Source organism: Lonchura striata, unplaced genomic scaffold (genome assembly GCF_046129695.1).
Source record: "Lonchura striata isolate bLonStr1 unplaced genomic scaffold, bLonStr1.mat Scaffold_188, whole genome shotgun sequence".
In the NCBI taxonomy this organism is placed as follows: domain Eukaryota; kingdom Metazoa; phylum Chordata; class Aves; order Passeriformes; family Estrildidae; genus Lonchura; species Lonchura striata.
The window spans coordinates 71011-211050 of record NW_027461121.1 but is presented as its reverse complement, the minus strand read 5'-3'; the positions used below and the strand labels follow the sequence as shown (position 1 = coordinate 211050).

The window sequence follows — 140040 nt, the reverse complement described above, 5'->3', positions numbered from 1 at the left end:
CTATTAATTGCATTAGTAAAGCTAAAGGTCAACTTCTTAAGACATATGCAAAGGAAAAAGAAAAAAACAACCCCGGTCTGCTTTAGAGAAAATAAAAGTGAACAATACAACAATGCTGTATGAGTGAGTAGTCTTGCAGTGTCTTCATAGGCCAGACAACAAAGGCTATCTTGATAGGAAAAGAGCAATAAAGATTAAGTCTGTATTATTTCACATTTGTTCACTCAGAGATCATCTCCTTTTAGTAGCACACCATATGGATCACTGTTGGAGAAAGACAGGGACTTTTTCCTAAGGATGTCTTTATGATGTTAAAGCATAACATATTCATTATTGACTCCTTATCACTGTGAAACATTGTATATCATTACCAAATAAATTACAGCTTGAAAACAACAACAGTTCAATAGCCAGCACTGTAACCAGCTCCTGTGGACGAGGTGCAAACACACACACACAGAGGGCTGGGTTTAACAGAACACAAACTGAATCCCACACACATATGACCTCAGGCATATATATATATATAAATACATACATATACATACACCCCCACCTGTGTGTATTTATGTGTTTTTATATGTCTATATCTACATGCATATATAAACACATAAATATGCAAACACGCATAACACATATATCTTTGTGTCCCTCAGCTAAAGATCAGCGGCAGAATATAAACTCAATGAACTAGAATACCTTTCACACCCTTAGGTGACAAAGAAAGCAAAATATTAAACTTCTGTTATTGTTGTTAGTTCCCTCTATGCCAAATAGTGGATTGTTTTGTATGTTTGTCCGTCAGATTTCCTCCCATGAGAGGTACAATCATTACCAATGGACAGAATAGGAGCTCAACATGGCAGAAACTATCAAAAAAGCAAAAACTATTTGCTGTGTTGCTTTCCTCAGCTTAGCGTGCAGCCCGATTAACAAATTATCTGTGTGTGAAATTATGGCTATAAAATCTGCATATTGATTGGTCACGTACACAAAATTTGGGAAGTTATGGTATTCAATTGTCCTAGTAAACAGCACTGCAAAGCTGGAGAGCTTCACAGCTGGATGTATAAATGACAAAGGTGGATAAACAAAGGGTGCATCTTTATTACTGTGAGAACCCCGGCCTTGCTCTGGGGTCTCATGTGGTGGTGAAATTCCTCCTCCAACCCGTGCTTCCAAAGAAAAACTCCGCAGGCTTTAGCTGTTCGGTCTCAAGGCAGTTTATCGCTAGTTATCTAACAGATTATGTTCTTGGACTGCGGCTGTTTGATCAGCGGCCTGGGTAGAGGCACACACAGCCCCTGACATCCTCTCGATCTGCTGTCTTCTTCGTCTCCCTCTCCGCCCAGGGCTGCTGCTATCTTTTATAAGATATATTACGTATAACATGTTTACAATTATTCCCCAATACCTACTACCTAGTTGCCAAGTGTTTTTCTACTCTAAACCGATCTGTCAGTGCCAACATCACCAAGAACATGGAGGTAAGGAAAAAGAAGGAGGAAGAACAGGATCAGCCCACTTTCCTCCATCTTAGAACTTCTGACCCCCACCTACAAAGTGAAAACCCCCCTGTACAATACTAAAAAATTTCCCCTCTACTTTGTAACTACTTTTACTATACTATCTAACCTTTTGTGATTGCTTGTTCCACCTCCAAAGTTGGCAATTCATTCCATGGCTCAAACTCAAAATCACAGCTGTTTTTCAGCTGTCTGCCAGGGTCTAGAATGCCTCTGACCAAGGCCTGGAACCTCTAAAAATGTCTGAGAGACATTTTGAGTTCCCACATATTAGAAAAATTTTAACACGCCAGTCAGAACTCAGCATGTCCAGTGGCTATTGAATCATGCAACTTTACCTGCGAACAGCTGAACAATGTAAATATAAGTATTTTCTACTGCATCAACTCAGCAAATCAGAACTGGCTTTATGGTCAAAAAAACCATAACAATTTAAGGTCAAATAATCAATTCACAAGTGAACAGGAAATCAAGTTTAAATAAGTGGTATTATAACAGTTTTTGCAGTTAGAAAAATCATTCTGCTGCTCCTAAAAAGCATCATCCAGATTTAGTTGACCAGACATTGGAGTTTCAGTGTTCCTGTGCATCACTGCTCCTCTTGGCTTCATAGGGCACAAAAAGCAGATAGGGAGGTTGTTTGTAAAGCACGATGGGGGAGAAAGTACTGGGTTAATTCTGAAGAAAAGAAACCAGATACAGGAGAAAAGAATGGTGTGGTTAGATCAACTGACAAACTATTTATCTTAGTTGTCAGGTTAGGTTCACAGTTTACTCAAAGACACGTTTTATCAGATTTGCTCATGAATTTGTTACAGATCTGTACTGGGAGCTGCTTTAATCACTGTTTAGAAGAAAGATACAGAACAAGTAGTATGTGAAATGTGCATATACCTTCTCAGAAGACACCTCTGCAGTTTTTCATACGCTTTTCCTGTTTTAGATCAGTGTGCTAAGGGGATGGTTAAACTCCGATGATGTAACTTCTTATGACCTTCCTCTTCCTAGTCCTCATTTACAGAATCAAATTTCCTCTAAGGATTTTATTTGCTTGAAATTTCGTTATAAAAATGGTTATTTTTTTTCTCTTATTACACCCTTTGGAAAACAATTGGAGAGTGCAATTTGATCAAAGCTCTGAAACAGATTTAAGAAAATAAAGCAAAATGCTGTAGTTGCTTAGAAATGTATACAATTTTGGCTCCAATACAGAATATCCTTTGTCGTTGAATGATTAATGAACATAGAGTGTTTTTTTACTGCAGGAAATTAAGGCGGTAAATAAAAAGCACTACCACTTCTATTTATCAGAGAAGATTCTGTAAGGACAAAGCAAAAAATCTAATAAGAGAACAAAGAATAATTTTATAAATTCTTTGATGTTGTAGCAATACCAAGCAGGTAGTTAAAAATGAGATGTTATATGCATAAGAATTATCTGACACGAAAAGGCAATTAAGTAAATTATGGTGTAAAAGCCAAAATCCCAAAAGCTTTTGGGAAGACAGAAAAGGGAAGGAATACAGGGGAAAAAGCTCTGCAGAACTCTGGTTCTGCACAGAGGCTTTCAGGAGTCAGACATAAGAAAGCATCTCCGGATAAGGCTAAGAAAAAGTAGTACTGACAAGATGCCTCTAATAAAGTACAAATAATAAAAAGAATGGAAACTTTTACAATACTGAAGGTAATTTGGAGGGGGGTTTTGATGAATTTCAGATGCTGTATCACAGGATATTCTACCTACTTCTGGCTATTGCTGGTCCTATGCCAAATTTCATTACAGATAAACATCAGCAGCGTCTAATTTCCAGATTTGCTACTCTGTATCCCATTTGCCAATAACTTTTCATTTTTTGTATTTCAGTATTTGTTCTAATGTAAACAACACTAATTACTCTGAACAGGCATAAACCCCATAAATACAAAATTGCAGAAAGATCACAAATATAAGATAGAGATGCTTAGCCGTACAGACTTAAAAATACCAGTTGGAACCAGCAACTAACCATTTTGCTTTATTTTTTGCCTCAGTATCTATAAGGTTGCATGTTCTTCTCTAGTTAGTCTTCACTACCTTAATTCTTTCTAAATAGAAATCACATTTTATTTATCAGAGACACAATAAAAGGACCTTTGTGAAGTTCTGAGAAAGGATTATTGAAATAATAGGTTTCTAAGCAATGCAGTTTCTAGTACATCTTCACTAATATTACTTTGAAATGCTGCATTACAACCTTAACCATCCAGCCTTAATCTTCCTTCATTTGAATGCAAGAAGCTGTAAAAACTTCAGAAAAAAATGACAGAGTCAAGTAATGAAAAAAACAATTAAAACTCTTCCTAAGTGTTGCATTTTCTCCAAGTGATACTGTTCACAGGTACAAATGGCAGCTTTGACTTACCAAAGAATTAGGATCCTTTGGGTATAAATTCCTTCCAGTACTTTCAGAACTTAAAGTGGTATTTCTAATGCCACTATATGTAGGCTAATTGTGGAAAGAAGATTTTTATTTCAGTTCTCAAAGCTAATAATTTGAATTCCTTGTGCCTTTCGTCTCTCTTTGTTAATGTGAGATGATGATGATGAAGAAGAAAAGGTTGCTAACCAATGTCATCACCTGCACTATTTTTATGGCCATCTTAGCCTATGTTAAGATGGACAGGGTGTCTGTCTGCTGATGGACTGAACAGTTAAAAATACAAGCTGTTAGAAGGACAAAAAACAACCACCTAAATAAGTAAACCACCATCTCACTAACTAAAACCTTGATTTTATGGAAAGGTGAATCTTTTAGGTGTCTTTGATTGCAATACTTGATGCAGAAATTAAATACTGGTTTGACTTTTGAAATATATTACCAGTTATTTTCTTTTCCTTTCTCTTTTAATGTATTCACTTCTGTATAAAAGACCTGTTTAAAATGTCTGATACAAGTATTTAGCCTAAGAGGAAGAAGAAGAGGAGAGAGGAGGAGAGAGTAAGAGGAAGAAAAAGAGAAGGGAGGAAGAAGAAGAAGAAAGAGGAGAGAGTGAGAAGAAAGAGGAGAGAGTGAGAAGAAAGAGGAGAGAGTGAGAAGAAAGAGGAGAGAGTGAGAAGAAAGAGGAGAGAGTGAGAAGAAAGAGGAGAGAGTGAGAAGAAAGAGGAGAGAGTGAGAAGAAAGAGGAGAGAGTGAGAAAAAAAAATGAAGAGGAGAGAGTAAGAAGAAAACAGAGCAAGAAAAATAAGAGTCGGAGATAAAAAGAAAAACCAAAAAAGTCAGATTAGAAAGAGAAAGGCAGAGAAAGAGGAAAGAAAGGTGGGGTAAAGAGAAAAAGAGTGAAAGACAAACAGAAAAGGAAGCACTTGAAATGAAAGAGAAAAGCAAATAGAGAGACAAGAAAAAGAAGAAATAGAGCTGAAAACCTACAGGAAAACAAATGGAGAGACTGAACACAAGGTAGGGTTCAAGAGAGAAAGAAATAGAGAGTTAGACAAAAAAGTTAAAGTTGGACAGAAAAGGAAAAAGGGTCAGAGACAAAGACAATGATAGCAAGTGTTAGAAAGACAAAGGCTGACAAAGAGAAAAAAAAGAAGAAAACATAGTGAAACCTAGATTGAAAGAGACAGACAAAGAGACATGGGGAAATACATGTAGAGGAATGGAAGAAAATAGGGTGAGAAGGAAATAGGGTTAGAGAAACATAGAGATGTGTTAGAAATGGAAACAAAGGAAAACACAGCCAGAGACAAAGAGTTACACATGGAAGGATAAAGTGAGGAATAGACTAAAGAGGAAAGTAAGAGGCAAAGGGAGAAAAAGGGTGAAAATGATAGGACTCAACCACACCAAAGAAAGACAGGAGATGAATGGTGGGCAGGGCAGAGGGTAAGAGGCATCATTATTAGGGCTGATTAATCTTTATTCCCTTAAACTTCAGCAATACACAGGGAAACAATGCATACAAATGCAAGTACAGAGACAAATACAACAAAGAATACATCATACCTAGGCACACAAGTACAAGTCCAATTTACATACAGCAAAATACATCAAAAGACAGGAACAACTGCAAAGACAGAACAATATAATGTACTACAAGCCAAATACATATTGACACAATATAACCGTGTCTCCATTTCAGAAAAGTCCACAACGCTTTTATTGTTATGACGCACCCGGAACAAAAACGGCGCAAAACGCTCCGCCGACGTGCACGCCCCCTTCGCGTTACGCACAAACTCACATTCACGGCAACTCGCTCCGGAGACTCCCAAAAAATCCTCCTGCCTGATGAAAACCCCCCCTGAAAGGCAAAGGCCATACACACAAGGTTGTATCTGCTCCACACACACACACAGCTGCAGACACAAGCACACACAAACTCTCACAGACAGACACAGACAGTCACACTCTCACACATTCTTCTGCTGACACGCTGGCTGCCACCCTTACGTGAAACGCTGCACTGAAGAATATGCTTAAACGCTTCTTCTGACCGCAGGACCTCCATGTCAAATGGTAGATTCCAGGAAATTCTGTAGGGACCCGGGGACCTACGAGACAAGGGGAGGCCGTCAGTGACTGACTATCTGAGAGCTAGGAGCTATACCAACTCTGGGCCCATCAGTGTTGTACCCCAAACCCCGTAGAGAACAGATGAACGGCAAAGCTTTATAACTGCTCTACCTGAGCGTGACTACTTGCCCGGGCAAGGCAGCTCCGATCATAATTGCCACAACAGAGGTGCATACAACATAAGCCAACGTAGGTACATACAGTATAAGCACAAACAACATAAGCCAACGTAGGTACATACAGTATAAGCACAAACAACATAAGCCAACGTAGGTACATACAGTATAAGCACAAACAACATAAGCCAACGTAGGTACATACAGTATAAGCACAAACAACATAAGCCAACGTAGGTACGTACAGTATAAGCACAAACAACATAAGCCAACGTAGGTACGTACAGTATAAGCACAAACAACATAAGCCAACGTAGGTACGTACAGTATAAGCACAAACAACATAAGCCAACGTAGGTACGTACAGTATAAGCACAAACAACATAAGCCAACGTAGGTACGTACAGTATAAGCACAAACAACATAAGCCAACGTAGGTACATACAGTATAAGCACAAACAACATAAGCCAACGTAGGTACATACAGTGTAAGCACAAACAATATAAGCTAACATAGGTAGGCGCAACATACGCACATACAATAGAAGCCGACACAGGTAGGTGCATCATAAGTGCATACAACGTAAGCTGACAGAGATACAAGATAAGTGAGGACTTGATATAATTCTCCAGAAGACTAATTTTTGAGCCCTATATCCTTTGAGAAGGCAGATGCTACGGAACTACTGTGGTCAGGTGATGAGGGGCTAATAAGCTCCGTACGGAAGTCCATGAGAAGGGCTACCAAAACTGAGAATGAAGACGGATGAGAACATGTCGTGTACATCGTCCGGACCCAAAAAGTAAATATGTAAAAATGCCAGAATAATTGATATCCGGGAAGGTACGTGAGCAAAATATGGCCAATACGGCACAAAATGATGTTGCTAAAGCATGGAGATGTAACAAAGGCCTATGACACAGACAACGTGACATGGACACAGACAACGTGACACGGACACAAGTGGAAACTGCCTGGCAATTTCACCTTATGGACCCAAGATTCCTAGCCCAAGATGAGCCATCGGCTGATGATGCCAAAGAAAAGAAAGCCCTAGGGCAGTAGCACTTGATGATGACATGCAACTCCTTTCAAGATGTTAGTGCCAAAGCACTTAAGAGGAAGCCTAAGAAGCTCAGTAGGCCTAGAGAAGGAAGAAATGACTACAGGGTGACTGTAGCTATAGCTCCAGACATGAAGGCGAGCTCCTATGGTGAAAAGATCCACGACAACGTCAAGAGTCAAAGAAGGCCGCCGATGCGAACGTCACGAGAACCAGAGAGGGATCGGAACTGCCCTGCCCGGCGAAGACTCTGGGGGGGCTGAGGAGAAACCCTCTCCCTTTGCTCCCGAGGGGCCCGTCCCACTATGGGCCTATTCTCCAAGCTAACATCAAATAGCCTCCTGTGATAGTAAAGGTTTTCCCCCCATCTCCCACCTACTGGCCCCAGCACTTGGCTTTTGCAAGACAACCGGATGGAATCCAATGTCAGTTGGATGTGGACGGCGAGACGTTCTCTGCATCAGCTTCGGTGCTGCCGTTTCCAAACTTCAGCTACGCTCCTCCTCAGGGTACCTAAGACAAAACAGAAAATGCAACTAGTGCCCACGAAAAGAGGAATCCCCGAAACTCCGACACACCGCTGCCCCGGCTCACCTGAAGTCTCAATTTGACTCCACAAGCTGCCTGGAGGATACCTGAAAAACAAAAAGGTACACACTTAGCATGCTGCTGCATAAGGGTCACCTGTGAGTCACTGTGCCAAAATGCCAACTCACCCGCTCGCCTCTGTTCCTTCACACAGCTAGGGCAGCGACAGCACCTGCAAAAAAACAAAGCAAAACAACCCACACTGAGATACTGTGAAAACAACATCCCCCTGACCTGAAAAGCACACCCACCCAGACCTTACGCTTGCACCCACCTGGCCTTGGACATCCAGACATCCGGACCAGAGACATCTTGCAAGATGACTGCCTAAAATAAAACAAAGTAACCAAGAGTGGATGCTTACAATTGCACCAAAACCTGAAACCTGAGCAAGAACAACTCCTTCTGTCCACTGCTCACCTGGCACACAGGGCCTTGACTGCTGCTATCTGCCTGGACCTCCTAAAAATAAAGGCAAAGAACACTGCTCTAACACGGTCACCCTTTAGGCTTCCCCTGCAAATGCAAACAATGACTGACCTGATCATGGCAGCACCCTCACCCAGGACTGGGGCTCTCTGCCACAGATTTGAACTGTCTGCATCTGAAAGGAAGTTAGGACTAGTGTGAAATGGCTGAGGGAATGAAGCCCCTTGGCAAAGGCTGGGGTTAATATACCCTGATTGGGCCCGCCGCTCATTCCCGTGGCACCCAGGAAAAGGGAAGGGGCAAACCCCACCGAGTAGAAAAGCCCTCAGAGCAGCTGCAGCTGTTCGGCTCCTCTGGCTTGAATTCAAGGGGAATAAAGGGCTGGATATAGAAGGAAACTCTTCAGGGAAATGACAGCTCTTTTTTCTACAACTACTTGGAGCGAAAGGGCAAAAAAACTGGTAAGAAATAAAACTTTGTTTTTAGGCAGCATATCTAGATAAGTTGGGTAATTTGCTGTTAACTTACATAATTATTCCTCAGTGACTACTAAGTAGTGCTCAACATGAGACTAAGGGTGGAGAAAAATACTAATTATATGAACAGTCTAAGTCTTCTTCTTGGGGTTATTAATTAGGACTAACTACATTATAAATAAGAAAAATAATAGGCTCCTGGGCAGCATAAAGGTTAAGTATGTGCTAGGCTTGCCTTTCTCTGAGGTACTTAGTCCTAGGGCACAGAAAGAAGTGCCCTGAAAGGTAGTTTTAAATGCTGAAAAATCATTTTAAAAGAGCCTCCTTCAAGTGAATCCCTTAAAATGAGGAAATGGGGAATTTACCTCCACTGAAATGGATACCGTGGCAAATAAATGGCTTCTGCCCTTTCATTTAATCCCTTGAATACTGGGAAAAGAGAGGCTTTCCTCACTTTAAATCTCTCCAGTGATGAAGACAGAGGGATTTTCCCCTCAATCCAAACCCTTAAGAAAGAGAGATAGCTGGGCTTCCCCCTCAATTTAAGCCTTAGGACAACAAAAATGGTTACTCTTAATTCAAACCCATAAACGACACTGTCAAGGTTTTCCCCCTCTATTTAAACTGGAAAAAAATGGAATATGGGGATTCCCTGTCAATTAGCACCCCTAACAGCATAGAAAAGGCAGGGACTCTTTCAAATGAGACCATTAAAATTGCAGGGGAAGTGCGTTTCCTCATTATTTGAACGCAAGAAATGACGGAAAAGGAAGCTTTTTCCCATACTTGAAACCCCTTTTCTCTCCATAACCCCTCTTTTTTCTGGGAGTGCTGTGGAAGGTCTGGGGGTTCTAGGGGAGGACTGACATAATAAAAGGGGAAAGTTGAAAGCTCTCCCGTGGAACCCCACATGCTGCCTGGCCTGCTCAGGTGCTGCCCCTTGGCAAGAGGGCTCTTCCCTTGGCATTTTCTCCAAGGGATGCTCCGTGCCTGGGTGGGTCCGGCTGCTCCCTGGTCCCTGCTGGATGTTCCGACCATAGCTCCTGGCAGGTGTGCCCAGGTAGCTGCACTGAAAGCAGCTGCTCACGCAGGGAGCTGCTACACCTAGGAGTGAGGGATGAGGTGAAGAAAGGTCCTGTGGGGTGTTCCCTCCCCTACACAGCCCCTTGCCAGACCCTTAAACAATGGGGTGCCAGATTTTCATTTCAAAGATAATTAACAGTCTTTCCCCTGGCCAAACAGGAATTGCGCTTCCAAAATTGCAAACAGCGAATGATTTCTCACAGACCACACCTGCCGACACCAGAAACTCCCGCAGCCCTTGGAGAGCAGCACGCCTTGAGTGAACAGACATCAACACACAGGGAGGGTGAGGTTGGTTTTACAGGGAAAAAGGGCAGAGGTCAGGTCACGAGGTCTGTGGCCCCAAGTGACTTTCAACATCTTTTCGTTCTGAATGGCACAGGATTAATCCTGGAGCAAAACTGCTGCCAGCAAGAGTTCTGCCTGCCCTGGAAGAGACAAGCACCTCCTCGAAACCAACATCAGGAAGTGTAGAGGGTGAGCCGTGTTTCACAGAGAATAGGGCCAGCAACAGAGTCCAAGAGCCAGGGGCCCCGAAAGAAGGGCCACCCCCTGAAAATCTGAATGAAGAAGGAGGTGTTGTGGACCCAAGCTGCCCTCATGTCGATGAGGAGTTGCCTTGAAGATCCCAAGTACAACTTGCAAATTGACATCAGGAACCAGGACTGGTGAGTTTTCTTTCCCATGGAAAAGGGCCAGAGTATGTGCCCAGGTGCCCCTGGCCCTCAGCTGGCCCCTGACTTCACAAAATCCAAATATCAAAGAACGTATCCCAGACCAAAGCTGTCCCCGCCTCAAACTTGTGCTGCCCTGAGAGTCCCAAGGGAGCCCTACAAACTGACATCAGGAACCTGGACTGGCGAGTTTTCTTTCCCAGGTAAAAGGACCGCTGTTTGTGCTCATGGCCCTGTGCCCACCACTGGGCCTCCTGAAATTCCGAATGGGATGCCAGATGCCTCCCACACCAAAGCTGCCCCTGGCTCTTGGCCTGGCTGCCCTTGCCGTGGTCCTGGGTGGCCCCGGGGTCTCAGTATGGAATATCCTGCGGCTCTGGGATGACATCAGCTCCCTTTGTCTCCTTTTCCATGGCAGATCGCTTCCAGGAGTCCCCGAGTCCTCCCAGCTGCCCCAGTTCCCTCCCAGTGTGCTACCCAATGTTCCCGCTTCCCTCCTGATTTTCCCAGTGTCCCTCCCAGTGTTCCCAGTGCAGGTACTGGACACAGTAGAAGTGGTTCTGTAACTGCTTTGAGCCTTTATTGCCACTATGGGAAGGCTCTGAGGGTTCTCGGGGAGGGCGGGAAGGGATGTGGGGGTCCCAGGGGTGCCACTCTGGGGGTTGGAGGTCCCAGATGGATTCCGGAAGGGGGGCATGGAGTGCTTGAGGGGGTCTCTCAATTGTCACACCGGGAGGGGCCCCAGCGGGTCTGGGGAGGCGGCCCAGGGTGTCCTGGGGGCCACTGGGGATTCTCAGGGATCCCTGGGGACTATTCAGGGGGTCCCAGAGAGTTCAAGGTGGATCCCTGGGGGATCGTTTTGGGGGGTCGCAGGGGTCAGGGGGATTTCCCAATGAAGATCTGGGGGGGAAGGGGGAGTCCTTCAGGGCCTGGCAGAAGGAGGACAACTAAGCATCACCAAACATGTTACGTCAATCTCCTGATACAATCTAGAGCCCAACTACACCCTGCATTACAAATTTCAAGTCCCCAGGACTTGTGCTATTACAGGCTATGCAGCAGGGCAGAGCAGTTGTGGAACAAATACGTGCAGACACCCGTGACACAGGACAGGGAGAGAGAGCTTTTGAGGAGAAGAAAGGACCGAGAGACCCAAAGAACACAGAGTGCACCAGAGACAAGTGACAGGACACACACCAGAACTGCTCTGCCCTGAGCACCTCAGCACTGTGATCAAAACAGACACTTTCCCTTTAGCTGGCCTAAGGAGACACTTCTTGCACATCCCCACCCCCAAAGCTGATCCTAAAGGCCCTCCCAGCACCCCGCTTTCACCCCATCTGTGGGCCTTAGCCCTCCACTTATCTCTCTGGCATCTGGGGATGAGAATCCATGTCGCGTGCCAATGGAGGCTGCCTCGCCTGCGGGGAATGTCCTATGGTCACCGGGCTGTGGTCCCGTGCTCAGCTACAATCGAGAACACCAAACATCACTGCATGATCTTAGCTGCACAATGGACAAAACCCAGCAATCCTGCTACTCACCATTCTCCAGAGAATGCTCGGGTCACACACTTTGGCCAGGCTCGGAGGCTGCCACCGTCATCGCAGGGTCTGCCTGGGTTAAGAAGAGACAAAGTGACTCGGCATTGCTGAAACACGAGTGGACCTTGGCTCCCCCTCCCTACCTCGGCAACTCACCGCAACTTCTCAGCCATTGCCAAAGGCAACCCTGATGCAATCTTGAAATACAAAATTTCAAGGCTTCATCACAGAGTCCTGCAATACTTCCCAAGAGCTCACAAGCACAGAAAATCCAGGCCATCAGCTGTTGGTGACAAGGGCTTGGCATACGCTGAGTGGATTCCCTAAAGCACACAAACAACAATGGATGCTTACAATTGCACCAAAACCTGAAACCTGAGCAAGAACAACTGCTTCGGTCCACTGCTCACCTGGCACACTTGGCCTTGACTGCTGCTAACTGCCTGGAGCTCCTAAAAATAAAGGCAAAGAACACAGCTGTAACACGGTCACCCTTTAAGCTGCCCCTGCAAATGCAAACAATGACTGACCTGATAATGGGAAAACCCTCACCCAGGACTGGGGCTCTCTGCCACTGATTGGAGTTGTCAGCACCTGAAAGGAAGTTAGGACTAGTGTCAAAAGGCTGCAGGACAACTTAACAGCACCAAACATATTATGTCAATCTCCCCATATAATCCAGAGCCCAACTACACCCTGCATTACAAATTTCAAGTCCCCAGGACTTGTGCTATTACAGGCTATGCAGCAGGGCAGAGCAGTTGTGGGACAAATACGTGCAGACACCCGTGACACAGGACAGGGAGAGAGAGCTTTTGAGGAGAAGAAAGGACCGAGAGACCCAAAGAACACAGAGTGCACCAGAGACAAGTGACAGGACACACACCAGAACTTCTCTGCCCTGCACACCTCAGCACTTTGATCAAAACAGACACTTTCCCTTTAGGTGGCCTTAGGAGACACTTCTTGGACATCCCCATCTCCAAAACTGACTCAAAAACCCCTCCTGGGGAGTCCCAACCCAGCACCTCTCTTCCATCCCCTCTGTGGGTGGTAGCCCTCCACTTATCTTGCACATATCTGGGGATGCAAATCCCCATCAGGTGCAGAACGAGGCCTCCTGCCTGTCTGGGAAGTTCCAGTTGTCACCAGGCTGTTATCTCTTGCTCTGCCAAGAGAAAGAAAACCAAATGTCAGTGCACTACCTTAACAGCACATGGGGCAGAACCTGACAATTCTGCTACTCACCGTCTCCCAAGAAGTATCGGGCCACACACCTCAGGCACGCTTGGATTCTGACACAGTCATCTCAAGGCACACCTAGGTTAAGGGCAGACAAGGTGACATGGCACTGCTGCAACTTAAGTGTACCCTCGCTCCTCTTCCCTGCCTCACCGCAACTCCGTGCCCATTCCTGTGGGTTACCAGGAGGGGACCTTGAAATGCAAAATTGGAAGGCTCTGTCACAGGGTCCTGTAATGCTTCTGGCAAGACCACACGTGCATGAAACCCGGTCCATCAGCCAGGTGGAGACAGAGGTATGAGTACTCTGAGTGGATTCCCTAAAGCACACAAACAACAGTGGATGCTTATAGTTCCACCAAAAACTAAAAGCTGAGCAAAAACAACTGCTTTGGTCCACTGCTCACCTAGCACAATGGGCCTTGACTGCTGCTATCTGCCTGGACCTTCTAAAAATAAAGGCAAAGAACACTGCTGTAACACGGTCACCATTTAGGCTGCTCCTGCAAGTGCAAACAATGACTGACCTGATCATGGCAACACCCTCACCCAGGACTGGGGCTCTCTGCCACTGATTGGAGTTGTCAGCACCTGAAAGGAAGTTAGGACTAGTGTCAAATGGCTGCAGGACAACTTAACAGCACCAAACATGTTATGTCAATCTCCTCATACAATCTAGAGCCCAACTACACCCTGCAAATTACAAATTCCAAGTCCCCAGGACTTGTGCTATTACAGGCTGTGCAGCAGGGCAGAGCAGCTGTGGGAAAAATATGTGCAGACACCCGTGACACAGGACAGGATGTGACAAACCAGGGGACAGGACAGGGAGAGAGAGCTCTTGATGAGAAGAATATCTGCAAGGACCGAGAGACCCAAACAACACAGAGGACACCAGAGACATGTGACAGGACACACATCAGAACTGCTCTGCCCTGCATGCCTCAGCACTAAGATCAAAACAGACACTTTTCACCTTTAGATGGTCTAAGGAGACACTTCTTGGACATCCCCAATTCCAAACTGACTGAAAAACCCCTCCTGGGGAGTCCCAACCTGGCACCTCGCTTATCACGCCTCTCTGTGGGTCATAACCCTCCACTTATCTTGCACATATCTGGGGATGCAAATCCCTGTTGGGTGCAGAAGAACGCCGTCTCCCTGTCTGGTAAGTTCCAGCTGTCACCTCTTGGTCTGCCAAGGGAAAGAAAACTAAACATCAGTGCACAATCTGAACAGCACATCGGCCAAAACCTGGTAAATCTGCTACTCACCATCCTCCTCAGAATGCCTGGGTTCTTGGCCCTCACGCTTTGGGCGTGCTTGGATTCTGACACCGTCATCGCAGGGGACACCTGGGTTAAGGGCAGACAAGGTGACATGGCATTGCTGAAACACCAGTGGAATCTCATTCCTCCCCGACTCACTGCAACACCTTGGCCATTCCTCAGGGCTACCAGGATGGGACCTTGAAATGTAGGATTGGAAGGCTCCATCACAGGGTCCTGTAATGCTTCCAGCGAGATCCAAAGTGCATGAAACCTGGTCCATCAGCCAGTTAGTAACGGAGGTATGCACACTCCGAGTTGATTCCCTAAAGCACACAATCAAGAATGAATGCTTAGAATTGCACCAAAAATTGAGACCTGAGCAAAACCAACTGTTTCTGTCCACTGCTCACCTGGCACACTTGGCCTTGACTGCTGCTACCTGTCTGGACCTCCTAAAAATAAAGGCAAAGAACACTGCTATAACACAGTCACCATTTAGGCTGCCCCTGCAAATGCAAACAATGACTGACCTGATCATGGGAAAATCCTCACACAAGACTGGGGCTCTCTGCCACTGATTGGAGTTGTCAGCAAGTTGAAAGGAAGTTAGGACTAGTGTCAAATGGCTGCAGGACAAATTAGCATCACAAAACATATTAAGGCAATCTCCTGATACAATCTAGAGCCCAACTACACCCTGCATTACAAATTTCAAGTCCCCAGGACTTGTGCTATTACAGGCTATGCAGAAGACAGAGCAGTTGTGGGACAAATACGTGCAGACACCCGTGACACAGGACAGGGAGAGAGAGCTTTTGAGGAGAAGAAAGGACCGAGAGACCCAAAGAACACAGAGTGCACCAGAGACAAGTGGCGGGACACACACCAGAACTGCTCTGCCCTGAGCACCTCAGCACTTTGATCAAAACAGACACTTTCCCTTTAGGTGGCCTTAGGAGACACTTCTTAGATATCCCCATCTCCAAAACTGACTCAAAAACCCCTCCTGGGGAGTCCCAACCCAGCACCTCTCTTCCATCCCCTCTGTGGGTGGTAGCCCTCCACTTATCTTGCACATATCTGGGGATACAAATCCCCATCAGGTGCAGAATGAGGCCTCCTGCCTGTCTGGGAAGTTCCAGTTGTCACCAGGCTGTTATCTCTTGCTCTGCCAAGAGAAAGAAAACCAAATGTCAGTGCACTACCTTAACAGCACATGGGCCAGAACCTGACAATTCTTCTACTCACCATCTCCCAAAGAAGTCTAGGGCCACACACCTCAGGCGTGCTTGGATTCTGACACCGTCATCTCAAGGCACACCTAGGTTAAGGGCAGACAAGGTGACATGGCACTGCTGCAACTTAAGTGTACCCTCGCTCCTCTTCCCTGCCTCACCGCAACTCCTTGCCCATTCCTGTGGGTTACCAGGAGGGGACCTTGAAATGCAAAATTGGAAGGCTCTGTCACAGGGTCCTGTAATGCTTCTGGCAAGACCACACGTGCATGAAACCCGGTCCATCAGCCAGGTGGAGACAGAGGTATGAGTACTCTGAGTGGATTCCCTAAAGCACACAAACAACAGTGGATGCTTATAGTTCCACCAAAAACTAAAAGCTGAGCAAAAACAACTGCTTTGGTCCACTGCTCACCTAGCACAATGGGCCTTGACTGCTGCTATCTGCCTGGACCTTCTAAAAATAAAGGCAAAGAACACTGCTGTAACACGGTCACCATTTAGGCTGCTCCTGCAAGTGCAAACAATGACTGACCTGATCATGGCAACACCCTCACCCAGGACTGGGGCTCTCTGCCACTGATTGGAGTTGTCAGCACCTGAAAGGAAGTTAGGACTAGTGTCAAATGGCTGCAGGACAACTTAACAGCACCAAACATGTTATGTCAATCTCCCCATATAATCCAGAGCCCAACTACACCCTGCAAATTACAAATTCCAAGTCCCCAGGACTTGTGCTATTACAGGCTGTGCAGCAGGGCAGAGCAGTTGTGGGACAGATACGTGCAGACACCCATGACACAGGACAGGGAGAGAGAGCTTTTGAGGAGAAGAAAGGACCGAGAGACCCAAAGAACACAGAGTGCACCAGAGACAAGTGACAGGACACACACCAGAACTGCTCTGCCCTGAGCACCTCAGCACTGTGATCAAAACAGACACTTTTTGCCTTTAGATGGCCTTAGGAGATGCTTCTTGCACATCCCCATCCCCAAAGCTCATTGAAAATGCCCTCCCAGCACCCCACTTTCACCCCCACTGTGGGCCTTAGCCCTCCACTTATCTCTCTGGCATCTGGGGATGAGAATCCACGTCGCGTGCCAATGGAGGCTGCCTCGCCTGCGGGGAATGTCCTATGGTCACCGGGCTGTGGTCCCGTGCTCAGCTACAATCGAGAACACCAAACATCACTGCACGATCTCAGCCGCACAGCAGCCACAACTCAGCAATTCTGCTGCTCACCATTATTCTCCTGAGAACGCCGGTCTCCTCGGGCCGCACGCTTCGCCCACACCCTCCTGGCAGGGTCTGCCTGGCTGAAGAGCAGGCGAGGTGAGGTGGCGTTCCCAAAACTCGAGTGGACCCTGGTCCCCCTCACTAGTAGTTCCCCCACTTACAGCAACTCCTCGGCCGCTCCTGAGGCTCCCTGGTGCCACCTCCAAGTGACAAAGATCAAGGCTTCGTCGTAGAGCCGCGTGCCGCTCCCCGAATTCCCAGGAGAGCGAAGGAGCGGCTCTGCGGCCACTTGCAGGGGGGACTCGCTGGTACACGAGTGGACTGCCTAACACACACAAACATGAATGGATACTGAGAGTTGCAGCAGAGACACTACAGCTGCAGGCACACAAATCCATAAATAAATAAACTAATGAAATGCAAAAATTCTACCAAAATATTAATTTTATTTACCCAGTATCCAAATTGCCAAATAGATTAACAGAGACACCCTGTCCTATCCCCTCAATTACACCTCTAAAATCTATGCCAAACAAATCCTGAAAACTAAGAAAACCCTGCCTGTATTGAAATAAAAACAAAAAAAAGTCTTGTAAACGTTATAAATTCGTTAACCTAACACATCAGAACCATAAAAATATTAAACCTTTATGAACACCAGTATGCACTACCCTCGTTTCAACGTATAAAAGTAAAGCTATCCCTACTACTACCTAACACAAATATCACAAAATATAGCAGTAAGAAAAGAAAAAAAAAATAATCCTCACTATAACTAGAATATAAATTTTTTATTTTAAGCCAAAAAAATTCATACATTCTAAATAGGAACTTCCTCAAAATCAAGTATTTCAATAAACCCAAAAAACTCTAACATATTTCAAATAACTACAAAAAGGCTAAAAAACATAAAACAATCAAGCAACCCACCACAACTATCTAAAACTATCTACAATAAACCTTCTTTAAAAAAACCCAACAAATACTCCTTACCACCTCAACAATACATCACCAGCGACACCAAACAACTCAAAATACTCTAACTCCCATCCAAAAAATGCTCTATCAACTGAAACACTAAAACTCATCTAAAACACCCGCTTACCCTTCAATAACCTCCTCTAACTTACACACAAATCTAAAACCAATAAGAATTAACTATAAACTATCATACCTTAAAGAACTCCACCATTAAACACTACCGTACGAGACTTACTATAAATCAAAAACCCCAAAAAAACACACCACTGTTAACATCACCAAAACATTTTTCTCTATTCCTCTAACAACCAAATACAAACCTTGATTTACCTTCACTTGAAAAACATACAATACATCTACAACCAACTGCCCCAAAAATAAGAACACAGTCCTACCATCCAGCATAAATTCATCCAAATGAAACTTAAAAAAATAAAGCTCCAAAACATCTGTAATAATCCAGCAACATTAGATGAAAAGTATAACAAAAATACTTTTAAAATCATCCAAATTCTTCTAAAAGACTATTACACCACAAAAAAAAAAAAAAAAAAAAAGCAAAATCAAAAAGCATCAAAGTCCCACCAATTTCATCAAAAACAGCCAGAATGGCTCCACGAGCCAACAAAAAAAAACCCCAACCTACAAGAAAATGCCAAACCACCTCAGAAACAAACAATAAAACACAGCCCCTCTTACCATGGTATTATTTTAGTACTATGATTAAAATACACATTCTATACAAAAATGTCCTCTACCCTGCCATCAATGCCACATAAAGCAAATAAATTAACTGTTATCATACAGGACATCCATATAAAAAAATCTCAATCGCCCTAAAACCTTAAAAATAATTAAAAATTAACCCCAAAATGAAAACTTTAACAAAAGAAACCCAAAAACAAACAACAGAGACTAAAAATACACCACCATAGAACTAACTACCAGCAAAAACAACCCCACACTACACTCTTTTCACTAACAGTTGTCAGTGAGACACATCACAAAAATGAAACAAAAATAAAAATCAGCCCTAGAGAAACCCACAAAACAAATCACAAAACCCACTAGAAAAAGAAGTCCAACCAACTTACTAAACTTCAAACCATACAACAGACCCTGAAAGCTGCTAAAAATTAAAACCGTACCTCTACACTAACTCAAAGAGTAACCAGTATTCTGCTAAGTTAGCTTTAAAAATCAAAGTAATAAAGGAGATTAACAAAAACCTAAACCACTAGACAATAAAAAGAGAAGCACCCACATAAATAACTACCTAAAAAAATCCACCGTATAAATACACAAGTTCCTAAAAAAAAAACACTAATAAAAAGCAACCAACAAATACATCAAACTGAAACAAAAACCCAAATAAATACAGTAACAACAACAACAAATTATTCCTAACTCAATAAACCCATAATGCCTCAAACCATCAAAATACAAATACCACAGCAGAGCTTCACAGGGGGAGCGGCCGCCCATTCTCTTCCCTCTCGCAGCCCAGCACGGCACCGCTCGGGGTGCCGCGGCGAGGGGAGTGCCTGCCGCGTCACAACAAGAAATAAACACGTCACCAAAAGAGAAATGTAACCACAAACAATAAGTCCCAAATTACCGGTAACAATAAAACGTCCAGAACAATTAAACAAACCAAATGAATAAAACCTCTATCGGAAAATTTAAAAAATGCAATTACCAAGATTAAAAAAAAACCTCACTAATTCACTACAGCACACTACCTCAAGCCCACCAAAACTAACACTACATACTCATGCTAATAAAAGCCACCACAACCTAATTAAAAACCAACCCTGTACTTCATGCTACGACCCATAAAAATCAGTGTAAAACCTTAAAAAAACATATCCTTTAAGAACATAACTACAATCATATTTTCACAATATGAAAATAATCAAAACAAAACAAACATCCAACATATCGCACAAAAAAAAAAAAAAAATCCAACAACAAACTCAATCCAATAAAACCCTTGTCACAGCACCTGAACCAAGAACCGTAACAACCAACAAGTACACCGTGACCGTTCTCATACACCAACTACGAACAAAAGAAAACGACCCAAAAAATTCCTCAGGAGCGCCTCAAAAGCAGCGCAGCGAGGGAGGCTGGAAGATGCGAAGCCGCGCTCCCGGCCCCGGGCGCAGCGCGGCTCCGGCAGGAAAGCGGCTCCTCCGGCAGGCAGAGGCGGCGCCGCGCCGGCAGACCCCCGCCCGCTGCCCCCGGCCCGGCGGGGCCGGCACCGGGCCCGGGGGGCCCCGGCGGCGCCCGAGCCCCGCGCCCGGAGCGGACGGAGCGGCGGCACCGGCCGGCACCGGCCCCGCCCGCGCCGCCTCCCCCGCCCGCCGGCCCGGCCAAAGCTCCGCTCGGCTCCGCACGGCTCGCACCGGCGCGGCTCCGGCGGGCCCGCGGCAGCCCAGCCGCGCCCAGCTCCCCTTCCGCCCCGGCCAGCCCCGGCACTGCCGGCAGGGCTCCGCGCCGGACCCTTCGCTGCCGGGCCGGGGGCAGAAGAAGCGCCCCGAATGCAGCGGCACAGCCCGACCCCCGCCCTGCCAGCGCTGCCACGGCTGCAGCTCCCTTCCTCTGAAGCCCCGACTCTGACGCCACGCTCCGGCGCTCACCTCACCCCAACAAGGGAAAAGAAACGTAGGCTTCCCTTCAATCGCGTCCTCTAGAAGAGAAGAAAAGAAGCGCCTTGCCTCAAACCATGGCAAAAGGGGGCTTTTTACCTCAGTCCAAACCCCTTAAAAGGGGGGACAACAGGACTGCCCCCTCCAATTCAACCTCAGGATGACGAAATTTCAAAGGGAAAGGGGAAAAATCCCCGCTACAAAGGCGCACCGGCTCACCTCCTTGGCTGCTGCTTCTCGACACAAAGATTTGTCCCTCGGCCCCTCCTTTGAGCAATGCTCCACGTATCCAGGTGGGGATCCAGGTGGGGATCCAGGTGATCCCCCGGACCCTGTCCGAAGCACTCACCATCCTTCCAGGAGACAGCCCCGGGAGCCCCCCAAAAACTCCTCTCCTCCAGCAGCTCCGTGCAAAAGAGATGTGAGGAAAACCCCCTAAATCAGCCACCGAAGGAGCTGCCCCCTCCTCATCATCCCCACATCTCACACCTGCCGCTATTGCCACTCTCCAACAGCGTCTCTCCATCTCCAGCACGCATCCCAGTTCTCACAGACACAGATCCAACAGAAATCTACTACGGGTGTCCGATTTCCTTAATCCATCTGGTTACACAATTAAAAAATATATATATACCAAACATCCTGATCCAGTCTCAGTCACAAGCCCAGCCCCAGCATCCATGTCAGAGGCATAAAAGGGATGTGGCAGCAAGAACCCCACAGTCCCTGTGCCAGCCCTTCGGATCCTATGGAGTGTGCAGCCCCCTTTCCCAGCCCTGCAGTGATTACAGCAGCCGCCCTACAAATCCCCTTTCCCAGCCCCAGTGATTTCAGCTCTTCACCCACAAGCTTTATTTCACTGCCATCTCTTCCGTTTCACTTCCTCCTCAACACCTTCCCAGCAGTGCTACGTAACACTGCTTCTGGCTCTCAGGGCAGGATCTTTGCTTTTGCTTTAGCTCTGTATGGTTTCAGTTCAGCTCTTGAGCCCATATTCCTGCCCCATCCTAACCATCCCTCCCCCAGTAACTGCTCTACACTCTCTATCAGAGCCCTTGAAGCAATTTCAGCTCCAGCCATGCAATTCCCGTCCCAGCTCCATATTCCCTATCCCAGCTGCACAGGGGTTTTACCCCGAACCCTACCACATTTCTGTGTCCTCCGGCTCTGCTGCCTCAGCTCCAGCTCCTCAGCTTCCTACTGCCTGCATCTAAAAGCTGCTCCTGCTTCTCACTGCTGCTTGGAGCTGTTGATAAGGGCAGAAATCAGTTGCTGTCATAATGTCAATGCCTCTTGCAGCTATCCCACCCACCCTAATGGGATCCCAACTTTAGGGACCCCTGAGCCCTGAAGCCAAACATCTACCTTCCCCCACAGCCTGGGTTTCAGCCGAGCACCTCCCCAAAGGCCCCCTCACCTTCCCCAGGCAGCCCCAGGGGCTGGGAATAGCCACCGGGCCCCTGCTCCCACATCCCAATAGGTGCCCTTGTGCTGCTGCGTGGGCCCTGGAACCCTCCGAGCCCCCACATCCTCAGCCTCTGCTTGGTACCACGGGGCAGGAGCTGGGAACCCCCAGGCATCTCCTGCAGGCCCTGCACTGCAGCTCCATGCCCCTCTCCCAGGGCATTTATCCAACTCCAGCCCCAGCATTTCCACTGCTCCACATTGTTTTGGGCTTGACTCGTGCCAAAGTCCTTATTCCACACCCTGAGCCTTTATGTCTCCGGTGACCGCACAACCCGTGATTCAGCCCCAGCCGCACAACCCTTACTAAATCAAAATCGGAAAAAGAAAACAAACAGAAACAAATTAAACTTAATAAAACGAACAAAACAATGAAGTAATGCAATATAGATAAAATTATTAAGTAAAATCAAAATCAAATAGTAAGAAAGCAAACAACCGGCTTTATTCCCAGTATTCTCAATGTTACTTTAAATCCAGAAAGCGCGAAAGGGCTACTCCCCAGTGACAGCAGCCGGTCCCCCCTGCGCCACGCCAGGCCCCGCACCAGCCTCTGGCCGCCCGAGCCGGGCAGGGCGCGGCGCAAACAACTGGACACCGCCGGCCCCCGGACGCCGCCGCAGGCAGACGCGGGAGTCGCGTGCGTGCTCACCAGCGCTCCTCGGATCGGCAGCCGCGGGGGACCCGTCCCGGCGCAGCGGCGCTCCTCCTCGGAACGCGCTTCCGCAGCTCCCGTCGCCTCCAGCCCCGCCGCCGAACTGACGCCCCCGCCTCCCCCACGCACGCTACTTATGCCTCAGAGCCGGGCCAGCCAGCCAATCACAACCCGAGGCAGCGCCGGCCCCACCAATCCGAGCCCGCCCATTCCCGCCGCGCTCGGCTCGCGACCACCCCGCGCTCCCCTCACGCGCCGCTCCCGCCGCCGCCATTGCAGGGGCCGGGTCCGCCCGCTCCCCGCCGTCAGCCCGTTTCCCTGGGAGAAATCCCGGCCGGCGCCTGACGGGGAGCTCCCGCCCGCCCTTCCCGGCCCCAGCGCCTGCCGAGGTTGCGGCAGCAGGGATAGCGCTCCGCCGGCTCCCAAAGCGGCGCCGGGAGCGGCGCCTCAAGCGCACGGGGGAGCGGGGCCAGGCTGAGGAGTCGGGCCGCGACTGAGCGGGCCGAAATCGCAGGAACCGCGCCCGGATTGGAAGGGCGGCCGGGATTGGACAGGGCGGAGAAAGGCGGGCCGGGATTGGCGGGGCTCGGGAGCTGCGCGGCCGGGCCCGTGGCAGCATGGGGCGGAGCCCGCGCTGCTCGAAGGGCCCGCGGGCGCCCCGGGTCCCGCTCGGAGACCCCCTGTCCCCTTCTCGGCCCGTGCTCGTGCCCGGCTCCCGGCGAAAAGGGCCCCGCAGAGCCCGAACTGCAACCGCCCGTCGGCACTCGGGGCAGGGGAGAGGCGCAGCCCGGCATTGGTTCCGGGCGGCAAAGGCGGACTCCGCGCTAGCAGCTCGGATCGGGGAGCGGCGGCGACGCGGCGGGGAGGCGACTCGGTGGCGGGGAGTGGGGAGGGCGCGCAAAAACAGTGAAGTGCCCGCGTCCCCCTGCCCGCCCTCCGCCTGTTGCGAGCCCGCTGCTCACCCTCTTTCTCCCGACACAGTCGTCGGATGCTATAGAGGGGACAATAATATTGACGTTCACATTCATAGATCAGCTTTTTGCAGCACAAGTATTTCGATATGGTACAACTTACTTTTAACTGCTTTGTATAGTATAATTTTTATAATAAAACCCCTACCTACTACCAAATAGAAAATAAAAATCCCCTTTATTCTAAACTATATTTAATTATTTCTATATTTCTATTTTTGATTTTTACAAGTACTTATCTATCACAACATATTGAGGTACTATATTTCGATATATAATATTTATGACACGTAATGTGTTATAATAAGACACATACAGTAAAATACGCATTACGTACTGTATTGATTCCTATTGTTTTGTAGTATTCATATATCCACACATATTAATTATACATTTCTAGATGGATATTTATATTATATAAACATATAAAATACTCTACAGCAAACAATATAATACCTAATAGTAATGGATAGCATTATTTATGTTACATGTTTAATTTATATGTTTGCCGTTTATATTTAAAATTGAAGTTTTATATTCCCATTTTCATGTTTATGCATTTGTTTTGTTTCATTAGAGTTCTAGTTAAAACACTGCAGTTATAATCTAATTCCTAAAAATAAAATGCCAAAACAAACAGCATCAAATTCCCACCAGTACCGTCCAACAAATTCAGAAAGGCTCCACCAGCCAGCCAACTACCAGCAAAAAAACCCGCACTACACTCCTTTTACTAGCAGCTCTTATCACGTCACAAAAACGAAACAAATATTTTTAAAAAGACAGATAGAAACCCACACAGCAAATCACAAAAACCACTAAAAAGAAAAGAGCGGGTGGGTGGCGAATGAGGGGAGGGAGTCACGCTGGGTGCCGTCCCGCAGAGGGACCCAAAGCTGCCCCAAAATTCCCAGGGAGGGGTGTGTGTAGAATACCAAAACCTGGCAAGTGTTTCGTTTTTATAGCTATTGGTAAAGAACAGGAATCTATGGCTAAACTCATTTGGAAAGAAGCCCTCTCTCTATCCACTCATTTGTACCCACGAATGTAGGAAACTCTGACTGGGGACGGGCAGTAGTTTTGAAAATCATGCCCTAGCGTTTTTCTCTAGGAACGAACCAAGCGAGTGCCCTGAAACCAGCGGAGCAAGGGGCTGAAGGGAACAGAAAGGGCTCCCGGCACCTTTTGCCTCCGTTCTCAGCTATTCCCCAAAACGTGTCGCAGTCCTGGAAGAGGCGTTTGCCATGCAGCCTGCCAAAATAAAGACCTGTCAAATCCTAGCTCTGCCTTTTGTTTAACGTGTTCTTACTTCCTATTTATGTCATCACAGAAAGCAAGGAAGGAAGAAATGTGACTGGTTCCCACTATTGCTCCGTGCAGGCATTTTTAAAGGCTGCTGTACTTCTATCCTCTTTTTCCCCTCCAAGCTTGACTTTTCCCCTCCTTTTTCGAGGTCTGCTGCTTTGGGTGTCCCAAGGAGGGCTGAGTTCCTCGGCAGGGGTCTTAGGAATTGGTGCTGATTCTGCTTTTTGCGAAGGTGTATCAAAGTGTGCCAGCAAAAGGACTGTTTTCTCCAGGGGAAAGCTTTCTCTCAATGACCATCAATGCATGTACGTGCTTTAATCGTGTACCCAGATGGATTAAGAAAAGACAACACCCGTAGCAGATTTCCAATGGATCAGTGTCTGTGAGAAGTGGGCTGTGTGCTGGAGATGGAGAGACGCTGTTGGAGGGTGGCAACAGCGGCAGGTGTGAGCTGATGTGAGGATGATGAGGGCTCAGAGCAGCCCCAGGTGTGAGCTGTGAGGATGAGGAGGAGGGGCGGCTCCTGCCGGGGGGAGGTTATTTTAGGGCGAGGGTTTGTCCTTGCTGGCTTTTGCACGGAGCTGCTGGAGGAGAGGAGTTTTTGGGGGGCTCCCGGGGCTGTCTCCTGGAAGGACGGTGGGCGCTTCGGACAGGGTCCGGGGAATCCCCTGGATACATACTTGGGCACGTGAAGCATTGCTCAAAGGAGGAGCCGAGGGACAAACATTTGTGCCGAGAAGCAGCAGCCAAGGAGGTGAGCCGGTGCGCCTTTATAACGGGGACTTTTGCCCTTTCCCTTTGAAATTTCGTCATCCTGAGGTTGAATTGGAGGGGGCAGTCCTGTTGTCCCCCCTTTTAAGGGGTTTGGACTGAGGTAAAAAGCCCCCTTTTGCCATGGTTTGAGGCAAGGCGCTTCTTTTCTTCTCTTCTAGAGGACGCGATTGAAGGGAAGCCTACGTTTCTGTGCCCTCGTTGGGGTGAGGTGAGCGCCGGAGCGTGGCGTCAGAGTCGGGGCTTCAGAGGAAGGGAGCTGCAGCCGTGGCAGCGCTGGCAGGGCGGGGATCGGGCTGTGCCGCTGCATTCGGGGCGCTTCTTCTGCCCCCGGCCCGGCAGCGAAGGGTCCGGCGCGGAGCCCTGCCGGCAGTGCCGGGGCTGGCCGGGGCGGAAGGGGAGCTGGGCGCGGCTGGGCTGCCGCGGGCCCGCCGGAGCCGCGCCGGTGCGAGCCGTGCGGAGCCGAGCGGAGCTTTGGCCGGGCCGGCGGGCGGGGGAGGCGGCGCGGGCGGGGCCGGTGCCGGCCGGTGCCGCCGCTCCGTCCGCTCCGGGCGCGGGGCTCGGGCGCCGCCGGGGCCCCCCGGGCCCGGTGCCGGCCCCGCCGGGCCGGGGGCAGCGGGCGGGGGTCTGCCGGCGCGGCGCCGCCTCTGCCTGCCGGAGGAGCCGCTTTCCTGCCGGAGCCGCGCTGCGCCCGGGGCCGGGAGCGCGGCTTCGCATCTTCCAGCCTCCCTCGCTGCGCTGCTTTTGAGGCGCTCCTGAGGAGCTCCTGGGATCGGTGGCTTTTGATCGGCGTCGCTGTAGGAGAAGGGCCCCGGGCGCTTCTTGGTTGTTACCGTTCTTGCTTCGGCTGCTCATGGCAAGGTTTTTGTTTTTGGGTTGAGTGTTGTTGTTGGATTTATTTTTGATCGGTTCTTAGGTTTTTTAAGGATGCGTTTCTAAAGGTTTACACTGGTTTTTATGGGTCGGAGCATGGAGTAGAGGGTCGTTTTTCAATTCGGTTGTGGAGGCTTTTATTAGCGCGAGGGCGTAGTATTTGTTTTGCTGGGCTTGAGGGAGTGCCCTGGAGTTAATCGGTGAGGTTTTTTTTAATATTGATGAATGCATTCTTGTTTATTACACTATAGGGGTTTCATTCGTTTGGCTTATTTGATTGCCGTGTATGTTTCATTGTTGCAGAGAACTTGGGAGATATTGTTTGTGGTTACATATCTCTTTTGGCGACGTGTTTCTTTCTAGGTGGTATTTGTGTTTTGATGGTTTGAGGCAATTTTTGTTTCTTGAGTTAGGAATACTTATTTTGTTGTTGTTAATTTAATTTTTTTTGTTGTTGTTGTTTGATGTGTTTGGTTGTTGTTTTTATTGGTTTTATTTTTGGGAGCATGGGCATTTCCATGGTGGATCTCTTTAGGTGTTTATTTTATTTGGGGGGTGAATTTTTTGTTTCTTCGTGGTTCCCATATTTTTATATCTGTAATTATTTGGTGGGTTTTTTTAGTTAATTTTATAGAGCATTGGGTTCTCTTTATGAGTTAAAGTAGTGGTAGAGTTTTGGTTATTATTTTTTTTAGAATCGTTGGGAGTCTCTTGTATGGTTTGGAGTATGGTAAGTTAGTTGGCTTTTTTTTTTTTCCTTTAGAGTGGTTTTTGTGATTTGCTGTGTGGGTGTCTATAGGGTTTTTAAAATGTTTGTTTCGTTTTTGTGACGTGATAAGAGCTGCTAGTGAAAGGAGTGTAGTGCGGGTTTTTTTTTGCTGGTAGTTGTTTGGCTGGTGGAGCCTTTCTGAATTTTTTGGACGGTACTGGTGGGAATTTGATGCTGTTTGTTTTGGCATTTTATTTTTAGGAATTCGATTATAACTGCAGTGTTTTAACTATAACTCTGATGAAATAGAACACATGCATAAACATGATAATGGGAATATGAAACTTCAATTTTAAATGTAAATGGAAAACATATACATTAAACATGTAACATAAATAATGCTGTCCATTACAATTAGGTATAACCTTGTTTGATATGGAGTATTTTATATGTTTATATGCATATAAATATCGATTATAAACATAAATGTCCATACAGAAATGTATAATTAATACATGTGGATATATGAATATTACAAAACAATAGGAATCAATACAGTACCTAATGCGTATTTTACTGTATGTGTCTTATTATAACGCATTTCATGTCATAAATACTGTATATCGAAATATAGTACCTCAATATGTTGTGATAGAATAGATGAGTACTTGTAAAAATCAAAAATAGAAGTATAGAAATATTTAAATATAATTTAGAATAAAGGGGATTTTTATTTTCTATTTGGTATTAGGTAGGGGTTTTATTATTAAAATTATGACTAGAAATAAAATAAAATTAAAAGTCTTTGTATAGAAATATATCCTAAATACGTTAAGATCTATATGAAAATTTAAAGGTAAGTAAATATAAGTATTAGCAGTGTGTACAAAATAGAATTTAAAAAATAATTTATCTATCTCGCTACCTTATTATATATATATATAAAATATATTTATAAATACATCTATATAAAGTAGAAGTTCAAATGTGACTATAATGATGAAAAAAATATAAAAATATTCGAAAATCGTTTAAAAAAAGGGCTTTTTTTGTTTTTATTTGGTTGGAGGCAGGGCTTTAATGGAAAAGATATGAATATACATTTTAGTTTGATATCATTCTAAATATGGAAATATATAATCAATGTCTACAGGTGTATATATAAAAACATAAAAGTGAAATAAAAATTAGAATAGGAATAAATGTTAAGAAATTTAAAAAATACGATTATACGTCAATATCCATTACCAATCCGACTGTGAGTATAAATCTGAAAAATATAAAAACAAGCTTTGTTGAAATGCAGTTTAAGAGGAAAGCTTTTTTCTTTCGGTTCCTGTCGGGTCGCAGGCAGGCTTTTTGTTCCGTTCTTTCCCGCGCGGACGCTTTGGGGCGTTCGCTGCCGAGGCCGTGCCGGCGGGGACGGCGCGGTGCTGCCGCCGTGTGGGCAGAGAGCGGTACTGCAGCCCGCCGCCCGCGGCCGCCATCTTGGGAGTGGCGTGGCGCGGCCTCGCTTGACCTTCTCGAGAGGGCGCGAAAACGAGGACGTTGAAATTCGAGGACCCGTGTCTGTTTTTTACACTGCCTGAATTGCCCGCACCGCCGGCGTCCCCCGACGGGATTTTCCGCGGCGGTTCTGGTGCCGTGCACACGGGCTGTGGGGTCAGCAGCACCGCGAGCGTGCGGGTTTTTGGCGGGAGCCGACAGGCATGGGCGAAAAACGCCTCTCTCCGTCAAGGTCCCCACGGGCCGCCATCGTGTCGCGGACCCTCTGGACAAGTGCTGCCGCCTTGTGGGCACAGGGCGGTACTGCAGCCCCCCAGCCGGAGCCCGGCCGAAGCGGCGGGAGGGGCGAGGGGCGGGAGCGAGCGGCGAGCGGGGCGGTGTCTGTGAGTGAGGGGAGGGCTGGAGGCGGCTCCGCGGGCCGAGGGCGGCCGGGGCCGGTGCCGGCGGGCGGCGGAGGCGCGGTCGCAGCGCTCCCGGGCCGCGGCCGAGCGGCATCGGAGCAGGGCTGCGCCGCCTTTCCCGGCCCCGCGCCCCTCTCCAGACGCCGGGAGCGGCCGCGTGCCGGAAAATGCCGCCGGGGCGGCGGAGCGGGGCCCTGGCTCTGCCCGCCCCTCCTGCCGCCCTCCCTGGAATGGTTCGAGGCGTTATGGGTTTATTGAGGTAGAAACATTTATCTTGTTGTTACTAATTTAAGGGGGTTTTTTTTGTTGGTGTTTTTTTGTTGTTGTTTGGTTGGTTGGTTTTATCTTCGGTTTTGTTTTGTTTTGGGTTTTTTTGGGGGGGGAATCTAGAAAGATACCTTGTGTTCCTGGAATGTTGCATTCTACCTCTGTTGTTTTCCCAGTTAGTCTGGATCCTCTGCTTACGTTTTTCCCTTCACTTATTAGATTTCGTGGATATGCTGGCTGTTCTGATGGAGGGCAGTGATGGTTTAGATCAAGAAGTTGGGTTCTCTTTAAATGAAGATGTGATTATCCAAACAGTTCCCTGCAGTGCTGTTGCCCCTGCTGCATTAGCAGCCAGGAATATGCTGTTGCTTCAGTCTGAAAATGGAACAGGTACTGGGTTTTTTCTTATGTTTTGTGTCATTTCCAGCAATGGAGTGAAAGTAGGAGAAGGAGAAGATTTTAATTGCATTCATCCATACAGATGTCTTTTGTGGACCCATTTGGGCTAGTTGACTAAATCTGGCATAAAAGATAGCACAGAGATTTTAACTGTTGAAAAACTCTGAGCAGGAAGTGTTCCCACAGTGCAAGAATCCTTTGAGTCAGGGTGTTTTAATACTGTAATTCATAAGTTGTCTAGAGGAGGAATAGAAGAAAGTTAAACTAAGCTACCTTTTCAGGAAGAAGAACTAAACCTCATTAGAAGTCTGTATGGACACTCATTCTGCAAATTAAAGGAGCAGGAAGGAAGGCAATTGATGGTGCTTCAATTCTCCATCAGAGGCCTAAGACAAATGTCTTTTAACAGATTTCTTAATTCAGTTAGTGTATTTTCATTTCCCTGAATGACTCCAGGTAGACAAAGGCACAAGGGAATAGTGGGTTTTGAATAGCCCAGGATACTGCAGGTGGAGCTCCTCAGGAGGTGGCACGTGCTTTTTGGCTGTTGCCACAAACCATGGAGCTTTGAGCCATCCCAGGTGCCAGCAGCACCCTGAGCAGTGCTTACCAGCACCTGGCACTGGTAAACATTCCTGGCACAAAGGATTTTCTCTCTGTGGCCGAGCTGTGTCCGTGCAGGTAGCAGGGACAGCCATGCCATGGTCAGGGTTGCTGCTGCAGCACGTCCCATTGTGTCCTGGTAGGATTCGCTGAGCGCTAGTCACAAGAAGAGTGTCTAAAGTGATTTCTAAGAGAAAAGCTGCACGGGGTCAAACACGATCTTTCCTGTGGTTTTTGTAGCCAGATCACCGTCGGTTCCCAGCACTGAACCAGGGCAGGGTGTGCCGTAGCTTGGCTCGTCCCTGAACGGGTGCCACCGTGCCTCTCCCTTCTTTACTGCCCAAAGCTTTGTGTCCAGGCACAAGGGGAGTAGAGAAGCTTCCTGCCAGGAGATTGAGAGGCAGCCCGTGTGCTCATTCTTCTGTTCCATGAGCCTTTCCTGGCAGAGACGGGGCTGCATGGCGCTCCCTGCATTTGCAGCACTGGTACTTGCTGATAGCACAGCTTCTTCTCCCATCCTCTTGCTGGCTGCGAGGTCCTGTTACCTTCCCTCATGTTACCTTCTGGCTCTTTTCATCCCTAACTGAATTTAGTTTTCCCTTGGGAGTGATCCCTGGGCTTCTGGTGCTTGCCCGTTTCTCTCTGCATGCTATATAATTTTATTGTTCTGGGAAGACTTAAGTTTCCACTTAAGCTAACAGGGTGATCAAAAAAATGTATATAAAATGTCTTAGCTTTGGCCTTCTCTGCCGCAGGTGCACTGAGAAGGGAAAGAATTGTGAAAGGTATGGAGCTGCCTTCTCTGGCGTACCACCAAGCCCCCATCCCCAGGCTTCTGCTCTCCTGCTCTCTGGTTTCCAGTGCAGAATCAGCTGCCCACGGGTGCAGCATGGTGACAGTGCACTGGTGGCACAACTGCTCTGTGGTGTATTTCTTCCAGAAATAAAAAGGGCTAATTTCTTGTAATTTGCCAAAGAGAGGGGAATGATGGAATGAGTCTCTTGGAGGCATCTTTTCTCCCGTGGTCAGTAGACACTGTTACTTGCCTTCTGTCAGTAATTTCACAGTCTTACCCTTCATTTTGTTGCAGATGCAGAAGAAACAGCTATGTAACAAGGTGCTATGTGACGCGTGCTGTGAAATTCATTAACTTGCCGCTACCTGATTATTGCAAGCAATGGAAAGGTAAAGAGATAATGGTGTTAGTAGAGCAGGGCTCGGATCACATTATTTGATTTAAACCATTATCTGTTGTGAATCTTCTGTTACCAGTGAGCTACACGGCAGTGGCAGCAAAACTTGTGTAGCACACGGGTACGGTGATGTGCCAGATTGTGCCAGCTGTGTGGGCAGCTCTGCCCAGTGCCCCCAGTTGTGGCTTTGGCATGATCCCCAAGTGGCTGGCCATGGCTGTGCTTTGGCTGAGAATGGCCATCCACCAAGAAGAGGGTGGAAGCTGTGGCAGGTACCCAGAGAGGGAACGTGCTCTTGAGAGTGGCTCCAGAGGCCTCTGGTTTGAAGTCATTAGGCAGAGCCTTGTGCTTTGATGCTTTTCTGATCCACAGTCAAAGCAAAAAGCAAGGGTACTTCCTCTGACAAGAGGAAGAGCCATCATTTAGCCTGGCTGAAATCTGTCAGAAAAGTGCTTTGCAAAATGCGGTTGTACTTGGAGTGGCTATTGCATAAAACAGATGAAATTTTGCTTGAGGAAGAACTCAGAACTGTCAGCTGCTTGTGCTACTGGACACCAGATATCCCTAAGCCTCCTTCATTGCTAGACAAGAGTCTTCTTGCATGAGCACTGCATAAACACAGTGAAGGCATGGTCTCTGCACTACAGATTGTGCAGCCTGATACATGAGAGTAGATGTATCTGGATGGACAAACGGGGAATGGCAAGAAACAAGGAGAGAAATATCACAAAAGTGATTTTATGACTGTTAAAATAATAATATATCAATGACCTGAGTGGTCAGAAGTCCCCTAGAGGCTTCCTTGTTGTCTTGTCGGTTGATTGTTGGGCTCCAAGAAAAAAATACTTCCCTCATTCCTTCTGTATCACTCCTCAGCCTTGTTTAGGTGAAGAGAAGAAAGCCTTGGAACAAGCAGTGAGACATTTCTCTTGTTTCTCCTCTGAACACATGAGAGCAGACGTCCAGGCAGTATGAAGTTAATGCAGGTCTGCTAAAGCCCTTGTGCAGTAAAGATGGAATTGGGCAATAGTTGATGATTGGCTGTACAGCATGTGCATCTGTCTCTTCAAAGGCAGATGGAGGACTGCAGATCTCCATCCAGAATGTGACCCACAGTGTAACCGGGAGCATATGCTGTGCCATTGGTGATGCATGTGGCAAGGACTAGTAGCCCATTTGTCTGCAGCTTGTCCCCATATGATTTCTTGCATGCCCCGTGGCAGGGCTGGTCTGTGTTACTCAGGTTCCAGAAGGCTGCGATGCAGTGAGAGTGGCATAACAAGTAGTTCTGACCTGTAAGGGCACTGGTTCCCAAATGCCTCCCAAGCAAGGCTGCTGCTCTCTCTTTGGCTATGCCAAGCAGCACATCTTGCTGCATATGTGGTCACCAGGGTGTGCAGATTGCACTGCACCAAAAGTCTCCGCCACCAGTGTTGGCTGAATAATGTATTTTCACAACAGATATTATTCTGCATCTGCCTTGTGACTTTTAATTTCCGTTTTCTCTGGCAGCTTTTGGGCAATGTTTGTTATCCAGTATGTGCCAGATTATCACCATTGCCTGAGTGTTTCTTTTTGTCAGATTGAGTTTTCCTTTTCTCCAAGGAATTTGCGGCTTTTAAGCAGAAAATAGTTACATTTCTTAGCTGTTTGCCTGTGTGGTTAAAACAGGGCAATGCATGAGGCCAGGACCTCGCTTTGCTTTCAGAACTGATCCTGTCAATGCTTCCTGGCAGTGTTTCCTTTCTCACAGCACCAGGTCAGGACTGTTTCAGCATTTTGCTGGTAGTCAAGGGTGAGTCCAGCCATCCAGGTTGCCCCTGCTGTCCCCATATGGAGGATGCTCCAGCAGACTGAGGTCAGAGTGTGTTATGTGGCCGTGAGCTGAGCCATACACAGTCACTTCTTGTCTCTGGGCAGAGGACTTTGCTCCTCTGTTCCATTAAGTTACCAAGAGTGATCGTAGCTGAAGTTAATTTGTTAAATAATCCAGAAGTTTGCCTTTTCCTCCTTTCTTTCCTGAGTTCAGAAGTTGGTAACCTAAGCACCCAGCCGTGCTGTGCATCCCTTAGTGCTGTGTCTGTTACTGGCAGGGCTTGGGGCTTGGGTCCGGAAGATCTGGTTTGTTTGTTCCCCTGGGTCTGGAGGAATACAGATTTTATTTATTTTGGTTTTTTTTTTTTTTTTTCCTTTAAAAGCTATCCAGCAGTTTGTCGGTTGAAGCAGAAGACAATCCTTTGCACCGATACGTACTCATGTGCACATGCTGATCAGCTGAGGTGTTAATGCTCAAGGTGAGTGCTCCAGCATTTAATCAATGACCAGTCATTGATTTAGCACATCCACAAGTTTCAGGAAGTAGTTCCTCCATTGCATCCAGCTTTTAGAGTACCTTTAGACACTAGAGATACTTTTTAATGTGTGCCTAAAATTCTCTATCCTAATTCAGTCAGACTGCCCAATGATACGGGCCGAACTGTCAGCAGCCTAAATAGCATTTCATGGCTGTCATTGTGGTTGGGGAATTGCTTCATGTCTGGGTTTCTTGCCAGAGCCTGAGGAAAGGAAGTAGCCAAGACCAGGTGAGAAGCGGTGTAAGGTAGGCGATTAATTTCTGGATTCCTTTGCCACTCACAGAGCAGCTGCTAATGGGCTGGGCTTGGGGAGTCTGGTTTACAGGCACTTGGAAGTGCTGATACCATCTGGTGAAATGTTAGGTGTCTTTTTAAGAGAAAAAAATGAAAGTGTTTCTGTTACAACGCTGAATAAAGAGCCTGGGCGCAGCAGTGACTGCCTAGTAGCAGAGGGACAGAGGCTGCCTGCAGGCAGGTTTGTATCCTCCATAGAGCTGGAGCAATGGCAGGATTACTTTGCCTGCACGTTCACTGCTTTGAGGGAGAAACAGGGTGGGAGAAATTAATGTAATAGGGAACAGAAGCACAGACTTGAGACTGTGCTTATTTCGTTGCCGTGGTGAAATAAAGCAGGGACATTTGATGATTTTTTTAAAATGTATTTATTTAAAGAAAAAAATGTGGCAAATCTTATCAGAAGAGTTTAGGTTTCTGGCAGCTTTACAAGTCTGGTACCCTGTGCCTACGTACAGTATTAATAATGGCTTTGCAGTATTTTTGGTTAAAATTTACGTTCATTAAAAATTCTTCAAAGCACTCCGTAATTGGTGGGCAGCATATGAAAGGTTTATGAACATTGAACATGTTTTACAGTTACCTTTGAGAAGGACCCTTTACATCCGTGAATGCCTGCCTGAGGTGGCCTCTGCTTTAGGACTTTAAAGCTTAAAGAAATCCTATATACAGAAGAAATTCGTCCCTGTTACGGTGGCGAGGCCCTAGCAGAGGTTGCCCAGAGAAGCTGAGGCAGCCCCACCCGTGGAATTGTCCAAGGCCAGGTTGGATGGGGTTTGGAACAACCTGCTCTAGTGGAAGGTGTCCCTGCAGGGGATGGGATGAGAAAAGCTTTGGGGTCCCTTCCAACCCAAACCATTCTCTGATTCTACGATTGTACATGTTGAAAAAGGAGGCTGTGGCCTTATGTGCTTAGGTACAAACCTCCCACCGATTCTTCTGAACATACCTGTTTAGTCATTTATTCTTTCCTTTGTGCTTTCACAAGAAGCCCTTGTGCCCTTCAAAATCTCCGTAGGAGTTTGTGGTCAGTTTCCAGAATAAACAGGGATGGAAACCCGAGCAGTTTGGTGCATCCCTACTTGCTGCTGGAATGATTGTGCATTTGACTGACAGGGTTTTGTTCCTAAACACAAGAAAAGTTTTATTCCAGTGCCACACTCAAGCGTAGCAGTGGGGCCGTGTGCGTGGCTGACCCAGCAGATGGGGCAGTGTCTTCATAAAGTAAATATATAGTAGCAGTCCTTAAGGATGTGGCCCTTCTGGGAGTGCTTGCATGTTTACGTATCAAAACCGTTTACAGAGAGGGACCTTTTAATGCAGTCAAACTGCTACGGAAAAATTTTGGTTTCAAGACCATTTAATTAAGGTTAATGAAGTCTGGGACTTGGGCACTGTATCTCGTGCAGTAACGCACGTCTCTGTTCTTGATAGATGTCTTCCATTTGCAACAGTAGTTACATACTGGGGACTCAAATCCCCATTGTCCCCATGCCTTCAGAGTAGGGCAGGCTCTTGTCTTAATTTTACATTATAATCCTTTCCAAATGGAGACATAATGACATAATTCATTGTTGCATTTTGAAACAGTGTGGTCAGCGTGAGGATTTGATCGAGCAGTTCCACTCTTCCAAAAGTACTAAGGTGCTTGCAGATATTTGATATTGAGCTATTTTGGCTCTCAATTGCAATATGAATAGGTCAGGCAAGGCCTTTGAAAGGAACTTAATAGATACATCTCACAGTCACAGAGAAGCAGGAAACTCTTCTGCTAAAATGAGCCTGGGTTTGTGAAAGGTCGCAGTTAACCTTTTAAAGTAAGTTTTTGCAGGTCTGCAGAGCAAATACTGCATTTTTAATGGGTATGGGTAGAATCTCTGTTTTACTGATAATGCTCCAAGTTTTATTTTTTCTCCAAATTGTAACAGAGCTTCTTGTAAGCTAAGCAGCCAGCCTTAAGGCTTTTGCTTTATTGCTTCACAGTGAATTACTGAAATAGCAAGGCATTGAGCAGTAAGTACAAGAAGCAGCATAAGCTGCCAAAATAGCAGCAAAATACTTTATTACTGTTGTTATTATTATTATTATTACTATTGGTGACTTTTAAGTGCTGTCATCATTTTTTCAGAGACTGTTGTGACACAAATAGCCACCCAAGTTGGCTTAACTTAAAAGTTCATTTTGTTTGCCTCTATAAGCACCAATCACTTAGAAATTTGGGGAAGGGTCTAAAAAGGACTTCATATAGATACCGGTGTAGGTGGGTGTACAGATGTCTGTACATATTTAGCTATCTATTTATCTATCTTTACATACAGATACATGAAACATTTATAATAACTATACTTTCCTCCATTCCTAAGCTGCTCCCAGAAGTGCTTTTCTGCTGAATTTGGTGTTGCACATGTGACACGGGGGATGGGTTAGAAACCTCTGGTGGGGAGACAGGAGTTCAAATGCAGTCTTGGGCCTGGCATCTAAACCAAAACAAGCTTCTTCCAGGCTCCTAAAGCTTGCTCTGAGCCAACAGACACTTCTCTAGGCTACGTGGGCTGGGGTTCTCAGTAAATAAGTGACAGTGTCATTGCATCATATGGAAAGTTTAGATTGGGAAAGCTGAAATTGTCCTCGCTAAACGTTGGCATGTCCTTGTATTTGATAACATAGAGGCCCAGAGGATGTTTGTCATTGAGTGTCACAGCAGGAAGGAATGCAGGAAAAACCCCTCTTTGGTGGGGTCAGGACAGGATCTGCACCCTGTTATGCTCCTGCCCTGACAGAAGCTCAGCAAGCTCCTGTTGCTCCGTCAGGCCCCTGCAGGAAAGCTTTGAACAATGGTCAATGCAGGAGAGATGTCACAGGTGATGGAGCGTGTTTGTGCCAAGGCACAGTGCAGAAGTGAGCCCTGGCTCCAGTGAATGCCACATATTTTTATGAGTTTTCAGTGTGTTTTCAAAAGTATCCCTTGGAATGCAGAACTGAGGATTAAAACTAATAGCTGGCTGTGTCAATACTGAGTGGTTTTACTCTGTAATGGTAGAATTCAGTGGCCTCTTCACTTCAAAGGTGTCAACTGAAAGGTGTTGTGATGAAAAAGAGGTGGAGATGAACAGTGCTTTGAGAGAGCAGAAATGAAGGTTGCGGGCAATACTGAAGAAGAAGCAGATGCAGGTGGTGAGGGAGTTGGATTTTTGCGAGAAGAGAGTGTTTCTCAGGAGCAGAGAGCCAGCGGGCTCTCCGGGGACAGCAGTGCTGGGGATGAGGTGAGTCTGTGCCCTGCACAGCTCCCTGGCCCCGTGATGGAGAGTTGTCCCAGTGGCTGTAGCTTGGGGGCCGAGTCTCCATCCTCTCAGCTTACCATGGGAGCCTATCCCAGCCCAGCAGAGCTCCTGGAAATCTCCCTGTATTCCTGCTTAGACTCTGGTCTTTGGTTTGGTCTGGGCAGTGCCCGGTGCTTTGCTCAGGGACCGTCCAGCCTTGCCCTGTACTTGCACTGCTGACCCCAGCATTTGCCACACTCTTCCCTGGGCTTTGATTGTGTTTCTGGACTCAAAGCTGTGCTTCTGACACTCGGTTTCCTTTGGCCTCGCTATGTGTTAGCTCAGTCTTTTGCTACCAGCCTGCTTCCCTGCTCAAGATTTCAATTGCTGGAGAGATGTGCAGACTCCCTGTAGAGCGTAGATTGGAGAAGCTCAGAAGCCATCTGAGGGCCTCCCCCAGAAATAAGCCAAGGGTTTGGTGCCTGTTTAGCTTCTCCGTGTTTGGCAAGTTCAGCTGTGCAGCCTGCCCTACAAGCAGGCATTTAAGCTAGATCATACTCAGAAGTCTCTCTTAGGCAGAGATAAATAATTGCTTCTACACTCAAGTCTCCCACCTCAGCCTGGGAACACAAGATGTGGGGCAGAATCAGTGAGGAGGGACCCAACACCAACTGCCTGAAACGCACGATATACCCTCAGAGAATGCAGCTGCAGTGGCTGAGGGGATCTTTGAGGTCCAGGAAATGAAATGTCTTAGGAACAGGCTATCAGACTGTCCCTCTGGAATTGCAGCTAAATTTAGGTTGCAGATTATCAGAGCATCCATTTGCTCTCTCCCTGGCCATGGCAATGCCTGCACAATTCCACAGCACATTCAAGAGGATGTTAGCAACTTGCTCAGTCTGAGGATCATCTGTTTCCTACCGATGGGTCTTTGCCCACCCTCTCCTTGCTGGAGGGCATGAGGAGCCCTCAGTCTCAAGGAGCTCTTGCCTTATTTGGCCCTGTGGAAACCACAGGAGAGAGTGGAGCTCTTGCTGAAATTGGATCCAGTATATTACAGGAGTGATGACTTCCAAAAGTGTCCTAAGGTGGTACAAGTCAGCATGCTGGCACCCTCAGTCTCTACCCTCATTATTTCTGACAAACACTGTTCTGTTTCCTCAATTATTCTTGTATTTGGAGAAAAAGAGTGTTCACAGCCTTGTTCTAAGGACACGGTGCAGGGATAAAGATAAGTTTCAAACCATTACGTAAGAATATATAACATAACCCCAAACGTAACAAACACAGTGGATCATATAGTGCCTCTACACGCCTTCTTCCCTCAAGGAACTTTAAATGTTCTAAGAGTCATAAGCATATTTAATTACTGGGGAATGTTTAAGCACAGTTTCTTGCAAAGGAGGAAAGAAGAGGACTGCTAGGATCCTTCCCGCTGGAGGTTTTGCGTGGTTAGTGCCTTCTGCTCTGATGGAAGGCCTTGGTATAGAGGATTCCTCTGGCGGAATCCTCTGGTATGCTGGCAATTAATTAACTTTTCCTACCTTGCACACATGGAGATAGTGAACAAAAATCCTCCTCTATTTGTGTCAGAAGGTTATTGAGAGACTGGGTTCGAGAGAGTGACTGCCTAAGAGAAATTCTCCTAGCAGCCACCTCAGAAAGCCTCAAGAAGGAAGCAGCCTTGGCTTCAGTGTTCCCACTTGTCCAGCACAGGCACCTGGCGTGGGTTGGCTTCACCTTCTCACAGGCACGGTGAGGGGCACTGCCTGTCCTGGGGCGCTGGGGCACTGCAGCCCAGCACATCCAATTGACTTTTACATTTCCAGCTCTTAGGAGTGAGTTCTTCAAAGTCACAGCTCTAGCAGCAGCAGGAGAAAAATCTAGAGGCTTTCATGAGCAGCACTTAGGCTCTGCAGAAAACAGAGTCCAAGGCCACTTCACTAGGACTACTCTGGAGAAGGACAGAAAAGAGAAATTCAGCCTAGCCTCACCCCCACGACTTTGATTACCAGCTGAGGTAGGGTTAAATGAGTATTTAAAGAGGTTGGGTTCACTGACACCTGCTGGGATGCATTACCTCTTGTTAGGATGAACTAAGAGTTCTGCTGAGCTGAAGTAAAAGGCTTATATTTGTCCTCTTTGGGATGAAGGGGCTCTCAGTTGGCTTCAGTTCTTGTAAGTTGCCCTGATGATGCTGTAATGGAACAGGCTGACCTGTGGTTTAGAGCTTGCTGAATTAAATTAGTCACAGGTGACAAATGCAGTGTCCACAGAAGTCCCTCTCTGCCTGCTGAGCTGCAGCTCTACTTTGGAGGGTAATGAGTAAGTAAGGAATAAACACATTTTGACTTTCAGGGTTCGAGCTGCACTTCCAGCTTTTTTAATTAAATAAAACATTATAAACTCAGCAGGCTTGCTCTGAAGACCCTGAAAATCACAAAATCATTAAGGTTGAAAGGGACCCACCAGTGGAGTCATCTTGTACAATGTCCCTGCTCAAGCAGGAGGAAAATGTCTGAAATCAGAGCTCAGTTCCCTATTGCAACAGTGGTAGGGTGGAATTTTGTCTCTTTTTCGAGTTTATGTTAAAAGGTGTAGGCAGCTGTGATGGAAAATTGTAAAACTGGACGTCTTGCTGACCAAGCCCAGTGTTCCTTGACTTTAAATGCTGCACAGATATGAGACTACCTAAGTTTGTGATCCTCCTGCTAGTAATCCGAGTGCAAGTGTGTCAGGGATATGGAAGTCCTAGAGACCAAGCACTGAGTCATTACAAAGGAGAAATACATGTCAAAGAGAATCATGCAGGTTCTTGCCAAAATGTATTTATTAAGAGATGGACCCTGAATTTTTCAAATCCTGCTGTAGGGCAGTGTCACTTGGGCTTTGCCCTAAGGTGGAATTCTGTGTATGCCAGGTATTCCTCTTTATTCCTCCCACTGTTAGGATAAACTGTGGCATTTTGTGTCCTAATCCAAGAATCAAAAGCTGTTCTTTCCCTGGCTGGGACGGGTTCCTCAGTCCTATGAGGGTAATACAGAGCAACAGACAGCACTCAAAGCTCCTGTCATATGGCACTGCAGGGTGCACATTGTGCAAGCAAAAGGAAGAACTGGAGACTATAGGAGATCAACCTAATGAACAGCTCCTGAGCTCTGCGGAGAAGTGATACAGCTCCCTGGAGCACTGCTGGAAGTAGCAGAATAATTGGCTGCAAATAATGCTGTCCAAATGGAGGGCTTTTCTGTCACAGAAATGGAGAAAATTACTTTCATTATTCAGTTAGCTCCTGGCACGCTGGTTTCAGTGGTGCTTTTGACGCAATCTGAGCCTCCAAGGTGTGGTACCAGAAGAGGTGTTGCCAGCTTCTCCTAAGGCCACCATACAGACATGCGAGTATGTGAAAGTAACTGATAGCTCTAGCTCTAGTTCTGGTTAGAGATGTAGGGAATGCCCCTTTACTATGATAATATGCTGTAAGAGCATCTTCAAAAGGAAGGTGTCAGAAATTCTTTAGTGTTATTTTTGTGCTGTGGTCTGCAGAGGTGTAGCTGTCATTCCAGAACTATTTTTGTTTTGATGGTTTGAGGCATTGTGGGTTTGAGTCAGGAATAATTTTTTGTTAAGTTTATTTGTGATATTTAAAAACCCAGCTCCACGTGGGCCTGGATGCTGATCCCTTTTGCTGGTCAGTGAGAGCATCTGGCAGCTCATATTTCCAAGTGCTTTATTTAACAGGAAGCTGGTTTGTTCCTTCTTGTGAGTAGGATCGTTGGCTTTGCATGGGCAAAGCCACTCCGGAATTTCAGGCTAAGAAAAGAGTTAGGGAACTCTTTTCAAACATAGTCCTGGAGAGGTAGCAAGCAGCTTGGCTTGGTGATCCTGTGGGGAAATAGAAGAATATCTGTTCTGATTTCTGTCTTCTCTTTCTTCCACAGCTGATTCTGTATCCCTGACTTCCCTTCACGTCAGGGACACGTGGCTTGGAGCACAGGAGCTGGATTTGTCACTTAGCTGCGGCGGGTTGGTGCAGGTAATGAATTACAGGTGACTTGGAAACTGGGGAACAAAGGGAAGGATCTGTTATGTCTCTTAGCAAAAAAATTGGCTCCATCAGGGCATTAATTCAGGGGACTGACACTTCACCTTTAACGTTCTGTCCTGCTCCATCCTCATTGCCGTGAGCCATGAGAGCCTCCTGAGCTGTTCTCCTATAGACCTACCTTGTCTGGTCAAAAAACAAATCAGTATTTTATTACTGGGTGCAAACTTGGGGAAGATTTTATTCATCATCTCTCAGTGGGACATTAAAGCTCCAATTTCCCTTTTCTGGAACACTTTGAGAGACAATATTACTTCTGTAATTTTTATTACAGGCATTTTTATCTTTTTGAAGAACCAAAAAGACTGCATGCGTGTGCCCTTCATATCCATCCTCTGCCTAATACAGGACAGGAGAAGAAGGCTGCAGAGCTTCCTACACTGGGGTGTAAGTAGCCAGTATGAATAGAAGACTGGGCTAGGGAATTAGGACGGTTTGCTTGGGTTTAAAAAGCTTGAATGGCACTTCAGGACATTTATGTCAGACATGGTTTGTTTTTATTACCCTTTTTTTAATTAAAAAAAAAAAAAACAAACACGCACACAAAAAAAACCACAAACCAAACCAAAACAAAACCCTAATCCATCCCTGCTGCTGCGATGTGGGACCAAAACCCGCGTTCCCTGCGCTCGGAACAGGTGAGGGGTGGAACTAAAGCCCAAAGGATTTTCTGCTCAGTGACTGTAGCTGAGTTTTATTGGGAGCTCTCTGGGAAATCTGGCACATCGTTCGGGGATGTGGCCGTGAGGGGAGCGGAGCCCAGCTGCAAACAGGCAGTGCCGGAGCGAGAACCTCTGCAATGCAAACCGGGCTTTCTTCCGTGGAATCCCGGCTGTGTGCTGCCCCAGGGCCTTTGTACAAATAGCGTCACCGGAGCTGCACGTTCCTTGTGATGTGGATGGGATTTAGGGGGGGTTCAATAAAAAGGAGATGCAAAATGAGGGAATTGCTTTTACGTGTAACTATTCTTGTCCTAGAGGAGCCATCAGCTCTGTCCCGAGAGCTGAGTTACGAGTGTGTGTGTTGAAAGAGCCGCAAGCCTTTAGGGGCTGCAGTTTGTGTGCCCTGTGCTGAGGTGCCCTGAGGAAATGTGTGAGCCGGAGGGAGCCGGGGCCGGGCGGAGGGAGCCGAGCTGTGGGAATGGGCGAATGGAGGGGGGTGCGGGCGGGACTAGGCGAGCGTGGGCGAAAGCGGCCGAAAGGGGCCGAGGAGGCGAGCGGAGCCGAGCTTTGCCGAGTTCAGCCGAGGCGAGCCGAGCTTTGCCGAAGAGGCGAATGGAGGCGAATGCGGCCGGAAATAGCCGAGCGTGGCCGACAGTAGCCGAAGCTGGCCGAGGAGCCGAGTGCAGCCGAACGGAGCCGAGCTCTGCCGAGCGCAGCAGCCCGGGCAGGGGGGGCGCCGGGGCGGAGCCGGGGCGCTGGGAGGATCCCCTCCTGTCCCTCTCTCTACCGCTCCATCCTCCTGCCCGTATTCCCCTGAGTATACCCTCTCTTTCCCCCGTTTCCGTGTCCCCCCCAAACCCGGCTCCTTCCTGTCCTGTCCTGTCCCTGCCCCGCTGCTCCGTTCCATTCCCCCTCTCTCCCTCCTCTGTGCCCCGTCCCTCTTGCTGCCCTGCCGGCCTTTCCCTTCCCCGCCCGCTTTCCTCCGCAGCCCGACCTCCCTCCCCGCTCTTTCGCATGTCCCGCTCTCCCTCCTCTCTTCCCGTCGCCCCTTCGCTTCTTTCCCCCGCAGCCGCGGGGCTCGGGGCGCCGGAGAATAAAGCCCCGAGGGCCGGAGCCCGGCGCCCCCCGGGCCTTGCGGGAGTCCCCGCACGGGGCCGGAGCTCTCGGCGGATCCCCCGCGCCGCTCGGACCCCGCCCCGGCGCTGCCGGACCTGCGGCTCCGCCGGCATCACGCTGCGAGCGGTCCCCGCTCCGTGCCGTGCCGGCCGTGCCGCGTCCCCGCCGCCTCTGCCGCTCCCTCTTTCTGCCCCTGGCCCGCGACAGCGAGGCGGGGCGGGAGCTTCGAGCCTTCTGGGGGCTGCCCCCCCTTTCTTGTTGCGGCGGAGTCCCTTTCTGGGGGATGGAGGTGTGGGAAGGGCTGGAAGGGAGTGCTGGGCTGCTGTCCGGGGCAGTTGGACTCGTCCTGTGCCTTCTTCGGGGGTCAGGGTTAGGGGCTGAAGACTCGGGGCTCTGATGGCATTTGGGGCACCCCAAGGTCCCCAGGAGAGGGACGCACACTGCGGTGGAGGAGCGGGTGGGTGGCGAATGAGGGGAGGGGGTCACGCTGGGTGCCGTCCCGCAGAGGGACCCAAAGCTGCCCCAAAATTCCCAGGGAGGGGTGTGTGTAGAATACCAAAACCTGGCAAGTGTTTCGTTTTTATAGCTATTGGTAAAGAACAGGAATCTATGGCTAAACTCATTTGGAAAGAAGCCCTCTCTCTATCCACTCATTTGTACCCACGAATGTAGGAAACTCTGACTGGGGACGGGCAGTAGTTTTGAAAATCATGCCCTAGCGTTTTTCTCTAGGAACGAACCAAGCGAGTGCCCTGAAACCAGCGGAGCAAGGGGCTGAAGGGAACAGAAAGGGCTCCCGGCACCTTTTGCCTCCGTTCTCAGCTATTCCCCAAAACGTGTCGCAGTCCTGGAAGAGGCGTTTGCCATGCAGCCTGCCAAAATAAAGACCTGTCAAATCCTAGCTCTGCCTTTTGTTTAACGTGTTCTTACTTCCTATTTATGTCATCACAGAAAGCAAGGAAGGAAGAAATGTGACTGGTTCCCACTATTGCTCCGTGCAGGCATTTTTAAAGGCTGCTGTACTTCTATCCTCTTTTTCCCCTCCAAGCTTGACTTTTCCCCTCCTTTTTCGAGGTCTGCTGCTTTGGGTGTCCCAAGGAGGGCTGAGTTCCTCGGCAGGGGTCTTAGGAATTGGTGCTGATTCTGCTTTTTGCGAAGGTGTATCAAAGTGTGCCAGCAAAAGGACTGTTTTCTCCAGGGGAAAGCTTTCTCTCAATGACCATCAATGCATGTACGTGCTTTAATCGTGTACCCAGATGGATTAAGAAAAGACAACACCCGTAGCAGATTTCCAATGGATCAGTGTCTGTGAGAAGTGGGCTGTGTGCTGGAGATGGAGAGACGCTGTTGGAGGGTGGCAACAGCGGCAGGTGTGAGCTGATGTGAGGATGATGAGGGCTCAGAGCAGCCCCAGGTGTGAGCTGTGAGGATGAGGAGGAGGGGCGGCTCCTGCCGGGGGGAGGTTATTTTAGGGCGAGGGTTTGTCCTTGCTGGCTTTTGCACGGAGCTGCTGGAGGAGAGGAGTTTTTGGGGGGCTCCCGGGGCTGTCTCCTGGAAGGACGGTGGGCGCTTCGGACAGGGTCCGGGGAATCCCCTGGATACATACTTGGGCACGTGAAGCATTGCTCAAAGGAGGAGCCGAGGGACAAACCTTTGTGCCGAGAAGCAGCAGCCGAGCAGGTGAGCCGGTGCGCCTTTATAACGGGGACTTTTCCCCTTTCCCTTTGAAATTTCGTCATCCTGAGGTTGAATTGGAGGGGGCAGTCCTGTTGTCCCCCCTTTTAAGGGGTTTGGACTGAGGTAAAAAGCCCCCTTTTGCCATCGTTTGAGGAAAGCCGCTTCTTCTCTTCTAGAGGACGCGATTGAAGGGAAGCCTACGTTTCTGTGCCCTCGTTGGGGTGAGGTGAGCGCCGGAGCGTGGCGTCAGAGTCGGGGCTTCAGAGGAAGGGAGCTGCAGCCGTGGCAGCGCTGGCAGGGCGGGGGTCGGGCTGTGCCGCTGCATTCGGGGCGCTTCTTCTGCCCCCGGCCCGGCAGCGAAGGGTCCGGCGCGGAGCCCTGCCGGCAGTGCCGGGGCTGGCCGGGGCGGAAGGGGAGCTGGGCGCGGCTGGGCTGCCGCGGGCCCGCCGGAGCCGCGCCGGTGCGAGCCGTGCGGAGCCGAGCGGAGCTTTGGCCGGGCCGGCGGGCGGGGGAGGCGGCGCGGGCGGGGCCGGTGCCGGCCGGTGCCGCCGCTCCGTCCGCTCCGGGCGCGGGGCTCGGGCGCCGCCGGGGCCCCCCGGGCCCGGTGCCGGCCCCGCCGGGCCGGGGGCAGCGGGCGGGGGTCTGCCGGCGCGGCGCCGCCTCTGCCTGCCGGAGGAGCCGCTTTCCTGCCGGAGCCGCGCTGCGCCCGGGGCCGGGAGCGCGGCTCCGCATCTTCCAGCCTCCCTCGCTGCGCTGCTTTTGAGGCGCTCCTGAGGAGCTCCTGGGATCGGTGGCTTTTGATCGGCGTCGCTGTAGGAGAAGGGCCCCGGGCGCTTCTTGGTTGTTACCGTTCTTGCTTCGGCTGCTCATGGCAAGGTTTTTGTTTTTGGGTTGAGTGTTGTTGTTGGATTTATTTTTGATCGGTTCTTAGGTTTTTTAAGGATGCGTTTCTAAAGGTTTACACTGGTTTTTATGGGTCGGAGCATGGAGTAGAGGGTCGTTTTTCAATTCGGTTTGTGAGGCTTTTATTAGCGCGAGGGCGTAGTATTTGTTTTGCTGGGCTTGAGGGAGTGCCCTGGAGTTAATCGGTGAGGTTTTTTTTAATATTGATGAATGCATTCTTGTTTATTACACTATAGGGGTTTCATTCGTTTGGCTTATTTGATTGCCGTGTATGTTTCATTGTTGCAGAGAACTTGGGAGATATTGTTTGTGGTTACATATCTCTTTTGGCGACGTGTTTCTTTCTAGGTGGTATTTGTGTTTTGATGGTTTGAGGCAATTTTTGTTTCTTGAGTTAGGAATACTTATTTTGTTGTTGTTAATTTAATTTTTTTTTGTTGTTGTTGTTTGATGTGTTTGGTTGTTGTTTTTATTGGTTTTATTTTTGGGAGCATGGGCATTTCCACGGTGGATCTCTTTAGGTGTTTATTTTATTTGGGGGGTGAATTTTTTGTTTCTTCGTGGTTCCCATATTTTTATATCTGTAATTATTTGGTGGGTTTTTTTAGTTAATTTTATAGAGCATTGGGTTCTCTTTATGAGTTAAAGTAGTGGTAGAGTTTTGGTTATTATTTTTTTTAGAATCGTTGGGAGTCTCTTGTATGGTTTGGAGTATGGTAAGTTAGTTGGCTTTTTTTTTTTTCCTTTAGAGTGGTTTTTGTGATTTGCTGTGTGGGTGTCTATAGGGTTTTTAAAATGTTTGTTTCGTTTTTGTGACGTGATAAGAGCTGCTAGTGAAAGGAGTGTAGTGCAGGTTTTTTTTTGCTGGTAGTTGTTTGGCTGGTGGAGCCTTTCTGAATTTTTTGGACGGTATTGGTGAGAATTTGATGCTGTTTGTTTTGGCATTTTATTTTTAGGAATTCGATTATAACTGCAGTGTTTTAACTATAACTCTGATGAAATAGAACACATGCATAAACATGATAATGGGAATATGAAACTTCAATTTTAAATGTAAATGGAAAACATATACATTAAACATGTAACATAAATAATGCTGTCCATTACAATTAGGTATAACCTTGTTTGATATGGAGTATTTTATATGTTTATATGCATATAAATATCGATTATAAACATAAATGTCCATACAGAAATGTATAATTAATACATGTGGATATATGAATATTACAAAACAATAGGAATCAATACAGTACCTAATGCGTATTTTACTGTATGTGTCTTATTATAACGCATTTCATGTCATAAATACTGTATATCGAAATATAGTATCTCAATATGTTGTGATAGAATAGATGAGTACTTGTAAAAATCAAAAATAGAAGTATAGAAATATTTAAATATAATTTAGAATAAAGGGGATTTTTATTTTCGATTTGGTAGTAGGTAGGGGTTTTATTATTAAAATTATGACTAGAAATAAAATAAAATTAGAAGTCTTTGTATAGAAATATATCCTAAATACGTTAAGATCTATATGAAAATTCAAAGGTAAGTAAATATAAGTATTAGCAGTGTGTACGAAATAGAATTTAAAAAAATAATTTATCTATCTCGCTACCTTATTATATATATATAAAATATATTTATAAATACATCTATATAAAGTAGAAGTTCAAATGTGACTATAATGATGAAAAAAATATAAAAATATTCGAAAATCGTTTAAAGAAAGGGCTTTTTTTGTTTTTATTTGGTTGGAGGCAGGGCTTTAATGGAAAAGATATGAATATATATTTTAGTTTGATATCATTCTAAATATGGAAATATATAATCAATGTCTACAGGTGTATATATATAAATATAAAATAGAAATAAAAATGAGTATTAGGAAGAGAGAGACTATAGATAGCATCATACTTAAATCTACATTTAAAATATACATTTGAATATAAATGCGAAAACTAGAGATACATTTAAATGGAGTTTAAATAAAGGGTTTTGTTTAAAAGATTTTTACTTGGATAGAGGCAGGGTTTTTTTTTAAGCAATATAAACCTTTTAGAAATCTAAATCTAACTATAGAAATATATAAGCAATCTAATAAGATATGTATAAAAAAATAAAATGTAATAAAATCTAATAGGAATAAATGTAAGAAATGATAAAAATACAATTTTCCATCAATATCCATTACCAATCCGACTGTGAGTATAAATTTGAAAAATATAAAAACAAGCCTTGTTGAAATGCAGTTTAGGAGGAAAGCTTTTTTCTTTCGGTTCCTGTCGGGTCGCAGGCAGGCTTTTTGTTCCGTTCTTTCCCGCGCGGACGCTTTGGGGCGTTCGCTGCCGAGGCCGTGCCGGCGGGGACGGCGCGGTGCTGCCGCCGTGTGGGCAGAGAGCGGTACTGCAGCCCGCCGCCCGCGGCCGCCATCTTGGGAGTGGCGTGGCGCGGCCTCGCTTGACCTTCTCGAGAGGGCGCGAAAACGAGGACGTTGAAATTCGAGGACCCGTGTCTGTTTTTTACACTGCCTGAATTGCGCGCAACGCCGGCGCCCCCCGACGGGATTTTCCGCGGCGGTTCTGGTGCCGTGCACACGGGCTGTGGGGTCAGCAGCACCGCGAGCGTGCGGGTTTTTGGCGGGAGCCGACAGGCATGGGCGAAAAACGCCTCTCTCCGTCAAGGTCCCCACGGGCCGCCATCGTGTCGCGGACCCTCTGGACAAGTGCTGCCGCCTTGTGGGCACAGGGCGGTACTGCAGCCCCCCAGCCGGAGCCCGGCCGAAGGGGCGGGAGGGGCGAGGGGCGGGAGCGAGCGGCGAGCGGGGCGGTGTCTGTGAGTGAGGGGAGGGCTGGAGGCGGCTCCGCGGGCCGAGGGCGGCCGGGGCCGGTGCCGGCCGGCGCCGCCGCTCCGTCCGCTCCGGGCGCGGGGCTCGGGCGCCGCCGGGGCCCCCCGGGCCCGGTGCCGGCCCCGCCGGGCCGGGGGCAGCGGGCGAGGGTCTGCCGGCGCGGCGCCGCCTCTGCCTGCCGGAGGAGCCGCTTTCCTGCCGGAGCCGCGCTGCGCCCGGGGCCGGGAGCGCGGCTCCGCATCTTCCAGCCTCCCTCGCTGCGCTGCTTTTGAGGCGCTCCTGAGGAGCTACTGGGATCGGTGGCTTTTGATCGGCGTCGCTGTAGGAGAAGGGCCCCGGGCGCTTCTTGGTTGTTACGGTTCTTCCTTCGGGTGCTCGTGGCACGGTTTTTGTTTTTGGGTGGAGTGTTGTTGGATTTCTTTTTGATCGGTTCATATGTTTTTAAAGGATGTGTTTTTAAAGGCTTCCAATGTTTTTTCTGGGTCGTAGCATGTAGTAGAGGGTAGGTTTTTAATACGGTTGTGGAGGCTTTTATTCGAGCGAGTGCGTAGTATTTGTTTTGGTGGGCTTGAGGGGAGTGTCCTGGAGTTAATCGGTGAGGTTTTTTTAATATTGATGATTGCATTCTTGTTTATTATATTATAGGGATTTCGTTCATTTGGCTTATTTGGTTGCCGTGTATGTTTTATTGTTGGAGAGAATTTGGGAAATATTGTTTGTGGTTACATTGCTCTTTTGGCGACGTGTTTTTTTTTTCTAGGTGGTATTTGTGTTTTGATGGTTTGAGGCAATTTTTGTTTCTTGAGTTAGGAATACCTATTTTGTTGTTGTTAATTTAATTTTTTTTTTTTTTTGTAGTTTGATGTATTTGGTTGTTGGTTTTTTTTAATTAGTTTTATTTTTGGGAACATGGGCATTTCCGTGGTGGATCTCTTTAGGTATTTATTTTATTTGGTGGTGATTTTTTTGTTTCTTCGTGGTTCCGATTTTTTAATATCTGTAATGATTTGGTGGGGTTTTTTAGTTAATTTTATAGAGCATTGGGTTCTCTTTATGAGTTAGCGTAGTGGTAGAGTTTTGGTTATTATTTTTTTTAGAAACGTTGGGGGTCTCTTGTATGGTTTTGGAGTATGGTAAGTTAGTTGGCGTTTTCTTTTCTTTTTAGTGGTTTTTGTGATTTGCTGTGTGGGTTTCTATCTGTCTTTTTTAAAATGTTTGTTTCGTTTTTGTGACGTGATAAGAACTGCTAGTAAAAGGAGTGTAGTGCGGGTTTTTTTGCTGGTAGTTGGCTGGCTGGTGGAGCCTTTCTGAATTTGTTGGACGGTACTGGTGGGAATTTGATGCTGTTTGTTTTGGCATTTTATTTTTAGGAATTCGATTATAACTGCAGTGTTTTAACTAGAACTCTAATGAAACAAAACAAATGCATAAACATGAAAATGGGAATATAAAACTTCAATTTTAAATATAAACGGCAAACCTATAAATTAAACATGTAACATAAATAATGCTATCCATTACTATTAGGTATTATATTGTTTGCTGTAGAGTATTTTATATGTTTATATAATATAAATATCCATCTAGAAATGTATAATTAATATGTGTGGATATATGAATACTACAAAACAATAGGATTCAATACAGTACGTAATGCGTATTTTACTGTATGTGTCTTATTATAACACATTACGTGTCATAAATATTATATCGAAATATAGTACCTCAATATGTTGTGATAGATAAGTACTTGTAAAAATCAAAAATAGAAATATAGAAATAATTAAATATAGTTTAGAATAAAGGGGATTTTTATTTTCTATTTGGTAGTAGGTAGGGGTTTTATTATAAAAATTATACTATACAAAGCAGTTAAAAGTAAGTTGTACCATATCGAAATACTTGTGCTGCAAAAAGCTGATCTATGAATGTGAACGTCAATATTATTGTCCCCTCTATAGCATCCGACGACTGTGTCGGGAGAAAGAGGGTGAGCAGCGGGCTCGCAACAGGCGGAGGGCGGGCAGGGGGACGCGGGCACTTCACTGTTTTTGCGCGCCCTCCCCACTCCCCGCCACCGAGTCGCCTCCCCGCCGCGTCGCCGCCGCTCCCCGATCCGAGCTGCTAGCGCGGAGTCCGCCTTTGCCGCCCGGAACCAATGCCGGGCTGCGCCTCTCCCCTGCCCCGAGTGCCGACGGGCGGTTGCAGTTCGGGCTCTGCGGGGCCCTTTTCGCCGGGAGCCGGGCACGAGCACGGGCCGAGAAGGGGACAGGGGGTCTCCGAGCGGGACCCGGGGCGCCCGCGGGCCCTTCGAGCAGCGCGGGCTCCGCCCCATGCTGCCACGGGCCCGGCCGCGCAGCTCCCGAGCCCCGCCAATCCCGGCCCGCCTTTCTCCGCCCTGTCCAATCCCGGCCGCCCTTCCAATCCGGGCGCGGTTCCTGCGATTTCGGCCCGCTCAGTCGCGGCCCGACTCCTCAGCCTGGCCCCGCTCCCCCGTGCGCTTGAGGCGCCGCTCCCGGCGCCGCTTTGGGAGCCGGCGGAGCGCTATCCCTGCTGCCGCAACCTCGGCAGGCGCTGGGGCCGGGAAGGGCGGGCGGGAGCTCCCCGTCAGGCGCCGGCCGGGATTTCTCCCAGGGAAACGGGCTGACGGCGGGGAGCGGGCGGACCCGGCCCCTGCAATGGCGGCGGCGGGAGCGGCGCGTGAGGGGAGCGCGGGGTGGTCGCGAGCCGAGCGCGGCGGGAATGGGCGGGCTCGGATTGGTGGGGCCGGCGCTGCCTCGGGTTGTGATTGGCTGGCTGGCCCGGCTCTGAGGCATAAGTAGCGTGCGTGGGGGAGGCGGGGGCGTCAGTTCGGCGGCGGGGCTGGAGGCGACGGGAGCTGCGGAAGCGCGTTCCGAGGAGGAGCGCCGCTGCGCCGGGACGGGTCCCCCGCGGCTGCCGATCCGAGGAGCGCTGGTGAGCACGCACGCGACTCCCGCGTCTGCCTGCGGCGGCGTCCGGGGGCCGGCGGTGTCCAGTTGTTTGCGCCGCGCCCTGCCCGGCTCGGGCGGCCAGAGGCTGGTGCGGGGCCTGGCGTGGCGCAGGGGGGACCGGCTGCTGTCACTGGGGAGTAGCCCTTTCGCGCTTTCTGGATTTAAAGTAACATTGAGAATACTGGGAATAAAGCCGGTTGTTTGCTTTCTTACTATTTGATTTTGATTTTACTTAATAATTTTATCTATATTGCATTACTTCATTGTTTTGTTCGTTTTATTAAGTTTAATTTGTTTCTGTTTGTTTTCTTTTTCCGATTTTGATTTAGTAAGGGTTGTGCGGCTGGGGCTGAATCACGGGTTGTGAGGTCACCGGAGACATAAAGGCTCAGGGTGTGGAATAAGGACTTTGGCACGAGTCAAGCCCAAAACAATGTGGAGCAGTGGAAATGCTGGGGCTGGAGTTGGATAAATGCCCTGGGAGAGGGGCATGGAGCTGCAGTGCAGGGCCTGCAGGAGATGCCTGGGGGTTCCCAGCCCCTGCCCCGTGGAACCAAGCAGAGGCTGAGGATGTGGGGGCTCGGAGGGTTCCAGGGCCCACGCAGCAGCACAAGGGCACCTATTGGGATGTGGGAGCAGGGGCCCGGTGGCTATTCCCAGCCCCTGGGGCTGCCTGGGGGAGGTGAGGGGGCCTTTGGGGAGGTGCTCGGCTGAAACCCAGGCTGTGGGGGAAGGTAGATGTTTGGCTTCAGGGCTCAAGGGTCCCTAAAGTTGGGATCCCATTAGGGTGGGTGGGATAGCTGCAAGAGGCATTGACATTATGACACTAACTGATTTCTGCCCTTATCAACAGCTCCAAGCAGCAGTGAGAAGCAGGAGCAGCTTTTAGATGCAGGCAGTAGGAAGCTGAGGAGCTGGAGCTGAGGCAGCAGAGCCGGAGGACACAGAAATGTGGTAGGGTTCGGGGTAAAACCCCTGTGCAGCTGGGATAGGGAATATGGAGCTGGGATGGGAATTGCATGGCTGGAGCTGAAATTGCTTCAAGGGCTCTGATAGAGAGTGTAGAGCAGTTACTGGGGGAGGGATGGTTAGGATGGGGCAGGAATATGGGCTCAAGAGCTGAACTGAAACCATACAGAGCTAAAGCAAAAGCAAAGATCCTGCCCTGAGAGCCAGAAGCAGTGTTACGTAGCACTGCTGGGAAGGTGTTGAGGAGGAAGTGAAACGGAAGAGATGGCAGTGAAATAAAGCTTGTGGGTGAAGAGCTGAAATCACTGGGGCTGGGAAAGGGGATTTGTAGGGCGGCTGCTGTAATCACTGCAGGGCTGGGAAAGGGGGCTGCACACTCCATAGGATCCGAAGGGCTGGCACAGCGACTGTGGGGTTCTTGCTGCCACATCCCTTTTATGCCTCTGACATGGATGCTGGGGCTGGGCTTGTGACTGAAACTAGAACAGGATGTGTAGTGCGCACGTGGCGGGTTTAACATTGCGCCTGAAAATCCCGGCAATGCAGTGATATGTTCTCGGTCTGCGACGGCACCTGTGGGGCTGGGGGCAAAGTCACTGTGGGGCTGGCAAATGGACTGTGGGGCTGGGATTGTGTCTGAAAATTGTAAAAGAACTCTATTGCTGAGAGCGGGGTTCTGGGCTTTGAATTGAAATAATACAGGCTAGGCACAGTGGCTGGGCATTTTTGGGTAGGAGCTGAAATCACTGCAGGACTGGGATATTGATTCTGGGGTGGGCTTAGACACCCTGGGGCACGAGCTGAAGTGTTGCAGAGCTGCAGCCAAGGCCAAGATCCTGCACGCTGAAGATGGAGAAAGGCACAGCTGGAGCTAACGAAGAGAGCTGGCAGTTAAATAAAGCTTGTGGGTGAAGAGCTGAAATCACTGGGGCTGGGAAAGGGGATTTGTAGGGCGGCTGCTGTAATCACTGCAGGGCTGGGAAAGGGGGCTGCACACTCCATAGGATCCAAAGGGCTGGCACAGGGACTGTGGGGTTCTTGCTGCCACATCCCTTTATGCCTGTGACATGGATGCTGGGGCTGGGCTTGTGACTGAAACTAGAACAGGATGTGTAGTGCGCACGTGGGGGCTCTAACATTGCGCCTGAAAATCCCGGCAATGCAGTGATATGTTCTCGGTCTGCGACGGCACCTGTGGGGCTGGGGGCAAAGTCACTGTGGGGCTGGGATTGTGTCTGAAAATTGTAAAAGAACTCTATTGCTGAGAGCGGGGTTCTGGGCTTTGAATTGAAATAATACAGGCTAGGCACAGTGGCTGGGCATTTTTGGGTAGGAGCTGAAATCACTGCAGGACTGGGATATTGATTCTGGGGTGGGCTTAGACACCCTGGGGCACGAGCTGAAGTGTTGCAGAGCTGGAGCCAAGGCCAAGATCCTGCACGCTGAAGATGGAGAAAGGCACAGCTGGAGCTAACGAAGAGAGCTGGCAGTTAAATAAAGCTTGTGGGTGAAGAGCTGAAATCACTGGGGCTGGGAAAGGGGATTTGTAGGGCGGCTGCTGTAATCACTGCAGGGCTGGGAAAGGGGGCTGCACACTCCATAGGATCCAAAGGGCTGGCACAGGGACTGTGGGGTTCTTGCTGCCACATCCCTTTTATGCCTCTGACATGGATGCTGGGGCTGGGCTCGTGACTGAAACTAGAACAGGATGTGTAGTGCGCACGTGGGGGCTCTAACATTGCGCCTGAAAATCCCGGCAATGCAGTGATATGTTCTCGGTCTGCGACGGCACCTGTGGGGCTGGGGGCAAAGTCACTGTGGGGCTGGCAAATGGACTGTGGGGCTGGGATTGTGTCTGAAAATTGTAAAAGAACTCTATTGCTGAGAGCGGGGTTCTGGGCTTTGAATTGAAATAATACAGGCTAGGCACAGTGGCTGGGCATTTTTGGGTAGGAGCTGAAATCACTGCAGGACTGGGATATTGATTCTGGGGTGGGCTTAGACACCCTGGGGCACGAGCTGAAGTGTTGCAGAGCTGCAGCCAAGGCCAAGATCCTGCACGCTGAAGATGGAGAAAGGCACAGCTGGAGCTAACGAAGAGAGCTGGCAGTTAAATAAAGCTTGTGGGTGAAGAGCTGAAATCACTGGGGCTGGGAAAGGGGATTTGTAGGGCGGCTGCTGTAATCACTGCAGGGCTGGGAAAGGGGGCTGCACACTCCATAGGATCCAAAGGGCTGGCACAGGGACTGTGGGGTTCTTGCTGCCACATCCCTTTATGCCTGTGACATGGATGCTGGGGCTGGGCTTGTGACTGAAACTAGAACAGGATGTGTAGTGCGCACGTGGGGGCTCTAACATTGCGCCTGAAAATCCCGGCAATGCAGTGATATGTTCTCGGTCTGCGACGGCACCTGTGGGCCTGGGGGCAAAGTCACTGTGAGGCTGGGATTGTGTCTGAAAATGGAAAAAGAATTCTATTGCTGAGAGCGGGGTTCTGGGCTTTGAATTGAAATAATACAGCGTAGGCACAGTGGGTGGGCATTGGTGGGTGGCAGCTGAAATCACTTCGGAACTGGGATATTGATTCTGGGGTGGGCTTAGACACTCTGGGGCACGAGCTGAAGTGTTGCAGAGCTGCAGCCAAGGCCAAGATCCTGCACGCTGAAGATGGAGAAAGGCACAGCTGGAGCTAACGAAGAGAGCTGGCAGTTAAATAAAGCTTGTGGGTGAAGAGCTGAAATCACTGGGGCTGGGAAAGGGGATTTGTAGGGCGGCTGCTGTAATCACTGCAGGGCTGGGAAAGGGGGCTGCACACTCCATAGGATCCAAAGGGCTGGCACAGGGACTGTGGGGTTCTTGCTGCCACATCCCTTTATGCCTGTGACATGGATGCTGGGGCTGGGCTTGTGACTGAAACTAGAACAGGATGTGTAGTGTGCACGTGGGGGCTCTAAGATTGCGCCTGAAAATCCCGGCAATGCAGTGATATGTTCTCGGTCTGCGACGGCACCTGTGGGGCTGGGGGCAAAGTCACTGTGGGGCTGGGATTGTGTCTGAAAATTGTAAAAGAACTCTATTGCTGAGAGCGGGGTTCTGGGCTTTGAATTGAAATAATACAGGCTAGGCACAGTGGCTGGGCATTTTTGGGTAGGAGCTGAAATCACTGCAGGACTGGGATATTGATTCTGGGGTGGGCTTAGACACCCTGGGGCACGAGCTGAAGTGTTGCAGAGCTGCAGCCAAGGCCAAGATCCTGCACGCTGAAGATGGAGAAAGGCACAGCTGGAGCTAACGAAGAGAGCTGGCAGTTAAATAAAGCTTGTGGGTGAAGAGCTGAAATCACTGGGGCTGGGAAAGGGGATTTGTAGGGCGGCTGCTGTAATCACTGCAGGGCTGGGAAAGGGGGCTGCACACTCCATAGGATCCAAAGGGCTGGCACAGGGACTGTGGGGTTCTTGCTGCCACATCCCTTTATGCCTGTGACATGGATGCTGGGGCTGGGCTTGTGACTGAAACTAGAACAGGATGTGTAGTGCGCACGTGGGGGCTCTAACATTGCGCCTGAAAATCCCGGCAATGCAGTGATATGTTCTCGGTCTGCGACGGCACCTGTGGGCCTGGGGGCAAAGTCACTGTGAGGCTGGGATTGTGTCTGAAAATGGAAAAAGAATTCTATTGCTGAGAGCGGGGTTCTGGGCTTTGAATTGAAATAATACAGCGTAGGCACAGTGGGTGGGCATTGGTGGGTGGCAGCTGAAATCACTTCGGAACTGGGATATTGATTCTGGGGTGGGCTTAGACACTCTGGGGCACGAGCTGAAGTGTTGCAGAGCTGCAGCCAAGGCCAAGATCCTGCACGCTGAAGATGGAGAAAGGCACAGCTGGAGCTAACGAAGAGAGCTGGCAGTTAAATAAAGCTTGTGGGTGAAGAGCTGAAATCACTGGGGCTGGGAAAGGGGATTTGTAGGGCGGCTGCTGTAATCACTGCAGGGCTGGGAAAGGGGGCTGCACACTCCATAGGATCCGAAGGGCTGGCACAGGGACTGTGGGGTTCTTGCTGCCACATCCCTTTTATGCCTCTGACATGGATGCTGGGGCTGGGCTCGTGACTGAAACTAGAACAGGATGTGTAGTGCGCACGTGGGGGCTCTAACATTGCGCCTGAAAATCCCGGCAATGCAGTGATATGTTCTCGGTCTGCGACGGCACCTGTGGGGCTGGGGGCAAAGTCACTGTGGGGCTGGGATTGTGTCTGAAAATGGAAAAAGAATTCTATTGTTGAGAGCGGGGTTCTGGGCTTTGAATTGAAATAATATAGGCTAGGCACAGTGGCTGGGCATTGGTGGGTGGCAGCTGAAATCACTTCGGAACTGGGATATTGATTCTGGGGTGGGCTTAGACACCCTGAGGCACGAGCTGAAGTGTTGCAGAGCTGCAGCCAAGGCCAAGATCCTGCACGCTGAAGATGGAGAAAGGCACAGCTGGAGCTAACGAAGAGAGCTGGCAGTTAAATAAAGCTTGTGGGTGAAGAGCTGAAATCACTGGGGCTGGGAAAGGGGATTTGTAGGGCGGCTGCTGTAATCACTGCAGGGCTGGGAAAGGGGGCTGCACACTCCATAGGATCCGAAGGGCTGGCACAGGGACTGTGGGGTTCTTGCCGCCACATCCCTTTTATGCCTCTGACATGGATGCTGGGGCTGGGCTTGTTACTGAAACTGGATCAGGATGTTTGGTGTATATGTTTTTTAATTGTGTAATCAGATGGATTAAGAAAAGCAGACACCCGTAGCAGAATTCTGTTGGATCTGTGTCTGTGAGAATTGGGATGCGTGCTGGAGATGGAGAGACGCTGTTCGAGAGTGGCAACAGCGGCAGGTGTGAGCTGTGAGGATGATGAGGGCTCTGAGAAGCCCCAGGTGTGAGCTGTGAGGATGATGAGGAGGGGGCAGCTCCTTCGGTGGCTGATTTAGGGGGTTTTCCTCACATCTCTTTTGCACGGAGCTGCTGGAGGAGAGGAGTTTTTGGGGGTTCCCGTGGCTGTCTCCTGGAAGGACGGTGAGCGCTTCAGACAGGGTCCGGGGGATCACCTGGATCCCCACCTGGATACGTGGAGCATTGCTCAAAGGAGGGGCCGAGGGACAAATCTTTGTGTCGAGAAGCAGCAGCCAAGGAGGTGAGCCGGTGCGCCTTTGTAGCGGGGACTTTTCCCCTTTCCCTTTGAGATTTTGTCATCCTGAGGTTGAATTGGAGGGGGCAGTCCTCTGGTCCCGCCTTTTAAGGTGTTTGGATTGAGGTAAGAAGCCCCCTTTTGCCATCATTTGAGGCAAGCTGCTTCTTTTCTTCTCTTCTAGGGGACGCGATTGAAGGGAAGCCTACATTTCTTTTCCCTTGTTGGGGTGAGGTGAGCGCTGGAGCGTGGCGTCAGAGTCGGGGCTGCAGAGGAAGGGAGCTGCAGCCGTGGCAGCGCTGGCAGGGCGGGGGTCGGGCTGTGCCGCTGCATTCGGGGCGCTTCTTCTGCCCCCGGCCCGGCAGCGAAGGGTCCGGCGCGGAGCCCTGCCGGCAGTGCCGGGGCTGGCCGGGGCGGAAGGGGAGCTGGGCGCGGCTGGGCTGCCGCGGGCCCGCCGGAGCCGCGCCGGTGCGAGCCGTGCGGAGCCGAGCGGAGCTTTGGCCGGGCCGGCGGGCGGGGGAGGCGGCGCGGGCGGCGCGCCGGTGCCGGCCGGTGCCGCCGCTCCGGGCGCGGGGCTCGGGCGCCGCCGGGGCCCCCCGGGCCCGGTGCCGGCCCCGCCGGGCCGGGGGCAGCGGGCGGGGGTCTGCCGGCGCGGCGCCGCCTCTGCCTGCCGGAGGAGCCGCTTTCCTGCCGGAGCCGCGCTGCGCCCGGGGCCGGGAGCGCGGCTCCGCATCTTCCAGCCTCCCTCGCTGCGGTGGTTTTGAGGAATTTATGGGATCCTTTTCTTTTGTTCGTAGTTGCTGTAGGAGAAGGGCCATGGTGTTACTTTTTGGTTGTTACGGTTCTTGCTTCAGGTGCGCATGACAAGGGGGTTTTTTTTGATTGAGTGTTGTTGGATTTCTTTTTGATCCGTTCTTATGTTTCTAAAGAATGTGTTCTTAAAGGTTTACAATGGTTTTTATGGGTCGTAGCATGAAGTAGACGTTAGGTTTTTAATTCGTTTGTGAAGGCTTTTATTAGCATGAGCATATGTAGTGTTTGTTTTGGTGGGTTTGAGGTAGTGTCCTGTAGTTAATCAGTGAGGTTTTTTTTAATATTGATTATTGCATTCTTGTTTATTATGTTATAGGGGTTTTATGCATTTGGCATATTTGATTGCCGCGTATGTTTTATTGTTGCAGAGAGTTCGGGAGTTATTAAAATTGTTACATTTCTCTTTTGGCGACGTGTTTATTTCTAGGTGGTATTTGTGTTTTGATGGTTTGAGGCATAATGGGTTTATTGAGTTAGGAATAATTATTTTGTTGTTGTTAATATATATATATATTTTTTTTTTAGTTTGATGTATTTGGTTGTTGTTTATTTATTAGTTTTATTTTTGGGAACATGGGTATATCTATGGTGGGTCTTTATGCGCAGTTATTTTATCTGGGTGGTGAATTTTTTTTCCTTCGTGGTTTCGATTTTTTAATATCTGTAATTATTTGGTGGGTTTTTTTAGTTCATTTTATAGAGCATTGGGTTCTCTTTATGAGTTAGTGTAGTGGTAGAGTTTTGGTTATTTTTTTTAGAAACGTTCGGGGTCTGTTGTATGATTTGCAGTATAGTAAGCTAGTTGGGTTTTTTTTTTTTTCATTTTAGTGGTTTTTGTGATTTGCTGTGTGGATTTCTATAGGTTGTTTTAAATGTTTGTTTCATTTTTGTGATGTGATAAGAACTGTTAGTGAAAGGAGTGTAGTGTGGGTTTTTCTGCTGGTAGTTGGTTGGCTGGTGGAGCCTTTCTGAATTTTTTGGATGGTATTGGTGGGAATTTGATGCTGTTTGTTTTGGCATTTTATTTTTAGGAATTGGATTATAACTGCAAAGTTTTAACTATAACTCTAATGAAACAAAAGAAATGCATAAATATGAAAATGGAATATAAACCTTCAATTTTAAATATAAACGGAATACATATAAATAAAACATGTAACATAAATAATGTTATCCATTACTATTAGGTATTATATTGTTTGATATAGAGTATTTTATATGTATATATAAATACATATAAATAGAGATTATAAATACAAGCAAAATAACCATATAGAGTTGTATAATTAATTCGTGTGGATATATAAATATAAAAATTACAAAATAATAGAAATCAATGCAGTACATAATGCATATTTTACAGTATATGTGTTATTATAACACATTATATGTCATAAATATTATATATCAAAATATAGTACCTCAATATATTGTGATAGAAGATATAAGTACTATTAAAAATAAAATATAGAAATATTTAAATATCGTTTAAAATAAAGGGGATTTTTATTTTCTATTTGGTAGTAGGTAGGGGTTTTATTACAAAAATTATAAATATAAATAAAATAAAATTAGAAATCTATGTGTAGAAATATATCCTAAATACATTAAGATCTATATAAAAATTCAGTGGTAAGTAAATATAAGTATTAGCAGTATGTACGAAATAGAGTTTAAATAATAATTTATCTATCTTGCTACCTTATAATATATATAATATATATTTATAAATACATCAGTGTAAAGTAGAAATACAAATGTGACTATAATGATGAAAAATTATATGAATAATCAAGTATTGCTTATAGACAGAGCTTTTTTTTTTAAATTTGGTTAGAGACAGGGCTTTAATAGAAAAAATATGAATATACATTTTATTTTGATATCGTTCTAAATATGGAAATATATATTCGATGTATACAGATATATATAAAAATATAAAAAAATAAAAATAAGTATTAGGAAGAGATAGGCTATAAATAACATCATACATCAATCTACATTTAAAATGTAAATTTGAATATAAATGCAAAAAATAGAGATAAATGTAAACGGAGCTTAAATAATGGGATTTTTTTAAAGATTTTGACTTGGATGGAGGCAGGGGTTTATTTTAAGCAATATAAACCTTCTAGAAATCTAAATCTAACTATAGAAATATATAAGCAATACATTAAGATATGTACTAAAATAGAATAAAATATAATAGAAATAAATGTAAGAAATTATAAAAATTCAGTTATACATCAATATACATTATAAATCCGAATGTGAATATAAATATGAAAAATATAAAAATAAAATACATTGAAATGCAGTTTAAAAGAAAAGGTTTTTTCTTTTGGTTCTTGTTGGGTTAGAGGCAAGGGGTTTTTTTTTGTTGGCGTTCTTTTCCGCGCGGGATATTTTGGGGCATTTGCTACCGAGGATGTTCCGGAGGGGACGGCGCCCGTTCTTTTTGCCGCCTGCCCCGCCCGCGGCCCCGAGGCGAGCGGCGGCCCCCGGCGGTGGCGGGCGGCAGTGCTGCCGCCTTGTGGACAGAGGTGGGTACTACAGACACAGCCCGCGGGCGCCATCTTGGGAGTGGCTTGGCGCGGACTCGGCTTGACCTTCTCAAGAGGGTGCAAAAACGAGGACAAGAAAGTCGAGGACCCGTGTCTGTTTTCCACACTGCCTGAATTGCCCGCACCGCCGGCGCCCCCCTAGGGGATTTTCCGCGGCAGTTCTGGTGCCGTGCACACGGGCTGTGGGGTCAGCAGCACCGCGAGCCTGCGGGATTTTGGCACGAGCCGACAGGCATCGGCAAAACGCCTGTCTCCGTCAAGGTCCTCACGGGCCGCCATCTTGCGAGTGCTTGTCGCGCACTCTCTTGACAAGTGCTGCCGCCTTGTGGACAGAGGGTGGTACTGCAGCCCCCCAGCCAGCGCCCGGCAAAACCACCGAGACGGGGCGGGAGCGAGCGGCGAGTGGGGCGGTGTCTGTGAGTGAGGGGAGGGCTGAAGGCGGCTCAGCGGCGGCGAGGATGGCGGCGAGGGCAGCCCGGTGGGGCCGGTGCCGGCGGGCGGCGGAGGCGCGGTCGCAGCGCTCCCGGGCCGCGGCCGAGCGGCATCGGAGCAGGGCTGCGCCGCCTTTCCCGGCCCCGCGCCCCTCTCCAGACGCCGGGAGCGGCCGCGTGCCGGAAAATGCCGCCGGGGCGGCGGAGCGGGGCCCTGGCTCTGCCCGCCCCTCCTGCCGCCCTCCTTGGAATGGTTCGAGGCGTTATGGGTTTATTGAGGTAGGAATAATTATTTTGTTGTTGTTAATTTAATGTGGGTTTTTTTTTATTTGTTTGTTTTTGTCGTTTGATGTATTTGGTTTGTAGAGCAGGAACTGCAGACAGAATCCTGCAGAAGTAATATGGAATTTGTCCTCCCAAAACCCACCCGGCTTCAAACCACTTTCAGCACGTGGTCTTCCTTAGCAGCACATGGTTCCCCCATGCTTGAGAGGCGCTGCACTCTACTTTTCTCTCCACCTTTGCTGACAGATCCTGCTGAAGGCTGAGGACAAAGCCCTACCGCTACACGGACAAAGCAGCAGACCTGGTTCGGGAAGCCAGCGTGCTCCAGGTTGCTACAGGACTCTGATCAAACATCAGCATCCCCGTCTCTCACATTGATGGTATGTGGTAACCCCTTAAGAACAGAACTCCACGACTTGGGGCTACCTTTTCTAACCCTAAGCAACAAACTGGGGATGGATAACTCTAGAGATCCTGTTATGTAAGGATCTCCAGGATTCAGCCCTCCATGTGTCCTTGGAATCAGCAGAGTTTCCACTTTACTCCCAGACGTAATTTTTGATGTGGTTGTGCCACTTTAACGGTATTTGAAATCTCTCTTCGTGTTCTTGCAGCAGCATTATTGAACTACAATGGAAATGTAGTCCTGCCTGAAGCTGTTCACAGAATCGTGGAATCCCAGAAGGGTTTGGATGGGAAGGCACCTTTTTTTAAAGCTCATCCCGTTCCACCCCCTGCCATGGGCAGGGACACCTTCCACCATGCCAGGGTGCTCTAAGCCCTGTCCAGCCTGGCCTTGGACACTTCCATGGATCCGGGGGCAGCCACAGCTTCTCTGGGCAACCTGTGCTGGACAGCAGCTTTGAAAGGCAGAATGAAGTACAGCTGTGATTTTTGTGCTGCCCCCAACATTGTATTGCCTGGCAAATGTGCCTTTGAATTTTTTTTTTTTTTTTTTTTTTAAGGTTTTCTTGTTTGTTTTGTTTGCTTTCGTTTTTTTTTTTTTTTTTTTTTTTTTTTTGTTGTTTTGTTTTTGGGTTTTTTTGGGAACTAAAAAGATACCTTGTGTTCCTGGAATGTTGCATTCTACCTCTGTTGTTTTCCCAGTTAGTCTGGATCCTCTGCTTACATTTTTTCCTTCACTTATTAGATGTCGTGGATATGCTGGCTGTTCTGATGGAGGGCAGTGATGGCTTAGATGAGGAAATTGTGTTCTCTTTAAATGAAGGCGTGATTATCCAGACATTTCCCTTCAGTGCTGTTGTCCCTGCTGCATTAGCAGCCAGGAATATGCTGTTGCTTCAGTCTGAAAACGGAACAGGTACAGTTTTTTTTTTTTATGTTTTATGTGTCGTTTCTAGCAGTGGAGTGAAAGTGGCATCATTTCTACTCTCTTGTAATAATTTTTTACCGTTTATAATTTTTTACCTTGAGGCATGTTATTACCTTCCCTGCAAGCAGAAGGAGGTGCAGATTGATGGTGTTTTGTGCTCAAGAGGGGCATTGAAGCTCTGTAGGTGCTTCTGCCCTAATTCCCTGACCCTGAAGAGAAGGGACACTGTCCCTGCATGGACAGTCTTGGTCTGGAAGTAGTTGGCCTCAGTAACACAGCGTTTTAAGGGCAGAGCATGGCGATCAGGAGAGGAAGGTGTTTCCCGTGCCTGTGGGCAGCTCTTCCCGAGATCAGGGAGAGGGGACTGCCTTGTTAAGTAGGAAATGGATGCGTTTCCCAAGGAAAACTTCAGAAATTAAGCTCCAGGGGCAAATACTGCGAGGTTCTACTACCTCCTTGAGGACAGCGTTAAAACCACAGGGGCATCAGCAGGGCTTGGAACAGGACTGGCCAACCGCAGAGCACCTCACGAAGCCCTGTCTGTGTATGTGGCAGTCGAGTAGCACCTGGGGGGTGCTGAAAGTCCCAGTTCTGACAGAAAATTCTGTTTAACTTGTACACGTTGGCTGGGTGTATCCCCCCAGTACAGCTCGGTTCTTCTCTGAGGCGGTGCCTGGCAGGGTGTCTCCCTGTAAAGAGACGGGCGTGTTTTTGGCACAAGACAGCGAAGGTGGATTGTTTGCTTCAGCAGGAGCTGATGATGTCTGGAGGGTTTTTCAGGTACCTCTGCAGTCAGGAGCACGTGTCTAGGTCACTGCGAACACTTTTTGATCTCGTTCAGTTCTTTTCTGCGTGAGGCTCTGTGGGCTGCTGGCAAGGCCCAAAGTAAGGAAGGTTGCCCCAGTGTCCGTGCTCATGTCAATAGTTTAATTTATTTGGCTTTTCTAGGAGCAGATGTCGTGGAGGACTTTGTTGCTGTTTTCACTGGCCTCCTGCACTCTCCGAGAGAGCCCCTTTCTCCCTGCTTGACGTTCCAGCTCTGTGACAAAGCTGCTAAGTATCCTCAGCTCTACCAGTTTAACCGATACTATAGACTCTGGATGCCCAAGTAGTCCCAGGAACCTGTGGTATGGAATACCTGAAGTCACTGAATTCTTGAGCCAGTATTCCTATAAAATCCTCACAGTTGACAGAGGTTACATTTCCATCAGGAACAGCGTTTTTATTGAGGAGGTAATTCTGCATCCTTGTTGATCGTGCTGGGGACACACGTTTGCTCCAGGGCTTTTCTCTGATGACACAAGAGGTCTCTGTGGTGTTTGGGAGGCGATACCAGGCCTCAGGGCTCATACAGAGACTCCTCAGCAGGCACAGCAGAGCCTGGTGTGCGCTGTGGCCTCTGTTTACAGTGCCCGGAGTTCCCCCGGGTGGGTGGAGGATCACAGGCCCCTGGGCTGGGTTTGGTGAGTTTTTCTCAGTTCAGCAGTGTGAACACTCCAGATACCCCTGGGGACACTACTGGACAGCTCTGTTCTAGCAGGACTGCACGCCTGTGCTCCCAGAGCTTCAGTTCAGAGCTCATCTCAAACCAAAGGTGGCTGAAGAGACTTTTGTTTCATACTCATCACTGTTTTTCTCTTACGCTTTTTGTTTCGCTTTAAACAGTTTGAAAACCACAAGGAGGTCAGGCAAGAGCCTTCTGTGGCACCGGATTCTGTATTTGCTACTTTGCTGAAGGGAGCCTGGGAGAGAGGAAGCAGTACCTTCCTGGAAGATGGTGTTCAGACAAAGTGGAGAGACTTGGCTTCCCGGCTCCCCCCACCTGAGCAGCTTTTGTTGGGAGTAAAGCACGTGCTGCTGTACCTTAAACCTACAGTGGAGAACTTCAGCAGATAATACTGTAGTGATGCTTGGTTTACTTTATGGCACAAGTTACAAATGACTCAGCTGCTAAAACTTAGGTTCCAGTGCTGTAGCTCTTTTTCCTCGACTCGCCTCCGAGGGTACGCAGCACCATACAAAACTGCACCTAATTTGTAAACAAATGTCAGTTGTTCTGATTATTGAAGCTGGGCTTTATTCAGTTGTGTGTGCTGTGGCCAGGTCCTTTGTACAAATAGTATACGGAGGGTGGGGAAACCAGAACTGCACATTCCTTGTGATATGTATGGGATTTTGGGGGGGGTTAAATGAAAAGGAGATGCAAAATGAGGGAATTGCTTTTAGATGTAACTATTCTTGTCCTAAAGGAGCCATCAGCTCTGTCCCGAGAGTTGAGTTACAAGTGTGTGTTGAAAGAGCCGCAAGCCTTTAGGGGCTGCAATTTGTGTGCCCTGGAATGAGGTGCCCTGAGGAAATGTGTGAGCCGGAGGGAGCCGAGCTGTGGGAGTGGGCGAATGGAGGCGGGTGCGGGCGGGAATAGCCGAGCGTGGCCGAAAGTGGCCGGGAGGGCCCGTGGAGGCGAGTGGAGCCGAGCTGCGCCGAAGAGGCGAGTGGGGCCGAATGCGGTCGGAAATAGCCGAGCTTAGCCGAAAGTAACCGAAGCTGGCCGAGGAGCCGAGCGTAGCCGAGCGGCTCCGAGTACAGCCGAGGCGAGCCGAGCTTTGCCGAAGAGGCTAATCGAGCCGAATGCGGCTGGTAATAGCCGAGCGTGGCCCAAAGTAGCCGAAGCTGGCCGAGGAGCCGAGTCCAGCCGAACCGAGCCGAGCTCGGCCGAGCGCAGCAGCCCGGGCAGGGCGGGGCGCCGGGGCGGAGCCGGGGCGCTGGGAGGATCCCCTCCTGTCCCTCTCTCTACCGCTCCATCCTCCTCCCCGTATTCCCCTCAGTTACCTCTCTTTCCCCCGTTTCCGTGTCCCCCCCCAAACTCGGCTCCTTCCTGTCCTGTCCCTGCCCTGCTCCTCCGTTCCATTCCCCCTCTCTCCCTCCTCTGTGCCCCGTCCCTCTTGCTGCCCTGCCGGCCTTTCCCTTCCCCGCCCGCTTTCCTCCGCAGCCCGTCCTCCCTCCCCGACCTTTCGCATGCCCCGCTCTCCCTCCTCTCTTCCCGTCGCCCCTTCGCTTCTTTCCCCCGCAGCCGCGGGGCTCGGGGCGCCGGAGAATAAAGCCCCGAGGGCCGGAGCCCGGCGCCCCCCGGGCCTTGCGGGAGTCCCCGCACGGGGCCGGAGGCTCTCGGCGGATCCCCCGCGCCGCTCGGACCCCGCCCCGGCGCTGCCGGACCTGCGGCTCCGCCGGCATCGCGCTGCGAGCGGCCCCCGCTCCGTGCCGTGCCGGCCGTGCCGCGTCCCCGCCGCCTCTGCCGCTCCCTCTTTCTGCCCCTGGCCCGCGACAGCGAGGCGGGGCAGGAGCTTCGAGCCTTCTGGGGGCTGCCCCCCCTTCCTTGTTGCGGCGGAGTCCCTTTCTGGGGGGATGGACGCGTGGGAAGGGCTGGAAGGGAGTGCTGGGCTGCTGTCCGGGGCAGTTGGACTCGTCCTGTGCCTTCTTCGGGAGTCAGGGTTAGGGGCTGAAGACTCGGGGCTCTGATGTCATTTGGGGCACCCCAAGGTCGCTAGGAGAGGGACGCACACTGCGGTGGGGGAGCGGGTGGGTGGCAGATGAGAGGGGGGGTCACGCTGGGTGCCGTCCCGCAGAGGGACCCAAAGCTACCCCAAAATTCCCAGGGAGGGGTGTGTGTAGAATACTAAAACCTGGCAAGTGTTTCGTTTTCACAGGTATTGGTAAAGAATAGGAAGCTATGGCTAAACTAATTTGAAAAGAAGCCCTCTCTCGATCCACTCATTTGTACCCAGGAATGTAGGAAACTCTGACTGTGGATGGGCAGTAGTTTTGAAAATCATGCCGTAGCCTTTTTCTCTAGGAACGAACCAAGCGAGTGCCCTGAAACCAGCGGAGCAGCTGCAGGGGCTAAATGGAACAGAAAGGGCTCCCCGGCACCTTTTGCCTCCGTTCTCTGCCATTCCTCAAAACGTGTCGCAGCCCCGGAAGAGGCGTTTGTCATTCCAGCCTGCCAAAATAAAGACCTGTAAAATCCTAGCTCTGCCTTTTGTTTAACGTGTTCTTACTTTCTATTTATGTCATCACAGAAAGCAAGGAAAGAAGAAATGTGACTGGTTCCCACTATTGCTCCATGCAGGCATTTTTAAAGGCTTCTGTACTTCTATCCTCTTTTTCCACTCCAAGCTTCATTTTTCCCCTCCTTTTTCGAGGTCTGCTGCTTTGGGTGTCCCAAGGAGGGCTGGGTTCCTCAGCAGGGGTCTTAGGAGTTGGTGCTGATTCTGCTTTTCCACAGATATATCAAAGTGTGCTACCAAAGTGACTATTTTCTCCAGGGGAAAGCTTTCTCTCAATGACCATCAATGCATGTATGTGTTTTAATCGTGTAACCAGATGGATTAAGAAAAGCTGACACCCGTAGCAGATTTCTGTTGGATCTGTGTCTGTGAGAAGTGCGCTGTGTGCTGGAGAGGGAGAGACGCTGTTGGAGAGTGGCAACAGCGGCAGGTGTGAGCTGTTAGGATGATGGGGGCTCAGAGCAGCCCCAGGTGTGAGCTGTGAGGATGATGAGGAGGGGGCGGCTCCTCCGGGGGCTGATTTAGGGGGTTTTCCTCACATCGCTTTTGCACGGAGCTGCTGGAGAAGAGGAGTTTATGGGGGGCTCCCGGGGCTGTCTCCTGGAAGGACGGTGAGTGCTTCGGACGGGGTCTGGGGGATCACCTGGATATGCACTTGGAGACGTGGAGCATTGCTCAAAGGAGGAGCCGAGGGACAAACCCTTGTGCCGAGAAGCAGTAGCCAAACAGGTGAGCCGGTGCGCCTTTGTAGTGGGGGCTTTTGTCCTTTCCCTTTGAAATTTCGTCATCCTGAGGTTGAAATGGAGGGGTCAGTCCTGTGGTCCCGCCTTTTAAGAGGTTTGGATTGAGGTAAAATTCTCCCTTTTACCATTATTTGAGGCAGGCCCCTTGTTTTCTGCTCTTCTAGGGGACGCAATTGAAGGGGGGGAGCGCACGTTTCTGTGCCCTCGTTGGGGTGAGGTGAGCGCCGGAGCGTGGCGTCACTGTCGGGCCTTCAGAGGAAGGGAGCTGCAGCCGTGGCAGCGCTGGCAGGGCGGGGATCGCGCTGTGCCGCTGCATTCGGGGCGCTTCTTCTGCCCCCGGCCCGGCAGCGAAGGGTCCGGCGCGGAGCCCTGGCGGCAGTGCCGGGGCTGGCCGGGGCGGAAGGGGAGCTGGGCGCGGCTGGGCTGCCGCGGGCCCGCCGGAGCCGCGCCGGTGCGAGCCGTGCGGAGCCGAGCGGAGCTTTGGCCGGGCCGGCGGGCGGGGGAGGCGGCGCGGGCGGCGCGCCGGTGCCGGCCGGTGCCGCCGCTCCGGGCGCGGGGCTCGGGCGCCGCCGGGGCCCCCCGGGCCCGGTGCCGGCCCCGCCGGGCCGGGGGCAGCGGGCGGGGGTCTGCCGGCGCGGCGCCGCCTCTGCCTGCCGGAGGAGCCGCTTTCCTGCCGGAGCCGCGCTGCGCCCGGGGCCGGGAGCGCGGCTCCGCATCTTCCAGCCTCCCTCGCTGCGGTGGTTTTGAGGAATTTATGGGATCCTTTTCTTTTGTTCGTAGTTGCTGTAGGAGAAGGGCCATGGTGTTACTTTTTGGTTGTTACGGTTCTTGCTTCAGGTGCGCATGACAAGGGGGTTTTTTTTGATTGAGTGTTGTTGGATTTCTTTTTGATCCGTTCTTATGTTTCTAAAGAATGTGTTCTTAAAGGTTTACAATGGTTTTTATGGGTCGTAGCATGAAGTAGACGTTAGGTTTTTAATTCGTTTGTGAAGGCTTTTATTAGCATGAGCATATGTAGTGTTTGTTTTGGTGGGTTTGAGGTAGTGTCCTGTAGTTAATCAGTGAGGTTTTTTTTAATATTGATTATTGCATTCTTGTTTATTATGTTATAGGGGTTTTATGCATTTGGCATATTTGATTGCCGCGTATGTTTTATTGTTGCAGAGAGTTCGGGAGTTATTAAAATTGTTACATTTCTCTTTTGGCGACGTGTTTATTTCTAGGTGGTATTTGTGTTTTGATGGTTTGAGGCATAATGGGTTTATTGAGTTAGGAATAATTATTTTGTTGTTGTTAATATATATATATTTTTTTTTTTAGTTTGATGTATTTGGCTGTTGTTTTTTTATTAGTTTTATTTTTGGGAACATGGGTATATCTATGGTGGGTCTTTATGCGCAGTTATTTTATCTGGGTGGTGAATTTTTTTTCCTTCGTGGTTTCGATTTTTTAATATCTGTAATTATTTGGTGGGTTTTTTTAGTTCATTTTATAGAGCATTGGGTTCTCTTTATGAGTTAGTGTAGTGGTAGAGTTTTGGTTATTTTTTTTAGAAACGTTCGGGGTCTGTTGTATGATTTGCAGTATAGTAAGTTAGTTGGGTTTTTTTTTTTTCATTTTAGTGGTTTTTGTGATTTGCTGTGTGGATTTCTATAGGTTGTTTTAAATGTTTGTTTCATTTTTGTGATGTGATAAGAACTGTTAGTGAAAGGAGTGTAGTGTGGGTTTTTCTGCTGGTAGTTGGTTGGCTGGTGGAGCCTTTCTGAATTTTTTGGATGGTATTGGTGGGAATTTGATGCTGTTTGTTTTGGCATTTTATTTTTAGGAATTGGATTATAACTGCAAAGTTTTAACTATAACTCTAATGAAACAAAAGAAATGCATAAATATGAAAATGGAATATAAACCTTCAATTTTAAATATAAACGGAATACATATAAATAAAACATGTAACATAAATAATGTTATCCATTACTATTAGGTATTATATTGTTTGATATAGAGTATTTTATATGTATATATAAATACATATAAATAGAGATTATAAATACAAGCAAAATAACCATATAGAGTTGTATAATTAATTCGTGTGGATATATAAATATAAAAATTACAAAATAATAGAAATCAATGCAGTACATAATGCATATTTTACAGTATATGTGTTATTATAACACATTATATGTCATAAATATTATATATCAAAATATAGTACCTCAATATATTGTGATAGAAGATATAAGTACTATTAAAAATAAAATATAGAAATATTTAAATATCGTTTAAAATAAAGGGGATTTTTATTTTCTATTTGGTAGTAGGTAGGGGTTTTATTACAAAAATTATAAATATAAATAAAATAAAATTAGAAATCTATGTGTAGAAATATATCCTAAATACATTAAGATCTATATAAAAATTCAGTGGTAAGTAAATATAAGTATTAGCAGTATGTACGAAATAGAGTTTAAATAATAATTTATCTATCTTGCTACCTTATAATATATATAATATATATTTATAAATACATCAGTGTAAAGTAGAAATACAAATGTGACTATAATGATGAAAAATTATATGAATAATCAAGTATTGCTTATAGACAGAGCTTTTTTTTTTAAATTTGGTTAGAGACAGGGCTTTAATAGAAAAAATATGAATATACATTTTATTTTGATATCGTTCTAAATATGGAAATATATATTCGATGTATACAGATATATATAAAAATATAAAAAAATAAAAATAAGTATTAGGAAGAGATAGGCTATAAATAACATCATACATCAATCTACATTTAAAATGTAAATTTGAATATAAATGCAAAAAATAGAGATAAATGTAAACGGAGCTTAAATAATGGGATTTTTTTAAAGATTTTGACTTGGATGGAGGCAGGGGTTTATTTTAAGCAATATAAACCTTCTAGAAATCTAAATCTAACTATAGAAATATATAAGCAATACATTAAGATATGTACTAAAATAGAATAAAATATAATAGAAATAAATGTAAGAAATTATAAAAATTCAGTTATACATCAATATACATTATAAATCCGAATGTGAATATAAATATGAAAAATATAAAAATAAAATACATTGAAATGCAGTTTAAAAGAAAAGGTTTTTTCTTTTGGTTCTTGTTGGGTTAGAGGCAAGGGGTTTTTTTTTGTTGGCGTTCTTTTCCGCGCGGGATATTTTGGGGCATTTGCTACCGAGGATGTTCCGGAGGGGACGGCGCCCGTTCTTTTTGCCGCCTGCCCCGCCCGCGGCCCCGAGGCGAGCGGCGGCCCCCGGCGGTGGCGGGCGGCAGTGCTGCCGCCTTGTGGACAGAGGTGGGTACTACAGACACAGCCCGCGGGCGCCATCTTGGGAGTGGCTTGGCGCGGACTCGGCTTGACCTTCTCAAGAGGGTGCAAAAACGAGGACAAGAAAGTCGAGGACCCGTGTCTGTTTTCCACACTGCCTGAATTGCCCGCACCGCCGGCGCCCCCCTAGGGGATTTTCCGCGGCAGTTCTGGTGCCGTGCACACGGGCTGTGGGGTCAGCAGCACCGCGAGCCTGCGGGATTTTGGCACGAGCCGACAGGCATCGGCAAAACGCCTGTCTCCGTCAAGGTCCTCACGGGCCGCCATCTTGCGAGTGCTTGTCGCGCACTCTCTTGACAAGTGCTGCCGCCTTGTGGACAGAGGGTGGTACTGCAGCCCCCCAGCCAGCGCCCGGCAAAACCACCGAGACGGGGCGGGAGCGAGCGGCGAGTGGGGCGGTGTCTGTGAGTGAGGGGAGGGCTGAAGGCGGCTCAGCGGCGGCGAGGATGGCGGCGAGGGCAGCCCGGTGGGGCCGGTGCCGGCGGGCGGCGGAGGCGCGGTCGCAGCGCTCCCGGGCCGCGGCCGAGCGGCATCGGAGCAGGGCTGCGCCGCCTTTCCCGGCCCCGCGCCCCTCTCCAGACGCCGGGAGCGGCCGCGTGCCGGAAAATGCCGCCGGGGCGGCGGAGCGGGGCCCTGGCTCTGCCCGCCCCTCCTGCCGCCCTCCCTGGAATGGTTCGAGGCGTTATGGGTTTATTGAGGTAGGAATAATTATTTTGTTGTTGTTAATTTAATGTGGGTTTTTTTTTATTTGTTTGTTTTTGTCGTTTGATGTATTTGGTTTGTAGAGCAGGAACTGCAGACAGAATCCTGCAGAAGTAATATGGAATTTGTCCTCCCAAAACCCACCCGGCTTCAAACCACTTTCAGCACGTGGTCTTCCTTAGCAGCACATGGTTCCCCCATGCTTGAGAGGCGCTGCACTCTACTTTTCTCTCCACCTTTGCTGACAGATCCTGCTGAAGGCTGAGGACAAAGCCCTACCGCTACACGGACAAAGCAGCAGACCTGGTTCGGGAAGCCAGCGTGCTCCAGGTTGCTACAGGACTCTGATCAAACATCAGCATCCCCGTCTCTCACATTGATGGTATGTGGTAACCCCTTAAGAACAGAACTCCACGACTTGGGGCTACCTTTTCTAACCCTAAGCAACAAACTGGGGATGGATAACTCTAGAGATCCTGTTATGTAAGGATCTCCAGGATTCAGCCCTCCATGTGTCCTTGGAATCAGCAGAGTTTCCACTTTACTCCCAGACGTAATTTTTGATGTGGTTGTGCCACTTTAACGGTATTTGAAATCTCTCTTCGTGTTCTTGCAGCAGCATTATTGAACTACAATGGAAATGTAGTCCTGCCTGAAGCTGTTCACAGAATCGTGGAATCCCAGAAGGGTTTGGATGGGAAGGCACCTTTTTTTAAAGCTCATCCCGTTCCACCCCCTGCCATGGGCAGGGACACCTTCCACCATGCCAGGGTGCTCTAAGCCCTGTCCAGCCTGGCCTTGGACACTTCCATGGATCCGGGGGCAGCCACAGCTTCTCTGGGCAACCTGTGCTGGACAGCAGCTTTGAAAGGCAGAATGAAGTACAGCTGTGATTTTTGTGCTGCCCCCAACATTGTATTGCCTGGCAAATGTGCCTTTGAATTTTTTTTTTTTTTTTTTTTTAAGGTTTTCTTGTTTGTTTTGTTTGCTTTCTTTTTTTTTTTTTTTTTTTTTTTTTTTTTGTTGTTTTGTTTTTGGGTTTTTTTGGGAACTAAAAAGATACCTTGTGTTCCTGGAATGTTGCATTCTACCTCTGTTGTTTTCCCAGTTAGTCTGGATCCTCTGCTTACATTTTTTCCTTCACTTATTAGATGTCGTGGATATGCTGGCTGTTCTGATGGAGGGCAGTGATGGCTTAGATGAGGAAATTGTGTTCTCTTTAAATGAAGGCGTGATTATCCAGACATTTCCCTTCAGTGCTGTTGTCCCTGCTGCATTAGCAGCCAGGAATATGCTGTTGCTTCAGTCTGAAAACGGAACAGGTACAGTTTTTTTTTTTTATGTTTTATGTGTCGTTTCTAGCAGTGGAGTGAAAGTGGCATCATTTCTACTCTCTTGTAATAATTTTTTACCGTTTATAATTTTTTACCTTGAGGCATGTTATTACCTTCCCTGCAAGCAGAAGGAGGTGCAGATTGATGGTGTTTTGTGCTCAAGAGGGGCATTGAAGCTCTGTAGGTGCTTCTGCCCTAATTCCCTGACCCTGAAGAGAAGGGACACTGTCCCTGCATGGACAGTCTTGGTCTGGAAGTAGTTGGCCTCAGTAACACAGCGTTTTAAGGGCAGAGCATGGCGATCAGGAGAGGAAGGTGTTTCCCGTGCCTGTGGGCAGCTCTTCCCGAGATCAGGGAGAGGGGACTGCCTTGTTAAGTAGGAAATGGATGCGTTTCCCAAGGAAAACTTCAGAAATTAAGCTCCAGGGGCAAATACTGCGAGGTTCTACTACCTCCTTGAGGACAGCGTTAAAACCACAGGGGCATCAGCAGGGCTTGGAACAGGACTGGCCAACCGCAGAGCACCTCACGAAGCCCTGTCTGTGTATGTGGCAGTCGAGTAGCACCTGGGGGGTGCTGAAAGTCCCAGTTCTGACAGAAAATTCTGTTTAACTTGTACACGTTGGCTGGGTGTATCCCCCCAGTACAGCTCGGTTCTTCTCTGAGGCGGTGCCTGGCAGGGTGTCTCCCTGTAAAGAGACGGGCGTGTTTTTGGCACAAGACAGCGAAGGTGGATTGTTTGCTTCAGCAGGAGCTGATGATGTCTGGAGGGTTTTTCAGGTACCTCTGCAGTCAGGAGCACGTGTCTAGGTCACTGCGAACACTTTTTGATCTCGTTCAGTTCTTTTCTGCGTGAGGCTCTGTGGGCTGCTGGCAAGGCCCAAAGTAAGGAAGGTTGCCCCAGTGTCCGTGCTCATGTCAATAGTTTAATTTATTTGGCTTTTCTAGGAGCAGATGTCGTGGAGGACTTTGTTGCTGTTTTCACTGGCCTCCTGCACTCTCCGAGAGAGCCCCTTTCTCCCTGCTTGACGTTCCAGCTCTGTGACAAAGCTGCTAAGTATCCTCAGCTCTACCAGTTTAACCGATACTATAGACTCTGGATGCCCAAGTAGTCCCAGGAACCTGTGGTATGGAATACCTGAAGTCACTGAATTCTTGAGCCAGTATTCCTATAAAATCCTCACAGTTGACAGAGGTTACATTTCCATCAGGAACAGCGTTTTTATTGAGGAGGTAATTCTGCATCCTTGTTGATCGTGCTGGGGACACACGTTTGCTCCAGGGCTTTTCTCTGATGACACAAGAGGTCTCTGTGGTGTTTGGGAGGCGATACCAGGCCTCAGGGCTCATACAGAGACTCCTCAGCAGGCACAGCAGAGCCTGGTGTGCGCTGTGGCCTCTGTTTACAGTGCCCGGAGTTCCCCCGGGTGGGTGGAGGATCACAGGCCCCTGGGCTGGGTTTGGTGAGTTTTTCTCAGTTCAGCAGTGTGAACACTCCAGATACCCCTGGGGACACTACTGGACAGCTCTGTTCTAGCAGGACTGCACGCCTGTGCTCCCAGAGCTTCAGTTCAGAGCTCATCTCAAACCAAAGGTGGCTGAAGAGACTTTTGTTTCATACTCATCACTGTTTTTCTCTTACGCTTTTTGTTTCGCTTTAAACAGTTTGAAAACCACAAGGAGGTCAGGCAAGAGCCTTCTGTGGCACCGGATTCTGTATTTGCTACTTTGCTGAAGGGAGCCTGGGAGAGAGGAAGCAGTACCTTCCTGGAAGATGGTGTTCAGACAAAGTGGAGAGACTTGGCTTCCCGGCTCCCCCCACCTGAGCAGCTTTTGTTGGGAGTAAAGCACGTGCTGCTGTACCTTAAACCTACAGTGGAGAACTTCAGCAGATAATACTGTAGTGATGCTTGGTTTACTTTATGGCACAAGTTACAAATGACTCAGCTGCTAAAACTTAGGTTCCAGTGCTGTAGCTCTTTTTCCTCGACTCGCCTCCGAGGGTACGCAGCACCATACAAAACTGCACCTAATTTGTAAACAAATGTCAGTTGTTCTGATTATTGAAGCTGGGCTTTATTCAGTTGTGTGTGCTGTGGCCAGGTCCTTTGTACAAATAGTATACGGAGGGTGGGGAAACCAGAACTGCACATTCCTTGTGATATGTATGGGATTTTGGGGGGGGTTAAATGAAAAGGAGATGCAAAATGAGGGAATTGCTTTTAGATGTAACTATTCTTGTCCTAAAGGAGCCATCAGCTCTGTCCCGAGAGTTGAGTTACAAGTGTGTGTTGAAAGAGCCGCAAGCCTTTAGGGGCTGCAATTTGTGTGCCCTGGAATGAGGTGCCCTGAGGAAATGTGTGAGCCGGAGGGAGCCGAGCTGTGGGAGTGGGCGAATGGAGGCGGGTGCGGGCGGGAATAGCCGAGCGTGGCCGAAAGTGGCCGGGAGGGCCCGTGGAGGCGAGTGGAGCCGAGCTGCGCCGAAGAGGCGAGTGGGGCCGAATGCGGTCGGAAATAGCCGAGCTTAGCCGAAAGTAACCGAAGCTGGCCGAGGAGCCGAGCGTAGCCGAGCGGCTCCGAGTACAGCCGAGGCGAGCCGAGCTTTGCCGAAGAGGCTAATCGAGCCGAATGCGGCTGGTAATAGCCGAGCGTGGCCCAAAGTAGCCGAAGCTGGCCGAGGAGCCGAGTCCAGCCGAACCGAGCCGAGCTCGGCCGAGCGCAGCAGCCCGGGCAGGGCGGGGCGCCGGGGCGGAGCCGGGGCGCTGGGAGGATCCCCTCCTGTCCCTCTCTCTACCGCTCCATCCTCCTCCCCGTATTCCCCTCAGTTACCTCTCTTTCCCCCGTTTCCGTGTCCCCCCCCAAACTCGGCTCCTTCCTGTCCTGTCCCTGCCCTGCTCCTCCGTTCCATTCCCCCTCTCTCCCTCCTCTGTTCACCGTCCCTCTTCCTCCCCTGCCGGCCTTTCCCTTCCCCGCCCGCTTTCCTCCGCAGCCCGTCCTCCCTCCCCGACCTTTCGCATGCCCCGCTCTCCCTCCTCTCTTCCCGTCGCCCCTTCGCTTCTTTCCCCCGCAGCCGCGGGGCTCGGGGCGCCGGAGAATAAAGCCCCGAGGGCCGGAGCCCGGCGCCCCCCGGGCCTTGCGGGAGTCCCCGCACGGGGCCGGAGGCTCTCGGCGGATCCCCCGCGCCGCTCGGACCCCGCCCCGGCGCTGCCGGACCTGCGGCTCCGCCGGCATCGCGCTGCGAGCGGCCCCCGCTCTGTGCCGTGCCGGCCGTGCCGCGTCCCCGCCGCCTCTGCCGCTCCCTCTTTCTGCCCCTGGCCCGCGACAGCGAGGCGGGGCAGGAGCTTCGAGCCTTCTGGGGGCTGCCCCCCCTTCCTTGTTGCGGCGGAGTCCCTTTCTGGGGGGATGGACGCGTGGGAAGGGCTGGAAGGGAGTGCTGGGCTGCTGTCCGGGGCAGTTGGACTCGTCCTGTGCCTTCTTCGGGAGTCAGGGTTAGGGGCTGAAGACTCGGGGCTCTGATGGCATTTGGGGCACCCCAAGGTCGCTAGGAGAGGGACGCACACTGCGGTGGGGGAGCGGGTGGGTGGCAGATGAGAGGGGGGGTCACGCTGGGTGCCGTCCCGCAGAGGGACCCAAAGCTACCCCAAAATTCCCAGGGAGGGGTGTGTGTAGAATACTAAAACCTGGCAAGTGTTTCTTTTTCACAGGTATTGGTAAAGAATAGGAAGCTATGGCTAAACTAATTTGAAAAGAAGCCCTCTCTCGATCCACTCATTTGTACCCAGGAATGTAGGAAACTCTGACTGTGGATGGGCAGTAGTTTTGAAAATCATGCCGTAGCCTTTTTCTCTAGGAACGAACCAAGCGAGTGCCCTGAAACCAGCGGAGCAGCTGCAGGGGCTAAATGGAACAGAAAGGGCTCCCCGGCACCTTTTGCCTCCGTTCTCTGCCATTCCTCAAAACGTGTCGCAGCCCCGGAAGAGGCGTTTGTCATTCCAGCCTGCCAAAATAAAGACCTGTAAAATCCTAGCTCTGCCTTTTGTTTAACGTGTTCTTACTTTCTATTTATGTCATCACAGAAAGCAAGGAAAGAAGAAATGTGACTGGTTCCCACTATTGCTCCATGCAGGCATTTTTAAAGGCTTCTGTACTTCTATCCTCTTTTTCCACTCCAAGCTTCATTTTTCCCCTCCTTTTTCGAGGTCTGCTGCTTTGGGTGTCCCAAGGAGGGCTGGGTTCCTCAGCAGGGGTCTTAGGAGTTGGTGCTGATTCTGCTTTTCCACAGATATATCAAAGTGTGCTACCAAAGTGACTATTTTCTCCAGGGGAAAGCTTTCTCTCAATGACCATCAATGCATGTATGTGTTTTAATCGTGTAACCAGATGGATTAAGAAAAGCTGACACCCGTAGCAGATTTCTGTTGGATCTGTGTCTGTGAGAAGTGCGCTGTGTGCTGGAGAGGGAGAGACGCTGTTGGAGAGTGGCAACAGCGGCAGGTGTGAGCTGTTAGGATGATGGGGGCTCAGAGCAGCCCCAGGTGTGAGCTGTGAGGATGATGAGGAGGGGGCGGCTCCTCCGGGGGCTGATTTAGGGGGTTTTCCTCACATCGCTTTTGCACGGAGCTGCTGGAGAAGAGGAGTTTATGGGGGGCTCCCGGGGCTGTCTCCTGGAAGGACGGTGAGTGCTTCGGACGGGGTCTGGGGGATCACCTGGATATGCACTTGGAGACGTGGAGCATTGCTCAAAGGAGGAGCCGAGGGACAAACCCTTGTGCCGAGAAGCAGTAGCCAAACAGGTGAGCCGGTGCGCCTTTGTAGTGGGGGCTTTTGTCCTTTCCCTTTGAAATTTCGTCATCCTGAGGTTGAAATGGAGGGGTCAGTCCTGTGGTCCCGCCTTTTAAGAGGTTTGGATTGAGGTAAAATTCTCCCTTTTACCATTATTTGAGGCAGGCCCCTTGTTTTCTGCTCTTCTAGGGGACGCAATTGAAGGGGGGGAGCGCACGTTTCTGTGCCCTCGTTGGGGTGAGGTGAGCGCCGGAGCGTGGCGTCACTGTCGGGCCTTCAGAGGAAGGGAGCTGCAGCCGTGGCAGCGCTGGCAGGGCGGGGATCGCGCTGTGCCGCTGCATTCGGGGCGCTTCTTCTGCCCCCGGCCCGGCAGCGAAGGGTCCGGCGCGGAGCCCTGGCGGCAGTGCCGGGGCTGGCCGGGGCGGAAGGGGAGCTGGGCGCGGCTGGGCTGCCGCGGGCCCGCCGGAGCCGCGCCGGTGCGAGCCGTGCGGAGCCGAGCGGAGCTTTGGCCGGGCCGGCGGGCGGGGGAGGCGGCGCGGGCGGCGCGCCGGTGCCGGCCGGTGCCGCCGCTCCGGGCGCGGGGCTCGGGCGCCGCCGGGGCCCCCCGGGCCCGGTGCCGGCCCCGCCGGGCCGGGGGCAGCGGGCGGGGGTCTGCCGGCGCGGCGCCGCCTCTGCCTGCCGGAGGATCCGCTTTCCTGCCGGAGCCGCGCTGCGCCCGGGGCCGGGAGCGCGGCTCCGCATCTTCCAGCCTCCCTCGCTGCGGTGGTTTTGAGGAATTTATGGGATCCTTTTCTTTTGTTCGTAGTTGCTGTAGGAGAAGGGCCATGGTGTTACTTTTTGGTTGTTACGGTTCTTGCTTCAGGTGCGCATGACAAGGGGGTTTTTTTTGATTGAGTGTTGTTGGATTTCTTTTTGATCCGTTCTTATGTTTCTAAAGAATGTGTTCTTAAAGGTTTACAATGGTTTTTATGGGTCGTAGCATGAAGTAGACGTTAGGTTTTTAATTCGTTTGTGAAGGCTTTTATTAGCATGAGCATATGTAGTGTTTGTTTTGGTGGGTTTGAGGTAGTGTCCTGTAGTTAATCAGTGAGGTTTTTTTTAATATTGATTATTGCATTCTTGTTTATTATGTTATAGGGGTTTTATGCATTTGGCATATTTGATTGCCGCGTATGTTTTATTGTTGCAGAGAGTTCGGGAGTTATTAAAATTGTTACATTTCTCTTTTGGCGACGTGTTTATTTCTAGGTGGTATTTGTGTTTTGATGGTTTGAGGCATAATGGGTTTATTGAGTTAGGAATAATTATTTTGTTGTTGTTAATATATATATATATATTTTTTTTTAGTTTGATGTATTTGGCTGTTGTTTATTTATTAGTTTTATTTTTGGGAACATGGGTATATCTATGGTGGGTCTTTATGCGCAGTTATTTTATCTGGGTGGTGAATTTTTTTTCCTTCGTGGTTTCGATTTTTTAATATCTGTAATTATTTGGTGGGTTTTTTTAGTTCATTTTATAGAGCATTGGGTTCTCTTTATGAGTTAGTGTAGTGGTAGAGTTTTGGTTATTTTTTTTAGAAACGTTCGGGGTCTGTTGTATGATTTGCAGTATAGTAAGTTAGTTGGGTTTTTTTTTTTTTCATTTTAGTGGTTTTTGTGATTTGCTGTGTGGATTTCTATAGGTTGTTTTAAATGTTTGTTTCATTTTTGTGATGTGATAAGAACTGTTAGTGAAAGGAGTGTAGTGTGGGTTTTTCTGCTGGTAGTTGGTTGGCTGGTGGAGCCTTTCTGAATTTTTTGGATGGTATTGGTGGGAATTTGATGCTGTTTGTTTTGGCATTTTATTTTTAGGAATTGGATTATAACTGCAAAGTTTTAACTATAACTCTAATGAAACAAAAGAAATGCATAAATATGAAAATGGAATATAAACCTTCAATTTTAAATATAAACGGAATACATATAAATAAAACATGTAACATAAATAATGTTATCCATTACTATTAGGTATTATATTGTTTGATATAGAGTATTTTATATGTATATATAAATACATATAAATAGAGATTATAAATACAAGCAAAATAACCATATAGAGTTGTATAATTAATTCGTGTGGATATATAAATATAAAAATTACAAAATAATAGAAATCAATGCAGTACATAATGCATATTTTACAGTATATGTGTTATTATAACACATTATATGTCATAAATATTATATATCAAAATATAGTACCTCAATATATTGTGATAGAAGATATAAGTACTATTAAAAATAAAATATAGAAATATTTAAATATCGTTTAAAATAAAGGGGATTTTTATTTTCTATTTGGTAGTAGGTAGGGGTTTTATTACAAAAATTATAAATATAAATAAAATAAAATTAGAAATCTATGTGTAGAAATATATCCTAAATACATTAAGATCTATATAAAAATTCAGTGGTAAGTAAATATAAGTATTAGCAGTATGTACGAAATAGAGTTTAAATAATAATTTATCTATCTTGCTACCTTATAATATATATAATATATATTTATAAATACATCAGTGTAAAGTAGAAATACAAATGTGACTATAATGATGAAAAATTATATGAATAATCAAGTATTGCTTATAGACAGAGCTTTTTTTTTTAAATTTGGTTAGAGACAGGGCTTTAATAGAAAAAATATGAATATACATTTTATTTTGATATCGTTCTAAATATGGAAATATATATTCGATGTATACAGATATATATAAAAATATAAAAAAATAAAAATAAGTATTAGGAAGAGATAGGCTATAAATAACATCATACATCAATCTACATTTAAAATGTAAATTTGAATATAAATGCAAAAAATAGAGATAAATGTAAACGGAGCTTAAATAATGGGATTTTTTTAAAGATTTTGACTTGGATGGAGGCAGGGGTTTATTTTAAGCAATATAAACCTTCTAGAAATCTAAATCTAACTATAGAAATATATAAGCAATACATTAAGATATGTACTAAAATAGAATAAAATATAATAGAAATAAATGTAAGAAATTATAAAAATTCAGTTATACATCAATATACATTATAAATCCGAATGTGAATATAAATATGAAAAATATAAAAATAAAATACATTGAAATGCAGTTTAAAAGAAAAGGTTTTTTCTTTTGGTTCTTGTTGGGTTAGAGGCAAGGGGTTTTTTTTTGTTGGCGTTCTTTTCCGCGCGGGATATTTTGGGGCATTTGCTACCGAGGATGTTCCGGAGGGGACGGCGCCCGTTCTTTTTGCCGCCTGCCCCGCCCGCGGCCCCGAGGCGAGCGGCGGCCCCCGGCGGTGGCGGGCGGCAGTGCTGCCGCCTTGTGGACAGAGGTGGGTACTACAGACACAGCCCGCGGGCGCCATCTTGGGAGTGGCTTGGCGCGGACTCGGCTTGACCTTCTCAAGAGGGTGCAAAAACGAGGACAAGAAAGTCGAGGACCCGTGTCTGTTTTCCACACTGCCTGAATTGCCCGCACCGCCGGCGCCCCCCTAGGGGATTTTCCGCGGCAGTTCTGGTGCCGTGCACACGGGCTGTGGGGTCAGCAGCACCGCGAGCCTGCGGGATTTTGGCACGAGCCGACAGGCATCGGCAAAACGCCTGTCTCCGTCAAGGTCCTCACGGGCCGCCATCTTGCGAGTGCTTGTCGCGCACTCTCTTGACAAGTGCTGCCGCCTTGTGGACAGAGGGTGGTACTGCAGCCCCCCAGCCAGCGCCCGGCAAAACCACCGAGACGGGGCGGGAGCGAGCGGCGAGTGGGGCGGTGTCTGTGAGTGAGGGGAGGGCTGAAGGCGGCTCAGCGGCGGCGAGGATGGCGGCGAGGGCAGCCCAGTGGGGCCGGTGCCGGCGGGCGGCGGAGGCGCGGTCGCAGCGCTCCCGGGCCGCGGCCGAGCGGCATCGGAGCAGGGCTGCGCCGCCTTTCCCGGCCCCGCGCCCCTCTCCAGACGCCGGGAGCGGCCGCGTGCCGGAAAATGCCGCCGGGGCGGCGGAGCGGGGCCCTGGCTCTGCCCGCCCCTCCTGCCGCCCTCCCTGGAATGGTTCGAGGCGTTATGGGTTTATTGAGGTAGGAATAATTATTTTGTTGTTGTTAATTTAATGTGGGTTTTTTTTTATTTGTTTGTTTTTGTCGTTTGATGTATTTGGTTTGTAGAGCAGGAACTGCAGACAGAATCCTGCAGAAGTAATATGGAATTTGTCCTCCCAAAACCCACCCGGCTTCAAACCACTTTCAGCACGTGGTCTTCCTTAGCAGCACATGGTTCCCCCATGCTTGAGAGGCGCTGCACTCTACTTTTCTCTCCACCTTTGCTGACAGATCCTGCTGAAGGCTGAGGACAAAGCCCTACCGCTACACGGACAAAGCAGCAGACCTGGTTCGGGAAGCCAGCGTGCTCCAGGTTGCTACAGGACTCTGATCAAACATCAGCATCCCCGTCTCTCACATTGATGGTATGTGGTAACCCCTTAAGAACAGAACTCCACGACTTGGGGCTACCTTTTCTAACCCTAAGCAACAAACTGGGGATGGATAACTCTAGAGATCCTGTTATGTAAGGATCTCCAGGATTCAGCCCTCCATGTGTCCTTGGAATCAGCAGAGTTTCCACTTTACTCCCAGACGTAATTTTTGATGTGGTTGTGCCACTTTAACGGTATTTGAAATCTCTCTTCGTGTTCTTGCAGCAGCATTATTGAACTACAATGGAAATGTAGTCCTGCCTGAAGCTGTTCACAGAATCGTGGAATCCCAGAAGGGTTTGGATGGGAAGGCACCTTTTTTTAAAGCTCATCCCGTTCCACCCCCTGCCATGGGCAGGGACACCTTCCACCATGCCAGGGTGCTCTAAGCCCTGTCCAGCCTGGCCTTGGACACTTCCATGGATCCGGGGGCAGCCACAGCTTCTCTGGGCAACCTGTGCTGGACAGCAGCTTTGAAAGGCAGAATGAAGTACAGCTGTGATTTTTGTGCTGCCCCCAACATTGTATTGCCTGGCAAATGTGCCTTTGAATTTTTTTTTTTTTTTTTTTTTAAGGTTTTCTTGTTTGTTTTGTTTGCTTTCGTTTTTTTTTTTTTTTTTTTTTTTGTTGTTTTGTTTTTGGGTTTTTTTGGGAACTAAAAAGATACCTTGTGTTCCTGGAATGTTGCATTCTACCTCTGTTGTTTTCCCAGTTAGTCTGGATCCTCTGCTTACATTTTTTCCTTCACTTATTAGATGTCGTGGATATGCTGGCTGTTCTGATGGAGGGCAGTGATGGCTTAGATGAGGAAATTGTGTTCTCTTTAAATGAAGGCGTGATTATCCAGACATTTCCCTTCAGTGCTGTTGTCCCTGCTGCATTAGCAGCCAGGAATATGCTGTTGCTTCAGTCTGAAAACGGAACAGGTACAGTTTTTTTTTTTTATGTTTTATGTGTCGTTTCTAGCAGTGGAGTGAAAGTGGCATCATTTCTACTCTCTTGTAATAATTTTTTACCGTTTATAATTTTTTACCTTGAGGCATGTTATTACCTTCCCTGCAAGCAGAAGGAGGTGCAGATTGATGGTGTTTTGTGCTCAAGAGGGGCATTGAAGCTCTGTAGGTGCTTCTGCCCTAATTCCCTGACCCTGAAGAGAAGGGACACTGTCCCTGCATGGACAGTCTTGGTCTGGAAGTAGTTGGCCTCAGTAACACAGCGTTTTAAGGGCAGAGCATGGCGATCAGGAGAGGAAGGTGTTTCCCGTGCCTGTGGGCAGCTCTTCCCGAGATCAGGGAGAGGGGACTGCCTTGTTAAGTAGGAAATGGATGCGTTTCCCAAGGAAAACTTCAGAAATTAAGCTCCAGGGGCAAATACTGCGAGGTTCTACTACCTCCTTGAGGACAGCGTTAAAACCACAGGGGCATCAGCAGGGCTTGGAACAGGACTGGCCAACCGCAGAGCACCTCACGAAGCCCTGTCTGTGTATGTGGCAGTCGAGTAGCACCTGGGGGGTGCTGAAAGTCCCAGTTCTGACAGAAAATTCTGTTTAACTTGTACACGTTGGCTGGGTGTATCCCCCCAGTACAGCTCGGTTCTTCTCTGAGGCGGTGCCTGGCAGGGTGTCTCCCTGTAAAGAGACGGGCGTGTTTTTGGCACAAGACAGCGAAGGTGGATTGTTTGCTTCAGCAGGAGCTGATGATGTCTGGAGGGTTTTTCAGGTACCTCTGCAGTCAGGAGCACGTGTCTAGGTCACTGCGAACACTTTTTGATCTCGTTCAGTTCTTTTCTGCGTGAGGCTCTGTGGGCTGCTGGCAAGGCCCAAAGTAAGGAAGGTTGCCCCAGTGTCCGTGCTCATGTCAATAGTTTAATTTATTTGGCTTTTCTAGGAGCAGATGTCGTGGAGGACTTTGTTGCTGTTTTCACTGGCCTCCTGCACTCTCCGAGAGAGCCCCTTTCTCCCTGCTTGACGTTCCAGCTCTGTGACAAAGCTGCTAAGTATCCTCAGCTCTACCAGTTTAACCGATACTATAGACTCTGGATGCCCAAGTAGTCCCAGGAACCTGTGGTATGGAATACCTGAAGTCACTGAATTCTTGAGCCAGTATTCCTATAAAATCCTCACAGTTGACAGAGGTTACATTTCCATCAGGAACAGCGTTTTTATTGAGGAGGTAATTCTGCATCCTTGTTGATCGTGCTGGGGACACACGTTTGCTCCAGGGCTTTTCTCTGATGACACAAGAGGTCTCTGTGGTGTTTGGGAGGCGATACCAGGCCTCAGGGCTCATACAGAGACTCCTCAGCAGGCACAGCAGAGCCTGGTGTGCGCTGTGGCCTCTGTTTACAGTGCCCGGAGTTCCCCCGGGTGGGTGGAGGATCACAGGCCCCTGGGCTGGGTTTGGTGAGTTTTTCTCAGTTCAGCAGTGTGAACACTCCAGATACCCCTGGGGACACTACTGGACAGCTCTGTTCTAGCAGGACTGCACGCCTGTGCTCCCAGAGCTTCAGTTCAGAGCTCATCTCAAACCAAAGGTGGCTGAAGAGACTTTTGTTTCATACTCATCACTGTTTTTCTCTTACGCTTTTTGTTTCGCTTTAAACAGTTTGAAAACCACAAGGAGGTCAGGCAAGAGCCTTCTGTGGCACCGGATTCTGTATTTGCTACTTTGCTGAAGGGAGCCTGGGAGAGAGGAAGCAGTACCTTCCTGGAAGATGGTGTTCAGACAAAGTGGAGAGACTTGGCTTCCCGGCTCCCCCCACCTGAGCAGCTTTTGTTGGGAGTAAAGCACGTGCTGCTGTACCTTAAACCTACAGTGGAGAACTTCAGCAGATAATACTGTAGTGATGCTTGGTTTACTTTATGGCACAAGTTACAAATGACTCAGCTGCTAAAACTTAGGTTCCAGTGCTGTAGCTCTTTTTCCTCGACTCGCCTCCGAGGGTACGCAGCACCATACAAAACTGCACCTAATTTGTAAACAAATGTCAGTTGTTCTGATTATTGAAGCTGGGCTTTATTCAGTTGTGTGTGCTGTGGCCAGGTCCTTTGTACAAATAGTATACGGAGGGTGGGGAAACCAGAACTGCACATTCCTTGTGATATGTATGGGATTTTGGGGGGGGTTAAATGAAAAGGAGATGCAAAATGAGGGAATTGCTTTTAGATGTAACTATTCTTGTCCTAAAGGAGCCATCAGCTCTGTCCCGAGAGTTGAGTTACAAGTGTGTGTTGAAAGAGCCGCAAGCCTTTAGGGGCTGCAATTTGTGTGCCCTGGAATGAGGTGCCCTGAGGAAATGTGTGAGCCGGAGGGAGCCGAGCTGTGGGAGTGGGCGAATGGAGGCGGGTGCGGGCGGGAATAGCCGAGCGTGGCCGAAAGTGGCCGGGAGGGCCCGTGGAGGCGAGTGGAGCCGAGCTGCGCCGAAGAGGCGAGTGGGGCCGAATGCGGTCGGAAATAGCCGAGCTTAGCCGAAAGTAACCGAAGCTGGCCGAGGAGCCGAGCGTAGCCGAGCGGCTCCGAGTACAGCCGAGGCGAGCCGAGCTTTGCCGAAGAGGCTAATCGAGCCGAATGCGGCTGGTAATAGCCGAGCGTGGCCCAAAGTAGCCGAAGCTGGCCGAGGAGCCGAGTCCAGCCGAACCGAGCCGAGCTCGGCCGAGCGCAGCAGCCCGGGCAGGGCGGGGCGCCGGGGCGGAGCCGGGGCGCTGGGAGGATCCCCTCCTGTCCCTCTCTCTACCGCTCCATCCTCCTCCCCGTATTCCCCTCAGTTACCTCTCTTTCCCCCGTTTCCGTGTCCCCCCCCAAACTCGGCTCCTTCCTGTCCTGTCCCTGCCCTGCTCCTCCGTTCCATTCCCCCTCTCTCCCTCCTCTGTTCACCGTCCCTCTTCCTCCCCTGCCGGCCTTTCCCTTCCCCGCCCGCTTTCCTCCGCAGCCCGTCCTCCCTCCCCGACCTTTCGCATGCCCCGCTCTCCCTCCTCTCTTCCCGTCGCCCCTTCGCTTCTTTCCCCCGCAGCCGCGGGGCTCGGGGCGCCGGAGAATAAAGCCCCGAGGGCCGGAGCCCGGCGCCCCCCGGGCCTTGCGGGAGTCCCCGCACGGGGCCGGAGGCTCTCGGCGGATCCCCCGCGCCGCTCGGACCCCGCCCCGGCGCTGCCGGACCTGCGGCTCCGCCGGCATCGCGCTGCGAGCGGCCCCCGCTCTGTGCCGTGCCGGCCGTGCCGCGTCCCCGCCGCCTCTGCCGCTCCCTCTTTCTGCCCCTGGCCCGCGACAGCGAGGCGGGGCAGGAGCTTCGAGCCTTCTGGGGGCTGCCCCCCCTTCCTTGTTGCGGCGGAGTCCCTTTCTGGGGGGATGGACGCGTGGGAAGGGCTGGAAGGGAGTGCTGGGCTGCTGTCCGGGGCAGTTGGACTCGTCCTGTGCCTTCTTCGGGAGTCAGGGTTAGGGGCTGAAGACTCGGGGCTCTGATGGCATTTGGGGCACCCCAAGGTCGCTAGGAGAGGGACGCACACTGCGGTGGGGGAGCGGGTGGGTGGCAGATGAGAGGGGGGGTCACGCTGGGTGCCGTCCCGCAGAGGGACCCAAAGCTACCCCAAAATTCCCAGGGAGGGGTGTGTGTAGAATACTAAAACCTGGCAAGTGTTTCTTTTTCACAGGTATTGGTAAAGAATAGGAAGCTATGGCTAAACTAATTTGAAAAGAAGCCCTCTCTCGATCCACTCATTTGTACCCAGGAATGTAGGAAACTCTGACTGTGGATGGGCAGTAGTTTTGAAAATCATGCCGTAGCCTTTTTCTCTAGGAACGAACCAAGCGAGTGCCCTGAAACCAGCGGAGCAGCTGCAGGGGCTAAATGGAACAGAAAGGGCTCCCCGGCACCTTTTGCCTCCGTTCTCTGCCATTCCTCAAAACGTGTCGCAGCCCCGGAAGAGGCGTTTGTCATTCCAGCCTGCCAAAATAAAGACCTGTAAAATCCTAGCTCTGCCTTTTGTTTAACGTGTTCTTACTTTCTATTTATGTCATCACAGAAAGCAAGGAAAGAAGAAATGTGACTGGTTCCCACTATTGCTCCATGCAGGCATTTTTAAAGGCTTCTGTACTTCTATCCTCTTTTTCCACTCCAAGCTTCATTTTTCCCCTCCTTTTTCGAGGTCTGCTGCTTTGGGTGTCCCAAGGAGGGCTGGGTTCCTCAGCAGGGGTCTTAGGAGTTGGTGCTGATTCTGCTTTTCCACAGATATATCAAAGTGTGCTACCAAAGTGACTATTTTCTCCAGGGGAAAGCTTTCTCTCAATGACCATCAATGCATGTATGTGTTTTAATCGTGTAACCAGATGGATTAAGAAAAGCTGACACCCGTAGCAGATTTCTGTTGGATCTGTGTCTGTGAGAAGTGCGCTGTGTGCTGGAGAGGGAGAGACGCTGTTGGAGAGTGGCAACAGCGGCAGGTGTGAGCTGTTAGGATGATGGGGGCTCAGAGCAGCCCCAGGTGTGAGCTGTGAGGATGATGAGGAGGGGGCGGCTCCTCCGGGGGCTGATTTAGGGGGTTTTCCTCACATCGCTTTTGCACGGAGCTGCTGGAGAAGAGGAGTTTATGGGGGGCTCCCGGGGCTGTCTCCTGGAAGGACGGTGAGTGCTTCGGACGGGGTCTGGGGGATCACCTGGATATGCACTTGGAGACGTGGAGCATTGCTCAAAGGAGGAGCCGAGGGACAAACCCTTGTGCCGAGAAGCAGTAGCCAAACAGGTGAGCCGGTGCGCCTTTGTAGTGGGGGCTTTTGTCCTTTCCCTTTGAAATTTCGTCATCCTGAGGTTGAAATGGAGGGGTCAGTCCTGTGGTCCCGCCTTTTAAGAGGTTTGGATTGAGGTAAAATTCTCCCTTTTACCATTATTTGAGGCAGGCCCCTTGTTTTCTGCTCTTCTAGGGGACGCAATTGAAGGGGGGGAGCGCACGTTTCTGTGCCCTCGTTGGGGTGAGGTGAGCGCCGGAGCGTGGCGTCACTGTCGGGCCTTCAGAGGAAGGGAGCTGCAGCCGTGGCAGCGCTGGCAGGGCGGGGATCGCGCTGTGCCGCTGCATTCGGGGCGCTTCTTCTGCCCCCGGCCCGGCAGCGAAGGGTCCGGCGCGGAGCCCTGGCGGCAGTGCCGGGGCTGGCCGGGGCGGAAGGGGAGCTGGGCGCGGCTGGGCTGCCGCGGGCCCGCCGGAGCCGCGCCGGTGCGAGCCGTGCGGAGCCGAGCGGAGCTTTGGCCGGGCCGGCGGGCGGGGGAGGCGGCGCGGGCGGCGCGCCGGTGCCGGCCGGTGCCGCCGCTCCGGGCGCGGGGCTCGGGCGCCGCCGGGGCCCCCCGGGCCCGGTGCCGGCCCCGCCGGGCCGGGGGCAGCGGGCGGGGGTCTGCCGGCGCGGCGCCGCCTCTGCCTGCCGGAGGATCCGCTTTCCTGCCGGAGCCGCGCTGCGCCCGGGGCCGGGAGCGCGGCTCCGCATCTTCCAGCCTCCCTCGCTGCGGTGGTTTTGAGGAATTTATGGGATCCTTTTCTTTTGTTCGTAGTTGCTGTAGGAGAAGGGCCATGGTGTTACTTTTTGGTTGTTACGGTTCTTGCTTCAGGTGCGCATGACAAGGGGGTTTTTTTTGATTGAGTGTTGTTGGATTTCTTTTTGATCCGTTCTTATGTTTCTAAAGAATGTGTTCTTAAAGGTTTACAATGGTTTTTATGGGTCGTAGCATGAAGTAGACGTTAGGTTTTTAATTCGTTTGTGAAGGCTTTTATTAGCATGAGCATATGTAGTGTTTGTTTTGGTGGGTTTGAGGTAGTGTCCTGTAGTTAATCAGTGAGGTTTTTTTTAATATTGATTATTGCATTCTTGTTTATTATGTTATAGGGGTTTTATGCATTTGGCATATTTGATTGCCGCGTATGTTTTATTGTTGCAGAGAGTTCGGGAGTTATTAAAATTGTTACATTTCTCTTTTGGCGACGTGTTTATTTCTAGGTGGTATTTGTGTTTTGATGGTTTGAGGCATAATGGGTTTATTGAGTTAGGAATAATTATTTTGTTGTTGTTAATATATATATATATATATTTTTTTAGTTTGATGTATTTGGCTGTTGTTTATTTATTAGTTTTATTTTTGGGAACATGGGTATATCTATGGTGGGTCTTTATGCGCAGTTATTTTATCTGGGTGGTGAATTTTTTTTCCTTCGTGGTTTCGATTTTTTAATATCTGTAATTATTTGGTGGGTTTTTTTAGTTCATTTTATAGAGCATTGGGTTCTCTTTATGAGTTAGTGTAGTGGTAGAGTTTTGGTTATTTTTTTTAGAAACGTTCGGGGTCTGTTGTATGATTTGCAGTATAGTAAGTTAGTTGGGTTTTTTTTTTTTTCATTTTAGTGGTTTTTGTGATTTGCTGTGTGGATTTCTATAGGTTGTTTTAAATGTTTGTTTCATTTTTGTGATGTGATAAGAACTGTTAGTGAAAGGAGTGTAGTGTGGGTTTTTCTGCTGGTAGTTGGTTGGCTGGTGGAGCCTTTCTGAATTTTTTGGATGGTATTGGTGGGAATTTGATGCTGTTTGTTTTGGCATTTTATTTTTAGGAATTGGATTATAACTGCAAAGTTTTAACTATAACTCTAATGAAACAAAAGAAATGCATAAATATGAAAATGGAATATAAACCTTCAATTTTAAATATAAACGGAATACATATAAATAAAACATGTTGTGGGAACTCAAAATGTCTCTCAGACATTTTTAGAGGTTCCAGGCCTTGGTCAGAAGCATTCTAGACCCTGGCAGACAGCTGAAAAACAACTGTGATTTTGAGTTTGAGCCATGGAATGAATTACCAACTTTGGAGGTGGAACAAGCAATCACAAAAGGTTAGATAGTATAGTATAAGTAGTTACGAAGTAGAGGGAAATATTTTTTAGTATTGTACAGGGGGGTTTTAGCACATGTACAGGGGGGTTTTCACTTTGTACATGAGGGTCAGAAGTTCTAAGATGGAGGAAAGTGGGCTGAACCCATCCTTCTTCCTTCTTCTTCCTTACCTCCATGTTCTTGGTGATGTTGGCACTCACAGATTGGTCTAGAGTAGAAAAACACTTGGCAACGTAGGTAGTAGGTATTGGGGAATAATTGTAAACATGTTATACGTAATATATCTTATAAAAGATAGCAGCAACCCTGGGCGGAGAGAGAGACGAAGAAGACAGCAGATAGAGAGGATGTCAGGGTGTGTGTGTGCCTCTACCCAGGCCACTGATCAAATAGCTGCAGTCCAAGAACATAATCTGTTAGATAACTAGCAATAAACTGCCTTGAGACCGAACAGCTAAGCCTGCGGAGTTTTTCTTTGGAAGCACGGGTTGGAGGAGGAATTTCACCACCACATGTGGCCCCAAAACAAGGCTGGGGTTCCCACATCTGGCGTCCCTGGTCGGGCATCAACAAAAAGAAGAAAAAGAAACATCAAACAACCTCCAACCTTCATCGGCAGAAAAGGAAAGAAGAAAAAAAAAAAAAAAAAGAAGAGCAGTACACACTCTCCGCATTTTCAAGAAGAGAGGGAGCGGAAAGCTCAAGATAAGAACTTGACCTTCACCAAGGCATTTCGTCTGGAGGACAGCCAGGAGGAGAGAAACCAGAAGCGCGCCTGGGATTCCTCGCCTGTGACCTGCTGGACGATGGACAGTGCCATCTCCGGACTGACTTCATGCTGACTCAGCTTTTGGTGAGAATGGTTGAAATTAAGAACATGGGGAGGGAAGGAATTTTTCCCAAGGACACACCAAAGACTTTTTTTTAGCCCTATAGGGCGAAACTTCTACCCATCAGGTAGAGACAGCTCAAATGAAATGAAAGCTTTGTTATCATAGGTGCGGTGTAGTCACTCGCACACAGATTTATATTTTTCTTGGGATTGAATTTTTGGCAAAAGATCAATAAGTAACTTTATTACTGAGCCACAAAAGGACAAAAAGATAAGACTGCTGCAAAACTTTTGTTTTTAACAAGGACAATATTATAGCCAGCTCTACAGCACGGCACGTCCAGCCGGACAGCTGGGGTTTCTATGGGAGCACAAAGGGGAAAGATCGCCCAGCCAGCAGCTCGGGGCAGTTTTCCTCACCACAGATCCAGGGAAAGCAGGACTGCCTTCCATGGACAATCAGGGGATGGTCTGTCATCATGCCCTGTGTGTCCGGGTTTCCACTGTTCCTCAGTTTCCCTCGAACCTCAATCCCTGAGCTCCTCCAATGCAAGTCCCCCAGACAGAGAGATAAGCCAAGCACAGCCGCAGCCCCCAGCGGGGGAAGGGACCAGCACTGCTCGAGTCCGAACCCGCGGCGGGAGGGGCAGCGGCGGCGGCGGCGTCTCCGGTGGGGGAGGGTGCAGAGGGAGTGCAGAGCAGAGAGGGAAGAGGAGGGGAGAGGAGAAATCTCTCGTGGCTGCTCGGGCTGGGAGTTCAAAACAGCCCGCGGTGCAGGCGAGAGGGGGGACAGCGGGAACAGCGCAGACACGGGGCGGCGGGGGCGTGGGTGCAGCGGCCAGGCGTCCCGAGCGTCCCGTGACGCGTTCGGTGTCGAGAATCCGTGAAGCCGCAAGAGCGGCCACCCAAGAGGCGGGGGGCAGCTCCCGGATCGCGGCAGCCAGACCCGCTGAGGAAATAGCAGAGGGACAGCGAGAGGCGTCCCTTGCTGCAGCTCAGGCGGCGGGCACGCGCGTGAAGGTCGAGCAAAGCCTGACAGCCACGGGTGCAAGGAATTCTCGCATCTGGAACGCGTGGGACGGGCGCAGGCGGGGCGGGGCCGGTGCGCGCGGGCTGTGGGTGCTGGGACAGTCAGGAGAGGGGCAAAGCGAAATGGGAAACATCGGGGCCGGAATGGGAACAGAGAGGGTGATTGCGTCAGCCTGGGGGGGGACGGCAGTGGCTCTGAACCGGGCGCTGCGAGCCGGAGCGAGGCGAAAGCACGGCCGGGACCAGAGCAGGAGCGTCCTCACCCCCAGGGTAACGCAGGCAGGGACGGGGCGTGGCCAGGATGATTCAGGGCATGGTCCGTCGCGGTTCCCATGGCAACAGCCAGCACAAACCCACAGCAACCCCTGCCAGCTTCAGACGCGGCCAGAACAGAATAGTTATTGCATCAAAAATTAGTTACACATGAATCGGTTGTTAGAAGAAATGTTAGACTGAAAGTTTATCAGGAATTAGTACGGGGTTTGCGAATGTAAATCAATTGTCGGAAGTACATATTGGAGAGCGAAGTGCATGGAACCATGGCACGGGGTCTTTCGCATCTCGAGCGCGGCACAGGCACTGACAGCGTCAGCGGCGGCGGCGGCCGCCAGCCAGCCAAGTGCCCACAGGCTGCGCGGTGACCGCGCGGGGGGGGAATCCCGAGCGCGGGACGCGGCGCAGGGCGCGGCGGCGGCGGGGAGCGGCGGTCGCGCGCTGATGACGTCAGCAGAGCGCCGAACCACGCTGAGATGGGGACAGCCACCGGGGCCGGGCAGGACGACCCGGGCGGGACTGGAACGGTGCCGGGTTCAATTGGGCGTGAGAGGGGACATTCCCGAGCTCACGGCCGTGGCCGGGGCCGGCGCGGCGGGGCGCAGTCGGGGCTGGTGTTCCTTCTCTCGTTCCCATGGCGACACAGACAGAGACGGGTGAATCCAGGATGCACTCTGCGTTTGCAGAAGTTAAAGCGAACGCAGAAGTGTCAGAGAGGGACAGATTGCAGGAATGAGTCCAGCGCAGCCGACGCTGGGCGTGAGCGGGGACTGGGCAGAGCCAAGGCAGGGATTTCTTTGGTCACTGCCTCTCCACAGCAGAGCTGCGGTGTGACACATGCTGAGGCTTTTTCCACTGCAGTGCACATCCAAACATTAACAACAAATACACGGCACAGCCCAGAAACCACAGCAGTCAAAGTAAATAACTTTTTGCAATTACATCTATTACACCAAATGTCCCACAGCAATGATGAGATGAAATTCCAACATTCACCCAAAAAATAAGATACAGCTAAGTCGCCACTTGAAATCAAGGGTCTCCTTCTTCAAACTTCTCCAATGTTTTTAAATGCTAACCCCAGATTTTTTAGTTAGGTGACAGAATTGATCAGCACATGCACCCATCCGGTGTGGTGAAGTGATATTGTTTATAGAACATAATGTGAAAAAGAGATAGTATAATGATAATTGAGATAGAGAATTGAATAGCATGAAACTTTAGTAATTTATTATGTTAAGGTTTAAGTTAAGTTGTATTTTAGCATTTTATTAATAATAGAATTGAATTTTATATATAGTTTAATTTAAGTTTAAGTATTGTTTAATTAGAGTATATCACTTTAAGTTTATCTTAGTTTGGGCCCTGAAAAAGTTAAGTTTATAAGTGTTTAATTGATAATGAATTTATATATTGTTAATTTGATATATATATGGGTTTCATAAAGTTAATATAATTTAGGGATTTTTTACCAATATTTTATATGTTAAGTTTAAGTAGTGTTTAATTCAAAAAATTATTTTAAGTTTTTCAAAGGTTAAGTTTGTTCAATTAACAAAGTTTAGTTGTTTTTCTTTAAGAATAATAAGGTTTTGACTGAAAGAGTTTATGAGATGATAATGAATATTAAGTTAAAGGGAAAACAGTCTATCGGATTTTTGGTTTTATTTTAGTCTTTTCTGTTTTATTGTAAGTTTATCAATGTATAAGAGTCTTGAAGAAATTTATTCTGAGTTTTTCTGAGATCGATTTCATTGTTTAATGATCACTTGTTTATTTTGTTATTTCTTTGTGTAATGATACAAAGAGTGTTTGTTTCCAAATTCTTTCTTTTGTGTTTAACTATTTAAGTGTTTTATAAATGTTATTGTTAAGAAATTTTATCATGTTATCAGGTGAAGCTCTGTGCTTTGTTCTTTCATAGCGAATTTTCGTATGTTTTATTGTTGTTTTTGTAATCTCATCCAGGTTACATGTCATTCTGAAGTTTCATTTTGGACTTTAACTATGTTGTGCATTTTTCTAGGTGAACTCTCTGATTTGTTTTTATATTTCTTGTGAGCGGAATCATTGCATTTCTATTTTTTAACATTCTTGAATGTTTTTCAGAAAATCTCAGAGACAGATGCCTGAAGCATTCTGACAATGTTTTGTTAATGTTTATTTTATGGTTTCTTTCAATTGAAAAAACATCTGTTTCCTTCAAAGGAGTTTCAAGAAGAATGAATCCTCGTATCATTTGATCAATTTATCAGTTTGAACTTTGAGTGTTTATTTCATATGAAAATGTTATAATAAGTTGTTATGTTTTAGGTATCATATATGTAATGTTAGTATAAGCTTTGTTCAAGATAGTATGATAAAGAGCATCACTCCAATTTAAAGTTTGGGTTTTGGCCAGGCCCGGATTTTAACTTGGACGGATGAGTTTGCCAGCAAAATTCAGAGGTTTTTGCACAAAAATGAATGTTGTATAGATCATTTTGATCCATCAATTCGATCCTACAAATTTGACAGCTGACACAGCTTTGTGGTGAAACTTGTCAGCCCTGCCCGGGAAGGGAATGCCAATTTTCACTGGAAACAAGTGTTTCAGCTGTTTGCAGACTCTGAACCACTGGCACAGTGTTTCTGATAATTATGCTTTGTTCAATTTTATATATGTTATTTAGAATCTTTCTTTTGAACTCTTTTGAATTGTTATTGATTTTGATAAGTTTTCTGCATTTTATTATTACGATATTTTATCTTGTTCTATATTATGTTTTATATTTTAACCTTCTTGTTTCAAAAGAGAAGAAGAGAAAGAGAGAAAAAAGAAAAAAGGTGTAAAGAAAGAAAAGAAGAGAAGTGAAGAAGTGCCTGAAATAAGGCTGGAATAAGTAATGAAAATTTTGTATATTTTAATCTTTTGAGATTGTTCTTTTGTAGATTTGATTTCACTTATTGTCGAGGAAAATATGAGGAGAGTGCCAGACACTGGACGGATCAAATTGAAAAAATCAGTCAAGTTAATAACTTTGAGCAAGGATCGTGGTAATGTTTTCATGAAGTTTAAAATAGATCTTTGTTTTTATCTTACAGGCCCTCAAAAGGTGTTCTTATAGATTTAGAGATAATGGCTCAGATCATTGTTAAGGCAAACACTGGATTGCTGACAATGTCAGGCAGAGATTTCCTAATCATTCATTTACATTTAAAGAAAGAAAAAATATTTTGAGTGGACAATCCAAAGTCACAAGATTTCTCAATCACGTTGTTAGAATACCCAGAAATTTGCACAGTTCATTTTTTAGCTCACAATACGTTAAATGCAAAAATAAGTTTTAAAGAAAAATCAAAAATAAGTTAAGAATTAATAGAAAAGATGACAGTGTTTACTGATAGTTCAAGGAAAACTCACAAATCACATGGAAAATTCCAAAAATAGAGAAATGGGAATCAGATGTAAAAAATGGTAAAAGACTCACCACAAATTGTAAAATTAGTAGTAATAGTCAGGGTTTTTCAGTTATTTCAGAAGCCATTAATCTGATCACAGATTCAGTGTATATTGCAAATGTGACCAAACAATTAGAGGAATCACTTTTAAAACATATGGACAATGAAGTTTTATATTCGTATCTATTATGTATGAAAATAATCCTGATAGACAGAGAACATAAATATTTTGTTATGCACATCAGAATGCATTCTTCATTTCTGAGGTTTTTAGTAAAAGTAAATGTTCATGTAGACAGATTCACAGTGTCCATCTCACAAACACTGCCAGACATTTTTGAACAAGAAAAATTGAGCCATGCATTTTTTTCACAAAAGTATACAAACATTGATGGAATCCTTTCGCTTTCTAAAGGTCAGGCAAAGGAAATCATCAACGCTTGTCAGAGTGTCAGTTTGTACAGCGTCCTGTATTTACAGGAGTGACCAATTTGAGAGTTTTGAAAAAGTCTTCAGCTGTGGCAAACTGATGTCACAAGATATGCATTTTTTGAGAAACTTGAAAACATTTGTGTTTCAGTTGATATGTTTTCACATTTATGTTTCAGTTCACACATTTTCAGGAGCAATTTTTGGATCATGACATACAGGAGAAACCACAGAATATATCATACCTTGAAATCCATTTGGATAAACAGAAAAGGAGGAGACAGGAGCAACATCTCACATGCAGTTGAACAAAGTTTTGTATGTGAATTGTCAGACATTTTACAAACAGTGCACGAGCAGTGCTAAGGGAAAATTCTTCAGTTTTGGTCAAAAACCCAGAGTCAGGACAAATTGAAAGTTCATTTACATTAATAACTTGGGGCAAGGGTTTTGTTTGTGTTTCTATAGAACGAGGATCGAAGTGGGTGTCGGCAAGGCACGTGAAACCTCATCGGGTGCAGATGCCAGTGAACATGGACCAGAGAAGCAGAGAAGCAAGCACGCAGACAAAGATGGACAGCAACGCTGCAGATGTCTCGTCAGACGACAATTGGGAACTCAGAGACTTGGGGTTTTTCTGGGGAATCAAGTGTTGTTTGGATGTTGCTGCATTGCGGGGTTTCTCACAGAGGTTGGGGACATGGACATGGGGTTCAGACAGATAGTGTTCATGTACTTCATTCCTTTGCTTGTTGCCTTGGGCAATGGGACAGGCTTTCCCATGAGACAACCAAGGGAAAAGGTGTGGGAGACTTTGGCAAAGGCAGCGGGTCTGGACAGCATTTGCCTGACCCATTCAGAACTGGGGAAACAATTTTTGAACCTCCAAAGTTGGCAAATTTTTGGATCGACAAAAATGGAGTTTGGTACTGAATTCAATCCATTGAGAGTGGCAAAGATAGATAATCAGATAGTAGATATCATTCCAAATCAGTTCTTTCATAGAAATGCCTGGTGCAATCACACCAAAGTGATGAGCAAACTATCCCTTCAACACCCAGCCACTTTACCGCAGGGAGTGTTTTTTCATTTGCAGGGACAGAATTTGGCCTGCTATCCCTGCAAAAGTCAAAAGCAGTCCATGCAGCATTGAGGAGCTCTCATTGATAACACCTGATTTGAGAACCTTAAAGGAGCAGACACACAGGAAAAAGAAAAGGTCCTTTGAACAATATAGCCAAATTGTGATAATGATGTCTGTATTTGGGACAAGGCTCGGAGAATTGCAGTTGCAATTTTCTCACCCCAAAAACAGCGTTGGGGGTGACCTTGACACAATTGGACCACATAGCATGCTAGATTGAGTAAACATAATCGTGCCATTTCATCTGCACTGAGTGACATGTTAACAGATATCAGCAGTGCAAGACAAGCGGTGCTTCAGAACAAGGCGGCAGTTGGTTATTTGCTGCTGTCACATGGGCACGGATGTGAAAAATTTGAGGGGACATGCTGCATGAACTTGCTTGATCATTCAAAATCTATTCATGAAAATATGAAACAAATGCAAAGTAGTATCAGCAAATTGAGAAAAAGAAACTTACAAGATTCTGGTGAAATGATTTCATTGGCTTTTTTAATCTTTCACCATTGTGGAAAAACTTTTTAAAATAGTGTTATATATTCTTATAGGGTTTGTAGTTCTACTTGTTCTGCCATGCATTTTCATGTGCATTCAAAGAGCCTTGAACAACATGGCAAAGCAAGTGTTTCTGGTTCAAACAGGGAGGGGAGATGTGGGAACTCAAAATGTCTCTCAGACATTTTTAGAGGTTCCAGGCCTTGGTCAGAAGCATTCTAGACCCTGGCAGACAGCTGAAAAACAACTGTGATTTTGAGTTTGAGCCATGGAATGAATTACCAACTTTGGAGGTGGAACAAGCAATCACAAAAGGTTAGATAGTATAGTATAAGTAGTTACGAAGTAGAGGGAAATATTTTTTAGTATTGTACAGGGGGGTTTTAGCACATGTACAGGGGGGTTTTCACTTTGTACATGAGGGTCAGAAGTTCTAAGATGGAGGAAAGTGGGCTGAACCCATCCTTCTTCCTTCTTCTTCCTTACCTCCATGTTCTTGGTGATGTTGGCACTCACAGATTGGTCTAGAGTAGAAAAACACTTGGCAACGTAGGTAGTAGGTATTGGGGAATAATTGTAAACATGTTATACGTAATATATCTTATAAAAGATAGCAGCAACCCTGGGCGGAGAGAGAGACGAAGAAGACAGCAGATAGAGAGGATGTCAGGGTGTGTGTGTGCCTCTACCCAGGCCACTGATCAAATAGCTGCAGTCCAAGAACATAATCTGTTAGATAACTAGCAATAAACTGCCTTGAGACCGAACAGCTAAGCCTGCGGAGTTTTTCTTTGGAAGCACGGGTTGGAGGAGGAATTTCACCACCACATGTGGCCCCAAAACAAGGCTGGGGTTCCCACACATGTAACATAAATAATGTTATCCATTACTATTAGGTATTATATTGTTTGATATAGAGTATTTTATATGTATATATAAATACATATAAATAGAGATTATAAATACAAGCAAAATAACCATATAGAGTTGTATAATTAATTCGTGTGGATATATAAATATAAAAATTACAAAATAATAGAAATCAATGCAGTACATAATGCATATTTTACAGTATATGTGTTATTATAACACATTATATGTCATAAATATTATATATCAAAATATAGTACCTCAATATATTGTGATAGAAGATATAAGTACTATTAAAAATAAAATATAGAAATATTTAAATATCGTTTAAAATAAAGGGGATTTTTATTTTCTATTTGGTAGTAGGTAGGGGTTTTATTACAAAAATTATAAATATAAATAAAATAAAATTAGAAATCTATGTGTAGAAATATATCCTAAATACATTAAGATCTATATAAAAATTCAGTGGTAAGTAAATATAAGTATTAGCAGTATGTACGAAATAGAGTTTAAATAATAATTTATCTATCTTGCTACCTTATAATATATATAATATATATTTATAAATACATCAGTGTAAAGTAGAAATACAAATGTGACTATAATGATGAAAAATTATATGAATAATCAAGTATTGCTTATAGACAGAGCTTTTTTTTTTAAATTTGGTTAGAGACAGGGCTTTAATAGAAAAAATATGAATATACATTTTATTTTGATATCGTTCTAAATATGGAAATATATATTCGATGTATACAGATATATATAAAAATATAAAAAAATAAAAATAAGTATTAGGAAGAGATAGGCTATAAATAACATCATACATCAATCTACATTTAAAATGTAAATTTGAATATAAATGCAAAAAATAGAGATAAATGTAAACGGAGCTTAAATAATGGGATTTTTTTAAAGATTTTGACTTGGATGGAGGCAGGGGTTTATTTTAAGCAATATAAACCTTCTAGAAATCTAAATCTAACTATAGAAATATATAAGCAATACATTAAGATATGTACTAAAATAGAATAAAATATAATAGAAATAAATGTAAGAAATTATAAAAATTCAGTTATACATCAATATACATTATAAATCCGAATGTGAATATAAATATGAAAAATATAAAAATAAAATACATTGAAATGCAGTTTAAAAGAAAAGGTTTTTTCTTTTGGTTCTTGTTGGGTTAGAGGCAAGGGGTTTTTTTTTGTTGGCGTTCTTTTCCGCGCGGGATATTTTGGGGCATTTGCTACCGAGGATGTTCCGGAGGGGACGGCGCCCGTTCTTTTTGCCGCCTGCCCCGCCCGCGGCCCCGAGGCGAGCGGCGGCCCCCGGCGGTGGCGGGCGGCAGTGCTGCCGCCTTGTGGACAGAGGTGGGTACTACAGACACAGCCCGCGGGCGCCATCTTGGGAGTGGCTTGGCGCGGACTCGGCTTGACCTTCTCAAGAGGGTGCAAAAACGAGGACAAGAAAGTCGAGGACCCGTGTCTGTTTTCCACACTGCCTGAATTGCCCGCACCGCCGGCGCCCCCCTAGGGGATTTTCCGCGGCAGTTCTGGTGCCGTGCACACGGGCTGTGGGGTCAGCAGCACCGCGAGCCTGCGGGATTTTGGCACGAGCCGACAGGCATCGGCAAAACGCCTGTCTCCGTCAAGGTCCTCACGGGCCGCCATCTTGCGAGTGCTTGTCGCGCACTCTCTTGACAAGTGCTGCCGCCTTGTGGACAGAGGGTGGTACTGCAGCCCCCCAGCCAGCGCCCGGCAAAACCACCGAGACGGGGCGGGAGCGAGCGGCGAGTGGGGCGGTGTCTGTGAGTGAGGGGAGGGCTGAAGGCGGCTCAGCGGCGGCGAGGATGGCGGCGAGGGCAGCCCGGTGGGGCCGGTGCCGGCGGGCGGCGGAGGCGCGGTCGCAGCGCTCCCGGGCCGCGGCCGAGCGGCATCGGAGCAGGGCTGCGCCGCCTTTCCCGGCCCCGCGCCCCTCTCCAGACGCCGGGAGCGGCCGCGTGCCGGAAAATGCCGCCGGGGCGGCGGAGCGGGGCCCTGGCTCTGCCCGCCCCTCCTGCCGCCCTCCCTGGAATGGTTCGAGGCGTTATGGGTTTATTGAGGTAGGAATAATTATTTTGTTGTTGTTAATTTAATGTGGGTTTTTTTTTATTTGTTTGTTTTTGTCGTTTGATGTATTTGGTTTGTAGAGCAGGAACTGCAGACAGAATCCTGCAGAAGTAATATGGAATTTGTCCTCCCAAAACCCACCCGGCTTCAAACCACTTTCAGCACGTGGTCTTCCTTAGCAGCACATGGTTCCCCCATGCTTGAGAGGCGCTGCACTCTACTTTTCTCTCCACCTTTGCTGACAGATCCTGCTGAAGGCTGAGGACAAAGCCCTACCGCTACACGGACAAAGCAGCAGACCTGGTTCGGGAAGCCAGCGTGCTCCAGGTTGCTACAGGACTCTGATCAAACATCAGCATCCCCGTCTCTCACATTGATGGTATGTGGTAACCCCTTAAGAACAGAACTCCACGACTTGGGGCTACCTTTTCTAACCCTAAGCAACAAACTGGGGATGGATAACTCTAGAGATCCTGTTATGTAAGGATCTCCAGGATTCAGCCCTCCATGTGTCCTTGGAATCAGCAGAGTTTCCACTTTACTCCCAGACGTAATTTTTGATGTGGTTGTGCCACTTTAACAGTATTTGAAATCTCTCTTCGTGTTCTTGCAGCAGCATTATTGAACTACAATGGAAATGTAGTCCTGCCTGAAGCTGTTCACAGAATCGTGGAATCCCAGAAGGGTTTGGATGGGAAGGCACCTTTTTTTAAAGCTCATCCCGTTCCACCCCCTGCCATGGGCAGGGACACCTTCCACCATGCCAGGGTGCTCTAAGCCCTGTCCAGCCTGGCCTTGGACACTTCCATGGATCCGGGGGCAGCCACAGCTTCTCTGGGCAACCTGTGCTGGACAGCAGCTTTGAAAGGCAGAATGAAGTACAGCTGTGATTTTTGTGCTGCCCCCAACATTGTATTGCCTGGCAAATGTGCCTTTGAATTTTTTTTTTTTTTTTTTTTAAGGTTTTCTTGTTTGTTTTGTTTGCTTTCGTTTTTTTTTTTTTTTTTTTGTTGTTTTGTTTTTGGGTTTTTTTGGGAACTAAAAAGATACCTTGTGTTCCTGGAATGTTGCATTCTACCTCTGTTGTTTTCCCAGTTAGTCTGGATCCTCTGCTTACATTTTTTCCTTCACTTATTAGATGTCGTGGATATGCTGGCTGTTCTGATGGAGGGCAGTGATGGCTTAGATGAGGAAATTGTGTTCTCTTTAAATGAAGGCGTGATTATCCAGACATTTCCCTTCAGTGCTGTTGTCCCTGCTGCATTAGCAGCCAGGAATATGCTGTTGCTTCAGTCTGAAAACGGAACAGGTACAGTTTTTTTTTTTTATGTTTTATGTGTCGTTTCTAGCAGTGGAGTGAAAGTGGCATCATTTCTACTCTCTTGTAATAATTTTTTACCGTTTATAATTTTTTACCTTGAGGCATGTTATTACCTTCCCTGCAAGCAGAAGGAGGTGCAGATTGATGGTGTTTTGTGCTCAAGAGGGGCATTGAAGCTCTGTAGGTGCTTCTGCCCTAATTCCCTGACCCTGAAGAGAAGGGACACTGTCCCTGCATGGACAGTCTTGGTCTGGAAGTAGTTGGCCTCAGTAACACAGCGTTTTAAGGGCAGAGCATGGCGATCAGGAGAGGAAGGTGTTTCCCGTGCCTGTGGGCAGCTCTTCCCGAGATCAGGGAGAGGGGACTGCCTTGTTAAGTAGGAAATGGATGCGTTTCCCAAGGAAAACTTCAGAAATTAAGCTCCAGGGGCAAATACTGCGAGGTTCTACTACCTCCTTGAGGACAGCGTTAAAACCACAGGGGCATCAGCAGGGCTTGGAACAGGACTGGCCAACCGCAGAGCACCTCACGAAGCCCTGTCTGTGTATGTGGCAGTCGAGTAGCACCTGGGGGGTGCTGAAAGTCCCAGTTCTGACAGAAAATTCTGTTTAACTTGTACACGTTGGCTGGGTGTATCCCCCCAGTACAGCTCGGTTCTTCTCTGAGGCGGTGCCTGGCAGGGTGTCTCCCTGTAAAGAGACGGGCGTGTTTTTGGCACAAGACAGCGAAGGTGGATTGTTTGCTTCAGCAGGAGCTGATGATGTCTGGAGGGTTTTTCAGGTACCTCTGCAGTCAGGAGCACGTGTCTAGGTCACTGCGAACACTTTTTGATCTCGTTCAGTTCTTTTCTGCGTGAGGCTCTGTGGGCTGCTGGCAAGGCCCAAAGTAAGGAAGGTTGCCCCAGTGTCCGTGCTCATGTCAATAGTTTAATTTATTTGGCTTTTCTAGGAGCAGATGTCGTGGAGGACTTTGTTGCTGTTTTCACTGGCCTCCTGCACTCTCCGAGAGAGCCCCTTTCTCCCTGCTTGACGTTCCAGCTCTGTGACAAAGCTGCTAAGTATCCTCAGCTCTACCAGTTTAACCGATACTATAGACTCTGGATGCCCAAGTAGTCCCAGGAACCTGTGGTATGGAATACCTGAAGTCACTGAATTCTTGAGCCAGTATTCCTATAAAATCCTCACAGTTGACAGAGGTTACATTTCCATCAGGAACAGCGTTTTTATTGAGGAGGTAATTCTGCATCCTTGTTGATCGTGCTGGGGACACACGTTTGCTCCAGGGCTTTTCTCTGATGACACAAGAGGTCTCTGTGGTGTTTGGGAGGCGATACCAGGCCTCAGGGCTCATACAGAGACTCCTCAGCAGGCACAGCAGAGCCTGGTGTGCGCTGTGGCCTCTGTTTACAGTGCCCGGAGTTCCCCCGGGTGGGTGGAGGATCACAGGCCCCTGGGCTGGGTTTGGTGAGTTTTTCTCAGTTCAGCAGTGTGAACACTCCAGATACCCCTGGGGACACTACTGGACAGCTCTGTTCTAGCAGGACTGCACGCCTGTGCTCCCAGAGCTTCAGTTCAGAGCTCATCTCAAACCAAAGGTGGCTGAAGAGACTTTTGTTTCATACTCATCACTGTTTTTCTCTTACGCTTTTTGTTTCGCTTTAAACAGTTTGAAAACCACAAGGAGGTCAGGCAAGAGCCTTCTGTGGCACCGGATTCTGTATTTGCTACTTTGCTGAAGGGAGCCTGGGAGAGAGGAAGCAGTACCTTCCTGGAAGATGGTGTTCAGACAAAGTGGAGAGACTTGGCTTCCCGGCTCCCCCCACCTGAGCAGCTTTTGTTGGGAGTAAAGCACGTGCTGCTGTACCTTAAACCTACAGTGGAGAACTTCAGCAGATAATACTGTAGTGATGCTTGGTTTACTTTATGGCACAAGTTACAAATGACTCAGCTGCTAAAACTTAGGTTCCAGTGCTGTAGCTCTTTTTCCTCGACTCGCCTCCGAGGGTACGCAGCACCATACAAAACTGCACCTAATTTGTAAACAAATGTCAGTTGTTCTGATTATTGAAGCTGGGCTTTATTCAGTTGTGTGTGCTGTGGCCAGGTCCTTTGTACAAATAGTATACGGAGGGTGGGGAAACCAGAACTGCACATTCCTTGTGATATGTATGGGATTTTGGGGGGGGTTAAATGAAAAGGAGATGCAAAATGAGGGAATTGCTTTTAGATGTAACTATTCTTGTCCTAAAGGAGCCATCAGCTCTGTCCCGAGAGTTGAGTTACAAGTGTGTGTTGAAAGAGCCGCAAGCCTTTAGGGGCTGCAATTTGTGTGCCCTGGAATGAGGTGCCCTGAGGAAATGTGTGAGCCGGAGGGAGCCGAGCTGTGGGAGTGGGCGAATGGAGGCGGGTGCGGGCGGGAATAGCCGAGCGTGGCCGAAAGTGGCCGGGAGGGCCCGTGGAGGCGAGTGGAGCCGAGCTGCGCCGAAGAGGCGAGTGGGGCCGAATGCGGTCGGAAATAGCCGAGCTTAGCCGAAAGTAACCGAAGCTGGCCGAGGAGCCGAGCGTAGCCGAGCGGCTCCGAGTACAGCCGAGGCGAGCCGAGCTTTGCCGAAGAGGCTAATCGAGCCGAATGCGGCTGGTAATAGCCGAGCGTGGCCCAAAGTAGCCGAAGCTGGCCGAGGAGCCGAGTCCAGCCGAACCGAGCCGAGCTCGGCCGAGCGCAGCAGCCCGGGCAGGGCGGGGCGCCGGGGCGGAGCCGGGGCGCTGGGAGGATCCCCTCCTGTCCCTCTCTCTACCGCTCCATCCTCCTCCCCGTATTCCCCTCAGTTACCTCTCTTTCCCCCGTTTCCGTGTCCCCCCCCCAAACTCGGCTCCTTCCTGTCCTGTCCCTGCCCTGCTCCTCCGTTCCATTCCCCCTCTCTCCCTCCTCTGTTCACCGTCCCTCTTCCTCCCCTGCCGGCCTTTCCCTTCCCCGCCCGCTTTCCTCCGCAGCCCGTCCTCCCTCCCCGACCTTTCGCATGCCCCGCTCTCCCTCCTCTCTTCCCGTCGCCCCTTCGCTTCTTTCCCCCGCAGCCGCGGGGCTCGGGGCGCCGGAGAATAAAGCCCCGAGGGCCGGAGCCCGGCGCCCCCCGGGCCTTGCGGGAGTCCCCGCACGGGGCCGGAGGCTCTCGGCGGATCCCCCGCGCCGCTCGGACCCCGCCCCGGCGCTGCCGGAATTGCGGCTCCGCCGGCATCGCGCTGCGAGCGGCCCCCGCTCCGTGCCGTGCCGGCCGTGCCGCGTCCCCGCCGCCTCTGCCGCTCCCTCTTTCTGCCCCTGGCCCGCGACAGCGAGGCGGGGCAGGAGCTTCGAGCCTTCTGGGGGCTGCCCCCCCTTCCTTGTTGCGGCGGAGTCCCTTTCTGGGGGGATGGACGCGTGGGAAGGGCTGGAAGGGAGTGCTGGGCTGCTGTCCGGGGCAGTTGGACTCGTCCTGTGCCTTCTTCGGGAGTCAGGGTTAGGGGCTGAAGACTCGGGGCTCTGATGTCATTTGGGGCACCCCAAGGTCGCTAGGAGAGGGACGCACACTGCGGTGGGGGAGCGGGTGGGTGGCAGATGAGAGGGGGGGTCACGCTGGGTGCCGTCCCGCAGAGGGACCCAAAGCTACCCCAAAATTCCCAGGGAGGGGTGTGTGTAGAATACTAAAACCTGGCAAGTGTTTCTTTTTCACAGGTATTGGTAAAGAATAGGAAGCTATGGCTAAACTAATTTGAAAAGAAGCCCTCTCTCGATCCACTCATTTGTACCCAGGAATGTAGGAAACTCTGACTGTGGATGGGCAGTAGTTTTGAAAATCATGCCCTAGCCTTTTTCTCTAGGAACGAACCAAGCGAGTGCCCTGAAACCAGCGGAGCAGCTGCAGGGGCTAAATGGAACAGAAAGGGCTCCCCGGCACCTTTTGCCTCCGTTCTCTGCCATTCCTCAAAACGTGTCGCAGCCCCGGAAGAGGCGTTTGTCATTCCAGCCTGCCAAAATAAAGACCTGTAAAATCCTAGCTCTGCCTTTTGTTTAACGTGTTCTTACTTTCTATTTATGTCATCACAGAAAGCAAGGAAAGAAGAAATGTGACTGGTTCCCACTATTGCTCCATGCAGGCATTTTTAAAGGCTTCTGTACTTCTATCCTCTTTTTCCACTCCAAGCTTCATTTTTCCCCTCCTTTTTCGAGGTCTGCTGCTTTGGGTGTCCCAAGGAGGGCTGGGTTCCTCAGCAGGGGTCTTAGGAGTTGGTGCTGATTCTGCTTTTCCACAGATATATCAAAGTGTGCTACCAAAGTGACTATTTTCTCCAGGGGAAAGCTTTCTCTCAATGACCATCAATGCATGTATGTGTTTTAATCGTGTAACCAGATGGATTAAGAAAAGCTGACACCCGTAGCAGATTTCTGTTGGATCTGTGTCTGTGAGAAGTGCGCTGTGTGCTGGAGAGGGAGAGACGCTGTTGGAGAGTGGCAACAGCGGCAGGTGTGAGCTGTTAGGATGATGGGGGCTCAGAGCAGCCCCAGGTGTGAGCTGTGAGGATGATGAGGAGGGGGCGGCTCCTCCGGGGGCTGATTTAGGGGGTTTTCCTCACATCGCTTTTGCACGGAGCTGCTGGAGGAGAGGAGTTTATAGGGGGCTCCCGGGGCTATCTCCTGGAAGGACGGTGGGTGCTTCGGACAGGGTCCGGGGGATCACCTGGATACGTGGAGCATTGCTCAAAGGAGGAGCCGAGGGACAAACCTTTGTGCCGAGAAGCAGCAGCCGAGCAGGTGAGCTGGTGCGCTTTTTTAGCCGGGACTTTTCTCCTTTCCCTTGAAATTTCGTCATCCTGAGGTTGAATTGGAGGGGGCAGTCCTGTGGTCCCGCCTTTTAAGGGGTTTGGATTGAGGTAAGAAGCCCCCTTTTGCCATCATTTGAGGCAAGCCGCTTCTTTTCTTCTCTTCTAGGGGACGCAGTTGAAGGGAAGCCTACATTTCTGTGCCCTTGTTGGGGTGAGGTGAGCGCCGGAGCATGGCGTCACTGTCGGGCCTTCAGAGGAAGGGAGCTGCAGCCGTGGCAGCGCTGGCAGGGCGGGGATCGCGCTGTGCCGCTGCATTCGGGGCGCTTCTTCTGCCCCCGGCCCGGCAGCGAAGGGTGCGGCGCGGAGCCCTGCCGGCAGTGCCGGGGCTGGCCGGGGCGGAAGGGGAGCTGGGCGCGGCTGGGCTGCCGCGGGCCCGCCGGAGCCGCGCCGGTGCGAGCCGTGCGGAGCCGAGCGGAGCTTTGGCCGGGCCGGCGGGCGGGGGAGGCGGCGCGGGCGGGGCCGGCGCCGGCCGGTGCCGCCGCTCCGTCCGCTCCGGGCGCGGGGCTCGGGCGCCGCCGGGGCCCCCCGGGCCCGGTGCCGGCCCCGCCGGGCCGGGGGCAGCGGGCGGGGGTCTGCCGGCGCGGCGCCGCCTCTGCCTGCCGGAGGAGCCGCTTTCCTGCCGGAGCCGCGCTGCGCCCGGGGCCGGGAGCGCGGCTTCGCATCTTCCAGCCTCCCTCGCTGCGCTGCTTTTGAGGCGCTCCTGAGGAGCTCCTGGGATCGGTGGCTTTTGATCGGCGTCGCTGTAGGAGAAGGGCCCCGGGCACTTCTTGGTTGTTACGGTTCTTGCTTCGGGTGCTCGTGACAAGGTTTTTTTTTGGGTTGAGTGTTGTTGTTTGATTTCTTTTTGATCGGTTCTTATGTTTTTTAAGGATGCGTTTCTAAAGGTTTACACTGGTTTTTATGGGTCGTAGCATGGAGTAGAGGGTCGTTTTTCAATTCGGTTGTGGAGGCTTTTATTAGCGCGAGTGCGTAGTGGTTTTTTTGGTGGGCTTGAGGGAGTGCCCTGGAGTTAATCGGTGAGGTTTTCTTTAATATTGATGAATGCATTCTTATTTATTATATTATAGGGGTTTCATTCATTTGGCTTATTTGATTGCCGTGTATGTTTCATTGTTGCAGAGAACTTGGGAGATATTGTTTGTAGTTACATTTCTCTTTTGGCGACGTGTTTATTTCTAGGTGGTTTTTTTGTTTTGAGGCAATTTTTGTTTCTTGAGTTAGGAACTTATTTTGTTGTTGTTAATATGTATTTTTTTGTCGTTTGATGTGTTTGGTTGTTGTTTTTTATTGGTTTTATTTTTGTGAACATGGGCATTTCCATGGTGGATCTCTTTAGGTGTTTATTTTATCTGGGGGGTGAATTTTTTGTTTCTTCGTGGTTCCCTTATTTTTATATCTGTAATTATTTGGTGGGTTTTTTTTAGTTAATTTTATAGAGCATTGGGTTCTCTTTATGAGTTAGTGTAGTGGTAGAATTTTGGTTACTATTTTTTTTAGGATCGTTGGGAGTCTCTTGTATGGTTTGAAGTATGGTAAGTTAGTTGGCTTTTTTTTTTTTTTTTTTCCTTTATAGTGGTTTTTGTGATTTGCTGTGTGGGTTTCTATAGGGTTTTTTTAAATGTTTGTTTCGTTTTTGTGACGTGATAAGAGCTGCGAATGAAAGGAGTGTAGTGCGGGTTTTTTTGCTGGTAGTTGGTTGGCTGGTGGAGCCTTTCTGAATTTTTTGGACGGTATTGGTGGGAATTTGATGCTGTTTGTTTTGGCATTTTATTTTTAGGAATTAGATTATAACTGCAAAGTTTTAACTATAATTCTAATGAAATAGAACACATGCATAAACATGATAATGGGAATATAAAACTTCAATTTTAAATGTAAATGGAAAACATATAAATGAAACATGTAACATAAATAATGCTGTCCATTACTATTAGGTATAACCTTGTTTGATATGGAGTATTTTATATGTTTATATGCATATAAATATCGATTATAAACATAAATGTCCATATAGAAATGTATAATTAATACATGTGGATATATGAATATTACAAAACAATAGGAATCAATACAGTACCTAATGCATATTTTACTGTATGTGTCTTATTACAACGCATTTCATGTCATAAATACTATATATTGAAATATAGTACCTCACTATGTTGTGATAGAATAGATAAGTACTTGTAAAAATCAAAAATAGAAGTATAGAAATATTTAAATATAATTTAGAATAACGGGGATTTTTATTTTCTATTTGGTATTAGGTAGGGGTTTTATTATTAAAATTATGAATAGAAATAAAATTAGAAGTCTTTGTATAGAAATATATCCTAAATACGTTAAGATCTATATGAAAATTCAAAGGTAAGTAAATATAAATATTAGCAGTGTGTACGAAATAGAATTTAAAAAATAATTTATCTATCTCGCTAACTTATTATATATATATATAAAATATATTTATAAATACATCTATATAAAGTAGAAGTTCAAGTGTGACTATAATGATAAAAAAAAATATTCGAAAATCGTTTAAAGAAAGGGCTTTTTTTGTTTTTATTTGGTTGGAGGCAGGGTTTTAATGGAAAAGAGATGAATATACATTTTAGTTTGATATCATTCTAAATATGGAAATATATAATCAATGTATACAGGTGTATATATAAAAATATAAAATAGAAATTAAAATTAGTATTAGGAAGAGATAGACTATAAATAGCATCATACATCAATCTACATTTAAAATATAAATTTGAATATAAATGCGAAAAATAGAGATACATTTAAATGGAGTTTAAATAAAGGGGGTTTTTTAAAAGATTTTTACTTGGATAGAGGCAGGGTTTTATTTTAAGCAATATAAACCTTTTAGAAATCTAAATCTAACTATAGAAATATGTAAGCAATCTAATAAGATATGTATAAAAAAATAGAATAGGAATAAATGTAAGAAATTATAAAAATACAGTTTTCCATCAGTATCCATTACAAATCCGACTGTGAGTATAAATCTGAAAAATATAAAAACAAACCCTGTTGCAATGCAGTTTAAGAGGAAAGCTTTTTTCTTTCGGTTCCTGTCGGGTCGGAGGCAGGCTTTTTGTTCCGTTCTTTCCCGCGCGGACGCTTTGGGGCGTTCGCTGCCGAGGCCGTGCCGGCGGGGACGGCGCGGTGCTGCCGCCGTGTGGGCAGAGAGCGGTACTGCAGCCCGCGGCCGCCATCTTGGGAGTGGCGTGGCGCGGCCTCGCTTGACCTTCTCGAGAGGGCGCGAAAACGAGGACGTTGAAATTCGAGGACCCGTGTCTGTTTTTTACACTGCCTGAATTACCCGCACGGCCGGCGCCCCCCGACGGGATTTTCCGCGGCGGTTCGGGTGCCGTGCACACGGGCTGTGGGGTCAGCAGCACCGCGAGCGTGCGGGTTTTTGGCGGGAGCCGACAGGCATGGGCAAAAACGCCTTTCTCCGTCAAGGTCCCCACGGGCCGCATCGTGTCGCGGACCCTCTGGACAAGTGCTGCCGCCTTGTGGGCACAGGGCGGTACTGCAGCCCCCCAGCCGGAGCCCGGCCGAAGCGGCGGGAGGGGCGGGAGCGAGGGGCGAGCGGCGAGCGGGGCGGTGTCTGTGAGTGAGGGGTGGGCTGGAGGCGGCCCCGCGGGCCGAGGGCGGCCGGGGCCGGTGCCGGCGGGCGGCGGAGGCGCGGTCGCAGCGCTCCCGGGCCGCGGCCGAGCGGCATCGGAGCAGGGCTGCGCCGCCTTTCCCGGCCCCGCGCCCCTCTCCAGACGCCGGGAGCGGCCGCGTGCCGGAAAATGCCGCCGGGGCGGCGGAGCGGGGCCCTGGCTCTGCCCGCCCCTCCTGCCGCCCTCCCTGGAATGGTTCGAGGCATTATAGGTTTATTGAGGTAGAAATAATTATCTTGTTGTTACTAATTTAAGGGGTTTTTTTTGTTTGTTTGTTTGGTTTTATCTTCGGTTTTGTTTTGTTTTGGGTTTTTTTTGGGGGGGAACTAGAAAGATACCTTGTGTTCCTGGAATGTTGCATTCTACCTCTGTTGTTTTCCCAGTTAGTCTGGATCCTCTGATTACATTTTTTCCTTCACTTATTAGATGTCGTGGATATGCTGGCTGTTCTGATGGAGGGCAGTGATGGCTTAGATGAAGGAATTGGCTTCTCTTTAAATGAAGACATGATTATCCAAACAGTTCCCTTCAGTGCTGTTGTCCCTGCTGCGTTAGGAGCCAGGAATATGCTGTTGCTTCAGTCTGAAAACAGAACAGGTACAGGGTTTTTTTTTATGTTTTATGTGTAATTTCTAGCAGTGGAGTGAAAGTGGAATAATTTCTACCCTCTTGCAATAATTTTTTACCATTTATCATTTTTTACCTTGAGGCAATTTATTACCTTCCCTGCAAGCAGCAGGAGGTGCAGATTCATGGTGCTTTGTGCTCAAGAGGGGCATTGAAGCTCTGTAGGTGCTTCTGCCCTTTTTCCCTGACCCTAAAGAGAAGGGACACTGTCCCTGCATGGACAGTCTTGGCCTGGAAGTAGTTGGCCTCAGTAACACAGTGTTTTAAGGGCAGAGGAGAGGAGAGGTGTTTCCCGTGCCTGTGGGCAGCTCTTCCCGAGAGCAGGAGAGGGGACTGCATTGTTAAGTAGGAAGTGGATGCGTTTCCCAAAGAAAACCTCAGAAATTAAGCTCCAGGGGCAAATATGGCGAGGTTCTACCACCTCCTTGAGGACATCCTTAAAACCACAGGGGCATCAGCAGGGCTTGGAGCAGGACTGGCCAATCCCAGAGCACCTCACGAAGCCCTCTGTGTGTCTGTGGCAGTCGAGTAGCACCTGGGGTGTGCTGAAAGTCCCAGTTCTGAGAGAAAATTCTGTTTAAACTTGTACACGTTGGCTGGGTGTGTCCCCCCAGTACAGCTCGGTTCTTCTCTGAGGCGGTGCCTGGCAGGGTCTCTCCCTGTTAAGGGCCGGGCGTGTTTTTGGCACAACAAGTGAATGTGGATTATTTGCTTCAGCAAGAGCTGATGATGTCTGGAGGGTTTTTCAGGTACCTCAGCGGCCAGGAGCATGTGTCTAGGTCACTAGGAACACTTTTTGATCTCGTTCAGTTCTTTTCTGCATGAGGCTCTGTGGGCTGCTGGCAAGGCCCAAAGTAAGGAAGGTTGCCCCAGTGTCCGTGCTCATGTCAATAGTTTAATTTATTTGGCTTTTCTAGGAGCAGATGTCGTGGAGGACCTTGGTGCTGTTTTCACTGGCCTCCTGCACTCTCTGAGAGAACCCATTGCTCCCTGCGTGACGTTCCAGCTCTGTGACAAAGATCCCGAGTCCCTGAAAGCTGCTAAGTATCCTCAGCTCTACCAGTTTAACCGATACTATAGGCTCTGGATGCCCAAGCAGTCCCAGGAACCTGTGGTATGGAATCCCTGAAGTCACTGAATTCTTGAGCCAGTATTCCTATAAAATCCTCGCTGTCGACAGAGGTTACATTTCCATCAGTAACAGCATTTTTATTGAGGAGGTAATTCTGCATCCTTGTTGATCGTGCTGGGGACACACGTTTGCTCCAGGGCTTTTCTCTGATGACACAAGAGGTCTCTGTGGTGTTTGGGAGGCGATACCAGGCCTCAGGGCTCATACAGAGACTCCTCAGCAGGCACAGCAGAGCCTGGTGTGCGCTGTGGCCTCTGTTTACAGCGCCCGGAGTTCCCCCGGGTGGGTGGAGGATCACAGGCCCCTGGGCTGGGTTTGGTGAGTTTTTCTCAGCTCAGCAGTGTGAACACTCCAGATGCCCCTGGGGACACTGCTGGGCAGCTCTGTTCTAGCAGGACTGCACGCCTGTGCTCCCAGAGCTTCAGTTCAGAGCTCATCTCAAAACAAAGGTGGCTGAAGAGATTTTTGTTTCATACTCATCACTCTTTTTCTCTTATGCTTTTTGTTTGGCTTTTTAAACAGTTTGAAAACCACAAGGACTTAAGCCAAGGGCCTCCTGTGGCACCGGATTCTGAATTTGCCACTTTGCTGAAGGGAGCCTGGGAGAGAAGAAGCAGTACCTTCCTGGAAGATGGTGTTCAGACAAAGTGGAGAGACTTGGCTTCCCGGCTCCCCCCACCTGAGCAGCTTTTGTTGGGAGTAAAGCACGTGCTGCTGTACCCGAAATCCACAGTAGAGAACTTCAGCAGATAATACTGTAGTTATCCTTGGTTTACTTTATGGCACAAGTTACAGATGACTAGGCTGCTAAAACTTAGGTTCCAGTGCTGTAGCTCTTTTTCCTTGACTCGGCTCCGTGGGTACGCAGCACCATACAACATGCAGTTGCACCTAATTTGTAAAAAAATGTCATTTGTTCTGATTATTGAAGCCAGGCTTTATTCCGTGGAATCCCAGCTGTGTGCTGCCCCAGGGCCTTTGTACAAATAGCGTACAGGGGGGGGGGGGGTAGGGGAACCAGAACTTCACATTCCTTGTGGTAGGGATGGGATTTCGGGGGGGGGGGTTAAATAAAAAGGAGATGCAAAATAAGGGAATTGCTTTTACGTGTAACTATTCTTGTCCTAGAGGAGCCATCAGCTCTGTCCCCAGAGCTGAGTTACGAGTGTGTGTGTTGAAAGAGCTGCAAGCCTTTAGGGGCTGCAGTTTGTGTGCCCTGTGCTGAGGTGCCCTGAGGAAATGTGTGAGCCGGAGGGAGCCGGGGCCGGGCGGAGGGAGCCGAGGTGTGGGAATGGGCGAATGGAGGCGGGTGCGGGCGGGACTAGGCGAGCGTGGGCGAAAGCGGCCGAAAGGGGCCGAGGAGGCGAGCGGAGCCGAGCTTGGCCGAGTTCAGCCGAGGCGAGCCGAGCTTTGCCGAAGAGGCGAATGGAGGCGAATGCGGCCGGAAATAGCCGAGCGTGGCCGAAAGTAGCCGAAGCTGGCCGAGGAGCCGAGTCCAGCCGAACGGAGCCGAGGTCTGCCGAGCGCAGCAGCCCGGGCCGGGCGGGGCGCCAGGGCGGGGCCGGGGCGCCGGGAGGATCCCCTCCTGTCCCTCTCTCTCCCGCTCCATGCTCCTGCCCGTGTTCCGTTACCTCTCTTTCCCCCGTTTCCATGTCCCCCCCAAACCCGGCTCCTTCCTGTCCTGTCCCTGCCCCGCTGCTCCGTTCCATTCCCCCTCTCTCCCTCCTCTGTGCCCCGTCCCTCTTGCTGCCCTGCCGGCCTTTCCCTTCCCCGCCCGCTTTCCTCCGCAGCCCGACCTCCCTCCCCGCCCTTTCGCATGTCCCGCTCTCCCTCCTCTCTTCCCGTCGCCCCTTCGCTTCTTTCCCCCGCAGCCGCGGGGCTCGGGGCGCCGGAGAATAAAGCCCCGAGGGCCGGAGCCCGGCGCCCCCCGGGCCTTGCGGGAGTCCCCGCACGGGGCCGGAGCTCTCGGCGGATCCCCCGCGCCGCTCGGACCCCGCCCCGGCGCTGCCGGACCTGCGGCTCCGCCGGCATCGCGCTGCGAGCGGCCCCCGCTCCGTGCCGTGCCGGCCGTGCCGCGTCCCCGCCGCCTCTGCCGCTCCCTCTTTCTGCCCCTGGCCCGCGACAGCGAGGCGGGGCAGGAGCTTCGAGCCTTCTGGGGGCTGCCCCCCCTTCCTTGTTGCGGCGGAGTCCCTTTCTGGGGGGATGGAGGCGTGGGAAGGGCTGGAAGGGAGTGCTGGGCTGCTGTCCGGGGCAGTTGGACTCGTCCTGTGCCTTCTTCGGGGGTCAGGGTTAGGGGCTGAAGCCTCGGGCCTCTGATGGCATTTGGGGCACCCCAAGGTCGCTAGGAGAGGGACGCACACTGCGGTGGAGGAGCGGGTGGGTGGCGAATGAGGGGAGGGGGTCACGCTGGGTGCCGTCCCGCAGAGGGACCCAAAGCTGCCCCAAAATTCCCTGGGAGGGGTGTGTGTAGAATACTAAAACCGGGCAAGTGTTTCGTTTTCACAGCTATTGGTAAAGAATAGGAAGCTATGGCTAACCTCATTTGGAAAGAAGCCCTCTCTCGACCACTCATTTGTACCCAGGAATGTAGGAAACTCTGACTGTGGATGGGCAGTAGTTTTGAAAATCATGCCCTAGCCTTTTTCTCTAGGAACGAACCAAGCAAGTGCCCTGAAACCAGCGGTGCAGCTGCAGGGGCTGAAGGGAACAGAAAGGGCTCCCGGCACCTTTTGCCTCCGTTCTCTGCCATTCCCCCAAACGTGTCGCAGTCCCGGAAGAGGCGTTTGTCATGCAGCCTGCCAAAATAAAGACCTGTAAAATCCTAGCTCTGCCTTTTGTTTAACGTGTTTTTACTTCCTATTTATGTCATCACAGAAAGCAAGGAAAGAATAAATATGTCTGGTTCCCACTATTGCTCCGTGCAGGCATTTTTAAAGGCTGCTGTACTTCTGTCCTCTTTTTCCACTCCAAGCTTGACTTTTCCCCTCCTTTTTCGAGGTCTGCTGCTTTGGGTGTCCCAAGCAGGGCTGGGTTCCTCGGCAGGGGTCTTAGGAGTCGGTGCTGATTCTGCTTTTTCCGAAGGTGTAGCAAAGTGTGCCAGCAAAAGGACTGTTTTCTCCAGGGGAAAGCTTTCTTTCAATCACCATCAGTGCATGTATGTGTTTTAATTGTGTAACCAGGTGGATTAAGAAAAGCCGACAGCCGTAGCAGATTTCTGTTGAATCTGTATCTGTGAGAAGTGGGCTGTGTGCTGGAGAGGGAGAGACGCTTTTGGAGAGTGGAAACAGCGGCAGGTGTGAGCTGTTAGGATGATGAGGGCTCAGAGCAGGCCCCAAGTGTGAGCTGTGAGGATGATGAGGAGGGCTCAGAGCAGCCCCAGGTGTGAGTTATTAGGATGATGAGGGCTCAGACCAGCCACAGGTGTGAGTTGTTAAGATGATGAGGGCTCAGAGCAGCCACAGGTGTGAGCTGAGAGGATGATGAGGAGGGGGTGGCTCCTCCGGCGGCTGATTTAGGGGGTTTTCCTCCCATCGGTTTTGCACAAAGCTGCTGGAGAAGCGGAGTTTATGAGGGGCTCCCGGGGCTGTCTCCTGGAAGGATGGTGAGTGCTTTGGACAGGGTCCGGGGGATCACCTGGATTCGTGGAGCATTGCTCAAAGGAGGAGCCGAGGGACAAACCTTTGTGCCGAGAAGCAGCAGCCGAGCAGGTGAGCTGGTGCGCTTTTTTAGCCGGGACTTTTCTCCTTTCCCTTGAAATTTCGTCATCCTGAGGTTGAATTGGAGGGGGCAGTCCTGTGGTCCCGCCTTTTAAGGGGTTTGGATTGAGGTAAGAAGCCCCCTTTTGCCATCATTTGAGGCAAGCCGCTTCTTTTCTGCTCTTCTAGGGGACGTAGTTGAAGGGGATCCCACATTTCTTTTCCCTTGTTGGAGGGAGGTGAGCGCCGGAGCGTGGCGTCAGTGTCGGGCCTTCAGAGGAAGGGAGCTGCAGCCGTGGCAGCGCTGGCAGGGCGGGGATCGCGCTGTGCCGCTGCATTCGGGGCGCTTCTTCTGCCCCCGGCCCGGCAGCGAAGGGTCCGGCGCGGAGCCCTGCCGGCAGTGCCGGGGCTGGCCGGGGCGGAAGGGGAGCTGGGTGCGGCTGGGCTGCCGCGGGCCCGCCGGAGCCGCGCCGGTGCGAGCCGTGCGGAGCCGAACGGAGCTTTGGCCGGGCCGGCGGGCGGGGGAGGCGGCGCGGGCGGGGCCGGTGCCGGCCGGTGCCGCCGCTCCGTCCGCTCCGGGCGCGGGGCTCGGGCGCCGCCGGGGCCCCCCGGGCCCGGTGCCGGCCCCGCCGGGCCGGGGGCAGCGGGCGGGGGTCTGCCGGCGCGGCGCCGCCTCTGCCTGCCGGAGGAGCCGCTTTCCTGCCGGAGCCGCGCTGCGCCCGGGGCCGGGAGCGCGGCTTCGCATCTTCCAGCCTCCCTCGCTGCGCTGGTTTTGAGGCGCTCCTGAGGAGTTTATTGGGTCGTAGTTGGTGTATGAGAAGGGTCACGGTGTACTTGTTGGTTGTTACGGTTCTTGGTTCAGGTGCTGTGACAAGGGTTTTTTTGGATTGAGTTTGTTGTTGGATTTTTTTTTTTTTGTGCGATATGTTGGATTTTTTTTTTTCGTTGTTTTTATATTATAAAAATATAATTGTTGTTATCTTCTTAAAGGATATTTTTTTTAAGGTTTACAATAGTTTTTATGGGTCGTAGCATGAAGTACAGGGTTGGTTTTTAATTAGGTTGTGGTGGCTTTTATTAGCGCGAGTATGTAGTGTTAGTTTTAGTGGGTTTGAGGTAGTGTCCTGTAGTGAATTAGTGAGGGTTTTTTTTTAAATGTTGAGTATTGCTTTTTTAAAAATTCTCTTATAGAGGTTTTATTCATTTGGTTTCTTTAATTGTCGTGGATGTTATATTGTTACCGGTAATTTGGGAGTTATCGTTTATGGTTACATTTATCTTTTGGTGACGTGTTTATTTCTTGGTGGTATTTGTATTTTGATGGATTGAGGCATTATGGGTTTATTGAGTTAGGAGTAATTTTTTTGGTTGTTAATTTCAGTTTATTTATTTGAGTTTTTGTTTTAGTTTGATGTATTTGTTGGTTGCTTTTTATTAGTGGTTTTTTTTAGGAACTTGTGTATTTATACGGTGGATTTTTTAGGTAGTTTTTTATTTGGGTGCTTTTTATTGTCTAGTGGTTTAGATTTTTTTAATATCGTTTATTACTTTGGTTTTTAAAGATAACTTAGCAGAGTACTGGTTACTCTTTGAGTTAGTGTAGAGATCTGGTTTTCATTTTTAGTAGCTTTCAGGGTCTCTTGTATGGTTTGAAGTTTAGTATGTTGGTTGGACTTCTTTTTCTAGGGGGTTTTGTGATTTGTGGGTTTCTATAGGGCTATTTTTTATTTTTGTTTCATTTTTGTGATGTGCCTCACTAACAACTGGTAGTAAAAAGAGTAGTTTGGGGTTTTTTTTGCTGGTAGTTGGTTCTATGGTGGTGTATTTTTAGTTTCTGTTGTTTGTTTTTGGGTTTCTTTTGTTAGAGATTAAAGTTTTTATTTTGGGGTTAATTTGTAATTATTTTTAAGGTTTTAGGGTGATTGAGATTTTTTATATGGATGTCCTGTATGATAACAGTTAATTTATTTGCTTTATGTGGCATTGATGGCAGGGTAGAGGACATTTTTGTCTGTGTTTTATTGTTTGTTTCTGAGGTGGTTTGGCATTTTCTTATAGGTTGGGGTTCTTTTTGTTGGCTCATGGAGCCATTCTGGCTGTTTTTGATGAAATTGGTGGGAATTTGATGTTTCTTTTGTTATTTTATTTTTAGGAATTGGATCTTTTCAGTAGGCTTTTTGATATTCCTTTTTTTTTTTTTTTTTTGGTGGTGTAATAGTCTTTTAGAAGAATTTGGATGATTTTAAAAAATATTTTTGTTATACTTTTCATCTAATGTTGTTGGATTATTACAGATGTTTTGGAGTTTTATTTTTTTAAGTTTCATTTGGATGAATTTATGCTAGATGGTAGGATTGTGTTTTTATTTTTGGGGTAGTTGGTTGTAGGTGTATTGTATGTTTTTCAAGTGAAGGTAAATTGAGGTTTGTATTCAGTTGTTAGAGGAATGGAGAAAAATATTGGTAATGTTAACAGTGGTGTGTTATTTTGTGGTTTTTGATTTATAGTAAGTCTGGTACAGTAGTGTTTAATGGTGGCGTTATTTAAGGTATGATAGTTTATAGTTAATTCTTATTTGTTTTAGATTTGTGTGTAGGTTAGAGGAGGTTGTTGAAGGGTGAGTGGGTTTTGTAGATTAATTTTAGTGTTTCAGTTTATAGAGCATTTTTTGGATGGGAGTTACGGTATTTTGGGTTGTTTGGTATTGCTGGTGATGTATTGTTGAAGTCGTAAGGGGTATTTGTTGTTTTTTTTTCAAGAAGGTTTATTGTAGATAGTTTTAGATAGTTGTGGTGGGTTGCTTAATTGTTTTATGTTTTTTGGCTTTTTAGTAGTTGTTTGAAATATGTTAGAGTTTTTTGGGTTTATTGAAATACTTGATTTTGAGGAAGTTCCTGTTTAGAATGTATGATTTTTTTTTTGCTTAAAATAAAAATTTTATATTTTATTTTTAGTGAGGTTTATTTTTTTTTTTCTTTTCTTACTGCTATATTTTGTGATATTTGTGTTAGGTTAGTAATAGGAATAGCTTTACTCTTATACGTTGAAATGAGAGTAGTGTGTAATGCGTACTGGTGTTCATAAAAGTTTAATATTTTTATGGTTCTGATGTGTTAGGTTAATGAATTTATAAAGTTTACAAGACTTTTTTTTTTTTTATTTCGATACAGGCAGGGTTATCTTAGTTTCAAGGATTTTTTGGCATAGATTAAGAGGTCTTATTGAGGGGATAGGACAGGGTGTCTCTGTCAATCTATTTGGATACTGGGTAAATAAAATTAATATTTTGGTAGAATTTTTGGATTTTGTTAGTTTATTTATTTATGAATTTGTGTGCCTGCAGTTGTAGTGTCTCTCAGTATCCATTCATGTTTGTGTGTGTTAGGCAGTCCACATGTGTACCAGCGAGTCCCCCCTGCAAGCGGCCGCAGAGCCGCTCCTTCGCTCTCCTGGGAATTCGGGGAGCGGCACACGGCTCTGCGACGAAGCCTTGATCTTTGTCACTTGAAGGTGGCACCAGGGAGCCTCAGGAGCAGACGAGGAGTTGCTGTAAGTCGGGGAACTACTAGTGAGGGGGACCAGGGTCCACTCGAGTTTTGGGAACGCCACCTCACCTCGCCTGCTCTTCAGCCAGGCAGACCCTGCCAGGAGAGCGTGGGTGAAGCGTGTGGCCCGAGGAGCCCGGCGTTCTCAGGAGAATAATGGTGAGCAGCAGGATTGCTGGGTTTTGTCCATTGTGCAGCTAAGATCATGCAGTGATGCTTGGTGTTCTCGATTGTAGCTGAGCACGGGACCACAGCCCGGTGACCATTGGACATTCCCCGCAGGCGAGGCAGCCTCCATTGGCACGCGATGTGGATTCTCATCCCCAGATGCCTGAGAGATAAGTTGAGTGCTCAGGCCCACAGTGGGGGTGAAAGCGGGGTGCTCTCATCCCCAGATGCCTGAGAGATAACTATAGGGGTCAGGCCCACATTGGGGGTGAAAGTGGGGTGCTGGGAGGGCCTTATGAATGAGCTTTGGGGGCAGGGATGTGCAAGAAGCATCTCCTAAGGCCATCTAAAGGCAAAAAGTGTCTGTTTTGATCACAGTGCTGAGGTGCTCAGGGCAGAGCAGTTGCAGTGTGTGTCCTGTCACTTGTCTCTGGTGCACTGTGTGTTCTTTGGGTCTCTCGGTCCTTTCTTCTCCTCAAAAGCTCTCTCTCCCTTTCCTGTGTCACGGATGTCTGCACGTATTTTTCCTGGAGCTGTTCTGCCCTGCTGCATAGCCTGTAACAACACAAGTCCTGGGGACTTGAAATTGGCAGTGCAGGGTGTAGTTGGGCTCTAGATTGTATGGGGAGATTGGCTTAATATGTTTAGTTGTGTTAAGTTGTCCTGCAGCCGTTTGACACCAGTCCTAACTTTCTTTCAGATGCTGACAGTTCAAATCTGTGGCCAAGGGCCCCAGTCCTGGGTGAGGGTTTTCCCATGAGCAGGTCAGTCATTTTTTGCATTTGCAGGGGATGCTTGAAGGGTGTCTTTGCCACAGCAGTGTTCTTTGCCTTTATTTTCAGGAGGTCCAGGCAGATAGCAGCAGTCAAGGCCAAGTGTGCCAGGTGAGCAGTGGGCCAAAGCAGTTGTTTGTGCTCAGGTTTCAGGTTTTGGAGCAATTGTATGTATCTGTTCTTGTTTGTGTGTTTAGGGAATCCACCCAGAGTATGCCAAGCCCCTGTCACCAACAGCTGATGGCCTGGATTTCCTGTGCTTGTGAGCTCTCTGGATGTATTTTAGGACTCTGAGATGAAGCCTTGAAATTTTGTATTTCACGATGGCATCCAGGGAGCCTTTGGCAATGGCTGAGGAGTTGCGGTGAGTTGCCGAGGTAGGGAGGGGGAGCCAAGGTCCACTCGTGTTTCAGCCATGTCGAATCACTTTGTCTCTTCTTAACCCAGGCAGACCCTGCGATGACGGTGGCAGCCTCCGAGCCTGGCCAAAGTGCGTGGCCCGAGCATTCTTAGGAGAACGGTGAGTAGCAGGATTGCTGGGTTTTGTCCATTGTGCAGCTAAGATCATGCAGTGATGTTTGGTGTTCTCGATTGTAGCTGAGCGCGGGACCACAGCCCGGTGACCATTGGACATTCCCCGCAGGCGAGGCAGCCTCCATTGGCACGCGATGTGGATTCTCATCCCCAGATGCCTGAGAGATAAGTTGAGTGCTCAGGCCCACAGTGGGGATGAAAGCGGGGTGCTTTCATCCCCAGATGGCTGAGAGATAAGTTGAGGGCTCAGGCCCACATTGGGGGTGAAAGTGGGGTGCTGGGAGGGCCTTATGAATGAGCTTTGGGGGCAGGGATGTGCAAGAAGCATCTCCTAAGGCCATCTAAAGGCAAAAAGTGTCTGTTTTGATCACAGTGCTGAGGTGCTCAGGGCAGAGCAGTTGCGGTGTGTGTCCTGTCACTTGTCTCTGGTACACTGTGTGTTCTTTGGGTCTCTCGGTCCTTTCTTCTCCTCAAAAGCTCTCTCTCCCTGTCCTGTGTCGTGGATGTCTGCACGTATTTTTCCTGGAGCTGTTCCGCCCTGCTGCATAGCCTGTAACAACACAAGTCCTGGGGACTTGAAATTGGCAGTGCAGGGTGTAGTTGGGCTCTAGATTGTATGGGGAGATTGGCTTAATATGTTTAGTTGTGTTAAGTTGTCCTGCAGCCGTTTGACACCAGTCCTAACTTTCTTTCAGATGCTGACAGTTCAAATCTGTGGCCAAGGGCCCCAGTCCTGGGTCAGGGTTTTCCCATGAGCCGGTCTGTGGGATGAGTATTCCTCTTCAACACAGGTTAGTCATTTTTTGCATTTGCAGGGGATGCTTGAATGGTGTCTTTGTCACAGCGGTGTTCTTTGCCTTTATTTTCAGGAGGTCCAGGCAGATAGCAGCAGTCAAGGCCAAGTGTGCCAGGTGAGCAGTGGGCCAAAGCAGTTGTTTGTGCTCAGGTTTCAGGTTTTGGAGCAATTGTATGTATCTGTTCTTGTTTGTGTGTTTAGGGAATCCACCCAGAGTATGCCAAGCCCCTGTCACCAACAGCTGATGGCCTGGATTTCCTGTGCTTGTGAGCCCTCTGGATGTATTTTAGGACTCTGAGATGAAGCCTTGAAATTTTGTATTTCGAGATGGCATCCAGGGAGCCTTTGGCAATGGCTGAGGAGTTGCGGTGAGTTGCCGAGGTAGGGAGGGGGAGCCAAGGTCCACTCGTGTTTCAGCAATGCCGAGTCACTTTGTCTCTTCTTAACCCAGGCAGACCCTGCGATGACGGTGGCAGCCTCCGAGCCTGGCCAAAGTGCGTGGCCCAAGCATTCTCTGGAGAATGGTGAGTAGCAGGATTGCTGGGTTTTGTCCATTGTGCAGCTAAGATCATGCAGTGATGTTTGGTGTTCTCGATTGTAGCTGAGCGCGGGACCACAGCCCGGTGACCATTGGACATTCCCCGCAGGCGAGGCAGCCTCCATTGGCACGCGATGTGGATTCTCATCCCCAGATGCCTGAGAGATAAGTTGAGTGCTCAGGCCCACAGTGGGGATGAAAGCGGGGTGCTTTCATCCCCAGATGGCTGAGAGATAAGTTGAGGGCTCAGGCCCACATTGGGGGTGAAAGTGGGGTGCTGGGAGGGCCTTATGAATGAGCTTTGGGGGCAGGGATGTGCAAGAAGCATCTCCTAAGGCCATCTAAAGGCAAAAAGTGTCTGTTTTGATCACAGTGCTGAGGTGCTCAGGGCAGAGCAGTTGCGGTGTGTGTCCTGTCACTTGTCTCTGGTGCACTGTGTGTTCTTTGGGTCTCTCGGTCCTTTCTTCTCCTCAAAAGCTCTCTCTCCCTGTCCTGTGTCGTGGATGTCTGCACGTATTTTTCCTGGAGCTGTTCTGCCCTGCTGCATAGCCTGTAACAACACAAGTCCTGGGGACTTGAAATTGGCAGTGCAGTGTGTAGTTGGGCTCTAGATTGTATGGGGAGATTGGCTTAATATGTTTAGTTGTGTTAAGTTGTCCTGCAGCCGTTTGACACCAGTCCTAACTTTCTTTCAGATGCTGACAGTTCAAATCTGTGGCCAAGGGCCCCAGTCCTGGGTCAGGGTTTTCCCATGAGCCGGTCTGTGGGATGAGTATTCCTCTTCAACACAGGTTAGTCATTTTTTGCATTTGCAGGGGATGCTTGAATGGTGTCTTTGTCACAGCGGTGTTCTTTGCCTTTATTTTCAGGAGGTCCAGGCAGATAGCAGCAGTCAAGGCCAAGTGTGCCAGGTGAGCAGTGGGCCAAAGCAGTTGTTTGTGCTCAGGTTTCAGGTTTTGGAGCAATTGTATGTATCTGTTCTTGTTTGTGTGTTTAGGGAATCCACCCAGAGTATGCCAAGCCCCTGTCACCAACAGCTGATGGCCTGGATTTCCTGTGCTTGTGAGCCCTCTGGATGTATTTTAGGACTCTGAGATGAAGCCTTGAAATTTTGTATTTCACGATGGCATCCAGGGAGCCTTTGGCAATGGCTGAGGAGTTGCGGTGAGTTGCCGAGGTAGGGAGGGGGAGCCAAGGTCCACTCGTGTTTCAGCCATGTCGAATCACTTTATCTCTTCTTAACCCAGGCAGACCCTGCGATGACGGTGGCAGCCTCCGAGCCTGGCCAAAGTGCGTGGCCCGAGCATTCTTAGGAGAACGGTGAGTAGCAGGATTGCTGGGTTTTGTCCATTGTGCAGCTAAGATCATGCAGTGATGTTTGGTGTTCTCGATTGTAGCTGAGCACGGGACCACAGCCCGGTGACCATTGGACATTCCCCGCAGGCGAGGCAGCCTCCATTGGCACGCGATGTGGATTCTCATCCCCAGATGCCTGAGAGATAAGTTGAGTGCTCAGGCCCACAGTGGGGATGAAAGCGGGGTGCTTTCATCCCCAGATGGCTGAGAGATAAGTTGAGGGCTCAGGCCCACATTGGGGGTGAAAGTGGGGTGCTGGGAGGGCCTTATGAATGAGCTTTGGGGGCAGGGATGTGCAAGAAGCATCTCCTAAGGCCATCTAAAGGCAAAAAGTGTCTGTTTTGATCACAGTGCTGAGGTGCTCAGGGCAGAGCAGTTGCGGTGTGTGTCCTGTCACTTGTCTCTGGTACACTGTGTGTTCTTTGGGTCTCTCGGTCCTTTCTTCTCCTCAAAAGCTCTCTCTCCCTGTCCTGTGTCGTGGATGTCTGCACGTATTTTTCCTGGAGCTGTTCCGCCCTGCTGCATAGCCTGTAACAACACAAGTCCTGGGGACTTGAAATTGGCAGTGCAGGGTGTAGTTGGGCTCTAGATTGTATGGGGAGATTGGCTTAATATGTTTAGTTGTGTTAAGTTGTCCTGCAGCCGTTTGACACCAGTCCTAACTTTCTTTCAGATGCTGACAGTTCAAATCTGTGGCCAAGGGCCCCAGTCCTGGGTCAGGGTTTTCCCATGAGCCGGTCTGTGGGATGAGTATTCCTCTTCAACACAGGTTAGTCATTTTTTGCATTTGCAGGGGATGCTTGAATGGTGTCTTTGTCACAGCGGTGTTCTTTGCCTTTATTTTCAGGAGGTCCAGGCAGATAGCAGCAGTCAAGGCCAAGTGTGCCAGGTGAGCAGTGGGCCAAAGCAGTTGTTTGTGCTCAGGTTTCAGGTTTTGGAGCAATTGTATGTATCTGTTCTTGTTTGTGTGTTTAGGGAATCCACCCAGAGTATGCCAAGCCCCTGTCACCAACAGCTGATGGCCTGGATTTCCTGTGCTTGTGAGCCCTCTGGATGTATTTTAGGACTCTGAGATGAAGCCTTGAAATTTTGTATTTCGAGATGGCATCCAGGGAGCCTTTGGCAATGGCTGAGGAGTTGCGGTGAGTTGCCGAGGTAGGGAGGGGGAGCCAAGGTCCACTCGTGTTTCAGCAATGCCGAGTCACTTTGTCTCTTCTTAACCCAGGCAGACCCTGCGATGACGGTGGCAGCCTCCGAGCCTGGCCAAAGTGCGTGGCCCAAGCATTCTCTGGAGAATGGTGAGTAGCAGGATTGCTGGGTTTTGTCCATTGTGCAGCTAAGATCATGCAGTGATGTTTGGTGTTCTCGATTGTAGCTGAGCGCGGGACCACAGCCCGGTGACCATTGGACATTCCCCGCAGGCGAGGCAGCCTCCATTGGCACGCGATGTGGATTCTCATCCCCAGATGCCTGAGAGATAAGTTGAGTGCTCAGGCCCACAGTGGGGATGAAAGCGGGGTGCTTTCATCCCCAGATGGCTGAGAGATAAGTTGAGGGCTCAGGCCCACATTGGGGGTGAAAGTGGGGTGCTGGGAGGGCCTTATGAATGAGCTTTGGGGGCAGGGATGTGCAAGAAGCATCTCCTAAGGCCATCTAAAGGCAAAAAGTGTCTGTTTTGATCACAGTGCTGAGGTGCTCAGGGCAGAGCAGTTGCGGTGTGTGTCCTGTCACTTGTCTCTGGTGCACTGTGTGTTCTTTGGGTCTCTCGGTCCTTTCTTCTCCTCAAAAGCTCTCTCTCCCTGTCCTGTGTCGTGGATGTCTGCACGTATTTTTCCTGGAGCTGTTCTGCCCTGCTGCATAGCCTGTAACAACACAAGTCCTGGGGACTTGAAATTGGCAGTGCAGTGTGTAGTTGGGCTCTAGATTGTATGGGGAGATTGGCTTAATATGTTTAGTTGTGTTAAGTTGTCCTGCAGCCGTTTGACACCAGTCCTAACTTTCTTTCAGATGCTGACAGTTCAAATCTGTGGCCAAGGGCCCCAGTCCTGGGTCAGGGTTTTCCCATGAGCCGGTCTGTGGGATGAGTATTCCTCTTCAACACAGGTTAGTCATTTTTTGCATTTGCAGGGGATGCTTGAATGGTGTCTTTGTCACAGCGGTGTTCTTTGCCTTTATTTTCAGGAGGTCCAGGCAGATAGCAGCAGTCAAGGCCAAGTGTGCCAGGTGAGCAGTGGGCCAAAGCAGTTGTTTGTGCTCAGGTTTCAGGTTTTGGAGCAATTGTATGTATCTGTTCTTGTTTGTGTGTTTAGGGAATCCACCCAGAGTATGCCAAGCCCCTGTCACCAACAGCTGATGGCCTGGATTTCCTGTGCTTGTGAGCCCTCTGGATGTATTTTAGGACTCTGAGATGAAGCCTTGAAATTTTGTATTTCACGATGGCATCCAGGGAGCCTTTGGCAATGGCTGAGGAGTTGCGGTGAGTTGCCGAGGTAGGGAGGGGGAGCCAAGGTCCACTCGTGTTTCAGCCATGTCGAATCACTTTATCTCTTCTTAACCCAGGCAGACCCTGCGATGACGGTGGCAGCCTCCGAGCCTGGCCAAAGTGCGTGGCCCGAGCATTCTTAGGAGAACGGTGAGTAGCAGGATTGCTGGGTTTTGTCCATTGTGCAGCTAAGATCATGCAGTGATGTTTGGTGTTCTCGATTGTAGCTGAGCACGGGACCACAGCCCGGTGACCATTGGACATTCCCCGCAGGCGAGGCAGCCTCCATTGGCACGCGATGTGGATTCTCATCCCCAGATGCCTGAGAGATAAGTTGAGCGCTCAGGCCCACAGTGGGGATGAAAGCGGGGTGCTTTCATCCCCAGATGGCTGAGAGATAAGTTGAGGGCTCAGGCCCACATTGGGGGTGAAAGTGGGGTGCTGGGAGGGCCTTATGAATGAGCTTTGGGGGCAGGGATGTGCAAGAAGCATCTCCTAAGGCCATCTAAAGGCAAAAAGTGTCTGTTTTGATCACAGTGCTGAGGTGCTCAGGGCAGAGCAGTTGCGGTGTGTGTCCTGTCACTTGTCTCTGGTGCACTGTGTGTTCTTTGGGTCTCTCGGTCCTTTCTTCTCCTCAAAAGCTCTCTCCCTGTCCTGTGTTGTGGATGTCTGCACGTATTTTTCCTGGAGCTGTTCCGCCCTGCTGCATAGCCTGTAACAACACAAGTCCTGGGGACTTGAAATTGGCAGTGCAGGGTGTAGTTGGGCTCTAGATTGTATGGGGAGATTGGCTTAATATGTTTAGTTGTGTTAAGTTGTCCTGCAGCCGTTTGACACCAGTCCTAACTTTCTTTCAGATGCTGACAGTTCAAATCTGTGGCCAAGGGCCCCAGTCCTGGGTGAGGGTTTTCCCATGAGCAGGTCAGTCATTTTTTGCATTTGCAGGGGATGCTTGAAGGGTGTCTTTGCCACAGCAGTGTTCTTTGCCTTTATTTTCAGGAGGTCCAGGCAGATAGCAGCAGTCAAGGCCAAGTGTGCCAGGTGAGCAGTGGGCCAAAGCAGTTGTTTGTGCTCAGGTTTCAGGTTTTGGAGCAATTGTATGTATCTGTTCTTGTTTGTGTGTTTAGGGAATCCACCCAGAGTATGCCAAGCCCCTGTCACCAACAGCTGATGGCCTGGATTTCCTGTGCTTGTGAGCTCTCTGGATGTATTTTAGGACTCTGAGATGAAGCCTTGAAATTTTGTATTTCACGATGGCATCCAGAGAGCCTTTGGCAATGGCTGAGGAGTTGCGGTGAGTTGCCGAGGTAGGGAGGGGGAGCCAAGGTCCACTCGTGTTTCAGCCATGTCGAATCACTTTGTCTCTTCTTAACCCAGGCAGACCCTGCGATGACGGTGGCAGCCTCTGAGCCTGGCCAAAGTGCGTGGCCCGAGCATTCTTAGGAGAACGGTGAGTAGCAGGATTGCTGGGTTTTGTCCATTGTGCAGCTAAGATCATGCAGTGATGTTTGGTGTTCTCGATTGTAGCTGAGCGCGGGACCACAGCCCGGTGACCATTGGACATTCCCCGCAGGCGAGGCAGCCTCCATTGGCACGCGATGTGGATTCTCATCCCCAGATGCCTGAGAGATAAGTTGAGGGCTCAGGCCCACAGTGGGGATGAAAGCGGGGTGCTTTCATCCCCAGATGGCTGAGAGATAAGTTGAGGGCTCAGGCCCACATTGGGGGTGAAAGTGGGGTGCTGGGAGGGCCTTATGAATGAGCTTTGGGGGCAGGGATGTGCAAGAAGCATCTCCTAAGGCCATCTAAAGGCAAAAAGTGTCTGTTTTGATCACAGTGCTGAGGTGCTCAGGGCAGAGCAGTTGCGTTGTGTGTCCTGTCACTTGTCTCTGGTGCACTGTGTGTTCTTTGGGTCTCTCGGTCCTTTCTTCTCCTCAAAAGCTCTCTCTCCCTGTCCTGTGTGGTGGATGTCTGTACGTATTTTTCCTGGAGCTGTTCCGCCCTGCTGCATAGCCTGTAACAACACAAGTCCTGGGGACTTGAAATTGGCAGTGCAGGGTGTAGTTGGGCTCTAGATTGTATGGGGAGATTGGCTTAATATGTTTAGTCGTGTTAAGTTGTCCTGCAGCCGTTTGACACTAGTCCTAACTTTCTTTCAGATGCTGACAGTTCAAATCTGTGGCCAAGGGCCCCAGTCCTGGGTCAGGGTTTTCCCATGAGCAGGTCAGTCATTTTTTGCATTTGCAGGGGATGCTTGAATGGTGTCTTTGTCACAGCGGTGTTCTTTGCCTTTATTTTCAGGAGGTCCAGGCAGATAGCAGCAGTCAAGGCCAAGTGTGCCAGGTGAGCAGTGGGCCAAAGCAGTTGTTTGTGCTCAGGTTTCAGGTTTTGGAGCAATTGTATGTATCTGTTCTTGTTTGTGTGTTTAGGGAATCCACCCAGAGTATGCCAAGCCCCTGTCACCAACAGCTGATGGCCTGGATTTCCTGTGCTTGTGAGCCCTCTGGATGTATTTTAGGACTCTGAGATGAAGCCTTGAAATTTTGTATTTCGAGATGGCATCCAGGGAGCCTTTGGCAATGGCTGAGGAGTTGCGGTGAGTTGCCGAGGTAGGGAGGGGGAGCCAAGGTCCACTCGTGTTTCAGCAATGCCGAGTCACTTTGTCTCTTCTTAACCCAGGCAGACCCTGCGATGACGGTGGCAGCCTCCGAGCCTGGCCAAAGTGCGTGGCCCGAGCATTCTTAGGAGAACGGTGAGTAGCAGGATTGCTGGGTTTTGTCCATTGTGCAGCTAAGATCATGCAGTGATGTTTGGTGTTCTCGATTGTAGCTGAGCGCGGGACCACAGCCCGGTGACCATTGGACATTCCCCGCAGGCGAGGCAGCCTCCATTGGCACGCGATGTGGATTCTCATCCCCAGATGCCTGAGAGATAAGTTGAGTGCTCAGGCCCACAGTGGGGATGAAAGCGGGGTGCTTTCATCCCCAGATGGCTGAGAGATAAGTTGAGGGCTCAGGCCCACATTGGGGGTGAAAGTGGGGTGCTGGGAGGGCCTTATGAATGAGCTTTGGGGGCAGGGATGTGCAAGAAGCATCTCCTAAGGCCATCTAAAGGCAAAAAGTGTCTGTTTTGATCACAGTGCTGAGGTGCTCAGGGCAGAGCAGTTGCGGTGTGTGTCCTGTCACTTGTCTCTGGTGCACTGTGTGTTCTTTGGGTCTCTCGGTCCTTTCTTCTCCTCAAAAGCTCTCTCTCCCTGTCCTGTGTCGTGGATGTCTGCACGTATTTTTCCTGGAGCTGTTCTGCCCTGCTGCATAGCCTGTAACAACACAAGTCCTGGGGACTTGAAATTGGCAGTGCAGTGTGTAGTTGGGCTCTAGATTGTATGGGGAGATTGGCTTAATATGTTTAGTCGTGTTAAGTTGTCCTGCAGCCGTTTGACACCAGTCCTAACTTTCTTTCAGATGCTGACAGTTCAAATCTGTGGCCAAGGGCCCCAGTCCTGGGTGAGGGTTTTCCCATGAGCAGGTCAGTCATTTTTTGCATTTGCAGGGGATGCTTGAAGGGTGTCTTTGCCACAGCAGTGTTCTTTGCCTTTATTTTCAGGAGGTCCAGGCAGATAGTAGCAGTCAAGGCCAAGTGTGCCAGGTGAGCAGTGGGCCAAAGCAGTTGTTTGTGCTCAGGTTTCAGGTTTTGGAGCAATTGTATGTATCTGTTCTTGTTTGTGTGTTTAGGGAATCCACCCAGAGTATGCCAAGCCCCTGTCACCAACAGCTGATGGCCTGGATTTCCTGTGCTTGTGAGCCCTCTGGATGTATTTTAGGACTCTGAGATGAAGCCTTGAAATTTTGTATTTCGAGATGGCATCCAGGGAGCCTTTGGCAATGGCTGAGGAGTTGCGGTGAGTTGCCGAGGTAGGGAGGGGGAGCCAAGGTCCACTCGTGTTTCAGCAATGCCGAGTCACTTTGTCTCTTCTTAACCCAGGCAGACCCTGCGATGATGGTGGCAGCCTCCGAGCCTGGCCAAAGTGCGTGGCCCGAGCATTCTTAGGAGAGCGGTGAGTAGAAGGATTGCTGGGTTTTGTCCATTGTGCAGCTAAGATCATGCAGTGATGTTTGGTGTTCTCAATTGTAGCTGAGCACGGGACCACAGCCTGGTGACCATTGGACATTCCCCGCAGGCGAGGCAGCCTCCATTGGCACGCGATGTGGATTCTCATCCCCAGATGCCTGAGAGATAAGTTGAGTGCTCAGGCCCACAGTGGGGATGAAAGCGGGGTGCTTTCATCCCCAGATGGCTGAGAGATAAGTTGAGGGCTCAGGCCCACATTGGGGGTGAAAGTGGGGTGCTGGGAGGGCCTTATGAATGAGCTTTGGGGGCAGGGATGTGCAAGAAGCATCTCCTAAGGCCATCTAAAGGCAAAAAGTGTCTGTTTTGATCACAGTGCTGAGGTGCTCAGGGCAGAGCAGTTGCGGTGTGTGTCCTGTCACTTGTCTCTGGTGCACTGTGTGTTCTTTGGGTCTCTCGGTCCTTTCTTCTCCTCAAAAGCTCTCTCTCCCTGTTCTGTGTCGTGGATGTCTGCACGTATTTTTCCTGGAGCTGTTCTGCCCTGCTGCATAGCCTGTAACAACACAAGTCCTGGGGACTTGAAATTGGCAGTGCAGGGTGTAGTTGGGCTCTAGATTGTATGGGGAGATTGGCTTAATATGTTTAGTCGTGTTAAGTTGTCCTGCAGCCGTTTGACACCAGTCCTAACTTTCTTTCAGATGCTGACAGTTCAAATCTGTGGCCAAGGGCCCCAGTCCTGGGTGAGGGTTTTCCCATGAGCAGGTCAGTCATTTTTTGCATTTGCAGGGGATGCTTGAATGGTGTCTTTGTCACAGCGGTGTTCTTTGCCTTTATTTTCAGGAGGTCCAGGCAGATAGCAGCAGTCAAGGCCAAGTGTGCCAGGTGAGCAGTGGGCCAAAGCAGTTGTTTGTGCTCAGGTTTCAGGTTTTGGAGCAATTGTATGTATCTGTTCTTGTTTGTGTGTTTAGGGAATCCACCCAGAGTATGCCAAGCCCCTGTCACCAACAGCTGATGGCCTGGATTTCCTGTGCTTGTGAGCCCTCTGGATGTATTTTAGGACTCTGAGATGAAGCCTTGAAATTTTGTATTTCGAGATGGCATCCAGGGAGCCTTTGGCAATGGCTGAGGAGTTGCGGTGAGTTGCCGAGGTAGGGAGGGGGAGCCAAGGTCCACTCGTGTTTCAGCCATGTCGAATCACTTTGTCTCTTCTTAACCCAGGCAGACCCTGCGATGACGGTGGCAGCCTCCGAGCCTGGCCAAAGTGCGTGGCCCGAGCATTCTTAGGAGAACGGTGAGTAGCAGGATTGCTGGGTTTTGTCCATTGTGCAGCTAAGATCATGCAGTGATGTTTGGTGTTCTCGATTGTAGCTGAGCACGGGACCACAGCCCGGTGACCATTGGACATTCCCCGCAGGCGAGGCAGCCTCCATTGGCACGCGATGTGGATTCTCATCCCCAGATGCCTGAGAGATAAGTTGAGTGCTCAGGCCCACAGTGGGGATGAAAGCGGGGTGCTTTCATCCCCAGATGGCTGAGAGATAAGTTGAGGGCTCAGGCCCACATTGGGGGTGAAAGTGGGGTGCTGGGAGGGCCTTATGAATGAGCTTTGGGGGGCAGGGATGTGCAAGAAGCATCTCCTAAGGCCATCTAAAGGCAAAAAGTGTCTGTTTTGATCACAGTGCTGAGGTGCTCAGGGCAGAGCAGTTGCGGTGTGTGTCCTGTCACTTGTCTCTGGTGCACTGTGTGTTCTTTGGGTCTCTCAGTCCTTTCTTCTCCTCAAAAGCTCTCTCTCCCTTTCCTGTGTCACGGATGTCTGCACGTATTTTTCCTGGAGCTGTTCTGCCCTGCTGCATAGCCTGTAACAACACAAGTCCTGGGGACTTGAAATTGGCAGTGCAGGGTGTAGTTGGGCTCTAGATTGTATGGGGAGATTGGCTTAATATGTTTAGTCGTGTTAAGTTGTCCTGCAGCGGTTTGACAACAATCCTAACTTTCTTTCAGATGCTGACAGTTCAAATCTGTGGCCAAGGGCCCCAGTCCTGGGTCAGGGTTTTCCCATGAGCAGGTCAGTCATTTTTTGCATTTGCAGGGGATGCTTGAATGGTGTCTTTGTCACAGCGGTGTTCTTTGCCTTTATTTTCAGGAGGTCCAGGCAGATAGCAGCAGTCAAGGCCAAGTGTGCCAGGTGAGCAGTGGGCCAAAGCAGTTGTTTGTGCTCAGGTTTCAGGTTTTGGAGCAATTGTATGTATCTGTTCTTGTTTGTGTGTTTAGGGAATCCACCCAGAGTATGCCAAGCCCCTGTCACCAACAGCTGATGGCCTGGATTTCCTGTGCTTGTGAGCCCTCTGGATGTATTTTAGGACTCTGAGATGAAGCCTTGAAATTTTGTATTTCGAGATGGCATCCAGAGAGCCTTTGGCAATGGCTGAGGAGTTGCGGTGAGTTGCCGAGGTAGGGAGGGGGAGCCAAGGTCCACTCGTGTTTCAGCAATGCCGAGTCACTCTGTCTCTTCTTAACCCAGGCAGACCCTGCGAAGACGGTGGCAGCCTCCGAGCCTGGCCAAAGTGCGTGGCCCGAGCATTCTTAGGAGAGCGGTGAGTAGCAGGATTGCTGGGTTTTGTCCATTGTGCAGCTAAGATCATGCAGTGATGTTTGGTGTTCTCGATTGTAGCTGAGCACGGGACCACAGCCCGGTGACCATAGGACATTCCCCGCAGGCGAGGCAGCCTCCATTGGCACGCGATGTGGATTCTCATCCCCAGATGCCTGAGAGATAAGTTGAGTGCTCAGGCCCACAGTGGGGATGAAAGCGGGGTGCTCTCATCCCCAGATGGCTGAGAGATAAGTTGAGGGCTCAGGCCCACATTGGGGGTGAAAGTGGGGTGCTGGGAGGGCCTTATGAATGAGCTTTGGGGGCAGGGATGTGCAAGAAGCATCTCCTAAGGCCATCTAAAGGCAAAAAGTGTCTGTTTTGATCACAGTGCTGAGGTGCTCAGGGCAGAGCAGTTGCAGTGTGTGTCCTGTCACTTGTCTCTGGTGCACTGTGTGTTCTTTGGGTCTCTCGGTCCTTTCTTCTCCTCAAAAGCTCTCTCTCCCTTTCCTGTGTCACGGATGTCTGCACGTATTTTTCCTGGAGCTGTTCTGCCCTGCTGCATAGCCTGTAACAACACAAGTCCTGGGGACTTGAAATTGGCAGTGCAGGGTGTAGTTGGGCTCTAGATTGTATGGGGAGATTGGCTTAATATGTTTAGTTGTGTTAAGTTGTCCTGCAGCCGTTTGACACCAGTCCTAACTTTCTTTCAGATGCTGACAGTTCAAATCTGTGGCCAAGGGCCGCAGTCCTGGGTCAGGGTTTTCCCATGAGCAGGTCAGTCATTTTTTGCATTTGCAGGGGATGCTTGAAGGGTGTCTTTGCCACAGCAGTGTTCTTTGCCTTTATTTTCAGGAGGTCCAGGCAGATAGCAGCAGTCAAGGCCAAGTGTGCCAGGTGAGCAGTGGGCCAAAGCAGTTGTTTGTGCTCAGGTTTCAGGTTTTGGAGCAATTGTATGTATCTGTTCTTGTTTGTGTGTTTAGGGAATCCACCCAGAGTATGCCAAGCCCCTGTCACCAACAGCTGATGGCCTGGATTTCCTGTGCTTGTGAGCCCTCTGGATGTATTTTAGGACTCTGAGATGAAGCCTTGAAATTTTGTATTTCGAGATGGCATCCAGGGAGCCTTTGGCAATGGCTGAGGAGTTGCGGTGAGTTACCGAGGTAGGGAGGGGGAGCCAAGGTCCACTCGTGTTTCAGCAATGCCGAGTCACTTTGTCTCTTCTTAACCCAGGCAGACCCTGCGATGATGGTGGCAGCCTCCGAGCCTGGCCAAAGTGCGTGGCCCGAGCATTTCTAGGAGAGCGGTGAGTAGAAGGATTGCTGGGTTTTGTCCATTGTGCAGCTAAGATCATGCAGTGATGTTTGGTGTTCTCGATTGTAGCTGAGCGCGGGACCACAGCCCGGTGACCATTGGACATTCCCCGCAGGCGAGGCAGCCTCCATTGGCACGCGATGTGGATTCTCATCCCCAGATGCCTGAGAGATAAGTTGAGTGCTCAGGCCCACAGTGGGGATGAAAGCGGGGTGCTTTCATCCCCAGATGGCTGAGAGATAAGTTGAGGGCTCAGGCCCACATTGGGGGTGAAAGTGGGGTGCTGGGAGGGCCTTATGAATGAGCTTTGGGGGCAGGGATGTGCAAGAAGCATCTCCTAAGGCCATCTAAAGGCAAAAAGTGTCTGTTTTGATCACAGTGCTGAGGTGCTCAGGGCAGAGCAGTTGCGGTGTGTGTCCTGTCACTTGTCTCTGGTGCACTGTGTGTTCTTTGGGTCTCTCGGTCCTTTCTTCTCCTCAAAAGCTCTCTCTCCCTGTCCTGTGTCGTGGATGTCTGCACGTATTTTTCCTGGAGCTGTTCTGCCCTGCTGCATAGCCTGTAACAACACAAGTCCTGGGGACTTGAAATTGGCAGTGCAGGGTGTAGTTGGGCTCTAGATTGTATGGGGAGATTGCCAGAACATGTTTGGTGATGCTAAGTTGTTCTCCCCCCTGCCAGTCCCTCTGGGACTCCCCCTTCCTCCCCATATCTCAATTGGGAGATCTGACCCCTGGGACCCTACAAAACTCTCTCGGTACCCCTAAAAAGATCCCCCAGGGACCTACCTTGATCTTTCTGGGACCCTCTGAATGATCCCCAGTAACCCTAAGGGATCCCTGGTACCCCCCAGTGGTCCCCAGGACACCCTGGGATGCCCTTGGGACCCCTCCCCATATGACCATTGAGAGACCCCCTTGAACACTCCATGCCCCCCTCCCGAAATCCATCTGGATTTCCAACCCCCAGAGTGACATCGCTGGGACCCCTGCATTCCTCCCCACCATCCCCAAGAACCCGCAGAGCCTTCCTGTGGTGTCAGTAAGGGCTACAAGCAGTGATAAAACTGCTTCTACTGCGTCCTGTACCTGCTATGGGAGCACTGGGAGGGACACTGGGAAAATCAGGAGGGAAGTGGGAATGTTGGGTGGCACACTGGGAGGGAACTGGGGCAGCTGAGACGACTTGGGGACACCTGGGAGAGATCTCCTGTGGAAAAGGAGACAAAGGGAGCCGAAGTCATCCCAGTGCCATGGGATATTCCAGATGGAGATCCCGGGGCCACCCAGGACCACGGCAAGAGCAGTCAGGCCATGAGCTGGGGGCAGCTTTGGTGTGGAAGGCATCTGGCATCCCAATTGGAATTTCAGGAGGCCCAGTGGTGTCCACAAGGCCGTGAGCACAAACAGTGCTTCTTTTCCCTGGGAAAGAAAACTCACCAGTCCAGGTTCCTGATGTCAGTTTGTGGGGCTCCCTTGGGTCTATCAGGGCAGCACAAGTTATAAGTTGGGGCAGATGAAGTCTCGGAGATCTCCTTTGATGTTTGTACTTGTTGCTGTCAGGGCCCAGCCCAGGGCCACAGGATCTTGTGCGCAAATTCCAGACTTTTTGAATGGGAAAGAAAACTCACAAATCCAGGATCCTGATGTCAGTTTGTAGGTCTCCCTTGGCACTGTAGTGGCAGCACAAATTTGAGGTGGGGACAGCTTTGTTCTGGGAGATATTCTTTGATGTTCCTATTTGTTGCAGTCAGCCTCCCACCCTGGGTCAGGGGGTCCTGTGCGCTAATTCCAGCCTTTTTCCCTGGGAAAGAAAACTCACCAGTCCAAGTTCCTGATGTCAGTTCGTAGGGATGCCTTGGGTCTATCAGGGCAACACAAGTTTGAGGCCGGGACAGCTTTGTTCTGGGATGCATCCTTTGATGTTTGGCGTTTTTGGAGTGAGGTGACAGCTCAGGGCCTGGGGCACCTGGGCACATTTCCCAGCCTTTTCCCTGAAAAGGAAACTCACCAGTCCAGGTTCCTGATGTCAGTTTGTAGGTCTCCCTTTGCACTGTACAAGCAGCACAAGTTTGAGGTGGGGATAACTTCGGTTTGGGGTCCATCCTTAGATATGAGGATTTTTTGCGGTCAGGGTCCAGAACAGGGCTGGGGGCCCCTGGGCACATACTTTGGCCATTTTCCCTGGAAAGAAAACTCAGCAGTCCAGATTCCTGATGTCAGTTTGTAGGTCTCCCTTGGCACTGTACTGGCAGCACAAGATTGAGGTGGGGACAGCTTTGTTCTGGGATGCATCCTTCGATGTTTGGAGTTTTTGGAGTGAGGCGCCAGCTCAGGGCCTGGGGCACCTGGGCACATTTCCCAGCCTTTTCCCTGGAAAGAAAACTCACCAGTCCAGGTTCCTAATGTCAGTTTGTAGGGCTCCCTTGGGACTCTCAGGGCAGCGCAAGTTTGAGGTGGGGACAGCTTTGTTCTGGGATGCAGCCTTCGATGTTTTGATTTTTTGCATTCACGTGCCCACCCAGGGCCGGGGGCCCCTGGGCTCATTTCCCAGACTTTTCCCTGGAAAGAAAACTCACCAGTCCAGGTTCCTGATGTCAGTTTGTAGGTCTGCCTTGGCACTGTAGTGGCAGCACAAATTTTCTGGTGGGGACAGCTTTGTTCTGGGAGATATTCTTTGATGTTCCTATTTGTTGCAGTCAGCCTCCCACCCGGGGTCAGGGCAACCTTTGTTCTAATTCCAGCCTTTTTGCCTGGGAAAGAAAACTCACCAGTCCAAGTTCCTGATGTCAGTCTGTAGGGCTCCCTTGGGACTCTCAGGGCAGCGCAAGTTTGAGGTGGGGGCAGATGAAGTCTCGGAGATATCCTTTGATGTTCTTATGAGTTGCAGCCAGGCGCCTGCCCAAGGCCAGGGGGACCTTTGCTCTAATTCCAGCCCTTTTCCCTGAAAAGGAAACTCACCAGTCCAGGTTCCTGATGTCAGTTTGTAGGTCTCCCTTGGGACTCTCAGGGCAGCGCAAGTTTGAGGTGGGGACAGCTTTGTTCTGGGATGCATCCTTCGAAGTTTTGATTTTTTGCATTCAGGTGCCCACCCAGGGCCGCGGGCCCCTGGGCACATTTCCCAGACTTTTCCCTGGAAAGAAAACTCACCACTCCAGGTTCCTGATGTCAGTTTGTAGGTCTCCCTTGGCACTGTACTGGCAGCACAAGTTTTCTGGTGGGGACAGCTTTGTTCTGGGATGCATCCTTTGATGTTTGGAGTTTTTGGAGTGAGGTGCCAGCTCAGGGCCTGGGGCACCTGGGCATATTTCCCAGCCTTTTCCCTGGAAAGAAAACTCACCAGTCGAGGTTCCTGATGTCAGTTTGTAGGTCTCCCTTGGCACTGTACTGGCAGCACAAATTTGAGGTGGGGACAGCTTTGTTCTGGGATGAACCCTTCGATGTTTGCAGTTTCTGCAGTCACGCACTAGCTCAGGGTCAGGGGCCCCTGGGCACATACTTTGGCCATTTTCCCTGGGAAAGAAAACTCACGAGTCCAGGTTCCTGATGTCATTTTGTAGGTCTCCCTTGGCACTGTAGTGGCAGCACAAATTTTCTCGTGGGGACAGCTTTGTTCTGGGAGATATTCTTTGATGTTCCTATTTGTTGCAGTCAGGTGCCCACCCGGGGTCAGGGGGTCCTGTGCGGTAATTCCAGCCTTTTTGCCTGGGAAAGAAAACTCACCAGTCCAAGTTCCTGATGTCAGTTTGTAGGGCTCCCTTGGGACTCTCAGGGCAGCGCAAGTTTGAGGTGGGGGCAGATGAAGTCTCGGTGATATCCTTCGATGTTCTTATGAGTTGCAGCCAGGCGCCTGCCCAAGGCCAGGGGGACCTTTTCTCTAATTCCAGCCCTTTTCCCTGGAAAGGAAACTCACCAGGCCAGGTTCCTGATGTCAGTTTCTAGGGAACCATTGGAACTGTCACAGCAGCGCAATTTCGAGGCGGGGACAGCTTTGTTCTGGGATGCATCCTTTGATGTTTGGAGTTTTTGGAGTGAGACGCCAGCTCAGGGCCAGGGGCCCCTGGTCACATTTCCCAGCCTTTTCCCTGAAAAGGAAACTCACCAGTCCAGGTTCCTGATGTCAGTTTGTAGGGCTCCCTTGGGACTCTCAGGGCAGCACAAGTTTCATGTTGGGGCAGATGAAGTCTCGGAGATATCCTTTGATGTTCTTATGAGTTGCAGTCAGGCGCCTGCCCAAGGCCAGGGGGACTTTGTTCTAATTCCAGCCTTTTTCCCTGGAAAGGAAACTCACCAGGCCAGGTTCCTGATGTCAGTTTGTAGGGAACCATTGGAACTGTCACGGCAGCGCAAGTTTGAGGCCGGGACAGCTTTGTTCTGGGATGCATCTTTTGATGTTTGGAGTTTTTGGAGGGAGGTGCCAGCTCAGGGCCTGGGGCACCTGGGCACATTTCCCAGCCTTTTCCCTGGAAAGAAAACTCACCAGTCCAGGTTCCTAATGTCAGTTTGTAGGGCTCCCTTGGGACTCTCAGGGCAGCGCAAGTTTGAGGTGGGGGCAGATGAAGTCTCGGAGATATCCTTTGATGTTCTTATGAGTTGCAGTCAGGCGCCTGCCCAAGGCCAGGGGGACCTTTGCTCTAATTCCAGCACTTTTCCCTGAAAAGGAAACTCACCCGTCCAGGTTCCTGATGTCAGTTTGTAGGGCTCCCTTGGGACTCTCAGGGCAGCGCAAGTTTGAGGTGGGGGCAGACGAAGTCTCGGAGATATGCTTTGATATTCTTAAGAGTTGCAGTCAGGCGCCTGCCCAAGGCCAGGGGGACCTTTGCTCTAATTCCAGCCCTTTTCCCTGAAGAGAAAACTCACCAGTCCAGTTCCTGATGTCAGTTTGTAGGGCTCGCTTGGCACTCTCAGGGCAGCACAAGTTACATGTTGGGGCAGATGAAGTCTCGGAGATATCCTTTGATGTTCTTATGTGTTGCAGTCAGGTGCCTTCCCAAGTCCAGGGCGACCTTTGTTCTAATTCCAGCCTTTTTCCCTGGAAAGAAAACTCAC

At 48.9% G+C, this 140040-nt stretch overlaps 1 protein-coding gene and 12 long non-coding RNA genes across 13 annotated transcripts in view; 12 read left to right on the top strand and 1 right to left on the bottom strand.

Moving 5' to 3' along the window:
• Positions 1 to 5341, top strand: part of LOC144248587 (uncharacterized) — a 15479-nt gene extending 10138 nt beyond the window's left edge. Inside the window, exon 6 of the long non-coding RNA XR_013341875.1 lies at positions 4437 to 5341. This is a non-coding gene — a long non-coding RNA (uncharacterized LOC144248587). The remainder of the gene's footprint in view (positions 1 to 4436) is intronic.
• A 3101-nt stretch (positions 5342 to 8442) lies between these two features.
• On the top strand, positions 8443 to 10294 carry LOC144248588 (uncharacterized). The gene is made up of 3 exons (XR_013341876.1): positions 8443 to 8740; positions 9998 to 10129; positions 10221 to 10294. It is a non-coding gene; the product is annotated as an uncharacterized LOC144248588 (long non-coding RNA).
• A 4578-nt stretch (positions 10295 to 14872) lies between these two features.
• Positions 14873 to 15473, bottom strand: LOC144248585 (uncharacterized). The gene is made up of 3 exons (XR_013341873.1): positions 15100 to 15473; positions 14980 to 15021; positions 14873 to 14892 (listed from the first exon to the last, which is right to left on the bottom strand). It is a non-coding gene; the product is annotated as an uncharacterized LOC144248585 (long non-coding RNA).
• Positions 15474 to 42022: 26549 nt separating this feature from the next.
• On the top strand, positions 42023 to 115963 carry LOC144248597 (uncharacterized). Its single transcript, XR_013341884.1, has 2 exons — positions 42023 to 42192; positions 115645 to 115963. It is a non-coding gene; the product is annotated as an uncharacterized LOC144248597 (long non-coding RNA).
• LOC144248596 (uncharacterized) lies at positions 62084 to 65759 on the top strand. The gene is made up of 3 exons (XR_013341883.1): positions 62084 to 63536; positions 64497 to 64781; positions 65214 to 65759. It is a non-coding gene; the product is annotated as an uncharacterized LOC144248596 (long non-coding RNA).
• On the top strand, positions 73423 to 75972 carry LOC144248593 (uncharacterized). The gene is made up of 3 exons (XR_013341881.1): positions 73423 to 73749; positions 74710 to 74994; positions 75427 to 75972. It is a non-coding gene; the product is annotated as an uncharacterized LOC144248593 (long non-coding RNA).
• LOC144248592 (uncharacterized) lies at positions 83644 to 86183 on the top strand. Its single transcript, XR_013341880.1, has 3 exons — positions 83644 to 83960; positions 84921 to 85205; positions 85638 to 86183. It is a non-coding gene; the product is annotated as an uncharacterized LOC144248592 (long non-coding RNA).
• LOC144248595 (uncharacterized) lies at positions 102473 to 105058 on the top strand. Its single transcript, XR_013341882.1, has 3 exons — positions 102473 to 102835; positions 103796 to 104080; positions 104513 to 105058. It is a non-coding gene; the product is annotated as an uncharacterized LOC144248595 (long non-coding RNA).
• On the top strand, positions 107772 to 113865 carry LOC144248594 (nucleolar pre-ribosomal-associated protein 1-like). Its single transcript, XM_077790668.1, has 4 exons — positions 107772 to 107851; positions 111807 to 111977; positions 112925 to 113227; positions 113662 to 113865. Exons 2-3 carry the CDS (start codon positions 111818 to 111820, stop codon positions 113134 to 113136), a joined length of 372 nt encoding a protein of 123 aa, XP_077646794.1. The 5' UTR covers positions 107772 to 107851; positions 111807 to 111817; the 3' UTR covers positions 113137 to 113227; positions 113662 to 113865.
• Positions 115964 to 120634: 4671 nt separating the features above from the next.
• LOC144248590 (uncharacterized) lies at positions 120635 to 121560 on the top strand. Its single transcript, XR_013341878.1, has 4 exons — positions 120635 to 120721; positions 121248 to 121311; positions 121390 to 121431; positions 121518 to 121560. It is a non-coding gene; the product is annotated as an uncharacterized LOC144248590 (long non-coding RNA).
• A 2768-nt stretch (positions 121561 to 124328) lies between these two features.
• On the top strand, positions 124329 to 124613 carry LOC144248591 (uncharacterized). The gene is made up of 3 exons (XR_013341879.1): positions 124329 to 124352; positions 124436 to 124508; positions 124586 to 124613. It is a non-coding gene; the product is annotated as an uncharacterized LOC144248591 (long non-coding RNA).
• Positions 124614 to 127272: 2659 nt separating this feature from the next.
• On the top strand, positions 127273 to 128186 carry LOC144248589 (uncharacterized). The gene is made up of 4 exons (XR_013341877.1): positions 127273 to 127359; positions 127884 to 127947; positions 128026 to 128067; positions 128154 to 128186. It is a non-coding gene; the product is annotated as an uncharacterized LOC144248589 (long non-coding RNA).
• A 3002-nt stretch (positions 128187 to 131188) lies between these two features.
• Positions 131189 to 132092, top strand: LOC144248586 (uncharacterized). The gene is made up of 4 exons (XR_013341874.1): positions 131189 to 131263; positions 131790 to 131853; positions 131932 to 131973; positions 132060 to 132092. It is a non-coding gene; the product is annotated as an uncharacterized LOC144248586 (long non-coding RNA).
• The last annotated feature ends 7948 nt before the right edge of the window (positions 132093 to 140040 follow it).

Excerpts from the sequence above, each read along its gene's own strand:
- LOC144248594 (XM_077790668.1), top strand. The coding sequence starts at position 111,818 with ATGCTGGCTGTTCTGATGGAGGGCAGTGATGGCTTAGATGAAGGAATT. Across the intron at positions 111,978-112,924 it reads TCAGTCTGAAAACAGAACAG|GAGCAGATGTCGTGGAGGAC; the intron begins GTACAGGGTTTT and ends TGGCTTTTCTAG.